General features: G+C 37.3%; 3 protein-coding genes across 11 annotated transcripts in view; 2 read left to right on the top strand and 1 right to left on the bottom strand.

Annotated features, from left to right (window-relative positions):
- Positions 1 to 11,608: 11,608 nt before the first annotated feature.
- SERPINA10 (serpin family A member 10) lies at positions 11,609 to 21,459 on the top strand. The gene is made up of 5 exons (XM_084520660.1): positions 11,609 to 11,719; positions 16,522 to 17,269; positions 18,570 to 18,843; positions 19,620 to 19,767; positions 21,241 to 21,459. Exons 2-5 carry the CDS (start codon positions 16,564 to 16,566, stop codon positions 21,430 to 21,432), a joined length of 1,320 nt encoding a protein of 439 aa, XP_084376786.1. The 5' UTR covers positions 11,609 to 11,719; positions 16,522 to 16,563; the 3' UTR covers positions 21,433 to 21,459.
- A 1,703-nt stretch (positions 21,460 to 23,162) lies between these two features.
- Positions 23,163 to 103,658, bottom strand: PPP4R4 (protein phosphatase 4 regulatory subunit 4). 5 transcript variants are annotated; one of them, XR_014693449.1, is made up of 27 exons: positions 103,384 to 103,657; positions 102,812 to 102,885; positions 79,423 to 79,525; positions 64,419 to 64,566; positions 63,076 to 63,149; positions 60,900 to 61,006; positions 57,747 to 57,854; positions 53,146 to 53,267; positions 50,414 to 50,536; positions 47,701 to 47,870; positions 46,651 to 46,770; positions 44,676 to 44,753; positions 43,187 to 43,273; positions 41,729 to 41,911; positions 38,993 to 39,098; positions 38,055 to 38,202; positions 35,698 to 35,842; positions 34,787 to 34,828; positions 34,621 to 34,695; positions 32,258 to 32,333; positions 31,766 to 31,846; positions 31,342 to 31,435; positions 30,855 to 30,925; positions 30,133 to 30,280; positions 29,982 to 30,016; positions 26,966 to 27,062; positions 23,163 to 25,098 (listed from the first exon to the last, which is right to left on the bottom strand). XR_014693449.1 is itself a non-coding variant. In XM_084520656.1 (26 exons), exons 1-25 carry the CDS (start codon positions 103,489 to 103,491, stop codon positions 30,010 to 30,012), a joined length of 2,598 nt encoding a protein of 865 aa, XP_084376782.1. In that variant the 5' UTR covers positions 103,492 to 103,657; the 3' UTR covers positions 23,163 to 25,098; positions 29,982 to 30,009. The 5 variants fall into 5 exon arrangements, 4 of the variants coding, with proteins under 4 accessions (XP_084376782.1, XP_084376785.1, XP_084376783.1 ...); XM_084520656.1 differs by lacking the exon at positions 26,966 to 27,062; XM_084520659.1 differs by lacking the exons at positions 26,966 to 27,062; positions 29,982 to 30,016 and having other exon boundaries at positions 103,384 to 103,653.
- Positions 103,659 to 113,505: 9,847 nt separating this feature from the next.
- DDX24 (DEAD-box helicase 24) overlaps positions 113,506 to 119,459 on the top strand; it is a 14,766-nt gene continuing 8,812 nt past the window's right edge. For 3 of the 5 annotated variants that reach the window (XM_084520111.1, XM_084520107.1, XM_084520109.1), the window contains exons 1-4: positions 113,506 to 113,615; positions 113,884 to 114,627; positions 117,493 to 117,870; positions 119,335 to 119,459. The exon at positions 119,335 to 119,459 is cut by the window's right edge and continues 29 nt beyond it. In XM_084520111.1, coding sequence (XP_084376237.1) covers positions 113,901 to 114,627; positions 117,493 to 117,870; positions 119,335 to 119,459 — 1,230 coding nt within the window. In that variant the 5' untranslated portion in view covers positions 113,506 to 113,615; positions 113,884 to 113,900. Of the gene's footprint in view, positions 113,649 to 113,883; positions 114,628 to 117,492; positions 117,871 to 119,334 lie in introns of all 5 variants that reach the window. The other 2 variants (XM_084520108.1, XM_084520110.1) reach the window with 1 other exon arrangement.

Genomic DNA, 119,459 nt, shown 5'->3' with positions numbered 1-119,459 from the left:
CCCGCATGGCAGCCAGGTGCCCCTCCACCTCCAAGGAACTCTACCCAGCCTGGCTTCCTGTCACAGCCCACGCCCTGTACCAGGCTTCAGGCCTCCCGTCCCTCACCCCACCTCCATGCAGCTGACCCTACGCAGCGCTTGCTGCCCAGCCTGCGGGGAGCAGCCCCTCTCTGCCACAGCTCCCTCCGGGCACAGGGGCACAGCGGCAGCCAGCAGGCAGTGAGCTGTGGCCCAGGGACCTTCTGGGTGACCACCCCAGAGCTAACGGGCTCCCCTCCACTCTTCTGAGGGGGTCAGAGGAAACCTGTCCCATCAACAGTGCTTCAAACTGCTTCTGTAGTCTGGAAACCGAGGGAGGCAGTGCAAAAGGCATCATTACAACTCCTCTTTCTTTGCCTCCTTATCTTATCTAATATACCACACTCAGTTACTCAGTCACTAGATATTTAGCAACTTGACCAAAAGCACTTTTTTTTTTTTTTTTTTTTTTCCCTGGGGTAGCCATAAGAAATAAGATTTCATCATTATTTATTCTGTTTTAACTTCACTAACTGAGGCAGTCAGGCAGTCAGCTACAAATTAGTGGAAGGCATCACCCTGTCTCTACTCACTGAAAAGGTATCTCACTGAGCAGATGAAACCACAGTGAAAAACTTCAGCAGATTGTTTTCTTCGTGGTTACATGAAAATAAGGGGGAAAAAAAATATCCACCTGCAAAAATGACAACAGCTACACAGAAGGAGCCATGGTCAAGCCTCTGTGTGCTTCTCCACATGCACCAAAGTCGCCTCTCTCAGAGGGCCCGGCCTCTAACCAGAACCAAAGTCAAAACCTGTAATCCATTTGACACACTGGGAATGACGGGCCTTGCTCAGGCACTGACAGCAGCCAGCATTTTTAGGGACAACCTCCTGTAGGCTGGGTGAGAGTGGCTATGCAAGTCATTACTTCCAGCAGATCAGCATGAGAAGCTAGTTGAGCTTGTGATTGCTCTTTAGGCAATTTGAAAATATGAATTAGAAGTAATTGTTTTACATTTTGATCCAATTCTATCCATTATTTCATATCCATGGGTTTGCTATGTTTTTTTTTTACACAGAGAAGCTATTTGCCTGCTAAATGATACAGCTGAGAGATAATCAGACTACCTGGTGTGTCGAAATAGCTGGCTTCAAAATGAGGGAGATAACTGTTTAAATAATGTAACATGTTTGGCCACAGATAAAAGCCTAGCATGACTTAATATTTGTGTAACATCCAAAACTTTAACAAAAGCTTTAGCAATATACATTAGAAGGATTTATTTTATGTATATTCTCCAGAAATATTCTGGACTCCCCATACAGGAAAAGACACACTTGCAGCATAGCTCAGCAGCAGAAATGAGCTCAGCCTGTTGCGCTGGACAGCAAGGGTGATAATGTCCCATGTAGCCCATGGGCATTTGTCAGGAAAACTTGGCCAACTCAAAAACCTTCCCAAGCAGCCAGATCATGCATGTGGTTTTCTTCATGAAGCAGACTTTCTCTATTCACAGAAGAAAAACTTTCTAACAATTCCAGATTTTAGTGAAACACAAAGGTTCAAGACACAAAGGGTATGTTTATACTGGCAGCAGCAGGAAAACAGCCTCCCTGGTTAGCAGGGGTGTGAGGAAGGGTGTGCTGGGTCTGCTTCTGCCCATGGCCACATGGGCCTGGTCACAACTGAGCCCACCTGGGTCAGGAAACCAGGGATATCCCTATGGTGAGGGCTGAGGATAGAAGGAGCCACAGGGTCAGGGCTCCCTGCTACCACTGCCAAGTGGGCTGCCAACTGTGATGCAAGAGCCCTGGTGTCCACTGGCCAGCAGCTCTGTCCTGCTGTGCTGCTGTCCACGCTATCCTTCCCTGGGTAGCTCAAACAATTTCCTCACAGGAGAAATGCCAACTTTCAAATGTCCAAAAATACGAAATTCAAAAATACATTTTTAGGCTGTGACAATGGGGTTCACCAAACCATTGCAGAATCAAAACAGGTACTTCAAGACAGACAGACCATTTTGTTTCATCTTAGCTGTTCTGCCTGTCATCTACGTATTATAACCAATGCAGGCTACATTTACCAACACAGGGCATGTCTCAGTCACTCTCTGGGAGGAGGTCAGTAGCAGCCCCCCTGCAGACAGGAAAGTGGCAGGGCAATGGTCATGCAGCAAGGTAGCACAAAATTTCTGTATTTTTTAGATTATTGGAAGATTGTGATGACAGCACTTTAGAAGAGGTTTCTGTTACCCAACCCAAATGCATCCTGATGAGTTCACAGAAAGAATGAAGGGTTTTAGCACTCTGCTCCCCCCCACCTACTCTCCCCAGTGCTGGCACAGGTTGGCATGCCACCCAGGCATGCTTTCTTCTCAGCTTCCTTCCTCAGCTCTGCTCTCAGGTGTCTGCAATTTCACATCTTTTCTGAGCAAGCCCTGGCTAAGGGACAAAGGGACACAATCCACATCTTGCTGGCTCTGCACCCATTGGCTTGCTATCCCTGCATTTAGTTTTGGTCAGTGTCATTGCATTTCTTTTCTACAGATGCATTCATGCACACATGTGCCCTCACACGCATGCGCATGCACACACATATTTGTTTCATATTTTGAGATACAAGTGTATTAAATGTTCTTCTAGAACTAAACCAAATAACTGTATAGAAGATTGTGGTTTAGACACTTGCAATGCACAGTGAAGATTATTCTATGAGAAAATGCTTTGCTAGGTTATATCTTTGTTTTCCAATCTCAGAGTAAATTTAAGATAACCGTGATGTTTGCTTTGCAACTATCATGCTGACTGCGTACTTCTCCCACCCCCGTGCCCTCTTGCTTTATTTTAAACTAGGAGATAAAACTCTGGGCAAAGACTCCATTACACAGCTTATTTTTCTTTTCAGCAGAACTGAAAAGGAGAAGAGGCATTTACATTTCATGAGTGCTTAGGACCAAATTTCCAGGCTGGCTTCAACTGTTATTGCAACCTCATCTATTTGAGCTTGTTTGCCTTCAGGCTTTCTGTACCGTGCTGCAGACTGGCCTCAACACCTGCATCTATCACATCCACTTGATTTAGATGTGCTACTTCCAACATAAGCTGCAGCATGTGTATAATTACTAAATTGGTCCTTGCCCGAGAAAGAACAGTTAAACCCATGGCCTGCCCAGGGAAGTAACACAGCTATGTCATTAGAAAACTGTTTCACAGGGAGACTGTTCACGCCACTTTGACAGTGCAGCATGAGCTGTACTGCTATCAGCACAGCTGTACTGCTATAAATGCTCCTACAGTGGGTCTGTCAGTGTCTCAGTTCTCAGAAAAAAAAGTCAAAACACTTCATACTGTGGCTGCTCTGCACGCCTATGGTAGGAGCTGCTCTGTAAGGCCGCTAAGTACAGGAGTCACGCAGACAAAGGGGCAATATATCTATGCCTGTGGTGCTAGCTAGCAGTGGAAGCTGTCAGTTTTGGATGGCTTCACATGTTGAAGTTTGGTCAAAAAGCCAGAAACAACTGCATTAATTTCTGCAAGATATTATCTTTGAAAATCAATTCACTTTCACATTACAACAGTAGATTAAGGTTCCGATATGAACTAAAGGATTAGTTTAAGGCAATACAGTTCCAGAATGGAAATTTTCTGTACAGAACCTTTTCCTCTGGTATAAAACAACCTTTTTCATATGTCACCTGACAAATTGTTTAAGCTCAACAAAAGTCACTTTTATGATAGAATGAAAGTCCACACAATGATTTAGAGTATTAACATTTTTCTATTATAGCTCTACTGCATTATCTCCTCATATACACAGCCTTATGTCAGCTAAATATTACTGATGCAGTAAAAAAACTTATCCACACTGAAAAGACTATTAATTTTCTCCTAATTATTATTGCGATGGTCCGTATCTTCTAGATTTTCTTTCTTCAGATTAAAAATATCAGTTCTCTGTTTTTTTATGTTCTCTTTAGTGCATCTGCTGTATTTGATAGCAGACTTACATCTTCTGTAGCTCATCATGTTGCACATTACCTGGGAAGAAAAATTTGATCTGGTACACAATAACAGGAGTCTGAGCATCTGAACACATTATCACATACAGTCCATACTACTCATATACAAGCCTAAGAGAGAGTGTATTGGAACATCTGGAGCATATTGGAACAAAGAACATTTGCCTGTACAGTCTAACCTGCACAGTACAGACAAGGTGGAGTATCACTGGGTCTGACCTGCCACAAATACCAAAGTAGGTCCAGTAACTACATTCTTGCTATAGAGAAGGACTGCAGTACGTCTTTGTGTCCAAGCTTAGATCCTCCAATGTGTATTATAAATATGATGCACCTAGGCTGTAGGTTAGGTATGGTCAAGCTGAAGATATAAGTTTGGGTGGAAAGTGTATGAACTATGATGCTCATTATACCAAAACCCGTTCTCAAGTTCTTTCTTCTCTTGATACGGAATCTTCAATTTCATGTTAATACCATGCTGGCATTCACAACAGCTTTTGTTTTCCTGTTGGTTGCAGAGAGTAAACTCTTGTTAAATATAGTCACCCAGTCAATAAAATATAGTCGAAATATCATACTTACCCTATGTTTATCTTCTAGCAAATAGAAATGTTGGCTGACAAGAAGTCTGACCACAAGACTGCATTTCTTTAGAAGGACAATGACTGGAACTTGAGGACACTACTGCTCACTGAAGAAGAATGGGTGGTGAATGGTAATTTAAACCTCCTGTCAATGCAAATGCTTCCATGTTCATTGCAATGCTAAAATGAAAAAATGAATACCCCCATCAGATGCAAATTATATGATGCAGATATCTCACATTCATTCTATAATCAGCTGCTGACCAAGGTTACTATCATTCAGCATGGAATAACTTCAGTGGGTTCCAAAAATTCTTTCATTATATAGGGAGCAAAGTAGGTACTTTCAATCAAAAATTACTAAGAAGGAATAATTTGAAGATGCTGGATGGGACCTTCTGGGAGGAAAGTAGGATGATTTATTCTGATCTGGCCACAGACCCAAGAAGTGTCTGAAGGCTATTCATGTACTGGAGACTCTACTCTCTTTAAAGGAATATATAACATAGAGTATTGCAGGCTTTTAAACTCTTCAGTTTGCACAAAACCTTGACTGTAGGAAACTGGGAATCTTTCCAAGAAAAGGCATATTGAGTAGAGTTGGATATTATTCTTATGGCTGCAGCACAGAATGGCAAGAGTAACCTATTCCTGACTCCACAGAGGCCCTGACGGTGAAGGCACTTTAAGCTGGCCTATGGTCCGTGTCCTCTGGTAACACGGCCTTCTACTCCAAGTGAATCAGCATTCAAAGACAGTGCACTGCCAAGCCAACAACATGGAGAAGTGCTATCACTAGCCAAGGAACAGCCTTCAGTGGCCAGGTTTTGAGCCAGGATGATTACTATTTTTTGAGCTCAGTTCAATGAATTCTCAGCTTCCAGCTACCTTGATTGTCTCCCTCTACTTCTCCCCTCCTTGGAGCTGTCCTTTCACCCTCTGGATGTAGATACATATTCAAGGAAAATAAAAAAATTAAAAAAAAAAAAAAGTATAACCTCAATCTCCATTTTAAACAAGAAAAAAATATTGAAATATCACTGAGTCACAGTTACAAAGCTGGGTGACACTTTAGCTAGAAAATGTCAGGAACTGGGAAGAGCAATGAAGTGCTGGAGCACTCTGAAGGAAGTCTCTCAAAAGAATATAAAATTTTCACCTGGATCCCATAAGAAGTGAAAGAGATTCAGACATTGACTCCATTTCCCAAATATTTTTTTCTAATATAAATGTTTTTCTCACTAGCAGTCTATGTGCATCCATAAAAAGTTCCATTTCAAAGATGAGTAAGGTTGCTAAGTGACATTAGCACTTAAATCAAGGAAATGAATAATTAACACCTCACATCTGGCACTGCCCACATATTAAATGCAATATTCTTATGAAGCATAAAGAAAATCATATTGCAGTCCCTACACAGCTCATAGACAAGGATTGTTGTCCATTTAACTGGTTCATTGTCTAAATACTTTTCCTTATGGGAAGAAAACAATGGACATATCAGTAATTTTTTTTTTCAACTGATGGAGGATTTTTATGTTTGTTTATCAAAAATTAACATTATATAAATGACTGAGTGATAGACACCAAGTGTACAACGTCTCTGTCCTTGCATTTGAAGGCTGGTCATTATAGATATGTCTTCTATGCAGCAGTGTGCAATTTTTCTTTTTAACTCAAACTCACAAGAGCTATGTTCTTGCCATATGACAACTTCATAAAGTATTTGAACAAAAAATGCTCACATATTCTTAAGCATTTGCTTATTTGCCCTGTCTTCTGTGCTTTATTTCTATCATTTCAGATAAACTCAGACACTGGTCCCAGGATCAGCAAACAGGAATGGAGAGGAGTGCATGGCTCCTGACCTGTTTCATGGGATGTCAGGTTTATTACAGTGCATAAGCTATTTAACTTTAAAGAAAGACACTAATTCCTGTATGAAAACTAACCCCTGCTTAAATATTTTGTAGAAGTACAGCCAGGCAGGTGCATACTTTTTCTAGGAAGAAAACATTTTTTATATACCCATCCTGTGCAGCCTACTTGAAGTTCACACTGAAGCCATGAGAACTAACACCAGACTCATAGCAGGTTATTGTATTTGATGTCCATGTTTAAAAGAAAAACAAACAAACAAACCAAACACAATGCACAGCTATTTGCCAGCTACTCTGGACACTGTGGCTAACACTAACTCTGCTTTTTTGGTACTTAGTAAACCTCAGCACATTTCACAAGAGCAAGGGAGCATCTTTTTGCTTGACTTTTACAGAGGCCAAAGGACAAAGATTTCTTCATTACACCAGGTAATTGCTTCAGGCCAGACAGTCAAAGAGTACAAGACACAGGAATTCAACTAGATTATTGCAGCAGTAAGGAGATGCATGCACAATGCATGTAAACATGGAATGTGGATAAACAATAGCAGGAAAATACATATTCCACGTTCAGAAGATCACAAGCAGTTGATGCAATATTTTCTGTGACTTTGAAAATGCAATAATGCCTTCCTTTTTCTTTCCCTAGACATACAAATCACTTATACCCTTTGTAATTCCTGACTTTAAAGTTGATTCTTTCAGGACTTTAAGATAGATATGCACTTGCATTTCACATCTACAGGAGAAGCTTTGGGATGACCTCCCAAGAGGACAGAAATACTTTCTAGGGATTTTTGTTTCAGTTTGCCTCTCCTGCCTGCTTAAGTCCTGCCTCATGATACAGACTTAGTAAGTCAGAGAAAAGGGCAGATGTCCCAGCACACAAAATTATCCTTCTTCCCATCGGAGAAATAAAGGTTCTGATGACACCTGCTGGCTCCACAGGGACTAGACAAACACCAACCACTCTGCTGTAGGTCTCAATTCTTATATATAAAGGCACATCTCAAATGTTTTATTCAGAATAAAAATGTTCCTTTGTTGTGAGTCAGAGAACCACAAGAAATAAAGCTGGGAGTGGTTTTAAAGGTAATTTACTGCATTCTCTGGGGCAAAGCAGGATTCAGGCTACTTCCATCACAGCTAGTGGTTGTTTTACCTGCTATTGAAAACTGATAGTATTTCTCTAGACACACCATTCCCTTACTTCACCATTTTCATATACATTATGAAAACTCCCACAGTAAGACATCCTACTAACAAGAAATTACATTTTTATTTCTGTGCTCAGGGACAATTAGACTACATTTGACTGTGAATTTGAAAACAGAATGGTGATGCTTTAGCTCTATATTATAAAATCCTGCAGTTTTACTGCTTTGTCCATTCAGTACTACTAAACATTGTAACACAGACAACCCACCCCATGTGTGATACAGGAATATGTGCCTCTCAGAGATGCTTTCACTGTCACTCCATATGAACAATTGCATGAGCCTAGTTCTCTATGGTCAGGCTTATAAGCAGATGAGGTATGGAGCCATCAGGGTGTTTACATCCAGCTGATTTCAATTATAATGCACACTCTGAGTGGGAGAAGCATCAGCCACCTTGATGAATCATCTAGTTGACAAACTGTGCTCAAGAGACTGTATAAAGAACTGTTTTATAACTGTTAGAGCATGTTAGTTTATGTGTAATGAGTAATCTCACTGTGACACTTCAGAATAAATAATAAAGATCCTTGAAAATCATCACTATGTCTCTCCTGCACTACTCTTGGTGCACTTGTATTTGTTTAGTTTAGGAAGAATGGAAGAGGTTAGATCACATTTAACTAATACCCAGTCCCAAATACTTGCCTAAATTAACAGTTTTTACCTTAATTCTTCTCATCAAACCCCAGCCTGTACAGAATTTCCGACTGATCACAACTAGCTCCATCAAGACACTCCGTGTCTACCCTTAAGAAACCAAATGGGTAACAACTAGCTGGAAATTTCACTGTGAAATGTATCTATCTGGTTACTAGCAGGAAACAACCTTGTTAAAAAAAGGCAAGAAACACAAGTCCAAAAATCTCTTACTGGGACCCTGGTAGTGATACACTTAATTAAACCACCAGCTTCCTCTCTGGAACCTGATCTCTCTATACTGTGATTATGCCCATCATATAGGCATGGGAGGCTTAGCTGTGGTCAGGTTACAGACCATTGCTGAAATGGGACATGGCATGTGAAACAGTGGCACTATTAAAGGAAACACGAATGCTGTACCAAGGAGCTTGTAATTGGAACCATAGTTAGCACAGGGAACATAAGCCCAAAGCAAAACAAATACTAAGATAACACTGATTGATAACTAAGATGACTGATTTCTCCACTGTGTCTGTGTCTCCTAAACCAGACTGAGAAAAGTAACATAATTTGGGGTCAAGGAAAAGCAGCTACTGAAGCAGAGGAGTTGCCAGCCCCTCAAGAATAACTGCAAAAGGATGAAATGGACTTGAAACAGTATTTGGAACAAGCAGGGGAGCTTGTTTGTGCCATATTTACCTGCAGGTAGCCAAGATCCGCAGGATATTTGACAAACAACTTGATTAGAACCTGGTCTACATATCACTGACAGGTTTGGCAGAGTTTTATATGCCTCCAAAAAAACTTGTCTATCAGAGGAGAGACAGTCTTCAGCTGCACTGATAACTTTGCAGTTACATATTGCCCATCCTCAGCACTGTGGCAATGCTGTGCTCAAAGTTCCTAGCAGAGATGCATCTGGGTGGCAACACATATATGCTGCTCTTGCTGGGTTTGGTCCCAGGGGTGTTTTTGCCATTAGCTGCAGAAAAGTGCAATTTTTCCGGTGTGACACACTGGCAATCCTCTTGCAGAAAATGACTCTTTAAGTACATATAGTTTGGGTACTACCCATATGCTGTGTGCTGGTTTACCGCTCAAAAAATTCTGCTGAATTCAAGGGGTGACTGACAATATAAATAGTATTTGGTGGGAGGAATGTGCTACTCCCAGTCATGTGTGGAGGATACTCTCAGCAAGGTGTTACCCAGCATGAAAACTACCAGGGGCTTCATGAGTAACTAGAGAGGAAGACAGCTCCCTCTGAGCTCTGTGCACAGTCAGTACATCTCATAATAGCCTAAATAATATTTATGTGTTTTGTGTTCCAGAAAATATTTAACTGAGAGATCTGAAGACTTTACGATCTCTTCAAACCCTTCTTTTCATCACCTTGTATACACAAGACTTCAGCTGTTGAATATCAGATATCACTAGTGCTATGTCTTAACTCAACCAAGGCTTCCAGTGGTGACTGCGCATGCCAGGGGCCTGGAGCAAAGACTAGGAAGAGGCTCTGTTTCTATCATCATTGCTAATAACAATGTTAATTTTGCTAAGTACAAAAGCTGGGTATTGCTTTGTACATATTAGGTTTTCCTTGTATTGTGTTATTGGGCCAAGACCACAGTACAACAGAACACACACAGATTCAGACCCACATTACAGAAATGCAGTTTTCTTCAACCATATCAGATGCAAATTTCCTCTTTGCAGTGAGAAGAAATTTGAATTTCAAGTCCAACTGAATTAACCAGAAATAAATATAGACCAGAAAGTAGAAAAAAATAAGTCCAACCATCAGAGAACTGAAGTTGCATTGTCACTGGGGCATTCACTGTGGACATTTTGGTGTTCCCTGTTCCCTGTCAAGGAACAAGCCATGTGATGTTAACTCTAGCCCAGTCTTACATTTGTGCATTCTTTAATAAAACACCTATACTTGGGGCTTATTAATAGAGAGGAAGGATATTTTAAAAAGCAATAATATTTTAGAAGAACTTAAACTAAGGAATAGTCTGGACACCTAGAGCCAGTGACCATTCATGGCTCTGTTGAACATATTAAGCACATAAAACCTGGAAGTGCCCCACAGCGGTGTATCCTTGCGAAGTGGACACAAAATGGTCACACCAGGGAGGGCTACATTCAGGTATTAAGCACTTCCTTGGTCAGTCTTGCACTTTGTACACGAATGCTGTTGTCACTTTTAGAGAAGTAATGCTTGTCAGCAACACACATCAGCCTTTTTGCATTGAGTCCTGGATGCCCAGCCCCTTTATGGGCTTTCCTCTGACTAAGCTCCCACTTAGACTGCAAATGGTCTTTTTTTTTTTTTTTTTTTTTTTTTTTTTCGGTTCAGTTGACAAATAGAGACCAGTTCTGTCATCTCCAGTTTTAAGGCCAATTTTTTTTCTTTAAAATCCAAACCAGAATGAAATGTTCTGTTTCATTTGGGAGTATTTTAAATGTAATTTAGGAGCATGAGGGGGAGAGAGGGAATTCCATGTTTACATTTTATTTGGAATTAAGCCAATGATCAAAATAGTGAAGAGTTTAGATCATACCCACACTACAGCAATTGCTGAGTAAACACTCTGTCTTAAAGTATGTGCCTTGCCAGACTTACAGTACTCAAGACCCAAGAACAACCTGTCAAATCTGTCCAAGCAAGATGAACTGAAAGTTCAAGCAGTTTACCCTTATAGCTCTGCACAACTTCTGCAGGAGTACCCGCTTCCCACATTCGGTCATTTTTAGGAGAAACACCACTTGGTGCCTATCAGTTGGTTAATTCTGGCATACTGCTACTTTACAGAATAGATGGTACGCTCTTGAAAAGGGAAATGAAAAGGCCCTGATTTCTCTGAAAGCAAAGGCCTCATTGCAGGGCTGGGGAGCTGGCAACACCCATACAAATGCTCTGCATCTGCTCCCTCCCTCCCATTTGTTTCCCCTGCCTCAGTGAATATTGGCCTATTCTTTTACAAAATGGCAACAGGATTGGATAGTGCTCCTGCCACTAACAAGCTTAGTAAAATAATTGTCATGGGCAATTGGATGTATGGGACCAAATCCTGTTGGGCTACTGAAGGGCTGGATGCAGAGAGTTTACAGTTCTCTTGTTTCTCATTAAATATATATAATGTATTTACTGGAATATAACCATCCCTCATTATGCCATTTATGGGAAACACAACACTCAGTGTTTATCAAGCAGTTAATCTATAACAGACAAAACCAGGTTATCACTCTTCAGAAGAGCAAATATTTGTTGAAAAACTTCTATATGGGACAGCCACCTTCATCTGTTTTTTAAACGTAGTTGATTAAGTAACAGAGGAGCTACCTAATAGGTAAGTCAGTCTTTATATGAAGCATTTGGATTGTAAAGAGGAGGATTAGTTTATTATGTATATTAATATTATTCATATATTATATTTGTCAGTTGTTCTCTAAGATGTGATGTTTTAAATGGTTGTGGATCTTAATCAATATTCTAAAATATTTGATTTTTCTCTTGCTATAATGCCTTCAGAAGAAAAATCCACTTGAACCAGAAACTTCTTTTATATTTGAGACTACTAGAAAACATATTTTCTTAAAATGGAAAAAAAAAAAAACAAAAAAAAAAAAAAAAAAAAACAAAAAAAAAAAAACTAACTTTTCTCTGTCACATATGTTTATTAAGGAACTACCTATTCTTTCTGTAAAGGTTCTCAAAATTAGTAATAAGCTTCACGCTAGAAGTAAAAAACTGCAAGCCTATAATGTGCAAAAATACCACTTTATTGTTGCCAGAAATATTTTTCCCCGTCCTAGAGGACATGATGTGTTTCTAACTGTTGTCAAAGGTGAATGACAAAGCTGATGTAATATGTGTTTTAAAGTGCTGCAATCTCAGTCTTTTAGTTACTGTTTAGTGAAATTGTGAGGTTCTTACTCCTGTGATGTTCGTAACACCTGAACCAGTAGCATTTGTGTACGCCTGAGGAAGCAGGACTCTTTTCTTGAGTGCTGAATTGGTCTGGGACACACCGGTAAACAAGGGCTTCTGAGTTTGCCTATTCCTTTCAATCTGAAATCTGTTTGTGCTAGGGCAGCAGAGCCACCTGGAAGGCAGCTCATGGCATTCCCCTTTCAGTCCTGGGGCGATTTGTTGGCCCTCCCAAGCCAAGCACCAACCAGCCTGTTCTGAATGAGACACAGCAGTGACACCTGTCAAGCACAGCACTGTTACACAGCAACAGTGTTGTCCCCAGAGAAGACGGAAAGAGATGGTTCTCTGCAACCTCTAGTGAGCTGTTAGGCTTGGTGCTCTTTTAGGGGAACTGCTGCTGTTGCAGAAAGCCCTTTCTCTGTGACAGGTTATCAGAAGTGATGCTTTCCAGTCCCTGTCTCTGTGCGAAGCCTGACCCTGCGGTGTCTAATTACCTCTATTTGAAGAAGGGATGATTCCTTGGGGAAAAACAGCCCCAAACATGATCAGATCCAGAAGAGGTCCTGCTCTGCTGGCAGTGCAGGCATAGCTCTGGGGCAGGAACATATCGTGTGCCTATCTTCTTTCCCACAGAAGGGGCTCACTTCATAAGGGGCAGACGTGCTTTGCAGTTGCTGTAAGATCTCAGATTTATTTATGGGCCATCAGGGAGAGCAAGTGTCCCAACCCCACAGAAGCAGCTGGTGCTCTACTTGGTAAGGCAGGAGTTGAATTCAAGGCAGTCCCTTCCCTACCGGGTGCCAGGAAGGGCTGCACATTATCTTAGCTGAGGGCCAGGACATAGAGCTGAGAGATGAGTTTTCATGTGAGATTTGGGGATTACATCAAATGCAGACTAAATGAGCGTGAAGATTTGCACTAGCTGCTTCTGCAGTCAGTAAAGGCAGTAGGAATCTCACTGTAGATAAAGCAAGAGTTAACAGGAAAGAAAAAGAAAGAAAAAAAATATTCACATATGCAGTAAGCTACATATTTTACTATGTTCCCTGGCTCTCATGCACTCGAGAGGAGGTACAACATTCAGGGATCTCACTGCCTCCCGATTAAGTCATTACAGCCCATCTGTGTTTCACCAAGTACAGAACGTGACCTATTATCTCAAAAGAAAATAGCACACCACCTGACTGCCAAAAGCACCCTGTGACTTGGCACCCAAATGTCTCAGTACTCACATCAACATACCTTTTCAAGACTAACTCCCACAGCCTGAATCAGGCAACTGTGAAATTCAGTTGAACTCTAAATAAATGGCAATCAAATAAAACCAGCTTTCCCATATGCCAAATCACAAATTGTACAATGACTGTAATTTGCTGTTATAGATCCTTAACTAAAAAGGAGTAGTTAATAGTTGCCATGTGTTTTCTAGATTGTTGAATCACTTACTACTTTAATGTCCGTACAATCCATCTTTTCATCTCTTTTATCTATTAACATGCCACTACAACACAAAAGGATTCTGTGCAGGCTTCATAGTGGTCTTGAACATCTTGTTTAATTTGCAATGGGAAAATGAAGCTCTGAAGATGTTAGCCATTCAACATTTTTCCATAAGGTGCAATTCAACACTGCTTTATGGGAGAAGAGTTTGTATATTGCTTTGATGGAAAGATGAATGATGAGCATATTTGCATTTTATGCTTGCAAATTGCATTTGCATGTGCCACTTTACACAAGCAATGTGTAAATGATGCTAAAGTTTGATGAAAAAGTTTGCCTTGAGTCTTTCTGGAAAATATGTCCAGTTCTCTCCAAACATATTGTTTGACAGATGAGAGACCCTGTATTAATTTTGCTCAGAAATCATAACTTGTGTAAAACACTTTATTTGTAATCACAGAGCAACTGTTTCATCTTCACGCTATTTGGCATTGAAACATTGTATTTTCAGACAAACCTACTCCAGGACAATGAAGTGTAAAAGTACAGGGAATCTTATGACAAGTGATCAGGAGTGATCTGAATGGACATCAGATCAACCTGTATCAGAAGAAAGAAAAGTGAAATGAAGTTATGAAGTGCAAGTATTCCTCATAATGACTGCATTTTCAGTCCTGAGCCTCATAATCTTTTCAGGGTTTGGTAAGTATAGGCAGTAACATGAAGTTTCATGTTGACTTACTAGAAGAAACTAGAAAAAAACTGCACAGCAGGCTGCCAACAGGAGTACATTAGCAGCTTCAGCACTTTGCTCTACATGCTACTAAGGATAGAACTACAACCTGTTCTCTTGCTGGCCCTCTTGATAGAGCCACATACCTGGATGTTATCACTAGGGACTCAAACACAGTAGCAGCAATGTTTCCTTGAGTGCTGCTCTGTATGTGGCATAGAAAATCTCATATGTCTTAACAATATTTATCTGGGCTTTCACAGAACTTTGACCTTCTTTCTGATGTTGCTTTTGGCAGTGGAGTGCTGATCAGGTTCACTGACAAAAATTTCCTATGCCTAAATCTTCCCTGTTTCTCCAGGGCCACATTAGTACTCTCCTTCACATTTACAGAAATACTTCACCTATTGATTGTACACTAAGCTCCAGATGCTTTAGGGATACTAAAAGTGAAATAGGTAAAAACTCTTTTATTCTTGTCATGAGAGGAGCTGAAGTCCAGCTCTCCAAAAAGAGTTGACCAGGCAAGAGGTATGATTGTATGATTACAGATACCATTAAAACCTGCAATGTCTCATTTTTTCAACATTTTATTTTTTTGAGCACAACCGTCTTTCCCAATAATAATATCCCCAAAATTATGTTTTTTTTTCTTGACTAAGAGCTGCTGTTGCCATCTTATCATTAAACTCTTTGTTTTCCTTCATGTATGTGAAAGATATCTCATCTTGACTAAGTGTCATTGCTGTCTAGTTCCCTGTTAAACCACAGCTACATATTTCGAGACTGTTTGTTTTTTAAACATGGTTAGATGAATGAAAGGGTAAAAGTCCCATAGACACAGATTTTTTCTTGTCTTGGACCAGTTTTGTGCAATCTGTATGTCAGTGGATTTAATCCTGATTTATTATGATGAGCTTGGCTTAATATCTTTTCTTTTAAGGAGAGACTGGTTCTGTCTGATTTTCACTTTCTCCTTAAGTAAATGTATCCTTCTTAAAATTTCTCTTGGGAAAACTAGGCATACATTACATGGTAAAACTCGTTTTTTTCAAGTTTGCAAAAGTAAATTGTACAGCAGAACTCCAGCATTCTCCGAGTCATTTCTGAAATATTTAGTAAGTATTTATATACTTAAATATTTTTCTGCTTGGCTCTTGGATTCCACCATTTATGGAACAAAACCTAGTGGCTGTAATTTGACTTTTGGGTCTAACATACAGGTATTTATTTGAGTGTCTGTTTTAAAAGGAATTTTTAATGGCATGTTCTCTAACTCCCCAAACCAGGTTGTTTTCTGTCATTTATCAAAACAGACAGTGTTTGTGCTTCTCTGATGCTTATTTTTTTCCTAAGTGTATCTTGTTGATACAACATGCCTCTGACGTAAAACAGGTAAGGTACCAAATATCAAGTGTCAACATCCCTACAGAGGGGATCATGACTGTCAGGCCACCACTGACGGATGGATCCCGTAAGAATGGCAACTGTGATTAAGCCCCATAACATGGAGACTGCAACCCACCTGCCAGTGCCCATGAACAGCAGGTGTCTCATCTCCTCAGCCGATCCCCATCCGGGATTAGTCTGTGTCAGAGCTGTCCAGAGAAAATATCACTTCTAACGTGTGCTGCCTAGAGAGCTTGTGCTTATGGTTGGCATCAGTTTCACATGAACAAAAGCTGCCACACTGTTCCAACAGGTTGATTTTTTCTCTTTGAGCTGGATGTCTCACTTGAAATCTGGGTTTGATTTTGTAAAGGAATTACGAAATTGCAAGGGAAAATCAGTGAAATATTTCTGAAATGAACTGTCAATAGCAGATCATAGCATTTCTTCTGGATTCTCTAACTAAATTTGGAAACTTCTCTCTTTCACTGATTGAAATTTGACTCTTCAGATAGGAACCAAGCCTTACATTTAGAGTGTATACACTGAAGATGCAGAAAGATCCTTGCTACATCCATGACTTTTCGTGTTGTGAATCAAATAACAAACCAAAAAGTCATTGTTTTGCTTTCTTTTTTTCCCTTTTTCTTTACTAGGAAAAATAAATAAATAAATAAAGCTCATTACTGGATGCCAACATGAAAATAGGAATTTATCTACTCCTTTTATGTGAAATATGTCTTGAAATCAGCAAGGCTGACATCAAACCTAAAACTCCAAAGAAGGAAAAAAAGCATAATTTCCTAGGAAGAAATAAAAATGACAATATTTCTGAAGAATGGCATCAGCATAAAAATTTCTCTAAACCTTTTGAAGAGCAAGATCTTGAAGAGTTCACTCTTTACAACTTCACTGAAAAGACAGCAAATTTTGGATTCAATCTCTACAGAAAAATTGCAATGACACATGACAACAATGTCATAATTTCTCCCCTTTCTGTATCAACTCTCATGGCTACATACATGCTGGCAGCCAAAGGGGAAACACACAGACAAATAGTAAAAGGTCTGAACCTTCACGCTTTGAAGGACAGAGATCGACATTATTTACCTTCTTTGTTCAAACAACTGAAAGATAACATCACAATGAATGAAGAGCTTCTCTTTGAGCAAGGTATTCTTTCCTTTATCCAAAAGGACTTCATAATCAGGGAGGATTTCCTCAATTTATCGAAGCAGTACTTTGATATGGAATTCCTGCATGTGGACTTTCAGAACAGCACACAGGCAAAATCTGTTATAAATCAAAATATTAACCAAAGGACCAAAGGAAAAATCCCAGAGATTTTTGAAGAGCTCGACCGCCATAATAAGCTGTTACTTGTGGACTACATTTTGTTTAAAGGTAACTATTGTTTTTATTTTACAAAATTGTTATTTATTAGAAGAAACAGGACTTTGACTTCATCTACATCAGGGGAAGGTTAAATGAATTTGCTTGTCCTGTTTTCTCTACATAGATTTACTATATTCTAATAGGCTTATTCAAAACAAAATTATTTTTCATGATAGGGAACCACATTTTTTAATTCTTTCTTCCATGCAACAAGGAGCCAAAGAGAACAAAAAGCCCTATTTCAATCTTTCTTTGAACAATCCCTGTTTGTGACTAAAGAAGCTTAGTTTTTCTTTCAGCTCTTGATATGAGAAAACCTTAATCATGATAGTTTTTTGAATACCTGATACTGGGTGTGAAATCATTGGCTGATTGTCTAAAGTACACAAAATCAAGACAATAAAACATGTTTTTCTATTTCATACAAGAACCTTTTCCCCTGAGAGGAAGCAAAGTGATAAGGCAAAGGGGAACCTGACAGTGACAGGGAGCACAGCCCACACTTCACTCTGACACAGCCATATAGAAGTTGGAGAAACCCGGTTAGGTAAAATCCAAGCTGAAGAGCTAGGATGGCAAAGGGGAAGAGGAGAATGCTCTGCAGAGACCCCATACTCACAGCCACTGCAGCCCAAGGCACTCAGCAGATGCCATCCACAGAAACTCCACTAAAATAAATGCACCCATGAGAACAAAGAAAATTATGCCACAGCCATACAGTCTCTCCACAGACTACGTTTATTCTTTTAGGTTTACAAAAATGCAGTTTGTCCAATACCAAGGTTACTTTCCCTTGCAGAAAACCAGAGAAAAGAGATAAATGGCTGTGGCTAAGATTGAAAGCAAGTGTAGAAATCAGAATCAATAGCCTAGGAGAGGTCACATTCCAGTGCACCTTACCAGACAACGCACTGCTGAATCCCCATCCAAGGAATTGTATAATTACTTTAAAGACAGGATGTTGAACAGCTGGTAGAAATTTTCAGAGAAGGTGGGATGTTAATAAAAGACAGATGCTCATATGGCATGCAATAAACAAAAGGGGTATCAGTTCTGAACTTGACTGACAACTAATACACCTTAGAAAAATATTTCCCTCTTTTCTCTGTGAATGAAGCAGTTTATTTTGTGCATTATTTCCTTCTCCTGCCGTAACAAACATTTAAAGCACATGCACTAAGTATACTGCAGTTGTCATCTACTTATCCCAGACACAACTGACATCCACTTCAACTAGCTACAAAAATGATTTCATATATATATGTATATATATAATACACATAACTATTTTGTTTCTTTCTTTCCTCAGGCAAGTGGCTCTATCCATTTAATTCCAAATTCACAGAAATGGAAACCTTCCACATAAACAAATACAGAAGTGTACAGGTACCCATGATGTTCAAGTCAGATAAAGTTAATTCAACCTTTGATGAGAATTTAAGATGCAATGTGTTAAAACTTCCCTACAAAGGCAAAGCCTACATGCTGGTTGTCATCCCAGAAAAGGAGGGAGATTACATTTCACTCGAAGACCATTTGACAACAGACCTTGTGGAATCCTGGCTTGCAAACATGAAGAGCAGGTACTGCTGTGACATCTCTTGGCCCTAATGTCTTTTATAGCAAAGCAACAAGGCAAAACAAAGTCGCTGGTCTTCCTGACCCCTCTAACATGCTGGTGTCACTGTATCTACTGAGTAGACACCCTTTAATAGCTTACCCACATCCCAGAGTGCAGTGGCATGTATGGGCAAGCAACATGAGAAAGCTTCTGTTCCAAGGTGATGAGTCTATGGCTCATCTTGGTTAGAGATGTCTCTCTCTGACGGCATAGTCAACCTGGTCTGCCCAAATTCCTCATTAGGACTTCTCTCTCTTTAAATTTAGCCGAATTTAATATATCCATATATTTGTGTTTATGAAATGTATGTATAAACATGTATATATATGAAATAAATATATATGTATAGTTAGGAAACCTTTCCTACCAGTGAAAATCCAGACTAATGGATACATTTGAATATGAAAATGTAAAAACAAATTATTCCTGTGAAACGTGATTCCTGGAGTCACAGTCACTTCCACTGGTCTGTAATTGAACATGTCGCCCTGGTAGCAGGTCTCTGGAAGTATTCATGGAAGTCTTTTATTCTGAGTAGGAAATTATTTCCAGGTTCTTTGGCATGCAACAAAGCAGATGATGTCCTGGCAGCCTAAATTCAAGCAGACCCTGTAGCCTTTGCCTCTTGTTTTACTGTCTGTGTGAATCTTAATTCCCAAGTAGTAAGCATTTCAGCATTCAAGTGACCTACCATATATCTCAAGTTTGCATTGATGTATTTATTTATTTATTTTAAAGGAAAATGGATATTTCATTTCCAAAGTTCAAACTAGAACAAAAATACAAAATGAAGAAATTGCTTTATGCTCTTGGAATTAAAAATATCTTTTCACGCACAGCAGATCTTAGTCATCTCACAGACCAAGAATATGTAACAGTTTCACAGGTAAGTCTTGTAAATTTATTTGCTAAGGGTCATACAGACTTCTAGGCACACTAGTAGGATAGGACCTCATCTGCCAAGTATATGGAAACTTCATGCCTTAAACAGCATGGATCTCACTGTGAGTCTGAGGTGTGTAGAAGTAAGGGGCAGTCAATTTTCACATGTGCTCAACACCTTCTTAAGTTTGCCCATCACGGGAGAAAAGCCCTGTCTCAGAAAGAATATAGCCTGGGAAGGGTGGGGATTACAATTAAAGAAAAATTGTAAACAAGAAAGACATTGTGAATTACAGTTAAATAGCAGAGCAAGGAAGGAAACCCAAAGAGGGAAACCCTCATACACAGTCCAGGGATAAGTATTCTTCTTAACAAGGACATCAAAACCTTCCCCCTCACTCCCCCCCCCATCCCCCCCCCCCCAAAAAAAAAAAAAAAAGTCTCAAAAAAGGTAACAAGAAGAAAGAGAAGTCAAAGCAATCCTGCCTTCACTTCTGCCCATTTTGGCAGGAAGGAAACAGAGTCTCACAATAAAGTATCATCACAACACAGCTGTATTCCAAACCACATGAAATAGACCACTGCAGATGCTGTAAAAAGGAGCATCCCATCCTTTTGTGGGATGTTTTTGGCCATCCTTTTGAGTTCTGATGGCCAACTTTATTACTTTAGGTTATTTAGCAGAGAGCTTGGCACTTGGGAAGTCTTTCAACTATCCTGACAGAAGTCATTCCTAGAACTAGGAGTCTGGGAGTTAGGAATGCACCAGCTGACCAGGCAGCTCAGCAATACAGACCCAAATGCAGAAGAAGTAATGCTGGAGGCTGAAAGAACAAAAAAGGAAAGAGAAACAGAGCCTGTCAGGCTGTGATTTCAGTAGGAAAGGAAGCCCCTCGACCTGTGAAGGACTGTAGCCCATTGCTGTCCATGTTTACCCTGTGCTACCAAATGTAAGAAATAGAAACATACAGGGAAAAAAATAAGACTGGTGCATTTACCTAAAAAATAAGACTGGTACATTTGCCTAAGTTCTCACAAAATCAACTGGGAATGACGGCCAGCCATTAAGTGTCTGTGACCAGTGAAATCACACCTCCCACTTATGAGAAAATGCCTCCTGTACAGTTTGGTGTCAAAGAGGAACACTGTACAAATGCACTGGTGGCTGCACGTCACCAGCTGCAGAAACAAAATCTCTAAGTGAGTCTGACACTCAGGAACATAGAAAAGCATAATGATACCTGAGCTAGCACATCTGCACCTTAGCTATTGTGGTCACGGTGGCTGTGCCAACTCCTCCACTTCTGCGGGAGACAACATATGGTCTACCAGTAACAGACAGTGCTAGATTGCACAGATCTACTCATTGCAGTCCTTAATATAGGCCTACTTCAACTGAATTTCTGCCATGTTGAATTTCATTCTTCTTGTTCACATAGATTTCTGTCACCAATTTTATCTCTACATTGCATTTCAGGTTGTCCAAAAGGCTGTAATTGAAGTGGATGAAAACGGAACTGAGGCCACGGCAGCTACAGGGTCAGAAATAATTGCGTTCTCAGCACCTCCTGTCATTAAAGTCGACCGACCATTTCTGTTCATGATTTTTGAAGAAACTTTTAAAACTTTACTTTTCATTGGTAGGGTGGTTGATCCAACAGAAATGTGAATAAAGGTAACAGTTTTTATTGTGGTATGTAAGAGGCTTTATTTTATATTTTCTTTAAACTATTAATGTACATTAGAATAAAAAGCACAGTTTGAAAACATGAAAGCCTGTTTTCTCTCTCCAGCCAGGAGTAGGTCATTGTAGCAATATTTCTTTAATGCCAGTGATGAGTTTACTTCAACAGGGCACAAAATGACAAAACTGATTTTATTGTAAAACCTACCATGCAAATTCAAAAAAAAAAAAAAATAATAATCACAGAACTGAACTTTCAAAATTCAACATTTTAGGGATAATTCTGAATGAAAACCAGAGATTCATACACCAGAGTACTCAGGAAGCTCACTCTCAGACACTGCAGCTTAATAGTCCTCAATGCTATTTTCTGTTGCAGAGAGACTTTAGAGCCTACTGACATCAGTGTTAACAGATTTCTGCCACTTACAATTACAGAAGCAGGATCAAACCCTAAAAGAGAATTTACACCCTCTGTCTAGAGATCTTTAGGTCTGTAGAAATTGTCTATCATCAAGTCTGCATCATCCAGGAGGGTGACCTCTTTTGAAGTGTTTATTCGGGGTACCAGATCACCTCATTTCCTCAGGGTACATGATGTGCCTGCTGCTAAAACCTTCTTTCTACTAAAGATAAAGTAATTCTGAAAAATAAATCAGATATTCTTACTGGGAAAATCTAAGTCTGTACTTGCTCATAACACCAAACTGTACCTCTCCTAAAAACATATTTTTTGTCTGTATTATCATCTAGGTTTCAGAGAGAATGAGGTCACAGGACTCTATGCCTATACTAAGACAGACTTCAGTAGGGTAAAAATACCTTCCCCAAATTGGAATAAATTTCACAGGGTTGATCCTAAAATGCAAAAGGTGTTTCCAAAATACTCCTGAAGACTATTTCAAAGACTATTTCCATTCAAATAGAGTAGTGATTCCAACAGAACATTAAAAGACAGAGTAGGAAGATCTTTATAACATTTAGAAAAATTTAATTAACACAGTCCATATATAGGTTTGAAACGATGCAAGAAGCTACTTCTCACTATATGTAACCAAAAGACCTAAGCATTCCTCTGTTTTCTTACATATTTCAGAAAACGTCTGCCCAAAAGGGGGCAGAAGAGTTTTCAGAATCATTTGGCAGAGAAACTTCAAAGGTATCTATTGGCCTCCAGATGTATCCACACGAGAAGTATTTTCACAGGACCCAGGGAAGGAATGAAAGATAAGACTTCAGGGTAAAGCTGGTAAACAGCTCTAAAAATAAAAACCTCAGTTACTATCAGTTGTCTATTTACAGAAACCCAGACACTGGTATAAGCCCCTTACAAAAGGAATTATCAGGCAGACTGGTACCTGACTAGACTTATAAAGTACATCTAACTTGACTTCACGTTGCAGCATGAATGCACCCAGAAAGAAGAGGAATCACTCCTTCCTGCCTCAGAATGATTAATAGGAGGGATGCTACTAGAGAGAACCACACAATTATCATTGTACAATTGACCTCCAGCTGTTGTTCTGAATTGCAGATTAAAAAAAAAAAAAAAAAAAAAAAACACCTGCAGAAGATTCAGAAGTATTGGTGCTGTCCAACCTGGGATGGAGGTCTGTAGTGCAAAGGACTGATTAAAGTATACACAAAACACCATGTGTATGTGCACCTGGTGTACAAGAAGATGTACAGACAAAAGATGTACAAGGATGTCTAAATATAGCACTTAAAGATTACATAGCAGGAATTTAATACATGGTAGGGTTATTGAGTGGAACACGTGTTACCAGCATTAAATAAATTAACCAGTTAAAAAGTGATGGACAAATGACAACCAAGAACAAACAAATGACAGACTGTATACAGAACACATTACATGCTTATAAAGGGGAGAAAGAGCTTGGGTTCAAGTTTCTGAACTTACTAGCTGTTGTACATCGTTCTAATAAAGGCATTTGAGGGTCAAATACAGTTATGAGTCCTGTTCTGCAGCTGGGCACTGCTGACTTGATTTGGTCCCTGGCAGAAGTCGGACCGAGAACAGATTGAGCAGTTTCTTCTGGCCCACGGCTGAGCAGCTGTACCTGGTATGTTGAGTCTGTTGTCCCTGGGGAAATGAGAGTGGAACAAAAGCCAAACCGGGAGGAGCCAGCATGGGAAGTCTGTATATCTGCATCAATACTGCATGTCAGAAATACCACAATACTAGAAGTAGCTTTTAAAGAAATCTGTGATTTACAAGCTCCTATACCACGCTGCAGAACAAACTGAAAACTTGGAAGTTTTCACAGAATCTAAACAATGTTTATGACTAGGGACAGAGCACCTAAATCCAGCAGCAGAGTAAGAAGCTTAAGTATTCAGACAGTGAAACACTGCTAAAGTCAAAGACACATTTTGTACTCCACACAAGACAGCATAAATCTAGCATTACTGTTATTTAAAATAAATACCTTCTGTAGGTAAATGCTTTTATTTAATTATAAAAGATGCCCTGAGAAAAAAATATTTATTTCAGGAACATGCATGTACAGCATTGTCCTAGGTTTTATTTTGAGTAAATTCATCATTCATATTTTTACATTATAAAAAGTAACCACACACGCATATGCAATCACAAATCAGATCGTCTTTATCATATACCAACAGATTTTAAAAAACAGTTATTTCTGCTATCAATATAGTTATGCTGCTTCCATTTTGAAATAGAGAAGCTGACAATAGCTTCATACATACAATCTCTCTCAAGTATTGGCATAAATAGAATTTTCTTTTAAAATAGAATTGCATGTTTTTTCCACAGACATATTTTGATAGAAACATTAGTATTAATACAAACAAATGCAGATGACATCACTGAAGCATGATTGCTTGCAATAAGAGCTAATTAAAAACTAGGTTCATCATTATAAATTATTCAAGTGAAAATACAATCTGAAATACTAAAAATTAAAACAAGTATTTATACAACAAAAATTATGAAATAAAACATTTTTTTTAGTATTATCTGGAGACATCTGCTTTTAGATTGCTTTGAAACTTACACAGGATTTTTATTAACTTTACTTAGTACTTGTAAAAACATTACCTCCAAATTCACGCACAATGCTACTGAAGTTTATGTTTTATCTATATAAAACTGATCAATGGTTCTGGATTTTGGTCTTAAATTTGAAAGTTTGAAAGTTCCTTAAAATGTGGGATTACTTTTTCATATTCATAACAATTACTTTTATTTCTTGAATAAAATATGGATGCTAAGAACTGCTAAAATTGTAAATAGGCCCAATTAAGTAATGGATATACGCATTCTAGATCCAAGAACTTGAACTACAAAGGCATAACTGAAGAAATCAAAATCCTCTCTTTAGCTGCAGCAGTTAAGAGCACATAGCTGAAGTTATATTTCATAACATTTCACTACAACATTAGAATTCTGCAACCATTACGTTACTTATTGGAACATATTTTACAACTTGGGATTTTATTTAAAAGATAAAAGATTTTAACAATGCAAGATACATTTTGTCACTCCAGGCATTATAGAGTCCCATCTGCTTCTCCAGATTTATCGCACAAGAATGTTGCTTCCAACAGTCTCCGGTTCTCTTCTTTTTCTGTCAGAAGATCTAAGGGTTTGATTTTCTGTTTTTTCTTCATGCAAAAGAAGAAACACATACAATATGTTGTTGCTATATTATTAAAGAACATAATAAACTGCTACTGTGTGCAACATTCTAAAATAACTGTTAGCTGCTGTGCTTCAAAAATTACTAGCTGCTCTACTGCACTCACTGAAAAATCCTACAGACACATTTTGAGGGCATTCTTCACAAGAAGTGACTATTTCCCCATTAATATTGCAACAGTAATGTAGAGATCTCTTTAAGTGAGATGGCTAAGATAGTACAAGCAGTCTACTCATGTCTATAAATGATGCAATGTTTCCAGCCTTACGCACGATAAAATCTGATGGAAATGGAGAAAGCAAAGAGAGAGAAGCTTAGAGATCTCTACAGTGTTATTTCTAGGACTTCTATTGACCATAATGTGGTTTGGACAATTTCTGCACTTTTCATAGCCTTAATTTTTTAATCTTTAAAAATACCAGTATTTAGCTTCACCAAGTTGCAGCTATGTCAACTAACAACTTTCTGTAACTGCCAGAAATCTTTGAAAGAACAGGACTTCACTTGCAGAAATCCATGGAAATAATAATTTGCATCAATATTTTATAATACAATTTACAAAGCAAGATATTGTTCTTCTTCACTCTTAAAAATTGCTGGTGGAACCTACCATGACAATACACCACCTTTAGGGTATCTATTAGCTTCATGGTACAGGTGGAATCCAAAATGCCTTCAAATGCCACTGGACCTCAGAACTTGTACCATCTTACATGGCAGGAGGAAAACATGATTATAAGCCTTAAGTAATCACCTCAATGTGTAGTATATCAGTAGCAGAACTATTTAATCTTGTGCTCAACCTCCTAAAGCAATTATATGACTGGATGAAAGACACTATCTCAATATACTTATGCATATAATTGTTACAACATATTACTATGGATATCTTATCCATATCTATGGATATCTATCCATATCTATGCCTCCTCTTCCTGGAGAAGAGGAGGCTCAGGGGCGACCTTATCGCTCTCTATGGGTACCTCAAGGGAGGCTGTAGCGAGGTGGGGGTTGGCCTGTTCTCCCACATGCCTGGTGACAGGACGAGGGGGAATGGGCTAAAGTTGAGCCAGGGGAGTTTTAGGTTAGATGTTAGGAAGAACTTCTTCACTGAAAGGGTTGTGAGGCACTGGAACAGGCTGCCCAGGGAAGTGGTGGAGTCACCATCCCTGGAAGTCTTCAAAAGACGTTTAGATGTAGAGCTTAGGGAAATGGTTTAGTGGGGACTGTTAGCGTTAGGTCAGAGGTTGGACTCGATGATCTTGAGGTCTCTTCCAACCTAGAAAATTCTGTGATTCTGTGATCTTAAAGGTCAGCTGTGGATATCTTACAAGATACTGATATCAACTTATCAATAACAAATTGATTTCAATGCATTAGTAAATCTACTCCCACCTTTTACAGAATGGAAAGCCTGTACTCCTCATTCTTGAAGTTAACTTACACTTTTTAAATCGAAAATTAAATAAACTCAAGCAAAAGAGCATTTCTTATCCCTAAATGAAAACATTTTCAAGAAAATAATAAATCTGTGCAGTATAATAATACAAGACTGGACTACTTTATGCAACTCAGTGTTTACAAATGGTGTAAATTTCTGCCCTAGGATGATTCAAGATCTAACTAGCATCACTTCAGCAGGAAGTCTGATCAGTACATTTGCTCTGCAAATTGACTTAAGTATGGTCTCCTGTGGGATGAAATACTCAACCAGTGTTCTTTGTGATTCTATCCTACTCCATAAGGTGCTCATCTCTTCTGTGGCTCCACCATTAACATATATGGGTACATCTTCAGCATAATTCTTGCATTTTCTATTGCCTGAGTATTACCTAAGGTTTGACAAATGACGCTAAATCCAGTGGTCATTTTCCAACTGTCTGCTTGTAAGCACTAGATCAGGCTTTACAGAGATTGTTTTTCCTGTATCTATATTATTTAAAAAAAAAAAAAAAAAAAGGAATATTTTAATCAGTGCAAACTTCTCTGAAGTGGAACAAACAAAATATTTGAGCTCGAGAATGGCAACACCTCAGTTCTGCATCAAAGTAACTTTGGATTTTAGAAAGTCCTAGAATAGCACAAATACATGAAATATATGGAAAAAGAAATTCTTCACCCCTAAAAATTGCAGAAGGACTCGTCAAAAGTGAACCTTTGCAGATATGCATTAGAGAAGTTTTATGGAAAAAAAAAATACATTTAGTCAATTAAGTAATATTATGTCCAAACATACATAACTTTTGAGTAAGAATCACTAATAATTATCTGTTGGTATTTAATTATTAAACAACACATTATTGCTCTAATCTTCCATTCTTTAAAGACCCGCATAATAATTTAGAGAAAGAAGCATATTAAAAATTACATTATACATTCAAAAGAGTGAATAAACCAAAAGGTAGTAAATCTGTGGTCAACAAGGTCATGAGGGAATGCATTTACCACCAACTGTTCCTGAATGATAGCTCTTACTCTCTCTTTGTAGGGCTGCTCCATTTTTTAATGAAAACAATTAAGTACTGGGCCAGTTTACAAAAGAGAAATTGAAGGTTCCAAACAATAAACATAATGCTAACTTGAGAGATGTGTTCTCCCATAAGAACACAAAATATTAAAACTCACATTCAGAGCCAAATGTAGGCTATCCAAAACCTACTCTTCTTTCTCCAAAAATCCTTTTCTTCCCCTAGTATATCCTCTTGACTTCTGACACTATGCAGTTTGGGGACTTTCTAAACCAGAGGAAGCATCCAGATCATTCTGTACAATCAGATACATACTTTCAAGTAGTTTGTTAAACTATTCATTTGGGTATGGCACACTGACACTTGAAGCTGGGTCTCCTAACTTCCGTTTTCCTGCCTGAAGTCAAAGGTATAGGCTGCTCTGTTGTGGGTCTTTTTCTGCCCCTTTGTGTTCAAACAAAATATATTAGTTTTATTTTAAGTTGCAAATAGCAAAAAACTTTGAAATTTGAAAATTTTTTATAAGGTGTGAAAAAATATCTAATTAATTTTAGTATCAAACTGTTTTGTGAATACTAATAAATTTTCAAAAATCTGTGCAAGATGAATGAGTAATTGGAATTTCTACAATGGCTGCTAAAAAGTCACAATGTGTGAACTATTATTCTAGTTTTAAAGAGAGGGAGCAAAGGTATACATTGATTAGTGTAAAAGAACACAAATTTTTGAAGACCTAATTTTTCTAAGTAGGTAGCACTGTATGTGATCTTATGTGCTCAAGGCATATGTCCCATTTAGTTACACAGATAGCTAGAAATGATTAGCTAATCTACTAATCTAACAGTTTAGTATGCAATCAGGCACTTTGAAATAATCGAGCGCTTAATGACTACCTATCAAAAGTAAGCACTGTGTGTAGTATTTAAAAGAATGCATTAGGCTCTGGCAAACACAGGAACAGAGTGCAATTTGACTTGGCATCTTAAAGTACTTCTGCTGTGAAAGCACTGACTCAACATATAGTGTCCACTTTCATTCAGTACTCACTGTCCAACTTTTTCTACAAAGAAAATGCAGCTTAAGAAACAATAGGTCACTACGCAAGTTTGATTTTGTTCCAGAATAAATTTATCTTGTACAAAGAAGGTGGTAAAATTCCAGTTGAGAAAGAGCAAGGGACTGTATCATAATGTAATGTATACAAGTAGATGAATGCAAGCTGTTCAGAGAACATTTCTGACATCTGTTAAACTTTTAAGTGATTTATTTTACAATTAAATAATTGTTTAAACTCATCCGTGAGTAAAGTGTGGAGGGAATGTCTTAATTTTTTTGAAGGAATCTGAAAATATTGAAGTGGAAAAATATGAGTTCGTACAGATGCTTATTTAAGTTACTAGAAAGAATGATATCATTATTGTTTCCTCTTTGTATCTGGCAAACTAGTGTCATGCCTCTCTTCTTCCTTATCTGGCCAAGCATACATATCTCAGCTCCATTATTTTTGTCCATCAAGTCATAGCCTCAGGTTCTGTACTCTCCTTGGTCTCTCCTACCTTTCAAATGCAAGTACCAGCCTGCATTTTCCCATCCTTTTCAACTAGTTTTAATTTCTCTTACATTCAAGTCTATTTTTCCCAAATAACCTCACTTTTGTGCTGTATCTGGCTCCTATGCTTTCTATCCTTTCTCCATCCTGCTTTGGCTCAGCAAGCAAATCTCTGATGGAAAACAAAGATCTGTTTGAGCACCTAAAATTACAGCTAGTCAAATGACAGTAATTCAGAACTATAAACTATTCTGTAAAAGGAATCTGCAGGGAATTAGCTACTAGAATCTATGGAGGTTTGACCAAATAAGTACACATCACAGAGATTTTCTAAGAAAATTGTTACAATTTTATCAAAGGACCAAAGAAATTCATCTTTCATTTTGTTACTTCAAAACGTTGAACAGTTCAGGCTGCCATTTACAGAAAAACAGCCTGAGGAAGACGCCTAGGATTGAGGCTTTTTTTTTTTTTTTTTTTTTTAATTAAAAAAATTAACATAAGGCAAAGAGGCAGCCTTAATAACAACTAGTATTATCAGTTCATCAAAATTCTATAAAAATCTTTGGATAGTAACACATAAACATATACAAACACATAAAAAGAAGGAAGAGGAAAAAATAAACACATACATTCTATTTCTCCAACTACAGGCAGCTAATCACAGTGACTATAATTATTATATATCAAATGCATTAACGTTCACTTTGTCCCATTCCACCCTCCCCGTATCACACCAGCTGAATACGAACATGTGCAAAGCAAACAATGAGAAAGACTAATTAAAAGGGAATGTACAGCAATCTTGAAAGCATTTGTAATTGCACATACCACATTTCTATCCTGCTGGTTTTGTATTTCAAAATCTGGTCAAAAAAAAAAAAAAGTATCATAAATATAGGTTTAATTTTCCAGGGCTCTTTTGTGTTCCCTTTGAAGATGTTACAAATAAACTTGGCCTAACCTCTTGTCAACCACTTACATGCTCATCTTTCGGGACTGACCCTCTTTATTTCCATTGTTCTTTTGGTCAGCTGAATTAAAGGAGTTGCGAGAAGTTGTAAGGGAGGAACTGGAAGGGAAGGTAGCATTCCCACTATTACCAGTGGAACGAGTCCGGAATGTATCATCTGGAATAAAAAGCTGTAGGTTAGACAAAGAATTTTGTCTGAAAAAAATACACAGAATGATCAGAATGAGACGTTTTTCTTACAGCAATAACAGGATATTTTCTATTTCAAAAGGTTAACTTTCTGTATGTGAATGGTTGCTAATTATCTAGTGTCTACTGGTAGTGAATGTAAAAAGACATGTTCCTCCTGAAAGCATTCTAAACTAATAATCCAAACTCTTCAACTGCAAATGGAGAGAGAAGCATTTCCAGACAGTGGTTTCTCTCACCCAGTTCAGCAGAACTTAAACACGATATGCCTTTGCTCACATAAGATGGAAATGCCAAATTCATGTTTATTTTTACTATTTTTAACTGTAACATTAAATGAACATGAAGAAAAATATAAATAAATAAAAATCAGAAAAATTGACTAACTAGACTAACACTTATTAAGTGCTCAAACATAATGGATATCTATTGTTTTAAGTTATTTGGGCAGACAGTATCTTTCAGCATGCCTGTTTGACAGGGCCCAGGAAGTCATCATCCTCACAAAACCAAATGTAAATATAAAGTAATAACCTACTTACCAGTAAAGGATAACATACAACTCTTCCCCATTCCTGATACTGAAGATGTATATCCTGTAGCAGAGCTTTTACTTAAACAAAACAAAACAAAATTGCTTATTATTCTTCTCAAATGCATAATTTTCCATCCTACTCTTTGATAATGTTTAAAGTAATTTCTGAGTTTATCTGAATAAATTAAATGAGAAAGATATGCTATTTTTTTTAAAGAATTTAGATAACGCAGTTCATATTGAAAAATAAATTTATATGTGATAAAAGATGGCATATATGAACTTAAAAGGAACTCTCAAGAATTTTTAGACCTCAGTATGCCTTAAAATGATATTTCTTCCCTCAGTTCAAAACTAAAAAACAACCTTACCCAAGTAAAAAGCTGAAAATTTAGGTCACAACTCAGTGAGCACATCCCCATTTCTATAGATTAACATGCCTATAATTTCATTACAGCTATCTATTAGGTAGCAATTAATATACAAAAAGATACTTAGGACACTTGTCTATGTTGCTGTATTTTGGATGTAGTGCTTGAGTACTGAAAGACTGACTTCGAACCAACTTGGATTTCTTGTCTTCTTTGCCTAAAATTACAAGTAGCAACAATTTTTAATATAGAAATCATGCATTTACTCAGTAATTAAGAACACCTTTTAATGTTATATTCTGTAAACCTATGGTAACTGAAAAACTGATATAAATACCTCAATAATTAATTGAAGTCGCCTATTATATACCAAAGAATAAAATAAAACCAAAAAGCATAGAAATTACACTGAGTTCTAGGAATGGATTATTTTCCTATTTACCTAAGTGAAACTCTGGCCCACAAAAACCAACAGCAGCTTTGCTGATTTTTAACCTGCTTATATGAAACCAAAGCATTCTAGAATAATTTTTTGGAGAATCTTCACCTGCTGATGTACCAGAAGAGCTCCCAGAAACAGAAAGAGTCATACTTTTTGCCAACACTGATGACGTTTTATTGTCTCTACCTAAAAAAAAAAAAAAAAAAAGCCTACTATAAATTACTTGTCTCTGTTTAATAGCTTTACCTAAAGAAAGAAAGCATAACATTACAAGTCCTGTGGCAATAATATCTAATCAGGTGCTACTAATACTTTGGAAATACCACAGGCAAGTTCTTATATTACATCCTAAAATGAAACATATTAAAGTCATGTATTTCATTAATAAAGGCAAAAGCCTTCCTTCTAATATCAAGTCAATTTTCCTAAGTATCTTTAGAAACATACAGAAAACAACAACAAAATAGTTTTATTGTCACTTTCTAAAGTTCTGGTATTAACTGTATAAGCAGTGTCTCCTTTCTGCTTCTTTCTCTCCTACCTATGTAAAAGTAAAAGTAATAAATGTACAAGCAATATGCACACAAATAAACTTACGCTTCTTTTCAAATATTTTATCATTAACATTTGTAGATCTTCCTTCACTTTGCTGCTTCTCTTTTTCAAGTTGTTCCTAAAAAATTAATAATTTCCTTAGATGTTACTCAGCTAAAAAAAACAGTAATAATAACAAAAAAAAATATTTTACAACTAGGCTGGACATTTACAAAAAAGGGCATGCTTCCAACTCACCAAAATAACAGTTAATTTCTACACTTTCCTACTATCACTGCAAAGGCTTTTTTTTCTCCCCCCTTTTTTTTAAAAAGGTACAAAGGATATAGAAATTGACTGTTTCCAATGGAAAACTGTGGTGCTACATACATGCTCTGATAATAGAACATACATGAAATAATAGATGTGGCTAAAGGACGCAAGGGTACAAGACTCTCTGCAACTGGGAACATTATGAATTCAAACATCAATGAAAATGTTTTTCTCTAACAGTAAGGTGTGTCACATATGCTTAAACTTTTAAAAGACCAAAAAATAACATCTAAAGGTGATAGCCTTTATGGAAAATAAAAGTATTACAGTTCTTCAATTTTGGGGATTTTGTTTTTTGCCTTTCTGTAATATTAGCTAGCCTTAGAATATCTTCTGAGAGCACATCCATAGACAGAAGAGTTAGCCAGATATATCAACAGTTTGAAGCCAACACTTGTCTCATGATTCTTGGTGAATAGGTATCACTCCATCTTCAAAAACCTATCTAATATATTAGTTTATTTTCTGTGCTATATTCATAATGAAAAGTGCTAAGTGAACCCAAATTATTCTACACTTTTCTTCCATTTCACTCAAATTACTACCCAAGTTAAAAAAAAAAAAAAAAAGAGGTAATTAATTCAGGTCAAGGTTTCTGGAATATAGTTTCTACTAAGTCATTTTCTAAAATTAAAGAATCTTTTTAATAAACTTATTAAATAATACTAAAAGATGTAACTGGGTCCAATAACTCCTCATCTATTCAGAACTGTGACGTGCCACAGTTTTCTGTGTACACCTCTGATTCTTCAAAAGTATGCCACTCAGTATATGCTCAAAAAGACCTCTGTGATACAGAAGGCATGTCCATATCCATGTCATAAAAATACAGGCACTCTTCTGATGTGCAGCTGTAGAAACATGGTAAAAATAAATCTTATGAAACACTACAACACAGGGCTCACTAAAGGCTACATTGCCATAGCCCCAAATGCTTTCACTATAAAAAACAGTAACTGTACCTACCTAAAACCTGCTAAAGCTAAGATCAAGTTTTGCACTAAGAACAAGTGTACGTAATGAATATGCATCCTGAGAACAAATGATTGAACCATGGGTGCAATATAATAGGAGGTGGCAGGATGTACATGAGACAGATATCATATAATTGAGAAAATTAACAGCCTAAGAGAAAGCCTGTAGTACCTATTGATATCAAAGTGGGCCACAAACACGAGCTCTGCAGAGGAATCAGGGGAAATTTTTGGACAGTCTTGAACCTGTACTGGTTCGCTACAGGGCAGTTCCATCACAAGAAGTCAGAGAAACTGTACTAACAATACCTGGCCTCTTCTAAAGCCTGTCAGCTTCCTAGCTTTGCACACACTGGTCTGCAGAGGAGGCAACAGAATGGAGGATTCCTACAATCCTTGAAAGTCATTTAACCAAGGTTCTGTGAAAATGTAGTAGGCTATGTGGTGAAGTGCCTGCTGCAGCTTTTGCTTACAGCCACGACGGACAGATCATAAATGTTTTTCTTAGTTGGAAAATCATTCTGCAGACTTCTTTTCCAAATCCTAGGTACCTTGTAGCTGATTTTGTTCCATATAACCTACACTAAGGCTCCCTCCTGCAAGGCTACAGATGTCAATGGCCTCTCTTGCTTTCTTTCCGTCTAACAGGAAAGCCTGTAACACAAACACACTGACTTTTCCTTCAGTGTCCTCAGCGCAAAAGAAGTTAGTTATAACATTAACTTCTTTGTTTGTGGAGGCTGTACGTGAATTCTGAGGTGTTTCATTCACCAGAAAAACTGCAAAGCTCCCTCAAAAAATTTCAAATGTATGCTTGGGACTTTAGAACTACAGAGGTGTTGTGTGTGCATATTTATTAAGCAATTCCAGTTTGCCTTTCTAATTGACACGATAACCTTTAGGTAGCAAAGAAAAGGAAGATCTTGTTATATTTTACATAGTTTATGCTATTTTAAAGGATTTAATCCTAGTGTAAAGGGTAAAATGAAATCATACACAGATTATAAACCTACCACGTTATTCTGTAATACTTCCCCTACCATAAAACTATTGTCTCAATCATATTTAGCTACAAACTATTAGAAATAAGAAAAGACAGGTTGTACTGATAAAATATACCATTTCCAAAAGGAGATGTTCTTGTCTCTCTTTTTCTTGGTCCAATAAATCATTTTCGTAAAATCTTTTCTGAAACTTCAAAATAAAATCAATAAAAATAAAAAATCACTACATGAAAATGGGAATTAGAAGTACTTGGTAAATATGAAAACTAGTAAGTACTTACAGCATCTAAAGAGATATCCATTCTGTCCAATTCTAACACTGTCTATAAAGAAAAATCAAAATATTATTTATCCTTACTCAACAGTAAGCCAAACTTTTAACTCAAAAACTGTGGAGATAAGAAAGCTTAAAATAGCAGTATTCAAAACTGAACATGCCTTTTCTCCTTAAACACATGAAGTCTATGCTTGTATTTTTGTGCTACAAATGCTTAAAGTCAAAAACTGTCATGAGAGTATTCTTAAAGCACTGCTAAGTCTCACAATGAAGGACTAATAGACCTAATATGCAACTCAAAATACACTTGAGGAGAGCTTAGAAGCATGATGTGCTGTAACATGGCCCTAGGAACCAAGAATGAAAAAATGAACAAGCCAGGGAACCCTAAGCAGGTGCTCATCCAATCCCTTCTGCAGACTGGCCCTGTAAGGTAGCCACCTCCTTCAGGTGGCTTCAATTCCCAGCTTCTTTGAGACTGAGCATGAACATGCCTCAAGAGATTAACCTTTTGTGAACATTCACATTCCAAAGGTATTGTAACATCTGAAACTACTGAAAAGGCTTTCTTTTTACATTGTCAAATAAATAAATTAGCCAGATACTTCTACCTCAAAGACTCAATCATTTTTACTAGGTTCACACTAGTGTTATCTGGAGACATATGCTATTTTCTCCACAAACAGACATTGAACCAAAGTTCTTTATCTAGAAAATAACTGCAATAAAAGTAACTGAGGAAAAAACGACTCTTAAATTTGATAGAATGAAATATATTACATCATCTCTTAATTATCCAGAATTACAAAATAGCTATAGGTCTTTAGCCTCCTATTCCTATATTAAGAGACTCAACAGAAAGCCTCACTTTGATCATCTTAATTTTTAATAACCCCAACAAGAAATACCACTCACTCTTTTCACAATAGTCAGGACATCTTTGTCTTTCTCTTGACACAAAAGTTTCCGTATACATAACTCCAACTGCTGAAGCAAATGTTTATCACTGGGAATCTTCAGAGTAGATTTAACTTTTGGCAACAAATAGCACAGCTTCATTCTGTCAAAAAAATAATAAGAATGATAATTCATCTTTTGATGCAGAATTTAATAAACATTATTGATTTTTGACTTGCATGCTGCTATTTGACTTAAAAAAAAATAAATTATTTGAAGATAAAGCATGAAATTAGTAAGTGTAATTATTCAGAAGTTATTTCAGCTTATGGGTTATCTCCAGCCATACTGTGACATTTTCAAAAAAATTCTCCAGAGATTGGGACCACAGACACATATTTGAAGCTCAAAAGATTTTATTTTTTTTTTAAACCTCAAAAGATAAGCAGATCTCTAGATTTTCAAAATGACCTACATGCCCAGCAGAAGCTGTGAGCTGATAAATTGATTGAGGATACAATTTTAAAGGCAGTAAATTAAGGGAGAAACATTATTCATAAAAAATATTCAAGAACATAAACTTCAAACTTAACAGCTATTCTGCTCTGACACGCCATGGACGAATTTTTATTTGTTACTACAGTGCCCTTGTGTAATTTAAGTTTGGCTACTTGCAAACTGAATGCCATAAAGCACTTAGATGAACTTAACTGTGTCTTTTCTGTACTAAGAACAGAAGCAATTATCGGCCTTAAACTCTGGATACGGCTTCTAAATTGGTTATATAAAAAACATATGCATTCCTTTTTCTAACTTTAAAATCAAAATACTCCACATATTAATTAAAAGTATTTAATACATTTAAGAAAAGAAAACTCTGCATTTGATCAGACTGTAACAACATAATAGTGAATAATTTTAATCTAAAATAGAATTTTTAATAAATGAAGAATATGGTGATATTCTCTGTTGTTCTCAGATTCCATTCGCTTGATCAGAGACAATCCTATGTCAGAAATTACAGCATTGTGATGAACAACATTCTGAAGATTTTTCTTACATGAATTTCTCTCATATTTTTATATGTTCAAAATATTTTAACCTTCCTATCTTCCTATTATAAAGAACTATATCACTCAGTAGAAAGCTGGAATTTCATCTCCCTAATTTTTTATTTTTTATTTTTTCCCTTTTTTGACATCAAGAGGTAAGATCTAGTTCTGACTTTTAAACTTCACAACAGACTGTGAGTTCCTTTTAAAAAAATGTTGGGGAACAGTCCAGCAAAGAATTATGCCAAAAACGTGTCAATTAAGGTTTCATTACATTTTAATAGTATATCAGTAGAGCTTTCAACTGAAATGTATTTAAAAAGCAATAAATCACATAAGATTATACACAAATGAAGGTGGGTTTTGTTGTTTTTTTTTTGTTTGTTTGTTTGTTTGTTTTTTTTTAGCATAATCACCTTAACACAAGAACATGAAACATGAATGTCAATCTACATGCACAAAATGACTTAGTTTTTAGGTTTGGGAACTTGCTGACCTAAGATGTAGTAGTTTAATACTAAACACAAGGTCTATTTAAACACTGCTTTACTTCACAATAAACTGTATTTAGTGAACTTTACTGAATAGATACATGTATGTGCAAATTATGCTTACATAAGCCTCTATGAAGCATTAGTATTAGATGCTTAGACATATTAAGGATGACAACATGATTTATACAAATCAGCAAACAAAGTTCAAAATCAAACAAAATACATGACAAAAACAAACAAACTACCAAAGTAACAACTTTCTTATTGGTAATCACTACTGAACTGCCTGGGCTGATCTGTTCAGGGAAGAAAATATAAAGTCTCTATTAAAATAAAGTAAAAAGTACTGTATGAAAACGAGTAACATACTAAATCCCCTATATTTTCTTTTCTTTTTCAATTAACTTTAACAATGAAGTAGAAAATTTACTCACAAGGAGAAACCTACACTAACTCCTAAACTTTGACCACTGAAAGAATTACTCTTGTTTAGCTTTACATATTATGTTGAAATTGATGGAGACTGCTAGGTTCAGCTTGTGTCCCTAGACCCATGAAACAGATTACTTTCTTCTCACCTACCAGTGTTTCACATTCTTTTTCACTCCCCATACCTGACACTTTTGATCAGTCCCCAAATACTCAGACTGACCTGCTTGTGTGTTTTTTTGACATTATGCCCATAAGTCCTCTACACCTTTAGAACTAGTCATGCTGAAGGCTTCTTATTCAAGCCCCATTATTTAAACAAGACATAAAAAATCATAACTGTATTTGTTAATATATTATTTTTTTCCCTGTACACTGCTACATACTCTTTGCACAGTACCTCACATTTGCCACTGGGTCATGTGTAAGTTCAAGCACAGGCAGAAAGAAGTATTTACAGAAGAATGACTTTGAAAAGAGTTCCATAATGAATTCACAAGTATCTAAAAAACGAAGTCTGTTCCAATAACTTTTTCCTTGGCCCAGTTCTGAAAAATAATAATCCACAAATATTAGCTGTAAAGTTTTCTTTGTCACCCTTTTAAAGTTTAACCTTTGACTCAAAGATGATAATCACGCTTGTCATAAAGGCACACCACTTCAACCTGAATTCTTCCCATCAGTGAAAGACTAACCCTCTGAAATCAGCGACCATTTCTGTCAGTGAGCACTTTTGTCAGATATCCAATCCATGCCTTTAATCGTTCAAAAAAAATGAAAAATATCAGGTGAACTTGTTACTGGATTGAACAAAGCCTGGCATGCCATTTAGATGATGTCAGAGGTGTATTAAAATTACAGTGTAAATATTAAATAATTTTGATGAGAACAATTCAACCTTCTAACTCATCTTTAGAACACACAACATAGGCCAGAACGTCAACTTACTCATGTGACTAGTTCATTCAAAAAATAATTTCTGAGATTTATCCAACATTTCTTATGTTGAAGCCTTCAGAGAATTATACTTCTGTAGAGGAACTCTGCTCTGTGTGTTGCAGCACCTACAACTAAATAATTTTGGATTCAAGAAGTAGGGTTGGAGGGGTCTTGGCATATCAATTTCCCACATTGCCTCTCCCCATTTCTTTTGCATAAACTTCAGAGATATTCCTATATATATATACAAAGTATGTTTTGACTGGTGATAATGTGAGCAACTGTCTAAGTATAATGCCACCAACGATGGAAATTGCACTGAATACATATATAACCATAAATAGATCTTCAGCCAATACTAACTCGCATCTTTAAGTAATCAAGGAAAAATTATCTTACGTTCAATCAGTTTCTGAATAACCTCATGCCTCTGTTCTTGTTTGCGATTATAACGTAAATAAACACAGAGAGTTCGAGCAGCTGCTTTTTGGACTGGCAGGACATTCTTGAAAGAAAGAAAAGAAATACTGTTAAACATACTTGAAGGAGTATATAACCAAAAATGTATAAAAATCAAGAAGTAGAATAAATAGCTGAAAGTTAGCCCAACTTTATACATTTTCATATAATAGCCCCATCCCTGTAAGTGTTCAAGGCCAGGCTGGATGGGGCTTTGAGCAAATTGATCTAGTGGGTAGTGCCTCTGCCTGTGGCAGGGGTGGTGGAACTACATGACCTTTAAGGTCCTTTCCAACCCAATTGGTTCTATGATTCTATGATCAATTAAGAATGTATATATCAGTCTTGCAGAATGAAAAAACGATATAGCTGTACACATTTTTACTTGGTAAATCAAACCTGAAGATGTACGATTAAAATTTTAGAATGTGTTGAAATTGCTTATGAATCCAAGCCAAAAAATAAAGTAGGCCAAATGCTCTGAAATATATTAAATGTTCTCCAACCCAATAATATCTGATGTTTATGAGGTTAAATTGAGGGATTTCCAAAATCTTGACTTTTCAAAGTCAATACGTCTTGTATTCAATACTTCCACATACTTCTTATCCTTTAATACCACATAATTTAGTGGAGGGCTGTTAGCGTTAGGTTGGAGGTTGGACTCGATGACCTTGAGGTCTCTTCCAACCTAGAAAATTCTGTGATTCTGTAATTAGCATTACTAAGGACTGGGCTCTTCTTTTCTCAAAGTGAAAAGTTATCAAACTTTTCTTTTCTTGCAATATAAGCCCATCATACTTCTTACAATTCAAGATTAACAGACATTCAAAGCCATTTCATGATTGTTCGGTTTAATTAGAAATATAGTGTTCCCCAGGGCTCAGTACTGGGCCCAGTTCTCTTCGATATTTTTATCAATTATCTGGACAAGGAGATCAAGTGTACCCTCAGTAAGTTCCCAGACAACACCAAGTTGAACAGCAGTGTTGATCTGCTCAAGGGTAGGAGGCTCTGCAGAGGGATCTGGATAGGGTGGACCGATGGTCTGAGACAGACTGTATGAGGTTCATCATGGCCAAGGGCTGGGTCCTGCACTTGGGGCACAACAAACCCATGCAATGCTACAGGCTGTGGAGAGTGGCTAGAAACATGGCGGAAAGGGACCTGGAGGTGTTGGTTGACAGCCAGCTGAAAATGAGCCAGGGTGTTCAGGTGGCCAAGAAGGCCAACAGCATCCTGCTTGTATCAGAAATATCATGGCCAGCAGGAGTAGGGAGGTGATCATCCCCCTGTACTCAGCTCTGGTGAGGCCGCACCTCGAGTACTGTGTTCAGTTTTGGGCCCCTGGCTATAAGAAGGACATTAAGGTGCTGGAGCATGTCCAAAGAAGGGCAACAAAGCAGGTGAAGGGTCTAGAGAACAAGTCTTATGAGGAGCAGCTGAGGGTGCTGGGGTTGTTTAACCTGGAGAAAAGATGGCTCAGGGGAGACCTTATCACACTCTACAACTAACTTAAAGGAGGAAATAGCAAGGTGGGGATTGGGCTCTTCTCCCAAGGACCAAGTGGTAAGACAAGAGGAAATGGCCTTAAATTGCACCAGAGGAGGTTAAGGTTAGAAATAAAGAAAAATTTATTCACTGAAGTGATTGTGAACTATTGGAACAGGCTGCTCAGGAAAGTAGTTGAACCACCATACCTGGAGGTCTTCAAAAGATGTGTAGATGTAAAGCTTAGTGACACAGCTTAGTAGTGGCCTTGGCAGTGCTAGGTTAGATGTTGGTCTAGAATGATCTGAGAGATCTTTTCCAGCCTAAATGATTCTATGATAGTCCTTTAATATTTTTATTAGTTTTTATAACCCAAACTTTTCTCAAGTTGAATAGATATATGGTTGGCATAACTGCTTCATTTTTAGGTGCAACTACTTGAAAAATACTTTTTTTGCCTAGAAATTTGGTCCTGAAATGTTTGAACATTTATATGTTTCCACCAAGCACAATTTATCATGTACCATTTTGTCTTAAATTCATTTCCCATAAAGCACTGTCTCCCTACATTGAGAAGAAAGACCGTAATTTATTATAGAAAATACCAGCCTACCAAGGAGAATGGAGGAAGAATGGGAATATTAGTCTACTCAAATACAGTTCTTGTGAAACCTGGCAACAGTCTATGATTTTCATGACAGAGTTGTCATGGAAAAATGTAGATTATTTGATGTCTATTTGCAATTTTAGTTATGTCTGTTATGCAAAATCAGACTGGTAGAGGTTATGCCAATGTAGAATATTAATCAAACACTTTTTGATTCAAATATGACAGGCAAAAACAAAGAGATAGCAGCTTTGTTTAATGATTTTAAGGTGTATCTCAGAGGAAAGTGTTTTGATTTACCTAGAAACAAACTGGTAACAAGCACAAAAAAAGGAAAGAATAGTTGAGGGAGTGGAATTTGATAATCTGTCAATACAAATTTTGCTCCTCAAACTGGGGGAAAAGAGTTCATGGAGCATTTTTTTTATAAAATAAAACACAGCCTGATATACTATATGCAGTGAGAAATACTATGTTAAGATAAATGTTTAAATAGTGCTACATATAGCAAATATCTAGTATTAATTGTTTTAAATACCGTAAACAAATGAAAAACAACAAGAAAGAGACGGGCTCACATTTGTCAAAATGATTGTCAACATTCTGTGAAGAAAACGGTAATAAATCTGATCACTCGATATGATATGAGGGAGACATGCATATTTTTGTAGTAACTTCTCATGAGTTCTCCACTTTAATGAAGTTGCAGCTCTCTGTTCTGCTGTTGTTAATGCAGGAATCAAGTCAGGAATAGAGAGTAACTAGAAATAAAAATATAAACATAATTTCATATTTTCTACCTGTATGACATGTTACTAGGCTTAAAAACAAAGCACAAAAAAATGTAAAGAGGAGATAGATTTTAAGCAGTCAATTAATTGTTCTAGGCAAACAGGATCAGCTATACTGTGACCATTGCCAGGAGGTGTTATTCTTTTTCTTAAAAAAATCTGATCACGATTACACTACCTCTCTTACACAGTAAATTCCATGGTTAACTACTCAGAAAGCTATTCCAGTAACTAACTAAATACACCTTCAGTTCCAATCCTGACAATGAAAAACAATTTACTGTTCTCTTTGTAATATCTTTTTACAGGTATGAAGACAATTATGACAGTCCACTTTGTCTTTTCTTCTTTAAACCAAATAAATCCCCTTTTCCTCCTAGACTCATAAACTTTGCAGCTACTTTTCTCAGCTTCCTACTTCATTTTGGAAGAAATTGTACATCTTATCTCAGTAGGAGGCAAGGACTTTATAGTAGGCAAGCTAAATTCACTTTTGCAATAAGCAAAGTGAAATACACTGCCACACTTGACATGGCACTTGTTACATGTTGTATGCATTTACAGTTATAAACATCTGATAAATTTTAAATAATAGTTTCAACTTTTGTCCATAAAGTAACAACAACAACAAAAAAATACATTCTCTATTCATTTAGCTCAAAACAGCATCTTGAAGCAGAAGATACCTTTTATGTTCCATTTTCAGGTGAGGAGTCACTGAATAAACCATCACCCAGAGCCACATAAAATTAAATTAAATAAGCAAAGTTGAGAAGTAAATTCAGATTTCCCAAGTCCTAATTCAATGCGCTTACATTAGGAAAGTGACTTCCTATTACCAGCAACCATGTCTGAAAACGGCAACTGTTGGCAGTTGCAACAGCAATATACCAAAAAAATTTGGTATTAACAATTACTCTTTCAGTGTGAAATTTTTAAAAAGCATTGTCAGTTTTGATTTGTCTTAATGACTGTTTCAAAATCTGATCTATTGCAGCAAATCTGTGGTTAATTAGATATAGACCACTGAAAAAAAAAATCATTTTTACAATAAGTTTAATCTTTAAAATCTTTTCTTACTTATTAAAGGTTAAAAATAAAAATAAGTAATGAAAAGCCAGAAGCTCTGTGTTTCTCCAGAGCAGAAGCTAATCATGAAAACATTATTACACAATTACTGAAATAACTTTGCTACCAGCTTCATTTAAATTTAGAAAGTAGATTGAAAAACATAGGATTACCCACCTTGCTTTCTGCTCCACTGTTTTCTCCTCCATTAGTTGTCATTAGTTCAAGGATTTCAGGAAGGTGACCTACTAGTGCATCTAACACCTATTTAAAGAAAGGTCGTATAAATGAGGTCTGTAAATTAACTCCAGTCAATTTCTGTCTCTCACCACTATATCCCTTCTATGTTACTGCTGCTCTGTCACACCAATGTAGAGAAAAAAAAAAGAGGTACAACTTATTTGTACTGATGAAGCCTGGTCTGAGATTTAAAACTGATGTTTTAATATAGTAATATAAGTATTATAGGATTCATTTTAGGAAAACAGAATTATAGCTTTGATTTACATCAATACCACAGTCAGTGCTTTCTAAAATGTTCACAGCATACAATATTTAAAAAGTAACATTCATTCTTAAGAATGATCTTCATTTCATAGACAGTTAAGTAACAGCCTAGACAAACATGAAGAAATGTATTTTGGATATTTTCCATCTGAATCTTAAAAGCAACTCTTCCTCATTTAACTGCCATTGATAATTTAGAACAGAATATTTATCCTTTATTAACAGAATAACCTTACATTCAAAGGTTGCTAGATTTGAAACTAGACTAGAAAATTATATCATTAAATATTATTTGGTACCAGTTCTGACTTTTATACCGGATATTTTTATTAGATAGATATAATTAGGATAATTTTTCAAAATTACCAGCTGCTTCTGAGTCTCAACCTTCAGTTATTCAACTTGAGAAATCTTTTAAAATTGGTCAGAATTTCACAAACTAAAAGTAGTTCTATGAACACTTTTAATTCCCTTGAAAATGCCTAACAAAGGATACCAAAAGAAGCACCTCAAAGCAAAATTATTTTTTCTATGTCATATCCAAGGATCCTATACAGAAAAAAATGGATCAAGTATTGGAATAATTGGTACAAGAGGAAACAGTGGTTTTGTCTCAAACAAAGACCTTTTTCAATCCAAAAGTTTTGCTACAGTATCTGTTATACATACCTACATGACTCGTGCTTTATACAGGTTGAAACTAAGGCACACTAAACTAAACCATCTCCAGAACACCCAGAAATTCTGTACTAGAGCTTGGACTAAAACTTTTCTACATATGTCGATCTTTGAACCACAGACAACTGCATCTCCTCTTCAGTGGGAGAGATGTAAATAAAAGAAAGCAAAAACCTGGAATGCTATCAACAAATATTTTAACACAGTACCAAAACCAAATATTTCCACAGAATTTGTAAGGTTATAAACAATAAAACAATCAATAAAATATTTAGAATGAATATTTTTTTTAAGTTACTGAATTCAGCATGGGTTAACTGAATTCAAGCACCTTCCTATTTTCCTCCTTTTTATTCACAGAAGGCTTGCATCTTTATGAAGTGTCTGTGAAACAGAAGTAAAAGCTACAGATTATTTCAAGCAGTTACTGTCTTATTGCAGAGTTATTAAACATTATAAAGTTCCAATAAAAGTATATTACCTCCAGTGACTCATCTTGTAATAGTGTAACCAGTTCTTTATGAATTGTATACACACCAGAATTTAAAAGCTTAGCAACCTCAAAAAAAAAAAAAGAAAAGAACAAACAAAAAACAGTGAGATAGCAAGATAAACCATACTTTAATTCCATGGCACTGCAGGAACTATGCTGCATGTGCTTACTTTTCAACAACCATGGGGGGATGCAAAACAATTTTTTAATATCAGCCTTCTAAAGTTACGTACTTTCCTGTTGATCACATTAAAAATATGCTTATATAAAGAATATGAAACAAGAAACATATATATTACCTAACCATGAAACATGCTTATAGAATAAACTCTATTTCACATTTTCCAAAAAAAATTAGGACTGCATTGCAAGGTTATAAAAAAAAAATAAATAATTCTGGAATATTCAAATATCAAACTTCGTGATCCATAAAAGTGTAAACAGTCAGCTACATAATTTACAAAAGATAAAATATAAAAATTGGCTTAGGCTGTTCTGCATTTCAAGGTTCCCCAGCGTAAGAAGTTTTCACTCCTTTATTATTTGTTTTGTTCTTCTAGTGATAAGTCACATATAAATTTCTAAAAAATACCAGAAGTCCATCTCCAAACTGTTAAAAAAGTCTTATAACAAATATGATAAAAATCTGAAGAATGACATTTTTGCCATACAGAATACTTAGACAATGATTTTTAATGGCTTTCGTTGTTTATATAAAGCACATAAAGATAAGAGCTTACTTCCAATCAAGATTAAGTTTTAAGGAAATGGTTACTGGAGGTTACTGAAATATATATACATATATCCAGCTACCAGTGAATGCCATAAAATACTTACATCTGCCTGTCATGTGGTTGCTTAGCTATGGTTTTAAAAATACATCAACCAGCACTAAATGTACATTCAGACTAAGGTATAACTTTACAGATTTTTCTTAATGAGTTAAAATACTTTACATATATGCAGACAGAACCTTGAAAGTGTTATATATCTGACATAAAACATGCAGAATGGTATGCTAACTTAATAATTTCAATAATTAACTGGATTATCACTCATTAAGGCAAGGCATCAACAGGCATGGAGAGGTGGAAATCAATCCATCTTCCTTAAGATGGTGGAAGTAAAGCCACCTTAGCTTCATAGAATCTATGATTCAATGATTCATTTATTTCCCTACTAGTGATTTAAATGCTTTCAGCAAGCTGCTTAGCTTATCATTTTTCCCAGCTACATAATGGCATAAAAGGCTAGTTTAAGGATTTAAATACAAAGACTCTATGTAAAGCACTATGAAAACCTTGAAGACTTCCAATATGGATTACTAAAATCAGGAGAGTGCACATTTGTTTCTCAAATTCACTCCATATAGCTAATAGTATTTATGCAGTTCAAGAATTTTTTGAACTTTTATGAAAATAATGTACTAGAACTTTTGTAAACCAAGTGGCATAATAAAAATACATTGGCTTTTATATCTGCATAAATTTCCAAGTAGTTTCATACGAAATTTGAGCATTCAAGCTAGTCTTGATATATGTAAATACTCTACACAGAATGGCAGCGTAGTAGCACAATGTACAGTTCTAAAGAAGTTTTACAGGACCAAAGTGGCAAGCTCCTTTCTCCTGCGCCTCTCACAATAGCATTCAAAACATTCAAATATTCCAATTACTGAAATTGCTTATGTTTGTGGTACTAGACCAGCTTTTTCCAGATTTTGATTCTTAAAAGCTCACCTCACAATAAACTACTGTAGTCTAATGTCACACAATTTAAATACACTAATATGTATACAGGCTATAATAATGTTTCATAAGGGACTGAACACCTTTGACAAATTAATTTTAACAAGTTTTTTCAAATCTTTTTCCTTTGGGTTGAACAGTCATAAATGTAATTTTAAAGAACAAAACATAAACAAAAACACATAAGTACTAACAAAGAAGCATTGTAGACTTACTTCATAGAAGCTTATGGCCATAGTATATCGGACAGGAACTTCAGGGTCATGACAAAGGCAGAAGAATATAGAATATAGTTCTAAATGAAAGTTCTTTGGATCCACAAAAACTATCATGGCCTATGGAAAAATAGTCTCTAATTAACAGTATTGCTAAAGAGCTACACTATCAGAGAAGAAAACAATGAATTACAACCAGCAAGACACTTGAAGATAATAGGTTGTGATTTTAAAGACAAAGCGTTGTATTTTTGATGGTTGTGTCAAAATACAGGCATCAGACAAGTTAAAGGCTTAAGGACTATGTGATTTGCAGATCTTTCAGATGCACTGGAGGCTTTTTTTTCTGAAGACAGAGATTAAAAACACGAGGTATACACCTCAGTTTTATATATCATGTTAATGTTTTGGTAATCTAGTGGAAACTGCAATTGGAGACCTCAGAACATTTTAACGAGCGAAAAAACAAGCATCTGAATTTCAACGTAATTGTGTGTGTACATACCTTTTTGCTCAAATAAACCAACAGATTTCTACCTACATACTTGGTGCTTGTCTATAAAAAGTAGAATAAAAATAAGTGTCTACCAGCTCTTGGTGTTATCTTATTTTCTTTATAAATGCAGAATGTCAAAATACAAAATGGATTTAGAAAATCATGAGTGGTAAATTTAAATACCTCTTACAAACTAGAAAATCCTTTTTGTATTCAGGCAGGAACATATCTAAAATATGAATCTAAACATTCAGACTTAATCTTCAAGTCGTTGCAATGTCATGACACACACAAAAAAACTAGCCTTGGATGGTTTGAAATTAGCTACTCTGCTTCACAGTTATCTTTTCAAAGCCTTTGTGCTAACGGTTTAGAGAACACTTACAGGAAGAATGAGACCAGCAATTTCTTGGAACTTGAATTTTCCAAGGGAGAGATGGAATCTAGCTAAAATGCATAACTGTTGGTAATAACTTCTCTATCCTTCTCATGGTTCTATACAGTGAACATTATACATTACACAACTCAGGTAACTTCAGATTAATGTTACTTACTGGAAAATTGTAAGCACAATTCTTCCTCACTGAAATATACTTCTTTTCCTGTTCCAGAGTTTGAAGTTGTAGTTGATTATCATTGTGTCCATTTTCCTGCTGCAAACCCAGTGTGGAAAGCTTCTTATAAAATTCCAAAAACCGTAAGTGCTGCTCAGGAGTAAAAATGCCTCAAAAATAAATAAATAATAAATAAATAAAAATAAAAGAAGCTTACTTTTCTCATTACAAATGCTATTAATAATGTCCCAAACTCATTTACAAATCTTTGAAATATGCCAAGATTTAACCTACCCTCCCCCCTTGAGCCTAGTGCAGAAAGAAAAATGACACCTAGCTACAACAGAGTGAATTTTCTGTTTATATAATTTTTGAAATAGGTTTTTAAGAGCAGGACTGTGTATTTATATTTTTGTTCCATTACTATTGGTTTAATTTTTATTAATTATTTAGATCTTTATGGAACTCAGTCACATGAACACTGCTTGCCTCCAGGAAGTAGAAAAATTGGGCCACCTTGCAACAGATAGTAGAGGTATAAGAACAAAATTAGAAAACATACAAGCTGGAATGCAACTAGCAAGATGACTTCAAAAATTAACAGGTCATTTCATAAGTATGCATTTGTAAGGGACTTATCAAGGAAGGGCTGAGTTTTCTAATCAAGGGAAACAGAAAAGCTATCAGTGATTGATACCAAGAGGTTGAAATGCTTAATGCTTATTTTCTTTTTCAAACTTCACTAGTATAATCAGGCTCAGTACAATTAATGACTGACAAAGGTGCCAGCTTCAAGTAGAGAAGAAAAAGGTCAGTGAATACTTAAGCCATGACAGACATTTTCAAAATGTGCAAGGTCAGATGTCCTTCAGTTCACTATGAAAGAATATTAGAATTACTAGCTGCTGAAATCTTACATAAGTGGCATCAGACTGGAAAAGGGCTGAAATGGTACCATCAGAGGGGGAAGAACAAGCCATATAATTATAGATCACTCAGATTAACTTTGCGTTTTTGAAAAATGACAAAAAAAATCACAAAATGTACTTGTAAACACTGAAAAGGAATCAAGAAAATGAGTAACAGCCAACAGGGCAAATGAAAGGTTATCAAACTGATTCCATTTCCATCTAATACTGGATAAGACCTTTGAATACAAAAAATACAGTAAAGGGCATGTGTGTTAACAGTTTAATAAGCAAGGGATCAGAAATAGAGATGAGAATTGATAAACTGGTTTCAAAGTGGTTTCAAAACTGCATGAAAAAGCAGTTAAAAGAAAGCTACCAAATAGTTCGCTCTCAAAACAGACAAATGTATGAAGAAAGGCCTATCCTTGTTCTGTTACTATTCAATATTTTCACTTTTTTGGATGTTGCATTACAGAATATGCTTATTAAATATTCTGACAACATCAACCTAGAAGGAAGACTGTTATTCCTTCAGAAGATAGTTTTAGAGTTTAAAATGATCTTCAGAAACTGGACATATCGTATTAAAATTTTAGGCTGTTATTCCATTAGTACATTGGTAAGGTATCACGCTTAGCCATATATGTCAAGAAAGAGAAAGAGTAACTAGATGATAGTTTTATAAAAAGAAAAAAAGAAAAAGAAAAAAAGAAAAAAGAAAAAACTAAATTTTGAGCTGCTTCTGTTCATAGGCTGCACTTGAAGAAATACTGTCTAACTATTGCAATCTGTTAAATTGAAAAAAAAAAAACAGGCTATTTTTCACAGTTAAAAATGTAAAAAGCAATTTAGATTGCAACGCATGAAATAGGCCTTCCACTTTGTTCTGCTTTACTAGGGTGTAACCTTCGAGAAAAATGGGAACCAGTCAGATGGCATTCAGAGGTGAAAGGAGATCAACAACTGAAGTCAGTCAACCTTAAGAAGACAGGGAAGACATGATAAAAACAGGATGGCCTCTTCTATCTCTTCATTTCTGTAAACACTTAGGCCCTGTGGAATAGCCCTTTCAAGTTATTTGCAGTGAAGCAACTGTCGCTTTGATAGTGTCTAGCCTGATCATAAAGGATGATTTTAAAGATCTGTAAGAAATATCAAAGGGCTTAAGAATCTAGGGGAAAATTCACTGTCATTTAAAACTGTGTTCTTCTCCTTCCCAGGTAAGCTCTGTTTAAAGAATCAAAGGTGGGCAGAATGATCAAAAAAAAGATCTGCTGAGCTCAAGTTCTAAGGTACAGAAAACAGGAATTATGGGTACAGATTTGGCCTCAGCTGCAGCTGGGAAATCCATACGGTATTAGATCTCCTTTCTCCCTTCAAGGTCCTTATGGGCTATGCAGAAAAAATATCAAGCACAAAAGTGAACGTACAAAGTTAGCATCATACTGTGCTGTCAAAGGTTTCTAGTTTCAAACATTCAGTCACCCAACTCAGATCTTTCAGAATATTCAACAAAGTATCAAAAAATAATAAAATAAAATAACAAAATCAGTCAAATCAATAAATAAAAGCCATTATGTTTCTACTTCTGTCCCTGTCTAAACATAAAAGAACAATAACAAAATGGACTCCTTAAGTGAAAATTCACAAACCCAATATTTATGCAATAGATGATTTCAGACTTTTACTGCCATATTATTTAATTTGATGTATTCAAATGTGGATATTTTCTAAGTGCTTCAAATTTTCCAACCTTCCCTTAATCTTAAAAAAGATTATTTTTAAAGAACATTAAATCGTACCATATAATCCATTGCACAGTTTCCCTAAATGGAAAGACAAAGAAACTAGGATAGATTCATCTGCTTTGAAGGACTTTTCACAGAATGATTTCACTAAGGGGAGCACAGTTTGACTCCTATCATCTGTAAAACAAAAGACATTTTTAAGGTTAGCCATTTGTTATCAAACATCTAAAATGACCACATAGAGTGGACTTCTAAAATAAGTTACGAAAAATGTAATTTTGCTTAGGAATCTTTTTGGCAGTCACTTACTGAGGCAGAAAATAGGAGATAAAAGAAAGTGATGAGTACTACCATAACACAAGTCCTGATTTTTAACACCTTACCTGTTTTCTGTCTGTCTTTGTGCATTTATAAGGAAAGGGCACTCACCACTAAAGGACGGGACAGAAAATAAATGCACAGCTACTAACTTCTTTGTTCACCAGGAATACAGGGAGATAAAGAATACACGGTATTCCAACAATAAAAATTCTTACAATAGTAGGAATACAGGGACATCTAGACCAAACATGACCATGACCATGATGGTAAAAAAGAAAAATCTGGATCTGTTGGAAGTTAATTTTTTCAACCTAGTGAGAAGAAGAGGTTGCAATTCTTTTGGTAAACAACAAATTCACAGAGAAACTAAATAATCAAGGGGAAAGAAAAAAATATGAAATAATTTAGAAAGTGAAGTAAAATCCAGCAAATAGTGGCAAGCACCCTGCTTCCCTATAAAATAAAGGAGGAAATGTTCAAAGAAGCCATTTTGACTACTTTTAAATAAAGCCATTGTATTTTAAAATATTCAGATTTTAAAGTGATGAGGATTTTTTTTTAATGGTAACTTAATTCCCAAATTCATCAAATTCATACGAATGAACAACATATTTAGGTTGACCTGAAAAAATATTTTTTTATTGTGGGAAAGAAACCCTAGGATATAATTTTGAGTCATCTACCTTCACAATGTTTGTTTTGTAGTTCAGCCATGAAACCAAAAATTACTCAAACCAAACTTCTACAAACACATTCCTTGCAAAACTGTTAATAATCCCTGATTGCCTTCTCTAAGTTTTTGGGGTTTTGATAATTCTTTTTGACAGCTAAAAGCAGTAGTTAAAAGCAATTGGGAAGGTGGGGGAAAAACAGGGAGGAACAAAGAGAAGCAGAAACTTGACAGCATCAGTGTAATGGCTCAAGAATTTGAAAATTAACCTACTACTGTACTTGCTAATATAAGCACTCATTGCTAAAAAGTTCATTGATTGTATTTTCCCTAAAACTATCTTATTTCTTTTTGTATGTCTCCATATGGCTTATACATAGTGATGTATTTCAGTAATTCATCACCAAGTTCCTGTAAAGTAAATATTTGCTCATCACTCACGTATCAGGAGGGAGTAGTATAGTCAGTAAGATGGGTGTGGGAGTGGGAAATGTGGTGCAAAATACAGAGTTGCTAATGAAGATAAACAACTGCAGAGGTTGGAAAAAGACCATATAAAGAGCAAAGTGGCAAGCTATGAGCAGCAATCAACAATCACTAACAGAGCTTATAATAGAAAACTTTTTACGTATACATTATTGGAAGGAACTTTAGTGTATTTCACTTCTTTGTACTGCCTCAGTTGTAAACAAACAGTGGAGAACACAACTGATACAGAGCCAAAGCTGCCTGCTATTGTCTACCTATATACCACTGAAAAATTTTCAGGAATGGTGATTGTAGGACTGGGCACTGCAGTTATCCAGAATGTTCCCATGCATGGGAGCAGTTCGAGTAGCTCTCCTTAAAGTTCGCTCCAATCACTATTGCACTGAACTTGTGCACCATGAATGTCAGCATCCCACTACCACTAAGCCAGTACCAGATTCAAGAGAGAATTTCTTCTTCCTCCCATGAAGACACAGACACTCACCCCTACACCTGGACTGACATGAAATATTCATGCTGTTTACAGGAAAGATATTACAGGAAAGTGTTTACAGGAAAGAGCACTGGGAAAATTACAAGCATTTACATTTTCCATTATAAATAAAATGGAAAGCTTTATATAATACACACACTTTCTCATTGTAAATAAGAAAACTTTCAGTGCCATATATGCACAAATTTATGATTAAAATAGCAATTGCTCATGCTTAGTACCTCTAAAACAGATCAGTTGTGCAAACTGCATTTTATGGGACATGACGAATTTTTTTTTTGTGTTCCAAAACTAATGTTTGTCATACAACACTCAATGTTGAAAATAGATTTGAAAATGTTGAAAACATTTGCTGATACACACACATAAATATCATGTCATTGCCCAGCCTGGTTTCTTCAGCTCAGAAGGCAGGCTTCAGTCTGCCTAGGACTACCTTTGATTAAGAGGCAAAAAAAAGTTAATGGCAAAAAAAAACCACAAGTATCTGCATATGTTTAACTAACATTTTGTATTACGCATATTAACAGTATTAAGTAAATACTAACAACCCAATATTCCTATCTTTCATAGAGTAATTTTACTCACACAATTTAGTTTCATTATACTAGATGCTTAGAATAAGAAAGTAACTTACTTTGTGGACAGCTGGTTTACCCTTCTTAAAATAAATGTATTCATAAAGCATTGCAGGACATGAAATACATACAGAACAAATGAGAAAACAAAAAATATTGCAGACAGAAGAAAAATTTAATTATATTTATAACCTGTATTAAGAACTGGGCTACCAAGCCTAAGTTAAGTCCTTACCTGCATCAAACATATCAAGCAGATTCACTATTGTCTCAAAAGCTGCAAGGCGTACACTGCTGCCCTCATCTCTTGCCAGCTCTACCAATTCAGGAAGCACTACAGTTTTGGTTAGTTCTGTCCTACAAATTGAGGCAAGCATTTAACAAGAAAACATAATGAAACAATGTTGCTATAGCAAAAAATAATTATTATTATTATTTCCTGAAATACCAATTTAGACATTGTTTGGGTGGCCAAGAAGGAAAAAATGTCTAAGTTGTAAGAAAATTAAAATTAAATAACAACATGCAATCAATCTCAGGACTTTATTCTTCATCAGCCATGGAAATAAACAAGCTTAAAACGTGAAACTTCATTTATATAAAAGCATTCAAATGAACTCAAAATAAATCAGACAAAATGCATTCTGAAAAAGCTCAAAGGAGTCCAGCTATTTCACTAAGCCACTAAGAAAACTCTTCTGATCAAATATTCAGAAAATACAAACTGCTCAATGCTATGGAAGAGTACATTCCAAAGCCAAAATGATTGAATATGGTTCATAGAAACCATAAAATATCTGGAGCTGGATTGATATATCTAGAAATACTATGTTTCAAAGACAAGCCTTCTTTACAAAGGGTAAGCAACTACTGCTCAGAGAACACACATCTTCCTGACTAGTCCAAACATGAGCTTTTAGGCTTGTTTTAAAGTAGTAATAAAATGGTTCTGCTTGCCTGTTTTTGCCTTGATAATGACTATCATTGTCTGTGTGTGTGATGGTCCTGACGACTTCAATCTTGACATTGGCAGCAAACTGCTATACTAGGGACTGAATTAGAAATCAGGGTTTCATCAGAGAGGTGACTAAGAAGGAGTGAAAGACTCTTGACACAGAATCATTTGCGCAGTAAGGTGACTGCAAAGTAAGATGAAAAAGAATTCATCTCCAGGAGCAAGAGCACAGCTTTTGTAGAAGCTACCAACCAGCACAACTTTCCAATGTCCCAATGAAAAGCTAATTCTTCATTGCTTGATTGACCCTGTCATGCTCTTTCTTTTTTTCTTCTGTTTAATAGAAGTGAAGATAAGAAGCTCACTTTGTTCTGCTCTCATGTACAAGCTCTTGGTCTGTCCATCAATTAGTGAAAGCTGTTGTAAGCACCAGATATCAAGAATGGGACCTCAGCAATTTATAAAAGCCAGGGATCTCACCCTCAATGTTTATACTGGGCAAAATATAAAGCTGCAGGGAAATGCTGGTAAAATTATACTACACAAGCATTAACTGAGATGACAAAATCAAAGCTACATTTGACGCTTCATGCAAACGTATACAAAGAATTCAAATTCTATCATTTCAATCACAGCTTTTAATACAAAGCCAATCACAACCTCTAGGACAACAGACTTTTACAGAACTACAAATGCTCCAAATTTCCTTCCTATTAGTCTAACCAAGACCAACTATCCCTTTTATAGGTCAATGTGAATACTAACACTTGCAAATTTTATAAATAACCATTATCAGTGATTTGTACCTTGGAAAGTATTATTGTTACTAGTAAATCAAACTGTAGCTTAAAAGTTTTCTTCCAAACAGATGATTAATTATTTATTTAATATTATGAGAAAATCACAATACCATTTAGTGATAACATCACTAAATAGTAACATCTTGGAACTGCTGTCACATTATGCTTTCATCATTTACGTGAAGATGTGCTTATTTCTGTTAATTTAATTATCTTTATTTTTCTACTACCTATTCATCCTCAACACAAAACACAGCAACCACTTACACATTGAAAATACCAACAGTTTCCCACTTCTATGGACTAAAGCATCTAAATCACTGGGGAGGGACCAGGCAGAAAACTCAGACAGAAAGTAGTGTGTATGGGTATGTAAATGCTAAAAACAGAAGCTGGGGAGAAAAGAATTAAAGGAAATGATACAAAATGGACCACTAATTGATAACTATGTATTTAGCTCTATTAAACTACCGTACTAATGCTGGGTAAATTGACTGTAATACTGCCATTTGACACTGAGTAATACCTACCTCATTTTTAGACTTCCATCTCCAAGGCATAATACATCCAATTTAGTTCATTTTAAAGACAGAAAGTCTTTCCTCATTCAATAGAATGAGGAAAATGTTATTTCCGTTCCAAAATGGTCATTTATTAGTATAAGTTAATGCCCCCTTGTTACACATGAAAATAATTGTATTGTTTCTGCTTTCATATCAAGTATACCTTGAAATTAAAAAGCATTTGGAGAGGGAGTACAGAAAACAACATAAATGCACACATTCAAGTGTATTTCAATACCTGCCTGTCCATATATACCTGTCTTATATGTGAAACAAAACTGTTGAAAGAATATTCACAGATTGACACAAGTGCTTCCTAAAAGCTGCTACATAAAACCACTTTCTTCTTCTCAATAGACTGAGTTACAGGGCAAGGAAATCTATGCAGCTGTACGTTTTTTCAAATATATAAAAGGTTTCCAGGTTTATACGAAAGCAATATTCTGTGACTATGTCCACATCCTAGATAATATTTATTTTACTCAGAATAACATATAGATTATTTTAAAAATATATATTGTACTGTATTGTGTAAATCATCTTCAAAGACAGATTCATACATGTATGATTGCTTCTCAGCTCTTGATTATAAAAGAGGTTAACTGAAAAGGTTAGAGAAATCTATGGAAATGCAGATTTTATCTCATATGAAAACAACAAAAAAAAAATCTCATAGTATTGAACAAAAACAAACGAGAAAAGAGGAATGAAGATGACTGAAAAAGACAAGAACATACGATGCAGAAAGAGACAGAAGAGAGAAGTAAAGGACTATATTCCAAGTGAAGACTGAAATCAGGAAGCAAAAATTAAAAAAAAAAAAAAAAAAAAAAAACTTTGCAGGCATGTTTTTGTGGCTTTCCATTTTGGTAGCACCTAAAGACTCCAAACTAACATGACAGGTTAGAACCACCCCTCCCTTTAAAGGAGTTTTTAAGTGGTCAATCTCTGAAGAAAAACAGAACCCTCTCTTTCACTCATCTTTAATCTCCCACTAGACAGAATTCAATTTTAAGATAATTAAAGATATGTGAGATACCTGAGAGCAATCATAATAAATACATTTTCAAATTATTCAGTCATTCAGTTTAGTAAAGTGTTTATTACTTTTTCAGTTTATAAATATCAACAAATACTATCTTTGTTTTCGGCAATCACAGGTTCTTTTAAATACAAAGCTGTTCAATACGAAAAATGTTAAAACGTTTTACCATGCTAAGCTCCTTTTTGTTATAAAAGAAAATAAATACAAAAACAAGTGAATACTTTACTTAGTTATGAATAACAATGAATAATATTATATTTTCAACATTATTCACATCCTTTGAATTTTCTACTGCAAGGACCTTGCAGTAGAGCCATCTAAAGCACAAATATAAAATTATTTTATATGCGATATGGGCAAGTTTATCTGGGAATGTAGAAATTACTGTTCAGTATGACATTACCAAAACAATGTGAAATTAAGCATGTTACAGCAATGCTTAGCTCTTGCTGTGAATATTATTTCCCCTCTATCTGAGCAGGTTAAAAAACAGCATGAACATGCATTTCTTCAGTATTCTCTGACTCACAGGTTAACAACATTGTTTACAGGAATTCCTGGGGCTTTTTGTTTGTTTTAAAAACTTGGCATCTAAATAACAACATAACTCTTCATTAAAAAAATATCTTCCACAGGCACAGGCACAACTTCCACAAACATCAGTACTAACAAACTGAAGTGCATTTTTACAGTATCTTTCAAATTATGTTTCAGCCTCATCCCTGAATCTGCTCATAAATTCACAATTTTAGAGGCCAGAGGGACTATTAAGATTTCATCTATCCACCTGGGTAACAGGGAATATCACTTGATTACTTCTTCAAGTCTGTAAGACAATGTACTGCTTTTTAAATTTTATTTATTTATTTATTTATTTTTATTTCCTGGCACAGGAACAGGTGGACAGAGCAAGAATTTTAAAATAGCTGTTCACTTAGGGACTACCCCTGGATTTGTGGTTAATATGTTCTGTGCTATGTTAAAATAAATCTTCATGAACTGTTTCTATTACTATATGTGCATTATGAAGGTCTTCAGACTTAGAGTTGACAATGAACTGAAATTTGCTTGCAAAACACACATTCTTTTGCGAAAAATGGCATAATAATAATAATTAGAAACAATACTTGCCATAATCCTCATATTTTTAAATATACCTAGTGTCATCGACATAAAATTGAAATGATCTCAGGAAGCTATTGATAAACTCATTATTTACCAAAAAAAAAATAAAATAAAATGTTTTTATGGTTCTGCAATTCTACTATCATAAAGAAGTAAAAATATGAAAATGGACAACAGCCAACTGTAATTTCTAAGAACTAACCTGCACACACCAAATTCATTATTAAACATGCAAAAATTAAGCTAGAAAACTTAAAAGGGTTAAAGAAAAAATCTCTTTTTAGGTTACCATTAAACAGTTCATAGGAAGATTTTGCATTTAAAAGCAGTTATGCAAATTATACTCACCCTATTCCTTGAGCTATATGCTCCAGCTGCCGACACATGCAAGTTCTTACTTCATACTCTACATCCTGGCACAGTGATTTTACCAATGGAAGAATCTCTCTTTTAACACTAAAAACATGAACATTTTTTATTAATATATAGAACAATAATATATAAAATCCACTTTATAGTGCTCAAATTATATCCCTATATGACTTGTAAGATTAATTTTTTTAACTAATTTATCAAACGTGGCAAATGATTTTTCTGAAAACTTGAAATTATAAACTATATGTTATTAAGAAATAGAAAAAGGGTTATTTATAGTCATTATTATTTCCTCATATTTCATCTATTATGTTTTTTAAACTAACAAAATAGCAGATAGGTTTAGAGATGCTGTCCTCATTTCATAACTATTTTCAGTACAAATTTTGAACAAACACTGTAAGAATACAATATAAATGGACGTGCAAATCCCAAATAATCTTGTCTTTACTTTGAAAACAGAAAAGATAGGAATCCTAATAAAAGCTGTTTGTTTTTTTTGAGTCAGAAATCATAATGGAATAAGACAGCTCTACTGATTCAGATGTGGATTAATCTTTTCCTGTGTATATCAAAGATGCTCCAAATCATCACTTGATTAATCTCCAAAACAGCACTTATACACTGCTGTAGGTCAGTCTTCTGACACCTTTTGAAACTTTGCCACAAAACTTAGTCAGCATTTTCCTGAAGATAAACCTAATTCTTACAGCTTGTGAAGATTTCATAAGACCTGAAGCCTGGTACATGTGCCAAGTACAATCTGAGCTCCCATGGTGAAAACCAGTGTCTTTTTTTTTTTTTTTTTCTCTCTCCATTTTCACATTACATAGTCCAAATTGCAGAACCTATTGAATATTTATCTAATTATGAACTGAAACTGTGATCCATATACTACCATAATCTCAGAAGCCATTAGGCTATTGTAGGATTATAAAATACATAGAAAAGTTAACTTTAAGCTTCACTACATCTAGGTGAAGGCAGTAATCTCTTCCATATCTTTCAGCCTTGAAGGTGAGATGAATGAATGATTTCAACTAATGTACTCTTTGGCCTTCTGTCAAGAGGTTAGAATACTGCTGTCTATATGTTACAGAATTCAACAGACCAAAAAACATCCACACATAGGAAAAAAAGGACAGTGGCTGAGGTAGTGACTAGTAATGCTGTGGGGTGAAGATTAGCCTGTGTATTTTTGCCATCTTGTGTATTTGTGTGGCATTTTATACAATGAGATATCACTCCTTATCAAGGCTTTAGGGCCTAGTGAAATAAAAACAATAGAATGGATTAGGAGAGACAGCACACTTGGCAGTCTCTAATACCTCTGCTTTGGTATGTATGCATAACCAAAGAGATATTTAAAAAGAATGTAGAACATGAATTTAAGATCAAAAGCTTCAGCACTGCAATGCCTTTAAGCAAGTAGATGCGAGTATTCACATTAAATCAATGGCAGATACAAAACAACTATTTTGAATTCTCTTTAAGTAAAAACACATACTACAACTTGGCAGATTTGGCCTTTGTGTTTCCCTTCATTGCGCAAGATGCTGTCATGAGTATTCATAAAGTGTCTCTATCCAAATCTTTACATTGTTTTAAAATTCAAAAGAAAGAATATGAGGACAGACAAGCAAATTTTTAAGTCAGTTTGCACAGCCTCCATTTATCACAGTGAAAATTAATTTACTTCTTATAGCAAAATTTTTCTAGAACTTGCAAAGATTATACATAGTCTTGGGAGCTTGGCACTTCAGATTCCTCTAAAGTAGGCAGTACTTTCAAAAAAAGACTCAATTTCAGCTAGCTGTTGGAACAGAGGGTAGACAAAGTAATGTTCTATTCCACAGTTGTGACTTCGTCCAAAATCTATAGCATAACCTGGAAGTCATGTGAAATATGAAAGAAAGGTTTTTAATTATAGTGTATATTTTATGAGGAAAACCAGTGCGATTCTGAAGAATAAAGTGAAGATATGTTTATATATTGCCTTCTCCTGAGGCCAAACATATGTCCTTAGCCAATACCAAAACCCGTCCTGTAAGAGGAATGATAGGGTGTCTTGTATCTTATTCGGCCTGTGACATTCTAAACCCGTGGATCAAGGTCTCTTTTCAGTTTTCTAAACTGTGCGCAGAGAACTCTAATACAGGATCAACATATCCAGAAAATTTTCAACCAGCTTCTTAACATGTAGCTTTTTCATGTCTGATATGTGTAATCAACATAGCAAATGAAAGTTCTAGATAGCTTCATTTTAGTTGCTTATAGTTCTTTTTTATTGAAGAAAAAATCATATTTTAAATAAATTTATTCCTAAACATCTTCTCATACAGTCCTGTTGTTCATGTTTTCCATTATCCTGAATTTTTGCATTTTGTGATAGATGAAAGTCACTATCAGACTGAACCTCCTGAGCTAGACATGGCTGCTGTGAATCTAGTAACCCTCGGTGGATTTCTTTCATAACAGGAAAAAAAAAAAAAAAAAAAAAAGAAAGAAAAAAAAAAAAAGCGTCCAATTGCCTGGACTGGTGAAAAGGTGTAACTATCATAAGACTGGAATGACTCCAAAGAATGCACTGTACCAACTGTTTGGGACAAATAAGGTATTCAGATTTACTTTTCCTGTTGTGAACCAGTCCAACCCCATCTAATAGCTGGATACTATCAAGGAACAACAATAGCTTCTAATGAATCTCCACATAGTTATATGTAGGGAAAAAAAAAATAAAATAAAAATTAGGAACAAGAGTTCTTAAGGGTTTGTCTTTACAACAAGAAAATCTAAGGTGATGTTGTGTTTTTTCTCTCTACGTTGCAGAGATATCCATTCCTAGAAAGAAAAACAATATGCAAGAATGATGTGAAAATGGCATCCATTTGAACCCGTGAAAGACCATACAATCTGAAGTTATAAATTGATGTACATCAGCAAGTGTGAATATGCTAGTTACACAGCGAACATCTTTTATTTTTACTTACTACCCTAATAAAGGGATCTATAAGAGGAAAGCATTTAATTTTTGTAATCAAGTCTACTTTTGTGCCAACTTTTGTCTCTGAAAAAAGAAATACTGATATAAACCATGGAAAGAAAATACATGGACAGTCTACTCACATATGAGCTTCAAATTTGTAAGCTAATTTTCCCATGATTTTACAACTAACTAAGCGGGACTGAAGTGATTGAGAAATCTGTGCCTTGGAAACAAGTGGATTCAGGATCTATATAAAGGAAAAGAGAAGAAATATCAGCAGTAAATAATGTATTCCCCTTCTTAAAAAAAAAAAAACAGGAAAACATAACACAAATGTCACCTATTCCGTACATGGAATTAAACAGTACTAAAAATAGTAATACATATGTACGTTAATAGTCTACTGGAAACCTGCATTTAATCTTCAGTGCTAATTATAGTGTATTAAATCAATATCTTGGCCCAAATAGCAGTTTGTGATTCACATCACAGCCAGTTTTACATCTGTCTACTTGTGTCTTTATTTTGAGACTAAGTTGTATATGAATATTTATAGCTATTAGCTGGTAATTTTGACAAAAGTTGTTAAATATGCTCTTGTAAAAAAAAAAATAAATAAATAAATAAAGAGAGAGAGAGAGAGAGAAGTTCTTTCTCGTGAGTTTTCCCAGGAAACACTATTTTTAATGTGAAGTTTTGAAGCAACAGTCCCTCTCATTTAAACATAATTTGGGGATCCGTAGGGAAAAAAAAAATCATTTCCATATAGATGCAGAAAAGCAGCATCTTAGCTGTGCTGTCATTTGTTGGATCACCTCTATGGTGCTAGAAACAGAGAAAGGCCTGCACAACTCCGCTTTTAGATACCCTATTTTTTGCCCAGAAATAATCAAAGAAATCCAGGTGCCAGACCAGGGAATACATTACAAAGAGGTTTCTCCTGAAGTCTGCTACAGTTCTTCACTCAGGAAGAACTTCACTTCTCTCTCAAAAAAGACTTTCCTGCCCTGTATATTATCCTAACAGTATTCTAAAAGCATTCCTCTCCTCTTACTAACCAAAATTTTGATGTGAGAGCATCTTTCCATTATAAGGACAAGTAGTTCACTTAGACTAGAATTAGTTCAACAAGTATACTTCATAAACATTTCATCAGTTATCTATAAAACTGTATATTATTTACTTGGTCTTTGACTATGACAGCAAACACACCACATCTAGTAACTTAATAACTGATCTAGACAGTCTCTCCCATGAAGTGGCCATTGCCAGAGAGAAGATACTGGGTTAGGCTGACCTGTAATCTGACCCAGCACACAATTCCTTACAACCTTGGAATCTAAGATTGTACTATGATTTTTACTTATTTACTAAAAAATAAAGTACTAGAGTATTTCTAGTTTTCTGACATAAAGATCCTTCAAGTAACATAAAAGGCTGGTTTCAGCTGGTTTCTGTACAGTTGCTGAATCAACACTCCTTTATCAACTGTGATCTTCTCAAAACATTTTTGTGGAAGCATATAAATGTGTTACTATGTTCTAGTGAAAGATCAGAGTAAACTGATTCTGCAGAACTACATTCTGTTTAAATGGCATCTGTAAAGTTACATTACATCTAGATTTTGGAGCTGACTGTAGTTTGTTTTCACCTTTTAGAAGTTTATTTTTTAAACAGTGCTGGATTTCAATTACCCACTGATTTTAATCGGTATTTTTAAACTACAGAAATGTTTATATATTTGCATCTCTATATTGGACACAAAAATATCACTGTCTCAAAGCTTTTAAGCTTAACAGTAAAATATGAATTCTCAAAATAAAACCAAACAAACTAGCTGACAAAAAGGGAGACATTATTTTCTAGTTCTTCGCTCTTCCTAAAGCTACATGGTAAAGAATTAAGTGCTTGCAGGGCATTAGGTTTTTGGTACATCAAAAACAACTGAAGCACACAATGAAACGCATCTCTAGCATTCATTCCTATTTAGCAGAAATACAGTATTTTTGTCCACTACAAAGAATGAGATACTATCCTGTAATCCAAAACAGGATATATGAAAACATGTTACTAAGACTACTAAGTGTAAGGGAAGTGTTAGAAAACATAGAGGATTCATTTGCTGAAGAATACTAAATCTTTCTACGGTGACCTTCCTGTCTTGCCTTAGCACATTCCCCTCTTACAGTATGCTCCATAAACACTACTGCTTTCACAGGCATAAAACTGCAACAAATCGTACTGATGTGAAATGAGCCTGGCAGGAAACGACAATCTTTTATTTGTTGCTATCATAAGTGGGGAGAATATTATTACCTCGTGTCTGATAGTCTCTTTGGGTAAAGCTTCTATTACAGCAAGAAGGGTTTCTAGCCATGCATTGCTGACACCTGTCAGAAAGAAATGGGTTATATGTTATGTTGCACATATAATGAGTATAACAAAACACCGGTCAGTTTTACAAAATTACTTCTCTCTTTTTCTATTCACCTCTTCAAGGAGATATATAATTAAAAGACATTAAATTAATATTCAAAACTTCAGACACTCATTAAAATGGGGCTGCATCAAAAAAAGTGTTACCAGCAGGCCAATGGAGGTGATTCTTCCCCCCTACTCTGCTCTCTTGAGATCCCACCTGGAGTACTGTTCTCAGCTCTGGGGTCCACAACATGGACCTGTTGGGGTGGGTCTTGAATAGGGCCATGAGGACAGTCAGAGAGCTGGAGCACCTCTCCTGTGAGGACAGGCTGAGGGAATTGGGGTTATTCAGCCTAGAGAACAGAAGGCTCCAGGAAGATCTTACCTTATCTAAAGGGGGCCTATAAGGAAGCTGAAGAGGGACTTTTTACAAAGGCATGCAGTGATAGGGTAAGCAGTAACGGTTTTAATCTGAAAGCAGGTAGATTTAGATAAGGTATTAAGAAGAAATTCTTCACTCAGAGGGTGATGAGGCACTGGCACAGATTGCCCAGAGAAGCTGAGGATTCCCCATTCCTGGAGGTGCTCAAGGCCAGGCTGGATGGGGCTTTGGGCAACCTGGTCTGGTGTGACGTGTCCCTGCCCACGGCAGAGGAGGGTGGAACTGAATGGTCTTTAAGGTCCCTTCCAACCAAAATAATTCTGATTCTGTGATTAAGAAACAGGATAGGTGAGAACCAAATTCTGTCCCCATTACTTTTGCCTTATTAATTCTTGTACAGGGAAATAATTACTCTGTTTAGAAAAGACAAATTTCTCATTTAGAAACATAACCTTTTCTTATCCCCACTGAAATTTTCTAGTGTTACAAGAGGCCTTTTTTTTTCTTTGTGTCCTAAAAATAGTGTCAAAGAAGTAAAGAAAAACAAACCATTAAAGAAGAAACAACGCTTCTCTCTCCATTTTCTTAGCCACTGAATTCTGATACTTTAACAGTAGCATGGACTCACTAAGAAGTTTTAGATTTAGTCTTTCAGAGTAAGTGCTTTTGATTGTTTCAATCAGTACGAAGAACTACTTTTAAATATCAGTATGTACACGGTCAGCATGCAAAAATCTTTTATTTCATACAAGTCTAGATATAAAGTCACTTACTGCTTTACACAGTACTGTACTGTCACTAAGGAAACAAAACATACAGAAATACTCAGTCATCAGCGTAGTTGTACAGCCCTGACCTGCATCTCTGTGTTCCAGGTTCTGGAGAATGATGTGTAGGAAGGAGTGGGAGTACGTATGAATGGACACCGACTCATCTTGCAGAACAGTCAAAAATGAAACAGCAGCTGTTAACTGCATTTCCACTCCTGCAACATGCAGCACCTCCTGTATAATCAGACATTATATCAAGTTAGAACATGAGGCAGAACTGTACTGAAAGAACATTCAAATTTTTACATTTAGTTTTAAGAATGAGCATGTAAGGACCTTGGTAAACTACAAAATTGGTTGTAAATTTATTTTCCCCTAACAGTAGTTAATAGTGGATATTCAGATCTCTGATACTATAAAATGTACTTTTAAAGAAAAATAAAGTTAACTATATTTTCTCTGACTTTCAATTTCATCAATGTATACGTGTGGATGCTTCTGCTTTACAAAATGAGATGCAGAAAACAGGCCAGATAACAATTGCACTTCTGCTTCTGTTTGTGCACATGAATTAAAAAATATATTTCATTCATTCACTGAGCAATACTAAAATAATGGAAGGTAATTCAAATTTACTTCCTTGCCAGCTCACATGAAGCACAAATGAAAATGTAAATATAGTGATTGTCTTAAAAACAGAGCAAGACGTACCATGGTATTCACTCAGGTAACTTGGCATTTACTAGCACTTGGCTTTAACATTTAAGAAATTAACTATTAGGTTGTCTTTAAAAGCATCACTTCAAAAAATAAACATACAGAATATGGAAATGAAATATTACTGAATTTCTGGAATGAAACAAAAAGCAACTGTAAATTTCAGATTTGTTCACATCCCAAAAAGCTTGCAGAATACAATCCAGGACATAGTGTTCATTTTAAGTATGTACACATCTATCAGCTGCATGAAAATTTCATTAGTTTACTTCTCTAAATGTATGATTCTACAAAAACATTACAATCATTTTACAAGTGATTCCAAACTCTGTATCGGCTTAAATGCCTGTATTTCCTACACATCATTCTATATATTTTGTTTCTGCTTTTTTTTAAATGTGCTTGAAATAAAGTGCTTTCTCAGATCACGTATTAAAAATCAACTATAAACTGATTCTTATGTAAAGAAAAATGCATGTAAACCAAATTAGAAAACATCTGTTATACACCTAAGCATTATATAGAATTATGCTGAGAATGTACAGTTTACAGAGAACACCTGAGAAATGATTTAGACTTCCCTTACTTCAGAGTAGAACGACAAAGTTTTCATTACAGAAATGCCAACCAGTTTGTGTATGCAAATGTGCAGCAAAGCCTAATTTTTCATTTATCTAATTTCAGATAAAATCATTATTTCTATCTCAATAACTTTTTTTTTTTATATATTTCTGAATATTTATAACAGCATTCCCACCACAAAAATGACAAAAAGAAACAGCATTGTGCACCTTACCAAAGTGAGATAAAATGTTTGTATTCAATTGCCATGGAAACCACTCTCTTGTTATCTCCACAGACTGCCTGTCCTTGCTCCTCTCCTGCTATTACTAAAGCCATAGCTAAGAATAAGACCACCTATGAATTTTGTAATAAAAAATGTGGCTGGGACCAGTGCATACTGTTCTGGGATTTTGGTTTACACTTGTGCAAAAACACCCCCAAAATAACCAAAAGAACTATCACTCACACTGTGGATGCTGAGACCTCACTATAGATCAATCAGACCGTAATGGAGCTGCACTCCAGTTACGGACATACTCACTTTGCATTCAATGCAAACAGGCTTACTTACTATCAAATCAAGTTTCCAAACGGTCTCCTCCACAGATTCGTACAATTCTTTGGATGCGTCTCCTCATAGACCTCAGAAGACATTAAATTGTAATTTTCTAGACTGCTTACATATCTGCCTGCATTGACGTTTGCACTCAGAACTATACAGATCCACCTACAAAGCTGTATGGGTCTCCCCTTCTTATTTCAGCCACACTGAACTCAAGCTGGATGAGTTAAATATACTTCATATAAATGTATTTCTTTAGAAAGTAGTGTATTTTTCCACACATGGAATCTCCAAAGCTTCCCACTCTGGAGAAAAAAAAAAAAAAAAAAAAAAAAAAAAAAAAGTTTTCCTGTCTTTCGTATTCAGACAAGCACATTTAAAGGAATTTAAGGGTACTAATGTATTCTTGAATTTTCCTGAAGTCTAGAAGTTAAATTCAGGCATCAAAACTTGGAAAATTTAGAAAGCATGACTTATTCCCTTAATCAGAAAACAGAAAATTAACTAGTTTAATGTGTTTTATGTCCTGCAGCAACAGAATGCTCCTGAAAGAAAGCTGTAAGTAGAAACATAGTCTGTCATTTTAGTAACCGTGGTGACATGACAGAAGTTTTCATTTAGGACTCAAAATACACATCAGAAAAGGAGAACTGAAGAAGATACAATGAGAATGGACCTTAAAATAGGTATAATAATAGGGTGAAAATCACTCCACGTCTTCCTAAACTACGAAATCAATGAGGAAAAAAGAAAAGCTTTCAAGGGGAGACTGATATATCAGGAAAATCAGTAACAGTGAAACGAGTCTGGAACTAATCACACAGCTTTGAATAAGGCTTGATTTATATACTTCAACAGGAGTAGCTACAGTTTTCTGCAGTTACAGAATGTGGAAAAATCAGATAAAAACCTAAAATCAGACAGACACCTAAAATCAGATAGACACTTGAAATCTCCCTCCACTGATTCTGGTGGCAGCAGCCATGGACAGAAAATGCTAAACCTGCATGCGACTTCCAAGATTCATTGCTAAACCAATGACTTTCAGGATACATGAGGAGGTGCATGTAGAAACCCAGAGTGGGGACTTCTATGCAAAAGAACCGATACAAGGATGCCACTTAATTTTAACCATATAATTTAAAAGATATTTCATAATCTCATTCCTTTTTTAGCATCTAAATGAGATATATTTGTTTTATTACCATAACCACAACACTGATACTCAATTTAATCATTAGATCTCCTATGTTTAATTCAGTGTTATTTTATTATTTTATTCTGCATATCTCATATTATCTTCTGCATATATATTCTTATTTCATTCTGCATATATCAGACCTAAAACAATTATGTCAAATATAGGAAGAGTCTTTGGTATCATTTTAATTGTTTTTTGAAGAAAGATAAGAAATTTGCATATATATGTTATTTTTTTATTTACAAAAGTAACCAGGTTAATAAATTTCCCACAAATGAAATTGAAATTTGTAATCCAGACAGCCAGAACATTTGTTGCATTTATTTCTGCCTGAATCTGTTTTATTCTCAGCTCTAATAAAAGCAGTATTTTTGCTTTTGTGTTTCTGCAAATACACTACAGAAGTATTGTTTTTCCTATCCAATTACATGGTGACAATACTTTTAGATAAACACGACCCTGAAACTACTTTATAACTCATTTTTCACATGCAAATTTGAACTTACAAATTATTTTTCCCAATCTACAGTTGTGAAACCAATTGCAGCAATTTAAGGCAACTTAGATCCTTGCAATGCCAGACTACATTTGCAGGACTGTAACTGCAGTTGAGTAGTTGGCTATGCCTTTGTAAACTATACAGTTTCCATTTAATGGTCAGGACAATTTCTCCAATAAAAACTAGGATAAGAGGAAAAAAAAAAAAAAAGTCAAGTGGCTAATGATGCCAAATACTATTTTCCAGTCAAAGACACTGAAGTACATGTTAAAAATACAGTAAACATGCGTACAACTGTTTTATTACCAATAATAAATATTAGATAACAAAACACCATTGAAGAATGGTGATACCACTGAAGAATAGTAAGAGTATATCCGCAGAAATAAATTTACCACATATATATATATAAAAGTTTTAATTTGTAAGGTTTAAAGCTAAAAGGTACACTTAGATTTAGACTGACTGTCTATAAACCAGAAGCCACTATATTTCACTCTTTCACCTCTGCCTTGAGTCCATTAACTTAAATGTCATTTAATTTATCATCTAGAAAGGCATTCAGTTTGGATTTAAAAGACACTGCAAGATGAAAAATCCACCACTTTTCTCAGTTAGTATGTTAAAGATTGATCATATTTATTATTAATAACGTCTGCTTCATTCTAATTTTTCTGTCCTCAGTTCCTAACTCTTATTTCTTCATATACTGTTTCCAGTTAAATGGCTTTTATTATTATGCAGGAAGATACTTTTACAAAGTAATTAAGTGCCTCCTGATCTGAATAAGCTAATCTCTAACTCCCAGTGTACTCCCAGATACTTTCCAGGCCCCAGGCCTCGATCATGCTAATGATCATCCTTTTAAATTTTTTCTCCATTCCTGTATAAAAAATAAGACTAGAACGAAAAGCTGTATTCCTATGTTAGACATTTTATTAAAGAGAGAGAGGCAAATTCTACCATTTCTCCAGTTATTTCCTGTTCATACATAATTATTTTGTTGCAGAATCAAAGCAGAATTTTCATTTACAACAGCTTATTTATTTCAATTATTAAATTATAACAAATATATTTTTTCCTTTATATTAATATATAAAAATATCAGAGTTTAGTAATACTTAAGAAACATAGCCTGAAAATGGCTTTGATGGAAACACATCAACACTGTAACACCTGACATACTAAGTTTAAAAAAAAAATCACCAGTTTCTTCTGTTTCTTGTTACTCCCTCATTTCAGAAGTATTCTGCTCTCAAAGTAGAAAGACCAGTGACAAAAATTGATTCGGTATTTTAAATAGAAAATTTTAAAAAAGATTTTCTTGAAGCCAGTAGGTTGGTTTAGGAAAGAATGCATTATGGTATGTCAGAATAACATGTAGTAGTAACTGCAGAAACTTGGTGTAAGTTAAAAGGCTTTCAATTACTTTGGAACTTCAAGTCACTCTTTTACTCAAATCATTATATATATAAATATTTTTTAAAATAGTGTCTATTGGCCTACATTTTATAGCACAGAACATGTCAACCAGAAGTACTCAATGTTTTTAAACTATCTGTCAGTTCTGAGGACAGCTACTTCTTGGCCATTTGCTGAATTTAAGTAATCACATCAAAGCTGGAACAGATCCTCTTAAGAATTAGAAGTCTCCTGGAGTTGGAGTCACAGAAGTCTCAGGAGATATTACAAAGTTGAAAGGTGATGTCTGATATTCACAGAATCACCTCCTACAACCTGCTGGTGATATCCTGCCGGTGATATCCTGCCTAATGCAGCCCAGTATATCATTAGCCTTTTTTTTGCAGCAGGGGGCACATTGCTGGCTCATGTTCAACATGGCGTCCACCTGGACCACCCGGTCCTTTTCTGCAAAGCAACTTTCCAGCAGGGTAGCCCCCAGTATATATTGGTGCACGGAATATTACTGAGTACATCTACAATGCAGAACCTAAGGCCCTCCTGCTGAAAAGTATGTGATAGGGCTTCCATTTAAGTATCCTACAGAAAAGTATTTGCTATATAATCATACTGAGGGCTACATACATATTTGTTCCTCACCTCTTATGCTATCAATTCATAAAAAATGAGCAAAATATAATTTATTACATTTAAACATTTTTACCAACATTGACCTATCTCCCCAGCACAAGCAGCCTCTCCTCTTTATTGATGACTTGGATGAGGGAATTGAGGGCTCCCTCAGTAAGTTTGCAGGTGACACCAAGCTGGGGGGAAGTGTTGATTTGCCGGAGGTTAGGAAGGCGCTGCAGAGGGATCTGGACAGGATGCATCAATGGGCAAAGGCCAATGGGACATGTTTCAACAGGTGACATCGGTGGTACATTGATGGTTGGACCAGATGATCTTGGAGGTCTTTTCCAACCTTAACAATTCTATGATTTTTTTCTATGATTTCTATTAGGAAACAGAGAATTCCACAGGCAATAAGAAATGCACCAAATTATTTTTCAGAGTATGATTTTATTATTATTATTATATTAATATAATAAGGTAGCTGGCTTAATAATAGTAATTATTTTTTAAAAGCTGAGATATAGATATCCACACAGCTTGTCAATAAAAGAAACAATTAATTTCTTCAAAATTTCAGCAAAGAAAACAATGAAATATAAATGAGAATTTCCTGGAACAAACAAATACCATTTTCACACGGGCCCACTTTGCAATTTATTAATCATCTCCTCAACAGACAGGAAACTAATGTAAGCATGTGACTCAGCCATGTCACCTTCGTTACTAATATAATTATATTCTTTCCTACATCTGGCAGTGAGAATCCGATACAGACACAGCAAGAAAACTCACAGCAGCTACTACAGAAGACTGTTTTTCTTCTTATCCCTAAAGTGCTTCAGAGAAAGAGGACAAGAACATAACTCAAGCTTTCAGTTCTACATATTGAAAATTGTCAGATTGATACTTGAATCAGTAACTAGCTAAACTCTTTCCATCTTTTTGAAGTGATCTAAATACTCTTCTCAGCCATTGGCTGTTTGCAACAAGAAAATTACATTCCTGTTGGCAAACTATAAAAAGGGGTATGAATTTTAAATTCATATGGGGAAAAACCCAAACTTCTACAAAGTGGCTAGTAAAATCATGACTGAATTGCATTACTGGAAATGTCAACAGCTTCTCTAAAAATGTACAAGGATGCTCAGTCTGTCCATAAAGATATGAAGGCAACTCAGAGCTTTAAAAATACAATTTCTGCAAGCAATCCTGTGATTTTCTACCTCCTTTACCATATAGAGCATATGTATTCACCTGAACAGCTACTAACAAACACAGTGATTTTTTAGCTGATAATTTGTGTAAATTAGAAAAAGACTCAAATCGAAGTGATCTGTTGCGTTAGACTAGGCCAGATTGTTCTAAATCAAAACACTGATTTAATCACATAAGAAATGTTAGTGGTATCAACAGAAGACTGACAATACCCTGATCAAATGAAAAAAAAAACTCAGCAATTTGTTGTTATAAAAATAAATTTTCAGATATTTTGATACCCAAAAATAATATATTTTCCACTTTGCTGATAGTCTTAAAATCACTGAAAATCAGGCATGCTAACATATTTGAAATCTTAATTCCTGCTGTAGCCTTACATACCTTCAGACTTATTAGGCTTTGCATTTGTGTCGTGGTTTAACCCGACCGGCAGCTAAACACCACGCAGCCGTTCGCTCACCCTCCCCCCTCCCTCTCTGGGACGGGGGAGAGAAATGGAAAGTGAAGCCCGTGAGTTGAGATAAAGACAGTTTAATAAGACAGGAAAAAAAAAATAACAAAATAATAATAACAATAATAATAATGATGATACAATGGTGATAATACGAAAGTAATAATAGTATGTACAAACAAGTGATGCACAATGCAATTGCTCACCACCCGCTGACCGATGCCCAGCCTAACCCTGAGCAGTCCGGCCCCCTCCCCCCGGCTAGCCACCCCTATATATTGTTTAGCATGACGTCAGATGGTATGGAATACCCCTTTGGCTAGTTTGGGTCACCTGTCCTGGGTCTGTCCCCTCCCAGCTCTTACTGCACCCCCCAGCCTGCCCGTTGGCAGGACAGAGCAAAGGCTGAGATGTCCTTGGCTTAGTATAAGCACTGCTCTGCAACAATTAAAGCATCGGGGTGTTATCAGCACTCTTCTCATTCTAAGCCAAAACACAGCATTCCACCAGCTACTAGGAAGAAAATTAATTCTGTGCTAACTGAAACCAGGACATCTATCCACCCCTTATTCCATACCATTTATGTCATGCTCAGGTTACACTCTTTTCCATACATTCTAATTAGTCACCTATAGTAATCATGGTAGTGATAACATACAGTATAATATACTATTTAACATGGTGCAATTCAGTTCATGGGCTATTCTCACCCAGTATTAAATCTCCTTGAGGTACACACCGGACCTCTCCGTTCTTTTGCATCACCCACCAAGTATATCCAGGTCCCTGAGCGAAAACAATTCCACGAATAGGTTTGCCTTTTCCTGAGGCAGGAGTAGCCCAGACTGTTTTACCCAGCATATTTTTTACATGCACTACAGGAACTTTATCCCCATCTACAGTACGTAACAGGTTTGATTGGGCAGGTCCAGCTCGGTTGGTAGATCCCCTAGTATTGACTAACCAGGTGGCCTTTGCCAAATGCGTATCCCAGTTTTTGAACGTCCCAGCGCCCATTGCTTTCAAGGTAGTCTTTAACAGGCCATTGTATCGTTCAACTTTCCCGGAGGCTGGTGCATGATAGGGGATGTGATACACCCATTCAATACCATGTTCTTTGGCCCAAGTGTCTATAAGGTTGTTTCGGAAGTGAGTCCCATTGTCTGATTCTATTCTTTCTGGGGTGCCATGTCGCCATAGGACTTGCTTTTCAAGGCCCAGGATGGTGTTCCGGGCGGTAGCATGAGGCACAGGATATGTTTCCAGCCATCCGGTGGTTGCTTCCACCATTGTAAGTACGTGGCGCTTGCCATTGCGAGTTTGAGGGAGTGTGATGTAATCAATCTGCCAGGCCTCTCCATATTTATATTTCAGCCATCGTCCTCCATACCAAAGAGGCTTTGACCGTTTGGCTTGCTTGATTGCAGCACATGTTTCACAGTCATGAATAACCTGTGCTATAGCGTCCATGGTCAAGTCCACCCCTCGATCACGAGCCCATCTGTATGTTGCATCTCTACCTTGATGGCCTGAGGTGTCATGGGCCCATCGGGCTATAAATAATTCACCTTTATGCTGCCAATCCAGGTCCACCTGAGCTACTTCAATCTTAGCAGCCTGATCCACCTGCTGGTTGTTTTGATGTTCTTCAGTAGCCCGATTCTTGGGCACATGAGCATCTACGTGGCGTACTTTCACAGCCAGGTTCTCTACCCGAGCAGCAATATCTTGCCACAATGCAGCAGCCCAGATAGGTTTGCCCCTACGCTGCCAGTTGTTTTGCTTCCATTGCTGTAACCATCCCCACAGGGCATTTGCTACCATCCATGAATCGGTGTAGAGATAGAGAACTGGCCATTTTTCTCGTTCAGCAATGTCTAAAGCCAGCTGAATGGCTTTCACTTCTGCAAACTGACTCGATTCACCTTCTCCCTCAGCAGCTTCTGCAACTCGTCGCGTAGGACTCCATACAGCAGCCTTCCATCTCCGATGCTTCCCCACAATACGACAGGACCCATCAGTGAACAGGGCATATTTCTTTTCATTCTCTGGCAACTGGTTGTACAGTGGGGCTTCTTCAGCACGACCCACCTCCTCCTCTGATGATATCCCAAAGTATTTGCCTTCTGGCCAGTCCATGATCACTTCCAATATTCCTGGGCGACTGGGGTTTCCTATTCGAGCCCGCTGAGTAATCAGTGCAACCCACTTGCTCCATGTAGCATCAGTTGCATGATGCGTAGAGGGGACCCTTCCCTTGAACATCCAGCCTAGTACCGGTAATCGGGGTGCTAGGAGGAGCTGCGCTTCAGTACCGACCACCTCCGAAGCAGATCGAACTCCTTCATATGCTGCCAATATCTCCTTTTCAGTTGGAGTATAGCGGGCCTCAGATCCTCTGTATCCCCGACTCCAAAACCCCAGAGGCCGACCTCGAGTTTCCCCAGGTTCTTTCTGCCAGAGGCTCCAGGTGGGGCCGTTCTCCCCGGCTGCAGTGTAGAGCACATTCTTTACATCTGGTCCTGTTCGAACTGGCCCAAGGGCTACTGCATGGACTATTTCCTGCTTGATTTGTTCAAAGGCTTGTCGTTGTTCAGGGCCCCATTCAAACTCATTCTTCTTACGAGTTACTTGGTAGAGTGGGTTTACAATCAGACTGTAATTTGGGATGTGCATTCTCCAAAACCCCACAACACCTAGGAAAGTCTGTGTTTCTTTTTTGTTAGTTGGTGGAGACATAGCTGTTATTTTGTTGATCACATCCATTGGGATTTGACGACGTCCATCTTGCCATTTTATTCCTAAAAACTGGATCTCCCGTGCAGGTCCTTTGACTTTATTTTGTTTTATGGCAAAACCGGCTTTCAGAAGGATTTGGACTATTTTCTTCCCTTTCTCGAAAACTTCCTCTGCTGTGTCACCCCACACAATAATGTCATCGATGTACTGCAGGTGTTCAGGAGCTTCCCCCTGCTCTAGTGCAGACTGGATCAGCCCATGGCAAATGGTAGGGCTGTGTTTCCACCCCTGGGGCAGCCTATTCCAAGTATATTGGACTCCCCTCCAAGTGAAGGCAAATTGTGGCCTGCACTCTGCTGCTAGAGGGATGGAGAAAAATGCATTAGCGATATCAATTGTGGCGTACCACTTGGCTGCCTTCGATTCAAGTTCATACTGAAGTTCCAGCATGTCCGGCACTGCAGCACTCAGTGGTGGCGTGACTTCGTTCAGGCCGCGATAGTCCACTGTTAGTCTCCACTCGCCATTAGACTTTCGCACTGGCCATATGGGACTATTGAAAGGTGAATGAGTCTTGCTGATCACTCCTTGGCTCTCCAATTGACGAATTAGCTTATGGATGGGAATCAGGGAGTCTCGGTTGGTGCGATATTGCCGCCGGTGCACAGTTGTGGTAGCAATTGGCACTTGCTGTTCTTCGACCCTCAGCAACCCCACAACAGAGGGGTCCTCTGAGAGACCAGGCAAGGTAGATAATTGTTTAATGCCCTCTGTCTCTAAGGCAGCAATACCAAAAGCCCACCGGAACCCTTTTGGGTCCTTGCAGTATCCTCTTCTAAGATAGTCTATGCCAAGGATACATGGAGCATCCGGACCAGTCACAATGCGGTGCTTTTCCCACTCATTCCCAGTCAGACTCACTTCAGCCTCCAATACAGTCAACTGCTGAGATCCCCCTGTCACTCCACAAATATAGATGGGCTCTGGTCCTTTATAGCTCGATGGCATTATAGTACATTGTGCACCGGTGTCTACTAAAGCCTTATACTTCTGTGCGCGTGATGTGCCAGGCCATCGAATCCACACAGTCCAATAAACTCGATTGTCCCTTTCCTCCCCCTGGCTGGAGGCAGGGCCCCCCTAATCCTGGTCAGAATCTTCCTCGTTTCTGTGTTTGAAGGACTGTCTGCTGGAAGTTGGAGCAGCAAACTTTTCGGAGAATCCCTTTTTCCTGATTGTTTTCTTTTGCAACTCACGTACCCGTGCCTCTAGGGTCGCGGTAGATTTTCCATCCCACTTTCTCATGTCCTCTCCATGGTCTCGTAAGTAAAACCACAGGGTGGCACGGGGTGAGTACCCACCATATCGTCTTCCTTGTGTGGGTGAACGCCTACCCCTGACAGCTGAGACACTGCTTTGTACAGGTGCGAAGGAGAATAATCTCTCTTCAAGTTGGTGAACCTTTTCAGAAAGTTTCTCCCAAGTGTTCTCCTTTGGTCGGTGGGCACTGGTTGGTTCAGGTGGGGAGGACAATAGATTCTCTTCAAGTTGGTGAACCTTTTCAGAAAGTTTCTCCACAGCTGAGACGCAGGCCTGTAAGGAAGAGGAGAGACTTTCTTCGTACTGCCGGAGTTGTTTAGCCGCTTCACCCACTGTGGGTTCCTCATCCTCTTTCCAGGCCATTATTGCCAATGAGCTGGCATATGATGATGGTGCACTCCGTACAAACTTCCGCCACATGGGTCGTGTACACTTGACTTCATCTGGATCTGTGGATGTTTGTTTGAGGTCTGGATCCTCATAAATCACTTCCCGTACGGCTAATTCCCTCAGGTACTGGATTCCCTTCTCCATAGTGGTCCACTTGCCTGGTAGACATAAAATATCTTCCTTGAAGGGATACCTTTCCCTCACAGCTGAGAGGAGACGCCTCCAGAGGCTGGTGGGTCGTGCTCCATCTGCAATTGCTTTGTCAATGCCGGCGTCTCGAGCAAGGGATCCCAGCCGCTTGGCTTCCCTGCCGTCTAATTCCACACAATTGGCTCCAGAGTCCCAGCACCGGAGCAGCCAGGTGACAAGCTGCTCACCTATACAGCGACCAAAATCTTTTCGTACATCTCGTAGCTCGCGCTCGTTTAGGCTTCGGGTAGTTACTGTTGCTCTTTCGGCATCCTCATCTTCCTCCTCCTGAATCCTTGACGGCCCAGCGTCGTCATCATCTTCGTCATCTCTATACTTAGTTTTGGCAGAAGCCTTACCTGGATTGGCAGAAGACTCTCTGCGTTCTAAACGACTTGAATTTCTATACCATATTTTCACCTTCTCTACAGGGGCAGCTTGCACTGCTACTGCTCGTTTCTCTGACTTTGTTACAGGGTCTGCCACAGGGGTTGGAATGCCCTCTGCAGGGTCAACTTGCACTGCTACAGCTCGTTTCTCTGACACGGCCACAGGAGCTGGAGCGGCTACAGGAGCTGGAGTTGGAGCTGGAGCAGTTGCAGGAGCTGGGACTGGAGCAGCAGTAGGAGCTGGAGCTGGAGCGGCTTCAGGAGCTGGAGCTGGAGCGGCTTCAGGAGCTGGGACTGGAGCAGTTGCAGGAACTGGGACTGGAGTAGCGGCCGGAGCTGGAACTGGAGCGACTGCAGGAACTGGGACTGGAGCAGCTGCAGGAGCTGGAGCTGGAGCAGCTTCAGGAGCTGGGACTGGAGCAGTTGCAGGAGCTGGGGCTGGAGCGGCTGCAGGAGCTGGGACTGGAGCGGCTGCAGGAGCTGGGACTGGAGCGGCTGCAGGAGCTGGGACTGGAGCGGCTGCAGGAGCTGGGACTGGAGCGGCTGCAGGAGCTGGGACTGGAGCGGCTGCAGAATCCACCGTAGGGGTCACAGTGGCCGTTGGATCTGTCACAGGGTTTGGAGTGGCCGCAGGGTCTGTCACTAAGTTGACAGCAGTATCAATGGCAGCTCGATAGGCATGAGCCAGGCCCCAGCACGTTACAATGATTTGTGTTACTTTGGAACTGCCAGAATCATTACACCTTTTTTTCAAGCATTCTGCCAGTTTTTGAGGATTTTGCCATTGTTCAGGGGTGAATTTCCAACACACTGGGGGTGCCAACTGCTCTAGATGCCTGCCCATATCCACCCATACTCCCTGCCACCCACAACTATACTGCCTCCGGGCAGATCTCCGGATGAGCTTCATAAGTAGTTGTTTAACTTTAAGCAGAATCTGAAGTGCATTCATGAGGCAGAACAACAAGACTATGGTATTCTGAGTATTCCAGAAATATTCAATATCTTGGAGAGCTATTGTGACAAGCTCAGGGGATAAGAGGGTGGTGAAGGAGGAAGGCAGAGTGACCCAGGAGGATACAGGGGTGGTGAAGGAGAAAGGGAGAGTAAGCAAGTAAGGAAAAATATCCTCCCCTTTCCCCTCCACAGATTGACTCTCTAATGGAGAAAAACAATAGGTATAATTGCTAATAGTTCCCAAGATGCTGTTTCCAAAGTACAGAGTCCACGATGTTACTGAGTATAAATACCAAGTTAGAGTCATGACCAGATATCTTATCGTCTCATAAGCCATTGCTATAACACTTAGTACCATAATGGTCTGAAACCAGGGCCCAGAGAGGAGAAACAACACTACAGAGAGCAAATACGGAAAATAATGTACTATAATACTCAATTTGGAAAACAGGCGCAGCAGAGTTGTGATTAAAGCAATCAGCATCATGACAAGTGACTATTAAGCAGGTCTAATCCTTACACCAATTTTAGTTTAACACACTCTGATCAGATCTGCCGTTATCTCAACCTTTCGGGCCCCACGTTGGGCGCCAAAAAGACTGTCGTGGTTTAACCCGACCGGCAGCTAAACACCACGCAGCCGTTCGCTCACCCTCCCCCCTCCCTCTCTGGGACGGGGGAGAGAAATGGAAAGTGAAGCCCGTGAGTTGAGATAAAGACAGTTTAATAAGACAGGAAAAAAAAATAACAAAATAATAATAACAATAATAATAATGATGATACAATGGTGATAATACGAAAGTAATAATAGTATGTACAAACAAGTGATGCACAATGCAATTGCTCACCACCCGCTGACCGATGCCCAGCCTAACCCCGAGCAGTCCGGCCCCCTCCCCCCGGCTAGCCACCCCTATATATTGTTTAGCATGACGTCAGATGGTATGGAATACCCCTTTGGCTAGTTTGGGTCACCTGTCCTGGGTCTGTCCCCTCCCAGCTCTTACTGCACCCCCCAGCCTGCCCGTTGGCAGGACAGAGCAAAGGCTGAGATGTCCTTGGCTTAGTATAAGCACTGCTCTGCAACAATTAAAGCATCGGGGTGTTATCAGCACTCTTCTCATTCTAAGCCAAAACACAGCATTCCACCAGCTACTAGGAAGAAAATTAATTCTGTGCTAACTGAAACCAGGACAATTTGACTTTATATACCTAAAAGGAATTAACATCTGTTTCGTCATGCAGTCTTATTTGGTTGAAGCTGCTCCTAAAACCACACCTTAAATTAACTTTGTAATTTCTTCTAGGCTACATCAACCCATGGGTCACACCTGGGGCCGAGTATAAATACAGAGATACTTTTGTTTCTTAAGATATCCTTTATCCAAATAAATACATGCATAAAAATATTGTTTTAACATTGCATGGATAGCATGTGTTTATCACAGCTAGAGGTGACTTACTAAAAATTTGGAGGGCAGTAAATGAATTTTAGGACAGCTAAAAGCAAAGTGTGTTTTCTGGATTGCATGAAAATCTTAAACGTTCGGATGGGAGGAGATTGAGAATGTCAAAATGAACCATTATGACTGGCTGGTCCTCAAAAGGAGTTCTCAAAAAGCTGTCAAAACATTGGTAACTCTTTAGAATACATAAACATTATTACTTCTGCTTTCTTTAACTGATGTAACACTTTTCAAAACTACATAAATTCAGTCAATTAATGTCAAAGATCTGCTTGACATACCTCTCCTAATGAGCAAGTCTGCAACAAAAATGTTTAATTTTTTTTACCCTTTTAAAGTACCTGGACTAGCAGAAAAAGATGCATTCAAACCTCACCACATACAAACTTACTCGTATTTTTGGTAAAACACGACGTAGTGTTTCTGCAGGATTCTGTCGCATCAGAACTGGAAGATTTGCCACCACACTTGTTCCTTGGATATCCTGGCCAGAACTTAAAAAAAAAATGCAAACAACATATTACTATCTAAGATGATTACAAGATCACAATTTTCATTTAAAAAAAATGAAAAAAAGCCCCTTGCTCACCCCACACAGGTTAGTAAGTCTAAAGAAGCATCACAACTTTTATATAATAAGCAGTAGAAAACAGTATTAAAAGCATATCAAACATAAAAAAGCTGTTATGTATCATTTCTAGTATGGAATGTTCTAAAATATATATAAAAAAAGTTCTATTTCAAACTGGATGATCAAAGCAGTGATTTTGTGCAATCTCTTCTATTATATAAATATAGGTGATAAAGCATAGGAAGAGAGTAGATGGAAGAAATAAATGAAAACTACTCAACATGTAACAGGAACCTATGATTTTTGCTTTTCTGAGGGAAAATAATCAGCTGTATGTCAAATGTGATTAAAGATGCATGCAAAAGCTTGATTAGTTTATAGATCCTTTGTTTTTCTTGTCCTGTGTCTCTTGGTAGTATCCTCTAATTGAAAGAGAAATAGAAAAGAGAAAAGAAAAAAGAGAAAGAAAAAGAGAGAGATGGATGGGTAGGTAACAATGAGGAAAAAGCATGAGATGAGAATAAAAACTATGCAAGTTGATACACTTCCAAAAAGAGAATCAGAAGAGAAAGGATCAAGTATTCCCAGGTGCCAAAATTAACACTAAAGCTAAATATCAAAACATTTTTTCCTGTTTAAATGCATAAAATCTGTTTTTCTAAACAAAATCAAATTTGTTCCAACAGCAAAGCTCTTTTTTAAATAAGTATGTCACACTCAACTGTACACACACAAGCATTTTAGTGTTCAATATAATCATACATACATTTTTAAAATGAAATTCATAGTAAAACTACATTTAAATACTTCCATATACCACACCCTATCCTGTGGTCTTTCCAAGTTGTCTTAGTGGAACATATAAGCTCAAGAGGGGAACAAGCACACAAATGGGTCACAAGAGAGTAGATTTACAGAACAACTTCCCAGTTTTGTCCTGCCACTGAAGTACATTAGGCAATTCATAGTTAAGATGCAAACCTTCGTGCAGCTAACAAAATCTTCGCACATTCCACTAATGCTCTAAATCATCCTCAACATTTATGTCTTTCAGAAGATCAGCTGAAATTATAGTTGTTTACAGGTACCGTCAAGCAGGCCAATTTAAATCTATTTTGTTAAATGCATGTAAATACACTTTTACAAACAAGAATATATTTGTATAATAAGCAAGAAGCTTTGGTTAAAATCAATACAGACTAGAATATCCTAACATTAATATTTTCACGTCCTACTAGATTTTTTTCTTTGCATTCTATAATTTTCTAATGAAAGTATTTAACATCAACATTAACTTAATTGTGTTTAGATTAAGAAAGAGCATTCTTCACTGTCCTTGCAAAGACAGTTTCCTGTCTAAGACTAGGAGCATGTTTTGGAAGATTAAGTACAGGCTGGAAGGCAGGAATTCCAGAACTCAAATCCTCATTTGGTCTGTGTAAGGTGGAAAGTCACACACACAACAGTTCAGTTTTGTGCTAGGTGTCCATTCTGCAGATGGGTGTTAATTACTGAACTCACCCCCTGCAAACAATCACACTGTGTAAGGTTCTTAACCTGTGAAAACCTCTGCCCCAACAAAAACCTCCTCTTCCATAAAGTGTAAACCTGGCTATTGCCTTTATGTCTCATTTTTTGTACAGAGTAACTTGAAAGCATGTGTCTAAAACATACGTGATGGAATTAAACTAACTTTATATTGTGCATGTCTACCTCTGCGATGATTTCCCTTAAAAAATAATGAAGAGAAATAAGAATGAATAAGGAGCAATTTATTTCAGCCTAAATAAATGGTCCATGCCCCTGGTCTACCTGTTTTCTTCTACCACCTATAAGCGCAGACACAAACACTAGCTCTCCTGTGTGCATCTGCATGGTGAGAAAATGATCCTGCACACACAAACCCATTACAAACCTTAGTCCTAGAGGTATTCATGTTTGTGCTGAGCTTCACCATTGTTAGAGGTCCCATTGATTTTTCACACAGTAATATATAGCACCTTCAGAGATCTTTGCCTCACTATAGCAGCTAACAAACATGATGCTATAGCAGCTAATTGATTGATCATCCCCACTGCTCTGAGCTCAAAAGTAACCAAGAAGTGTCTCTCACGAACTCAGTCATGGCAATTACTGTGTTGTAAAAGGGAGCTACATGCCAGGAATCCCAGGAATCAGTATTCTTGTCTTTTATTTTTGGACCATACAAATATTAAATATTACAAAGATAAAAACCCAAATGGAAGAGTTATCATGAATTCTAATATGAGTAACAAGTGAGCAGGAAGCTGTGACCACAGCACTAAGGTTATCAGACGTGCTGTAACCAGGGTTGCAATATTCTGACCTTCTAGCAGAATCTGGGAGTCATTCAAGAGTAGGCTCTCCACATTTATTGTATCTGTATTCTTGTAATAAAAAGCAAGCAAAAATTGCAGCTGGAGAGAGAGGTCAACACAGATGAAAAATTGACTATGTATGTTACTGCACAAAGCTGAGAACTATGTTTGTATCAGCAGAAGCATAAAAATATTCTTTTCCAATAAATATGTCTATTTCAGATTTTCATAAATTACTTCTCTTTGTCAGAGACAACGTGATCTGAAGAAAGGTTAATAGAGTCAGGGTCAGGAGATCCTGAGTTCCAGTTCTGTCCGTACCACTGATTTTCCATGTGGTTTTAATACCAGATCATTTAATTGAAGAATCTCGACTTTAGTTTCTCTTCCCTCGTTTTCCATTTTCTTCACAGCAGTAGCTGTGAAAGCAGTAACAATGTTAATTTAAAATATATTTTTTTACAACTCAGTGTCATGCAAAGTTTCTCACTCTTCTGAACTTTCAGAAAATTATACTACAATACTTAAAAGGTAGAGTGAAATTCACCATACCAGAACACGATAACAAAAATATTAATAAACAAAGTTCAGCAACCTGAAAACAAAACAAACTTCAGATACATAATTTCAAGCTCAAGGAAAGACTTCACAACGTATAAACAATTAACGTTTCCTACATTTTTGAATAGGAGGTTATCTTTTTCTCCCGCTATCTACCTTGCTTTTGCAATAAAGAATGTGACTATTATGATAATGCATTTTTTTTCCTAATATTTACTTTTTATTTAATACAGTGAATATTCTAACTGAAAAAAAAAAAGATTATCAGCGTTTCTGTTTTTTAATGCTCTGTTCAGACTACCACTGATATAAGCTGATGTGGTTTTCTTGAGAAGTAGAAGGAGTCAATTTAATGGCTGGTTACCACACACACCACTACATATTTTTAAATGTTGTCTGTAAACACAAAACTGTTGACAAGTTTTGACAGGGCAAAGCTACACCAAAGCCATTTTTAACACCATTCAAAAACAGTGATAATGGGTAAAAGTACAGATTTTTAGACTGATTTTAATATTAGGATGCCTGCAATCTTATTTGGAAAACATGTACGAGTTCTCTCCATAAAACCATGTCTCCCTGTAACATCTAAACTCAGTGAAAGAGCAGCATTGTGCCAGCCACTGAAAATGGATTTAACTTAGTTAATAACTGATCTATTTACAGCTTGCATTATTTTTACATTATTCAAAGCCATTTTATTATCTAATTTAATGCAATGAATATTAAAGCTTTTCATGCTTATGGCAAATTTCTGAGTATTACATACTAATTCCAACAAAACTTTAAAGCAGAATTGGGAAATCTACAGCCCCCAAAGTGGAAAATGGTCCCAGGGTAGATGAGGTCCACAACACCTTCTTACAATACAGCTTGCAATCTCTGCAAGGAAAAGATGTATACCTTTGTGTCATCCAGTAATAATAATGCAAAAGGTCAAAGTAACTTGGAGAAGTTATGATGTTTTATTTTGAATAATTTATTCACTGTGTATCAAGGTGAAAGAAATCCTAACCACTAAAAAAAGAAAAATGCAACCAAGTTCACCCAACAGAAATGTATAGAAAAGGGCAGTGTTCCCCTTTAAAGCCGAAATGCTTAGTATCTGGATTGCTGCCAATTAAGAATGTGAAGCAGGAGGCATTTCAACACCTACACAGCCTGTAATTTTCCAACTGCAGATTTTTCTTCTATTTCCACCAAAGAGGCTGCACCATAGATTCCCTTTCCTTTTAAATATTAAAGCCCTCAGGATTAAAGCAAATTATTGCTAAACACTCAGATTAAGACGTTTTTGTGCTAGTAAATCCATGAAAATAAATACTAAATAGTTATTCTCTTCAGTCACAGTATGCTTAATGCTCTGAAGGTGCTATTCCTTTATTAACAGTGCTAAGTATAGAACTCCAACAGAGACCTATACTTAGATGCAATTTAGCTCCATCTCTTTTGTGCAAGCAACATCCATACATATAATTTAAAGATAAAACTTCAGGACTCATCTTCTGAGTTCATCCTAGATGAGATCCCAGTGATTTTATGATGCTGGGAATCCTCAACCCAGGAGGAAAAAAGCTCTGCCACCCAAATGCTTTTGTCCTAATTCTCACCATCTCTGCAACGCCAGCTGCTCGCTGCAAGCTGCCGGTACCAGAGCTCCTCTAACCATGAGGTTCGTTACAGACATGATACTTCTCAAGAGTAAAGGCAGCACTAGGCCTCATCCTCCAGCTCCTGTGATCACTTTTGCTTGTCTTTTTCTACCCTCATAAGACATGAGACTGCCTTGATATTGGAGCAAATCTTCCTACAGATCTATTTACCAGCATATGAAGGAAAAAAAAAAAAAAGGTGACTGGGAGTAGTCAGCATGGATTTGTGATGGGGAAATGAAGCCTGACCAGCCTGGAAGCCTTCTAAAATGAGATGACTGACCTGGATGCTATCTTATTTTAGCAAAGCTTTTGAAACCAGATCCCATAATCAGTTCACAGATAAAACGATGGAAGTACAAGTGAAATAAATGGAAAGTGATGCGGACTGAAAACTGCATGAATTATCAAGTGTAAATGGTTGTGCTCAGTGGCATGGCAGCCAGCTGGAAGCCAGCCACTGGTGGGTTACCTCAGGGGTCCACACCAAGGCCAAAACCATTCAACATCTTCCATAATGACCTGGATGATGCAACTGTGTGCACTCTCAGGCAATATGTATATGACACAAAACCAGTAGCGGGTGGCACACCAGATGGCTGTGCTACTTCAACGTGCTGCAGAAATGGACCAACAGGATCTTACAAAGTTCTGCAACGGGAAATGCAAGTCCTGCAGCTATGTGGGATAACCCCATGCACCAGTACAGGCTGGGGTCCATCGGCTGGAACATAGCTTGAGACTCACATGTCCTCTTCCGACAATGGATGATGAGTTGACCAGGAGCCAGCAATACACATTTGTGGCAAAGCAAGCCAACAGCAACCTGGGCTGCATTAGGAAGAGCATCGCCATCAAGTCAAGGGAAGTGCTAATTCCTCTCTTTTCAAAAGAAACTCATAGACAGACTGGAGCTAGTACAGTGAAGGCCCCATAAAATGATTAAGAGATTACAGCATCTAATATCTGAGAAACTTAGCAGGGATTTTTAATCTCCAGTTGAGAAAGCTTTGGGTCTTATTTAACATTTATACATGTCTGAAGTGAGGGAGTAAAGGAGATGGAAGTAGGTTCTTCTCAGTGGGGCCCAGTGATGGAATAAGAGGCGATGGGCACAAACTGAAATATAGGACATTACACTTAAGCCTTAAAAAATATATAAATTAAAAATCAGAGCGCTCAAACATTCGAACAGGGTGCCAGAACATACAGTGGAATCACTATTCTTAGATACGCTCAAAATCCCAAGTACACAACAAAGCAGTAAATATATTGTTCTAATTGACCCAGCTTTGAGCAGGGAGGTGTACTAGATGATCTCCACAGGTCCCTTCCAACCACATCGGTAGGGCCTGTGATTCTATGATTATATTCAGGACAGGTGTTTCCAAATTTACAAACTCTTAGGCAAGCTCAGGGTAGACGATTACATTTCTTATATTTCAAATAAGTATTTACAATAAAGGCTTAAAAGGTACAATTTGCGTTTAATTTTAAAAAAACATTCTGCAAAATAATAGAAAAAATAAAGGTCTGTAGGTACTCAATTAGGAACGTTTGTATCTTGAAAGAAAATGAAAGAGTACAGCTTCTTCTACAGCATGAACAAAGATTAGCCACTGAATGTTCCCCAGAGGAATGTTACCACAAAGGAGTTTCAAAAAGAGAAGATAGATGTAAATCTTTCGTTTTTTCTTCTTTGTTGGCTCTAGCCTGCAAAACACAATGACACGAGCAGAACGCAGCACTGCAGGGAAGACTGAGGTACAATATTAGTTTACCCACGCTCAAAGTAAAGCACTGTCTTTATGAACTGACTTCTGTGTAGTGCTGTAGCTAACTGTATCATTCAACAAAAATGATTTGCTAAATAGTCATCATTGAATCAACTACCGAAGTCTGTATTTTGCATAATTTACTTTTACAAACCTAGAAGTTCTGATGCATGGGATTGAAGTGCTAACCCATCACCCCACAAGTGATATTATTTTCATTTCAAGATTCCTAAATGTTTTGTGTGCCTGCATTTGTTGAAAATAAAAAAGTTTGCCAACTTCAATGAGTGAGGCATTAGCATAACATGAGAACAATCTTCAAAATTTTATTCTTAGTTTTCACAAAACGTATATACTTTGGTGGACCGTGAAAGTACAAATCTAGCACCTTAATTCACCTGCAGACTTCAGCTACCTAGAAATTTCAGTTTTTCTTAGATTTGATATGGATCACTTCTACAAAATTTCTACTTACAGGATCTAGCCCATTTCAGAGTTATTCAATATCACTTCTTCTTCCACAATTTCTTTTATCCTGCTGAATATAATGGTTACCAAGGCACTCTAGATATCCAGATAAATATTCATCAGTAACATAAAGGTGCCTGGACCATGAGATATACTTAGAGAATCTTCCCTACTTGTATTGTGAAGATTTTTATACAGCAGTCTTTCCTATGCAGAAGGGGAGAGACAGACTTAACTAAGTCCTTAATTAAGGACTACTCTTGCTAACTAAAAACTAATGCTTCTACAAGTTTTTTATTTTAAAATTTTGTCTTTGATTGTTAAGTTTCAGGGGTTTAGAAAGTAGAAAAGTGTCCTGAAATCAAAAATATTAAAAAAATATTTTATTTCAAGAAGAATGCTCATATACTCTGGTATTTTGTGTAATCCTTTCTTAACACTGGTGTAAAACATACGTGAAATGCAGTAATTTTCTTTTAAATTCATGTTATCTACACTCACATTTCAAGCATACCTCTGTAAGCATAAATTATGAGTGCCTAAACATCTATTTGACATATATTGTGTTAAGCATATAATAAACAGACCCAGTTCCACAGAAGGATCTGTCATTTTATTAAAATAACTTTCTTTCAGAGCTATGGTTGAATAAAGATTTAGAAGCACAAGTTGTAGAAATATTAACAGTTTTGAACTTACATATATATATATATATATATATATATATATATAAAAATTGCAAAGGAGATTTTATAGACAACATAAGTGCTGCAAAATTGTTTGTACATTATCCTCTACCATGCTGCAAGTGACAAATAAGAGTATCCAGAATCAAAATAAAAGCACTTATCACTCAAAACTATAAAGATATTTGGGATACCTTTTTTAAAGACAGTTATCAGATTTATCAAATTGCTTACATTTCTGACACAATACAGGTTTAAGAATAGACGCTTCCTTTTCAAAAAAAACCCTCATGTAAGAAAAGAAAAGCATTGCTCATTCCTACATACTTAATTCCAAATCTATGTATCATATTAACAATTTTATATGTTTATTATGTATCTTATGTATTATAATACAATACTGAGGCTCCTAAGCCACATGTTGCACTTTTTTCTCTCTCAGAACAACTTTTCAGGGTCACAGTTAGCTGGGTACAGCACGTAACAACCTCAAAACTAATTTAAGTTGTCCTAAAAGCCAATGGCCTTTTTCTGTGTGTAATTATACCTGGTAACATTTGTGTACCCCATCCTTCAATATACATGAAATTTAGGCTACTATGTAATATTCTAGAGTAGGGATATAAACCAGGCTGTAACTAAGCCCAAGGCTGAACTGACCAAAGTAGCACCGAGCAGCTTTTCCCATCAACTGTCCTGTCCCATTACCAGCCTTGCCAGGTCAAACAGAAAAAAGCTTGCATTTTCAGGCTTCTATAACTTCGCTGAAAACAAGATTAATCCAAAAATGTAGCACCTGATTAATACTCATTTTAAATGAATTCGGAAGTCCTGATAATATCGCAGTATGACCATCTCCTTATAGCTGGTATTCTTAAGAGTTTTCTATTAAAAATCACATTTTTCAAAACCACTTTTTCATTATCTTCTACTTCAGAACTATGTACCCTTGGTCATTTTAAAGCATATCTGAATCTGATCTTCATACATCACCTGAACATACACCACTACATATGAAACTTCTCGAGCAATTAAAATAAGAACAGAAATCCCCTATTTAGCTCCACAGTACTTTTGTATTCATACAAACCCTGTTTACCAGAATCAGTTTAGTCAGCTGAAGTTTGTTTGCTGAATAATTGTCATAGAAATAAAGGATTTATAATTCATACAGTCTTTTCTCTTCCTAAGCCAATAAAAATGTACTATAATGTTACAACAACTTCACTCTTCCTAATATTACCAGCTTTTAGTAATCAGTGTCTAAATTCACAGTGAGGATACATTAAGCTTTTCTGCTTTGAACTTTAAGAAAAGTTTCAGGAATATAAGCAGTACCTCAAAAGAACATGTTTTCTGTACCAAATATTAGCCTATTATCAATATTACTATCTCCTAAAAGGTGATTTCCTCCTCCTTAGGTGACTCGTAACACATATTGCATTGCGTATGGTCTCTGGGTAGAACATCCACCTTGGTGGTTTTTATTTTGAGTCTAAATTTGAAAAATAAAACCAGCCTCTTCACTCCAAGATCAAGATAATGCAATCTGCAGTCCCTGGATGATGTAATAAAAATGAGCTAGTAGTTGATACTATTCTTCCCTCTGCCCAGTCCTCATCCACTGACTCATAATTTACAATTTCCACTTTCAGCAAGAATTGCCATTCCACACTACGTACTATATGATATATGGACTCCCCTGAAAAAGTGCAAGGTCTGTAATCCTTCTGCACAGGAAGTGAGGGGAAAAAATTACACATGGTAACCAAAGTATTTTACCCTTCTAAAGGTAAATTATTTCTGCTGACCTAAATTTATCTTATAGTCTAATTTAGGCACGGGATGTCTTTTCATTCTCCAACCTTATTTGTTGTATCACTATTTCATCCACAGAGACAGCTGTTTGTGGTATGAAAGGGACAAACACCTCAAATGACCCAGCAAGTACTAAAGTCTACATAGTCTTCAGCTTATGAATCATTTACTTGAGGGCCATTATACACAACAGTCCCAAAAGCTTTATTACTTATCTGTGTGTCTGTTTATCATGCATACTCATCCTTGCTGAGCATAACATATTCCATCTTTTATCACTTCTACATTGTTTTTTTCATAGCATCCCTAATCTAACACTTGTGGAAGCTGATGAGGATCTTGTCATAAATATTTAAATATAAAGATACTCTTCTAGATCAAGAACATTTCAACCTCTCCTTTAGAAAATGGACTTGCAGTTCTAAAAAAGAGTTCTCTATTTTTTCAAGATATACTGATTGATCTAACAGAAGATATCACTCCCTTTCACCTTATCCCTTGCAATGAGTCTCTCCAAACATTTATTTAAAAACTAATTGTGCTATACTAATTTCATCAGCAAACCATTATGCAGGTATACCATTATGCTCATCGCAGGTTAGAAAAGCAAATGTTACTGGTCTGTTTGTCTATATCTGCATTGCTTCATTAAAAAAGCTTTTTATGTAAAAGAGATTGTTTTAAGGTAAAAACAATGGTAACTCTGAGAAGGTGGTTGGGCGCTGGAACAGGTTCCTAAAGGCAGTGGTCATGGCACTGAGCCTGCCGGAGTTCAAGAAGCATTTGGACGACGCTCTCAGACATAAGGTTGGATTTTCAGGGTGGTCCTGTGTGGAGCCAGAAGCTGGACTCAATGATCTTTGTGTGTCTTTTCCAACTCTGGATATTCCATGGAAAAAGCCTAAAATAACCATGATGTTCTAAGGCTTAAATACAAGTACAAATTTTGAGCCAACTTACAAAAAAAATTTCAAACTTTTTAAAATAGGTTCATAAGATCCAGAATAACAAACTAAGCTGCTACAGCAATCATTGTCACTTAGACAAATTGTACATAAAGCACACTTATTACTGACTGACTTGACTGTCCATTTCCAAAATGACACAGAAGAATGAACCAAAAGGAAATAGAAAAGAGACCAATAGAGACATTTTAAGAAATGCTGAGTACAGGAAAAGTCAATGAATGAATGAAAAGCAACAAATAAAAACAAAAAAAAAGGGTACAGACAGACTGACCCCAAGGGTTTGAAGCTATTACTCATAGATTTTCACGTATATGCAAGAGAAATATATCTACATGTCTATCTGTACAACATACAGAGATACTGTAGGTAGATATAATAATATAAACTGAACTCTTGTTTCAATTTGAAAAATATGGAAGAAAAATTCTGAGCACTGAAAAATGCATCTGAAAACTTAGAAACTCTTTCAAAACTTTATCTACAGAAGTAGTTCTTTTTCTTCCCAAACAAAGAAATCTGAGTGTGTGTGGTGGTCAGACCCAGTACAGTGTGAACTCAGAACGACATCAAACCAATAACACTAATTTTTTATTAAATTATTGCTGTCATACTCAAAGGACCTGGAGACTCAAAAAAAAAAAAAAAATTAGAAAACAAACACAAACCCATGAACTCTCATATAAGGTACCTTTTGGACAGCTTGGAATTGGTAAGCCCTGCTTGTTCTACCTCTGTTCATTATTCAGATGTTTTCAAAAAGTAATGGACACCTACATCAGGCTGAAACAGTTACATGCATCAGCAGTACAAAGTCATAAGAGTCATACAGCTTCCCGTAGTGTTGCTCTCTCAACCATCAGAAATTGACACAGATCAAAGGCAGCTTTCTGAGAGAAACATGCAAATAACTAAAAATTACTTCAATTTCAAGCTGTTGCTGATTCACATCCAGTCAAACCAAAAAAGTGCTTTACTTGATTCATGTTCACTTTGGAAAGCAGGGTGAAAATCATCTTCTTAATTAAAACGAAGAGTCAGAGTCACGTCCCTCAGAAATATACAAGATTTCTTCCATTAACAGCATACAGTTTGGACCGGACAGATAATCAAACCAGATAACACAGTGAGCAGAACGAGCAAATTGAAGCGATGACAAGTCTGGCAGATATCCACCTCTCTGGCAAAATAATTTCAAACAGTAAATAAAAATACATATTATATATACAGATAATTCATCTGTATTTACATTCCCATTAAGAGCAAAACATGAGAATCCTCCTGCCTACCCAACTAGGTTTAGGTAATTATAACCCCAGGCCTGTCTTAATAATGTTCCCTACCTCCAAAATCACTACAATGATCTTAAACAGCCTCTTGTTAGACTATTTTTTCCCCTCACATATTCATATTTTAAATTATTTCTAATGGTACAATTATCCCAAAAAGAGTTTGACATTCTGCAATGGAAAGAATAAATAAAGCATTTTCCAGTAATTCCACCCACATTTACTAAAATTAGTACAGAATCATCTCTGGAAGAAAAGAATCTCTCTTTCTTTTGAATGCATCTCAAATACACTCAGCTGCATAGCTCCTTCACAGGGTATCAGTTTTAACCACCAGAATACTTGGATTGTCTGTTTACTATGTTAGTATCAATACCCCTTGATGGAAATAAAAGTAACATGGAAAAAGAAAAGTTACAGGAAAAGGCAACCACTGATACAACATTGCTTTTTTTCCCCTGTTCAATATGTTCTTGTTTCCCTTTTGTTTGTTTGTTTGGTTGGTTGGTTTGGTTTTTAGCAGAAACATAACAATATTGACAGATCACTCAAAGGTGTAGGTCAGTAGACCCTTAGTCCAAACTCATTGTGGGGTGTTAAAGCCATGCATTATTCTTCCATGAATAATACTTTGATTAGGTATCTGATATGGTCTACTTGCAGATGGCTATCTGCAGGTGGAATTTAACTTAAAAAACTGCACACAGGGCTTAGAATTTCAATGTCATTTCAGTGTGTTCAAAACTCGAAACCCCTGTATGACAGGACCCATGCGCTCTTTATTGGTGTCACTAAGGCCATCTCAACTGGTATTCTGTATGTAGTCTCCTGGAAACAATGAGTTTAAGGCAAGCCTTCAATCATAGGGATGATGGCAAAGAAAAGGAAAAATAAGATGTACGCACTTGCAAGGGAAGTAATAATGAGGAGGGGTAATAATCAGTTTTCTGCATGTTGGACTCAAAAAGTGGGAGCAACAGAACATAAAAATACTTAGTATTTGTGTCCTTCATTAAAAGGCATCCTTATTTAATCAGAAAATAAGATGAAGTACTACGTAAGTAAGTACTTAAAGTCTTCAGAATTAGCAATAAATAAGATTCACAGATTTTGATATCAATTTTATTGATCTAAGTACTCTTTAACATTGCTTTAAAATAGGCGGGACAGTTCAAGTGATCAAAGTGAAAGCAGATTTGTCTACTCTTAATAGCTGATTTTTCCATACCAGTATGCATCTAATCATTTATAACAAACTCATGGTGCAAATATTTTATTTGCACATAATATAACAGGCATGCAAGGTTCAGAATATAGAAGCAACACTTAAAATGCACCTGCAGTTGGTCTTCCATGGTGACTAAAAGTAAGACGAAATAGACATACTCTTGGGTTAAACCCTGTACTAAAGAAGTAGGTTAATTTGTAGTCATCGCTTTCTTTTCCACTGATTTAGTGTTTTGCAATTTTAAAAGGCAAGAGTAGAAATAAATCTTGACCTGAAGAATGTATTCTACGTGTCTTGCTCCCAAAATGGCAGAAAAATAGGTACTCTAATCTTGAGCTTTTAAATGAAATTACTTAAGGGAGATTAACTGTTTGTAACAGAAGCATTTTGGTGCAAACAGCAATGAGGCAATGACTCATGTTTTGCTATTTAATATGGACATAAATCCTCCTCCTCAGAAAGCTCTGTTACAATTTCAGCAGTGAAAATGGCATCTTTTCTGTTTCTCCCTTCAAAGCCAGCATTTTTATCTTCAGACCTGCACAATAATGTAAGTAATATTACCATGTAAACATGCATATTAAAGCAGAAGCCTTCAAATTTCTCTTCTACATATGCTTATTCTGTCAGAGACAATACAATCAATTCATATTCACAGGGAAAACATGGTTAGCATTTTTAAAGTATGTATTTACGGTCCCTTGACTAGCTTAATTTAAAAACACTAAACTATTAAGGATGTCAATGTCTTAAATTTGACTAGTTTCATCCCCGTTTGACATTCAAGGAAACTGAGCCATAGACATTACCAAGCAATTCCAGAAGAAGAGCGCATATTGCCTGAGAAAGTCACGCTACACGCTGGTCAGCTGCACTTTTCATTCAGTACAAGCACAGCGTAGACCCCATTGTGCAGACCTAACCTCGCAAGCAGAACATAATGGTATTGCTGAGCACAACAACACTCCTACTGTGCAGCTCTGCTTATATGAGTTGAGTTATCACAGTGCTTCAACCCAGCTGGAATCCAACTTCCTGCTCTTCTCCAACTGGTAAAGAGAATCGAGTTGGAGCTACACAGGCAACTTTGAAGAGCTGCTTTCAAATGAGCGTAAACTGCTCCAGTGTCTGTTTCCTCCACTGTTCACCACCAACAATGTCTGGGGGTGCTGGCAGGGTGGAGCAGGTATTGATGGTAGAAGATAATTGACACCTGCCAAAATTAACTCACTGTTTTTACTTAAAAAATGTAGACTCAATACTTTTTTATTTGGGATATAATTTATGAATCTGTACATAAAACTATTGTCCTGAGAAAAATACTCCAAGAATTTCTGCTCATACCCTTCCCGTGCCCCTGGACCGCCACAGAAAACCCTGTGGCAACTTTCCCAATTTAATTCAAAGTTAGAGCGCATTGATGTTTAAGAAATAAAAACAAATTACATCATTCTGATGTAAAACCCACTGAAAACCAAACAGCACTACGTATTATGTTTGAAATTAAGTGGAAGATTTAACCTTAAAAATCTACAGAAAATTGCTGTAGGTAAAATTGTATTGATCCACTTGCAAAGCCAGAAGAATTCTCTTAAACTAGACAATTACTGGAAAATGGATGAGGACAAGAAGGATGGATAAATTACTTTCCTCCACATTAGCAAGAATGTAAGATTATACTCTTTGAGGCTGCAGTCTTTCTTCATTACACTCTATTTTGACTCATTGATGCTGGGCACCTTTATTTATATAAACTTACAAAAGCATGTCTAGAATTGCTACAGATACTTTTCTAGCTACTCTAAGTAAACAGAGTCAACAACAGCAATACCCCTGGTTACTGCCCTCACCTTGGATTCATACACACTTAGAATGATGTAAATGCATTCATATCAGTTAATTTATCCCTGCTGCCATACAGCCTCAATCCAAATTTGTTCTGCTATAGTAAACTTAAGAACAGTGGAAGAACAGTAAAGCAGACATTACAGAGATACACGGGGACTGAAATCACTCTGCAGCATGTTTCTCTACGCAAAGGGTGTGTGATTTTGAAATTATACAGTGACTAAGAAATATGCTCTCTCCATAGAATGTGTTAGGAAAGTGGTAGGTATCTAAAAATCCATTAGTACATACGGGGTAGATGGGCAAGATATTTTCAACAGTAGTTAACAAGTTCAAGAAAGCACAGCAATTGCACTCAGCCCTGCTGTGAATTGACACGGCTGACAAGGAGTGACTCAGCTAATCTGCACATTAGAGTAGTACACATTTGCAGAACCCACAGCCATGCGACAGCGTGGAATAAAGAAACCTGCTCCCAAAACATCTGCTATCAAGATACAGGCGATTATATCCAGAGCCTGATGCCTGTATTCCTCAACATTAACCCTTCCTAGGGCAATGCTTCACAAAAAGAAACAAGCAGAAACATTGAGTTCAACACAAAAGAAACTAAAAGTATAGAATTTAAATTAAAAAAAAAAAACCTGCATCATCAACAGTCCATTAAGATAATAATGTGAATATGAAATATCTGGTACCTTTCCCTGCTTGTATAAAAGTCTCAGCCAGGGGCAATAAGGCTTGCCTCAGACAGATGTATCTAAGAGATCTATGAGAAGTTTCCAAGTCTTTTGTCTTTTTTCTCATTCTGGTTTATTATGACTCATAAAGCAGAAAGCCATTTTTCTTCCATAGACAGTGGTGTTCATCTGATAGCTATAGGGAGTTCGCATTCAGTGGGAAAGACTTTTCAAGAAGTGCCTCCATGAGACCAGCAAGGTTATTCATGGAAAGAGTAGCAACATCAAGAACTGCAGGGACTGTGATATCCATGTAAAATTAGTTTTAACAGATTGAGGCACAGGATTTAGGGAACTCTTATATCACAGACAGCAGAAGCTAATGTTATTGTTCAAACCGGTCAGACCTGTGCACAGACTGATCTAGGACAATAATTATACAGGGGAAGGGAAATTGAAGCCTAAGGATGCCAATGCTGTTAATTCTCAAATCATATCACCGCCATGTTCAAATGAAAAGATTCTTGCTACTTCTGAACCACTAGCCTATCTTTAAAAAGCTTTCCCTGAGGCTAAAACTCTGTCTTTGTCTAGAGATACCACTTACAGCATCAGTTTTCCAACCCAGAGCTATTCAGTTTCAGAATCTGAAGCTACTTTCTTTTTACGGCATATAATCCTATAATTGTGTATAATTCAAACAGTTGGTTCTTCAGCCATAATATGTTGTTTTTTTCAGACTTTGCCATTAGAAATCCTCACTGTAGAAATTGCTTCCATTTTCCTTTTCAGTTCATCTTCAAGACCTAAAGAGAACTTTTCTCATACAAAAAGCTGCCTCGGGAAGATTAAACAAGATGTCCCTTCCCAAAGCACTAGACCTTCTAAGTCAACAAAGGAGGTGAGAACTCTTTGAATTTCTTCATCTCAAGAACCATCTACATTCCCATCATGCTTACCTGCTGTAGAAGTCTCTGCTTAAGTGATGAATTCTGGTTTCTCTTGTGTAACACAAAGCTTCAGACTGAAGTTTGACAGGCAGTATAACCTTACCACCGTGTTGGCATTGAGACCACCAGCTGGTGGAACAAAGGCAAAAACATTGCTAAAGTTACCCTAAAATTAGCTAAATAAAACTGTTCTACAAGTATACCCCAGACAACAAGGATTAATTTTAAGTCTTTACAGAACGATTTCTTGTCACATTGCAAATTATTCCTGTCATAGCACATCAACTCAGGCATACACAGACCCAAGCTTGCAGTCCTAGTTCCTGAAGTCCTTAAATTATAATCTGATTTTCACCTCAGTAAAACAACCTTACCTTTACAAAGAGTGAAAATGTGAACCAAGACATAATGGAGTGTTACCTGCCTTAGTTTGTGGAAAATAGAGTATGTCAAAGAGCTCTGAATGCAAAAATATGTGAAGTTGTGTATCAGCACTGAGAATCACTATTCAGAAGAGTCTTAAAGTACTCACACAAATGACAAGCGTTTGTCAAATCCCTGTCACTAACAGTGTATGCTACTATCCTGACTCTCTCGTAACTCAAGCATCTACTACAGGTTTTGGGGGAAGAGTAGCTGGACTACTATTCTCTGCTGCTTCTACCTGTCAGCAGAAACTGAATTTGAGTCAGAGTAGAGGGCCATGAAACCATCACATCATGATGTGTGAAGGGCTCCCAATGCCTAGAGTTAAGTAGACCTCAAGACAATAGAAGAAGCCACTGGCATACTGCAGTCACTATATTAAGGGGCACCGTCTTGTGACAGCGTTCTCAAGCTTACCATAAATGACCTAATCTTTCAGGGCTCTATACTTCGTGTATTCCAGCACTGTATTTTACCATCTCTTGCAGTTTCCATTGGATGCACCTTCAGTTCCTGAAAAACTAACACAATGCTATCATCTGGTGCCAAATCAGGCAATGGATACAAAAATAAATTAGTAATATTGAGCAACCATGAGGATAAAAGCTCCTTACAAGTACACAATGTTGTTATGAACAGTTGGAGCTTTCTAAGGAAGGTGATACAAAGGAGAATTATTGTGCTTGCACATTAATTATGTGCCATCTCAAAATGAGCTGTGCAGCTGTTAAGAAGTTATTTATTAAGTGACAGTGTTCATCTAAACAAAAGGAAAACAAACTCAGTATCCTGCTGGGCAGTATGCTAACCCTGTTGTATGGGATTTATCATGTAGAAACAACAAAAATTGTAAATACTTGGCTGGATATTCCTATGTAGATCTTTTCTAGGAGAGCATGACAAGGTTCTCTGAAGTCAATAGAACAGGTTTTACATATTAGAAAAACAACACACAGTTCTTTCAACTGTTTATACTATGAAAAGGGGCAACCACACAGCTACCCAGTTTCTCATTATTATCTCACACCTGAAGATGATCTGAAACAGACTTAATTAACACCTCCAAAGGAGAGTTCATCAATGCAATAAGGAAGAGCTACCACTGCCCTGACACATCACAGCTCTCATGCAGACTTCCAGAAGTCCATTTAATGTCAAAGGGCTCATTAAATACACTATAGCTGATACCTTACACTCTCCAACCATTTCAATTGGTACTTAAAGACTCTGAGTGTAGATTCAAGATTAGTGTCACCTGATCTAAATCTGTTCTACTATTGAGGGGAGAACAGTCTACCAGGTTTGACCCCCTCTCCACTCAAGCTCCCACTTAAAATAGCATGAGCAGTCATGCAGTTGCTCATTTTATTGGAAGTGAGTATCTGAGAAGTGTTAAAATTACCATCAGTTCCCTAATTGAACTGAGACTGCATGGCTGCAGTTGCAAGAGAGCTGGCAAACAAAAAGCATCACAAACATGCTTTTTTTGCATCACAAACACAAGGAGAAGAAAGAAGAACCACTCCTCCTGATATGGCAAGAGCTTCATCCAGCTTAACTTCACCATGAAACTATATCATGAAACTTTACCTTCATTAATACCATAAACCAACCAAATCTACTGCTAAGTCTCAAAGACATTTCATCTGCTGTAGAGCCTTACTCCCATTCTGCTCCCCACTTCTCTTGTGTCTTTTTTTCTGGTGCACAAAGTACTGGATGACTGAAGTGATCTGTTTTAAAGCTAACCATTACTTTCACGGTTTGGCTCAGGTAAATTCCCTAATGTGCTTGTGAGGGAGAACAAGGGCTAGAACAGGGAAACAATTGGCAATAACATCTTCCTGCATTGACTGCAGCCTGAAAGACGCAAGAAAAATGAAACATTTTTCTCTTTTGTTTGTTTTTGTTTGATCGTTTTTGGGGTTTCTCTGAACACATTACTAACCTATACTTTGTACATTTCCAGCTGCTTCCTTAGCTGTAGTTTCAAATCAGCAAGTGTGATCAACAGAAGTATTTGCACAAATCTAAATTTTAATAAAAGCATGTGACTTAACATTGTTTCAGAAGAATACATCTACACTTTTCACTTAAAGGAAGCAAAAATATCTACTGCATATACATGAATTTATTTGCATAACAGAGTCAAGGTCATGCAATTAATTTATCCATCCAACTAAGTGAATCGAGAGTGAAACTTCTATATAATATAAATTGTAATTAAAAACAAGACATTATTACCCTGGAAATAATTCAATAAAGACTGAAGAATACAGTTTGCAGGTATAGTTGGAAGAATTATTTTCCAACACGCTTAAGATGACAGTTGGATCCTTCAGTACACTATCTAGGCAACAGGACCATAAATTCTGAAGCTGTATAATCTGTTATATTAAACAATGCTCACTTTTGAAAATCAACTACTAGAGTTATATTTAAAGGGAAGCTTTAACTGAATTCAAAAGCCGAGTTGCTTACCCCTACAGAGAAAATAAAACTTCAGAAACTAATACCATGAAGACTACAAACTAAAGGAAAAAAATAATTAAAAAAAAGTCTCTAAATTAGTAGCTAGTTGTTTTGATGCTCACAGTTAACAACATATAAGATGTAAAGAGACTTTTAGAATTTAAGAATACTCTAGCTAACCAAAGATGGCCACAATAAAGTACAACTTTTTCTTTTTTTTTTTTTTTTTAATAGAAAAGCAGTAGGTTTATAAGCATTGAATTCTTTCCAATCTAGATAAAGTATCTATTCTATTGTCAAAAACTGTGTTAAAGGTTTTGGAGGGGGACTGTGTTGTTTTCTGAACTGGGAGATAGATTTACTCCAAAACCAAAGTACAGTATGTTCCCAAAAGGGTGAATAATTCAGTCTTCCACCTTGATAACTCATTATTACCCTGTTATTTTGAGTGTGACAGAAATGTCAAGGCCTGTAAGCTTTAACACTAAGCAGGCACAAATAAACAAAAAGTAGCTGAATACAAAATAATACAATACACACAACAATGCAAAACCCCCTAGGGAAAGCTATCAGAAAAGCCTTCAGAAAACAAACCACTATACAGTGTGCATGCTAGTAAATATCCCTGAATCCAAACTAAATTCACATCAGACAAACAATACATACTTATCTATTGGCTTTATGCCATAAAAGGGTAAGTTACAGTAAGACAACTGAGAGTAAGTGCTGACACTAAACATCAGCAAGCATGGAAACTACAGGCAAAGGTTCACAGCATGAATAAAAATTGATGTCCCTGAGCTGCTTATTGTCACTCTCCTGGCACAGGTCACGATGCCCCAAAGAGTCAGCGCAATGCACAGCATTCAGTTGCTTCAGTGCAAAGTCTAGCAGCTTGTCTTGATCTGCTGATGTTTTTCTATGATAAGCCAGCAGTCTTGACGCTGACATGGATGAGATAAACATGGCTGTTCTACTCTCTTGGCTCTTCTGTAGGGACAGCAATGTTGAAAACACATTCAGAATACAACTCTGGTGTAACCCAGAAGAACATCAAGCATTCAGGCTAAAGCTCTAAAACCTAGTTCCTTGGCATTTAGATGCCTCTCCCTCTATAGGCACTCAAATCCATTTGATTTCAATGGTAAGTTCATAGACATCTGACAGCCTGGTCTAAAGTTCCTCAACCAGAATTCAGGTTAATTGAGATTACAACAAGTGACATTCTTATTACGTTAGAACTTGATCAGTCTCACTGCAGAATGTTACCTAATTAAAATTGAGTACTCTGAGTAACAACAGTCTGAAGCTGCAGTTCACCCATGCTTAGGTCACACTGAAGTGACTCCAGCCACCAAGAGAGCTACTGAACCCGTTCCTTTGGCTTGCACAACTGTTTCTGTTGCTACACGGTAAGCCCAACCAAGGAGCAATCCATAGTACCACTGTCAAATGAGAAGTAACAGAAGAGACAAAAAGAACAAACTGATGAAACTGATATGAGAGCTGTGAAACGAGCACCTCCTCACATACACAGTAGAGCAAGAATCAGTCAAAAAAACACAAACACACATTATTCAGGTACTAAAAACCTCAGAGAGTAAAAGGCTGTGCTGTTCTCTCCAACTCAGATGTCAACATATTTATTTTCAGACTACCATTGTAAGGTTTCAGAAGCAGATATCTAATGGGGGGTGGGGATGGGGATTCTACTAAACGTAAAACAGCTCTGCAGACAAGCAGCCCAGAGCATCCAAGTTCCAGGGTGGGAAGGAAAAGTTGGGAGGGGGTTTTGGAGGGAAAAGAGGCTAGCAAATGAACAGAAAGTGGCTGTTTTGTTGTTGTTGCTGTTTTGTTTTGGTTTTTGTTTTCCTGTTTAGAATGAGAGCCATTACAACATGAATACTCTTTTTGGACTTCCACAGGAATTAATTACTAAGCATTAGCTTTGCTGTATCATACAAAGGCTTCACTCTATTATTCAGCTCCACTGTGCTGTACAAGAAACACTGCTTTAAAGGTATCCCCCTCAGTAAATTAAACATCCCCAACTCGCAGATTAGAGTTATATAAATAAGTGACAACATAAATACGAATGTGCCACAACATTAAATATTTCAGTGCTACTTGTAGATAAAGAAGGTAACAGATTTACTTTCTATTATTGCTCTTGCAGGGTATTTTTGTTTGTTTGTTTTGGGGTTTTGTTAAGTATATGGATTTGGCATCATCCTCTCCAAATGGAGCACAACACATAAATCATTAACAATTCATTTCAATCTCACTAAAGGAAGTTTTCCAGGGGGATTTTCAGAAATGGCAGCGGCTTTATGGATAACATCAAGGAGAGTCCCACATAAGGGACAACCTGAACGAAAGCAAATAATGCATCTGTGTGATAAAATGAGGCATGAAAAGACCAGACTGACATTGCTGTCAAACAGGAACAGGCAAAGATATTGTATTATAATAGATGAAAAAAATACCAGACAAGCCAAAAATATATACCTTTGTGCATTACATAAAGGATACTACTTGTGTTACACGCAGCTTTTCAACTCTGATTATGCCCTACTTGATGCAGGAAAGGCAATATAAAGCAAAAAGCTTCCACTGGATTAGTGTATTAACATACCTGGACAATCACAGCAAGCGATTGCCTTACAAAAAGCTTACCAAGCAGAGATGAAGCTACCTTTCAGGAATAAAAGACTATGCAAAGGCAAAAATGAAAACTTCAGCACAAGGAAATTAATATTATGTTTCCAGAAGAGCTGTTCAAGTAGAGAGAAAGCAGATGAAGATGTCAAGAGAAGTTCAAGGCCAGGTTGAAAAGCAATTAGTAAGATGAAAGACGTGGAGTAGAACCTTTTACCCTTTAACAAGGCAATGATCCAGTAATGACATATTGCTAGAAACATGATCTTTAATTGAGAAAAGAGCAGAAAGAACAAAGAAATTTGCTGCCATGGGGCTAGGGGGAAGTCAACCATGCTGCCTGCTGTGAAGTAAAAAATGAAATTGATGTGCATCTTTCCAACGATATGCACCATATGCAAACTGTTTCTTTTGAATTTCCCTAGAGTCAACAGACTACTCTGATTACAGGTACTACTTGCAAAAGTTTTTAAATCCAGTATTTAATAAGGTTTGGCATTATATATATATATATATATATATATTTTTTTTTTTTTTCTACAGTAGTATTAGTGGACAAAAAAATGCTTAACTAAAAATAATTGCACAGACCCCAAGAAGGGAAAATTAAGGCACTGGGAATACATACTCCAAACACTGAGGACAGTAATAGACTAGAAGAGCACTTAAAATAGCAAAATAAGCAAACTGTGAGGAATCTGCAGCTGTTTCTCCAATTACTAGGTATTGTTTAAAAATGAATATGCAAATCAAAATCCTTCAGAATACTTGTACTCTCAAAGATGATTTACACAATAGTTGAAAGAGATCTGTATTTTAACTATCAATGTTTAAGTTATTCCAGTAACTGCAGATAAATATTTTAAAGAACAAGGAGGAAAAACGAAAAACCAGAATGCAGGAAAGCATTAATATAGTACCTTCAACAGTATTTCCTAAAGACAACTTGAGAGATCAGTTTTGTATTCGCCTCAGAAAGCCCAGGTTTATAAAGTATGCTCAAATAGCTCTGCTACCAGTGTGTGGTAACTGCTCATGCCTTAGAGCAGATACGAAGGCATCGAACGATTGGCATTATTGATGTTAACACTCAGGGTATCTTGCAAAATCAGCTGCAGGGGAAAAGAAGATGAAGTACTACTCTGTTGGTGAGGGCCATATTAGAAACTCAGAAACGTTGGTACATCTACACAGGCAGCCTATTTATGCAACGTAAAAGAAAAAAATACAGTACCTATTTTTATCTTGTTTATACATTCAACGTAGAAGAAAGTAAAAACTACTACTGCAAGACAGAAAATAAAAGGAGCAAAGAGTAAATACACTAAAAAAAAACAAAACTATACATCATCATGAAGGTCAGTAATGTTTGACAGCAACATTTTATTAAATACCTGAGTAGGTAAACAGCCCTTTCAATATCATTGAGTTCTTCATCAACTGTCAGTCTTTCTATTTCTTCTGGCGTCTGTCAAGCGTGAAACAGAGATTATAAGTTTACAATGCCTTACTATTTCCTCATTTTAATCTCCTTAAAGCAACCCCTTCCTCCCCACATCCAGGGGCAGCTCCAAGAGTAATTTAAATTTAATCCTTGAAATCTCCAGCTTCAAATTGAGTCAAATAAATGGTTCCCCGGGAAAAGCTGGGAGGTAATGAAAGTACAGCTCCATGCCAGGCACTACCGCAATTAATCACTGAAAGGGAAGTATAAACAAGTCGCATGTAAATTAATATCAAGACTTAAGTTAGTCTATTTTTTTTTTCCCCAGAATAAGACTGTTAAGCTGCAAACACTAAGTCCCTGCTGCATGGGATTCGAGGCTGTTTATTCCAGGAGGAAGGCAAGCAGGCTTTAACACCGGGTGCCGTGCAAGCAGCCCGCCCGGTCGGGCAGCCGGGCACAAGCCCAAGCAGAGGCGATTTCACGCGGCTCGTAAAGCACCGTTCCCCTCGGCGCGGATACCTTCAGACTCCTGCGGACCGGCCTCTCTATAATAGTTAGCTCCTGCAGGTCTTCTATGTATCCAAAGAGATTGCCCTGGCTAAAATCCATCCTGGCGAAGAAGACCATCGGGTGCACGCACCGCCGAGAGCCTCCGGCGAGGCGCCGCTCCCCCGGCGGCTGGCGGAGGAAGGGCCGGCACCGCGCAACGCCCCCGAGGAGCGGCCGCGCCGCGCCCGCCGCCGCCGCCGCCCGCCCGGAGCCCGGCCTCAGCGCGCACACTGCGGCAGCGCCCGGTGCCCCGCCGGGCCCGGCCCCCGACGGGAAACTTTCCCCGGCCGGGCCGGCAGCGGGCCGGGACAGCCCCCCCGAGCCGGTCGCCGGGGCAACGCGGCGCTACAGCGGCCTCCGCGGGGCAAAACTGCAGCGTCTGAACGCGAGGAGGGGGCGTAGCGCGATGGCAGCCCCGGCCCCCTCAGCGCTCAGACACCGGGGGCTTGTTCCCGTCCCCGTCCCCCGTCCCCTCCCCGGGGGTCCCCGCCGCCAGCGCGGCCTCCCCCGTCAAGGCTGCGGGCCGGGAGCCCCCCCTCACACCGCCCGCCCCCGGCCAGGTGTGCTCGGCCGTGCCTCGCCTCCGAAGTGCTTGGAAGGAGAATGATACGGGAGAAAGCTGCAAAAATTCTGCATGTAATGTGAAATGCCCAAAGCGGATTCCTCCCCCAGTGAATGCTTTCAAATTAATTTCATTTAAAGGAGGAAGATGAAAAGAAACCTTTGACATACTTATCAGGGAACTGTGAACCTGCAACAAAGACATCATTTCCACTCTTCATAACTTCTTATTCCTCATTTTTTGCTGTCCTTTTCCTCAGCCCTGCTACAGGAGCACTCCCTGAGGCATGCAGTTATGCCTTGGGAGCCATAGGACTTAGCCTGCCTCAAAAAGGTGCATTGGGGGTATAAGGGAGAGTGTTTCACAATAAAGGTATGCCACTTTCACCCCTGAAGGATGAACAAATAAACATGGAAACGCTACCTTTCTGAAGAATTTAATATAACAGCGTGTTTGGGGTGGGCTAGTGAAGCGGAACGCATGCAGGGTGAGAATCAACAAACACAACCACACCTGGCGTTCACCTAGCCAGGGAGTTCTCTGGGCTTTGAGACACTGGCCTTTGCAATTACTGCAATGGAAACAACCAAACAACCACATTCATAACAAACAAACAACTGTGAATACTTTACAAGAGCTTGTCTGAGGACTTTGCAATATTTCACTGCTGCTTTGAAAAGCACCCATGACCCAGCAAGTTTTGTTGGTAAAGATAATTCCAGAAATTGTAAGGATTATACAATATTATGTAGCCCATTGCCAAGAAGTTGATTGACTTTTCTGATTGGTATCTCAGCTTTTATTTAGGAAAATAAATAAATAAATAAATAAATAAAAATAAAAGGTGCGTTATTTTTCTCTCTATTGGATAGGCCAAGACCTGTGCTCAGTTAAGCCACTAAACCAGCAAAGAATTAAAGCATCTCCATTATTTCAAACATACATCAAAATTGCCAAGAGAAAAATCTGAACCAAAGTACATACAAAAATTAAATAATTAATTGTTATGTAACTGAAAACTGAAACAGTCAGTGTTTTCAAGACATTCTGATGAGCCAATGTGTACAACCAGGAACACTATTTTGAAAACCTTTTTTGCATAATCCTTTTAAGTAGAAAAAGTTACCAGACTGGAAATTGATTAGCTACCAATGTCCTCTCAAAGTCATTAACTAACTAGGCAGAAATTAAATAAATAAATAAATAAATAAGTAAAAAATCAAGCTTAATAAAATGTTCTCAAATTCAGAGTCCTGATACCCAAGACATCCAATGGTAAAGTATTAGGAAATCATCTTCAAATCCCAACCTTAGTCAGAAAAATCCTTTCACAAGTTTGTTCACAGCGAGTTTGTGATTATTTCACCTTGCAAATAGTTCTCATGAATCTTAAAGGTCTTCCAAGAGCAAAGACTTTTCTTTCATGTTCCTCAAATTAGGAGCTCATTGCAGTTTTCAAGTCAGGTATTTCAAAAGTCAGCTTTAAAGACTGAGGCATGTTGAGTTTAGCCTTATGATTAGGATGTTTTTTCATATTTATATTATATATTTTTTGTAAGCCACAAAAGAACAGGCTTTTTTATAATGATGCAAACAAGCCCCTTAATGTCTTTAAAAAGCTGTGCTTATAACTCAGTCCAGGCAACGTTACACAGGCATAACTCCTGTCAATTTTAAAATCAATAGATACGTGAAATATGTTTATATTAGATATGTTTGTAACATCCTGTAAATGTGAAAATCAGAATAAAGATGAGACTTCTGTTAATTAAATACCAGACCAGAATGAACATCAAAGAAGGAATTAACTTGCCACTATTCAATATACTTATCTCTTTTTGACCCACAAATTTTTTTAGATAGGGAAAAAAAAAAAAAAAAAAAAAAAAAAAAAAAGCTTGCATATTTTGTTCCAAAAGTACATATATATGTTAATCTCCCCAGTAGTAAAGCTGCGGGCATATTCTTCCCAAATGGTCTTTCATTCTCATCTGTGATGAAAGTCACGCATGATTTCACTTCCACTGCTGCTGCTGCTTTCAGCTCCTCCCTTTTCCACTGCTCTCTCCTCGCAAATAAAGCTTTACTTCCAGCTTCATTCTCAACCTTGTCAGAGCTATTGTAATAGTATGAAGTGCTATTTCACACTGCTTTTGTGAAATCCAGAGTGAATTGGGACCTCCATTTTAACAGAGGAGCTGTGTAAGCCTGTAAAGTCAAAACAGGGTTGATTTTAAATAATCCTTCATTGACGGAAAAAATTGCAGAGCACCTGGGACAATAGCATGCATACCTAACTGAAAGAAGAGAAATGGTGTTATTTATGTGTTCTACTGCAATAAACTGTACGTGCAATAAAGATTCTGACTAAAACCAAAGGCAAGATAGTGGGAAGGATATGGCTATTCCTCCAGTACACTGGCTGAATCCACAGACTCTTGGGTGTATGGATTTACTGTGTTTCATACATGCGCAGTTCTCCTTTGCTACCCAGCAGCTGGGTGTCTACATTCTGGAAATTGCTTTGAAAAAGTTGCAATTCTTTACCTGTCACATGTTCCCAAAGAATTAACCTGTAAGCAAATTATTCCCAAAAGTTGAAAATTCAGGAAGTCTCAACATGCATTGCAATGCCCATGTCAGCTGAAATTTGAAAGAACTGCTTGGAGGATGTAGAAGGACATGCCAAGAAATGCTTTCAGACAAAGTGTATGTACTCCCCATTAAAAGGCTAGAATTTCCTATGCAAGGGCCAAACCAATAAGAGGAAAAAAAAATAAAAAATAAAAAATCAGTAGAATATATTTAGATTATTTTTAAAAGAAGAAAAAAAAAAAAGGACAAAGCACTTTTTTAAGCACTCCCCTTCCCCCCTCCCCCCCCCCCCCCCTTTTTTTTTGGCTTTTCTTTAACATATTTTTAATTTAGACTTCTTTTTAGCTGAATATTTCCTTTCAAAATGAAGAGTTTCCTTAAAGGTCAAAATTAATTTAAATGTTTCATTCTGTCATTCCCCCTTTTTCCTGTTAATTTAATATTAAAAGTAATAATAAATGCCCTTTCATACAGTACACTATGTAAATTATGCACTGCATAATCACAGTTCTGTTCAGGACTCAACCCCTAAACTGAGTGTGCAGAAATTTGATTCAATCTGTTCACCACCACCGAGAGACAGCCAGTGCTGTATCAACTGTTGCCAACATGTCCAAATGAGCAACTTCTGATGGGAATGGTTTTATTATTTCATTTTATTTCATTTTATTTTATTTTATTTTATTTTATTTTATTTTATTTTATTTTATTTTATTTTATTTTATTTTATTTTATTTTATTTTATTTTATTATTTCTGCAGTTCAACAAACCATTAAAAATGCAGCTTTAATGTTCCACCTAGTGCCTTAGGCTTGCAAAATAAAATTTCTTATTCCATTCTTATTCTACGAAAAAATGTGTCCGTGAACAGCTAGTCTTCAGAAAACCTTCATGTCAAGGCAAACCTGTAAGAACATTCCTCTAAAAGAACCACGCACAAAAATCCATGTCTACTTCAGAACAATACTTGGAACGTAGCATACACAAACCTCAGCAGGAAAAAAATATTATTTAGCATATTTTCTAGTTTGTTGCTAAGAAACTGTTGCTTCATTTTCTTATTGCCATTTGCAGTAAAATTCTGATTGTTCATTTGCCACTTTGGTCAACTCTTTGTAACAGCTATATAATTAAAAAGGAAAACACTGGAAAGTACTCATTGTGCTGTCATCATCTGTATACTGGTCCCCATATTCTCTCCTATAATTTAGTGCCCTCCAATAATATATATAAAAAAAAAATAATAAAATAATAATAATAAATATGTATTTGTAAGATTATAAGCTGCATTCTTCATATCTTTACGTAAGAACTACCAATGCCCTACAGTGTCAAATCTGCTATCCACTCTCCAAAAGTAGTTAAATGCTCTTGCATGAAGACAGAGTATGAACAGAAAAAATACATTTATGTATGTCCTCATTCCAGATATTTGTAGGATTTCTAACCAAATAGTAGTATCTAATAGCATATTACTTGATGAATTTTAAATGAATTATTTTCTATTTTAAAAAGAACGCTTTGTTTTTTTCTTTTTTCCCCCAGGTTTACTATTTTTAGAATATCTACATAAAGCAGAATTTACTTACATTTTAAAAATAGGAACATTAATGGTAAAAATCTCAATAATGTTGGTTGGATATTAGAAAAAATTTCTGCACTGAGAGAGTTGTGAGGCATTGGAACAGGCTGCCAAGGGAAGTGGTTGAGTCACCATCCCTGGAGGTATTTAAAAGATGTGTAGATAAGGTGCTTGGGGACAGGGTTTAGTGGTAGACTTGGCAGTGCTAGGTTAATGGTTGGACTTGATGATCTCAGAGGTCTTTTCCAACCTAAAGGATTCTATGATTCTATGATTTCATTAAGGAGTTCTATACAATATGGTATCAGTTTTCTCAACCCTTTACAATGAGCAGGGACCTGAAAACATCTCTGGAACTAGTAACATGGATTAAATGATACTGGGAGCAGTAGAGGGACTGGAGCTCAGCCCAGCCCAGAGACTCCTCTGCAGGCAGTAAGGATGCCCGTGCCCCAGCTCGGGAGGTTAAGTGAATTTGTGTGTGTGGACATGGTGAGAGAGCCTCAGAGCCAGACTGGCACCATTAAATTCCTAACACAGAGCTAGCCAGTGAGTCCAGTTCCTTGCTATGACAACCATGAACACGATCTGTCATAAACATGTCAAACTTTATATTAAAACTAACAACTTTTTGTCTTTGAGTAATCTTTACTCTCTGGTTGCCATAGAAACTTCAGATTTCCTACCTAAAATTACTGTTGGCCAGTTTACTGGGTTTCTTCTTGTGCCAGTGTTGTCCTGTACTTTAAATCATTCTTCCTTTCCTGTTATTTAAAGGCTGTAGTCATGTCTATTCTAATCCTGGGTTAAAACAAGCTAAGGTGAGCATTTAGTCTTCACTCCTAAAACAGGCTCTCCATTCGCCTCATCACCCTTACTGTCCTCTCTGCATCTGCTGCAGTTTGACTTCACTTCTCTTGAATAAATGTGACCAGAATGACAAATGGTATTGCAGAGAGGAATTTCAGGGAAGTAATTCCTTCCATGAAGAACTCTGTACAGGAATTAGCTTACCAAATATACCACATTGGCAGCTCACAGCTATCTTGTGATCAATTAATGCATGAGGTCATTCTTGTCCACAGTCTTCTAAAACTCATTAACTCCTATCTTAAAGTCTGAATTCTTAGTATTAGCCTTAGCTGAATGGTGCTGCACTTCGTGGGAGTAAATCCATCCCATTATTCTGGTCCTTAAAGTCCTTTCAATCTCACTGGTATCATAATTACACTCTGTATTAATAACTTTGTGTCATCAGCAAATTTAGTATTGTATCACAGTTATTAATGAAATATGATTAGTCCTTAAGAAACTCCTTGAGTAAACTCCCTGTACCCGATACGTTAATTTATCAATATACACACCAATGTGCTCCTGCAAATAAAAGAAGCGTTTCCCATCCCTCTTTAGCCAACTCATTTAATCTCAAAATTCTCATCTATTCCTCGTTATTAACCATTTCTCATATAGCGAACATTTTGATGGTGTCCAGATGGATTAGATGAACTGTATATTTCTGTCCATAAAACCATTTCTTTTCTCCCTTCTACCCTTCCTCCCCCCCAAAAAATAAATAAAAATAGAAGAGGTCAAGTAAAATAGCCTGATTTCCCATCTGCTCTTGACTAACCAATACGGGATTTTGTTTTATTCCCTGCTACCTTCATGACTTTCTTTATTATTCTTTCATTTAAAATACATTCTGAAGTATCTATTGCATCTGACTATACTTGTAACTATTGCAAACATTTCCCATGTCTTAAATGAAGGCCTCTCTGCTATTCTTCAGTAATGCAGAAAAATCTTCACCTTGATATATCTGTACTTGAAAAAGTCTTTGTTATTGTACCTACTGTTAAATGTGCCAGTACTCTTAAAACTCATGCCTGGAGATTATCTTGCTCTCTGGTTTTTATAAGTGCATTAGCTGAAGAAGAAGCACTGTCTTTGACAAAGCATCCTATATAGCAGAAACGCTTCACACATATTAGTAAGCGAATCAGCTGGTAAGTTAAAAGAAAGAGCAAAGAGAGAGGAAAGGAAAGGAAAGGAAAGGAAAGGAAAGGAAAGGAAAGGAAAGGAAAGGAAAGGAAAGGAAAGGAAAGGAAAGGAAAGGAAAGGAAAGGAAAGGAAAGGAAAGGAAAGGAAAGGAAAGGAAAGGAAAGGAAAGGAAAGGAAAGGAAAGGAAAGGAAAGGAAAGGAAAGGAAAGGAAAGGAAAGGAAAGGAAAGGAAAGGAAAGGAGAAAAAAAAAAAAAAGCAGTGCAGTCAAGGCAGTATATCTTTTCAAATGAAGTTTAACAACAGTGGGGAGACAGGAAAAATGTTGCAGAATACTGTAGAAGACAGAAAGAAGAAACCATCCTAGAATTCTCTCCCAGTTAACAGTCCATCTCTCAGATTATTATTTCTATGATGCTATGTCTTAATGGATCTTGTCAGTCCTAGAATGATATTGAAGAACTAAATATGGGAACAAAGGCCTTGAGCCCAAGAGAACCAAGAGTTTACTTCCCACCTCAGGGACAGGGCAACAGCCTAATCTGAAATTCCATAACAGAAAGACAGAAGACCAAATTCTACAGCCTGCAAAGCACAAGAGGTTTCAAGTACCCCAGTGGCCAGTGGCCACATACTCTTCATGTGCAAAATGTGCCTTAAGGTCAGTACCAATATAAATCATTACATGGTGACATTCCTTTATTAGCAGAAGTGGCTATTAAGATCAGTAGTTAGGCAGATACTGATGTTCCCGCAAGAGAAAGGAAAAATCAAGAAATACATGTAAACCAAAGCATTACAGATGTGATTACTAAATGAAAACCTGCATCAGTCTTTCACATGAAGATTCAGCAGTTCCTGGCACTGAATGTAGTTACCGTATCACTTATCCCAGAATTAAAGGTTAAAAAGATCTCTGGCTTGACCTACTCTAGGAGAAGTCTTCTGTACTTTATAAAACATCAACATATTAATGCACAGAACATGTAATGTCTAACATATAATACCACATAGTAGGGCTTAATCCATGATCTCAGGGCTACTGGTCTACAAGTTTACAGTTGGGATGGATAGAAGGATCAGTTGTTAAATAAAGGTTTGTAATAAAGACATCAATATTCTCAATTTCTCTTGCACGCTCAGACATATTGGCCTAAATCATTTTGGATATTATTGATAAAATAATAAAATATGTATGTAACGACATGAGTTATACAAACATACAGCTGGTATGGTTTGCAACTATTAGTAATACACATTATTATCTTCAATTCGAAATATCCACAATAACTGTTGATCTAAAGAAGTTGTAGGAGGAAAAGCAGACCTTGAGAAGCTTTGTTTGCCATTGGCCTTTTAACCAATAGCTCACTTTGGACTGTCAGTAATGGAATTGTATTCACCAACTGTTTAACATCTGTCTTTCTGGTAAGACACACACATGCACTTCTTGTAGATAAAGGCTTCTTGCAAAACAGCAAAGCTGTGTCACTTTGAGGTAACAAAGACTCAGGAAGATTAATGTTACTTGAAAACTAAGCAAATGTTTAGTTCCTTTGGTTATGCCTTTTCAAAGCAACTCAGAATATCAATGCCTTACAGAAGTTGATGCCATGGTAGTAAGAGTTGACACCTCTTCTGCAGACTGTTCTGAACTTCCATGCTCATTACAAACTGTCATATGCCTTCTTTCAAATTAAGATTTAGGGACTGTAATTCTGTCTCTTTGTCTACAAATAGTACATAGAAATACTGATTAAGAAGTCAGCTGCATCCACAAATGGATTTTTGAGGAATAACCAGAATACTCCTATCCTCTGTAAAAATATCCCCATAATTACATTAAAAAGCATAATTCAGCATAGTTTTGCAAGTCATTATCCTGTTAAAACTTTCTTTCAGGACAGATCTACAAACTCTGGAACTATTTAAGGACAACATATCGGTAAGAACTCTACTGTCCACATTTTTTACTCTTTATTCAGAAGCCCACCACATCTAAATTTGAGAGTAACTTTTGCTTCTGAGAATTTTCTTTTGCTAATATTCAGTAAAATAAAAAGAGATAACGTGGAAAAAATCTAAACTAGTGAATTTTTCAGTGTTAAATTTGATTCTACACAACCTGGATGGAAAAATACTTTTCATGAAGAAATGCATTAAGACTGCTGAAACCCCCGTTAAACTTAGGTGGGAAGATCCAGTCACAGCTTCTACAGCTTGCTAGCTCTAGCAGTCATCAGTATCTCCAGTTCAGCACTACAGAAATAAGGTTCACAGGTTAAACTCTATCAAATTCTGCTCCCTGAACTCACTTCAGGACTCTCATTGGTTTCAACTCATTTCTTACAGAATATGAGGACAGAGCAGCAAAATTCATATGCTCTTTAGCATTGCTTATGAGTATGTGAATTGGAAATAGTTCCTCATATTATGCATTGGCAGAGGCGTTAACAATGGTTACTTGGATCTGAAACTGTCCTGGAAAACATTTAATGTGCTTATTTCTTTCCTTGGCCTTAACACATTAGGGGGAAAAAAGAAAAACACTTCCACTTTCCCATCTTGTCACACAACCAGGAAGCACCTGCAGATACCACAGAGAAGAAATAATTGTAATTGCTGCTGTAATTGCACTGTAATCCACCGCCCTAGTCTTGCCTACGTTGAAATCTCCCATTTTTCTCTCTTCCCCATGTCTCACAGCAAAGAAGCCGCTCAGAGCATCTGCCAATCTTTCAGCAGAAATAAAAATCTTCCATTATCATAGTCTGTAATTTGTGACGTCCTCTTCCTACACCAAGCTGAAGCCGCAAGGAGCACTGGATGACAGAGGAGGGAAGAATCACGCCGTGACCCCAGCAGTGTGCTTGCCTTGAGAGCTGTTTGCAGCTTTCCTCCCAGCCACGTTACTTCACCCACATTCTGAACAGGGAATAATAAAGAACGCAGTAACACACAACCGAGTATGAGTAACGAGGCTTTTATTGAAAGACCAACGCTGATGACATTCAACCTTAGGTGCTAATTTCAGAGTTGAAATTTAAGAGGCCCTTAGTGCATTATTTCTTGAACGAGCCGCATTAGGCACATCATGATGCAGAAATAATCCACGGAGGTGATGACTGTGTTTTGAAGGAAACCTTTCAGTGGCAGGAAGGTAAACACATTTTCCTCTCTCTCTGTCAGAGCTCCACCAGTGCGTCTCACCAAGCAGAAGTTAATCAAACAGCAGCACAGCCCCTAACGCGCCGGGGGGAGACGAACGCAGCCCCTGACAGAAACACGGCGGGGCCGCCCCCGCCTCTACCCAGCCCCGGTCGCCCCAGCGACGGCTCCTGCCCCGCGGCGCGCATGCGCACGCCGCCCCCCTTCGGCAGGGCGCAGCGGGCGCCGTGCAGTGACGTCACTGGGTAATGGCGGCGCCCGCGGGGAGAGCACGCGGCGGGTACCGGCAGTGACGGTAACGGTTCTAACGGCTGTAACGGCTCTGACGGTAACGGCGGCCGGGACGGGCCTGGGGGCGCCCGTCGTGCGCAGGGCCCAGGCCCTGAGGGAGCGCCCGGCCCCGCGGCGGGGCCGCGTCTGTCCCGTGTGCCTGCTGCTGGGACGGTTCCCTAAAACTAGAAGAATTATGCCTCGCATTCCCCCCCATTTTTTTAAATATTGTCAATGTAATCTTAATTCTTCTGATCTGACGCCTTAATTATTATTTTTTTTTCTCTTCTCAGTTTCTTTTTAGGTAAAAATGAAGGCCAAAAAAGGAAGGAGATTTACATCTTCCGTTAAACTGAAAAGAAAGGGTATTGCAGTGACAGGGAAATGGAAAACGGTGGAAATCGACCCCAATCTCTTTGCTGATGAACAGTTTCGAGATATAGTATGCCTGGAGGAACTTACGGAGTATAAGCTGGTAAATTCTAACAAAGTGGGACAAGTAAGTGGGCAGAAGAGAAAGGTTAAGAGTCTTTCAAACGGGAGCGAGGAGGAGGAAGAACCTGTCGTCCCTCCCAAAAAGAAAAAGAAAGGCAAAGATTTGAAAACCAAAACAGATACAAGTGATGATACTAATGCAACAGAAGTTGATGTGCCAGTTGATGAAGAGACGAGATGCGAAGAAATAATCGAAGGCACAAATTGTGAGGACAGTGGGCATACAGCTGGGAGCACTTCGAGCACAAAAAGTGCTGTGAAGAAAAAGAAAAAGAAGGTAGATAAAAATAAGACCTCTCAAGATCAGGAAGCTCTTCCATCAGTAACCACTTCTAAAAAACTCAAAAACTGGTCAACAGAAGTTTTATCTGCCTCAACTGATCACAAAGCTGATGTGTCCGCATGGAAAGACCTGTTTGTACCTAAACCAGTATTGAAGGCCTTGAGTTACCTGGGGTTTAGTGCTCCAACGCCTATTCAAGCACTAGCCTTGCCTTCTGCAATCCGGGATAACATGGATGTGCTTGGTGCTGCAGAAACGGGTATGAGTCCATTAAACTGGTAGTACGTGCAGTGAGTTTTCCATCTCCATTTTCAAATGCTACTTATTGTTAAGATTTTTATATGTAGGTTAAGGGTATGAGGATCCTGCGTATACAGTATATTAGTAATGGTTCGTGGTAAAGATGGAATATTTTGTGTTTGTCAGTTACTAAATTTTAATGCTCTACAAGGTAGAATGTGCGTAACTTTTAAGTCTCAGTGAGGTTTTATCTTTTGACTGAATTGTCTTTCTCTGGTCCTCCTCGAATTTTCTTATTTTAAGAGCTGCGAAGTGATGCATTACAAACAGCGGAATTAAGGAAAGAAACAGGGTCATAGTCCAACAGCATACTTTTTCTGGACGTCCCTGTCAAGGCAAGAGAGCCAGCCTTCTTTGGATCTGGTTTGGTACTGGCTTGGAGAAGCAAGTAAGAAAGACCAGGTGCAGAGCATTAATCACAGTGGGTATGGTCCAGTGTATCAGAGCATTATTATAGCAACACAGGCCCAGACAGTGCCCTTAATGTGGACTCAGGCTGTAAATTGTTAGTAGCTGCAGCCATTCTCAGTGCTTGTGCTCAGAGTATTACATAGTACTGCTGAAGTTAATGGAACAGTCTCTTGTCCAGGTTGTGACCAGCTCATGCCTTTTATCTTTGAGCATTGCTAGCCTTAGTGAAATCTGTTACAGCTTCTGTTTTACCTAAACAATATTATGAAGTCTCTGAACGTTACTTTCCCTCTAACTTTTTTGCTGATAACACCTTTGAAGTTTTGTCTTCTCTGACACTACAACATGTTTTTCCCATAAAAGATAAAAATAGGAAGCACAATTGCAAGCTGTGTGGCTTAAAGGATTCTTTTGCTCTCTTCTCATCTGTTCCAGTTGCCTTATCTCACTACTTGCCTTGTAAAGCCATTTACTGCTCTTGAGCATGAAGGTATAGTAACTAATTTAATAAGTTATGCAGTCATTTGCATTTTTAGTTTAATTAGAAGCCAGGCTGGTGTTATTAGGCTTTAATAAGATTAGATTAAGCCCCTCAGGGAGTGTTTTTGAAAATGGAACTGAAAAATTAAATGCTGTATTTGTGCTGCAGAAAGGTGCCATTTTGGCAGTGCTGGAAAACAAATCTCTCCCTAGCTGCGGAATGGAAAGCACAGTTAGTAACAGGTTGTGCTCTTGCTGTCTTAATTTTGCATAACCCTGAGCTAATAGGACTGTTTTGCTCATTTATTTTGCTCTTTTATGAGAGAATGCCTGGTTCCCTCTAGAGAGCCCAATGGGTCTCAGTGTTCCTGCAGAAGCTTAAGAGGAGATGTGAGCAATTGTCTGTTAAGAAAGTGCTGCAGGTGGGAGAATCTAAAACTCTCCCATTCTGTTTTCCACATCATGCATCTTCCCTCAGCGTTGGGCCTGAGGGAGGGCACTGGCAAATGAAAGAACTATTCTTCACCTTTCATTAGCACCGTAGGAGAGGATAGCAAGATTCTGATATGGTGGGGATCAGACACAGGAAATTTCAAGTCTTTTTTGCAGTGAAGCTAACTAGTTCTGTTCGTTACAATTTAATCATGGTGAAGAACTAGTGAGGTTTTGAGCTAAGAAAACTGCAAAAATTTTACGATGTAAAATTATTGAAGAGAGCATGCATTAGCTTGAGCTGTAGGATCTGGGGACTGAGATGCACTGTTCTAGTGTTGCAGGTGAGGCTATCGTATGTGATCTGTGCCTTGTGAAGATAACGTGGACTGTGAGGTGATTATTCAATATTTGAATGAATGTGGTATCTGTAGATTAGTTCTGAGTATTACTGCCATAATCTGGCTGGGTGCAGTGCTGACATTTGCACCAGACAGACTGCGTTGTATATTATTCAAGATCAGCATCATGTCAGGCTAATGGTACTAATACTAAGACTCTCCTCCAAGTAGACAAAATACTGTACTGCTGACTTTGGCAAACCACCGTGGGCTTGTAATACAGACAAATACCGCTCAAGGAATAGAGATGAGATTTCCAGAGGACTGCTTCCCAGCAGTGGCCTGCTGCAGGAGTAGTGTAATAGTGTATGGTGCTCTGCGTGCTTTTTTATGACTAATGAACTGATGTTTATGAGAACCTTAGCTGAGGTTGCTGTGCTATCAGGATTCTCCTAACATCTCTATTAGTGGCAGATAATTCAGAAGGGAGTATGTGTCAGGGATGTGACTCACAGTTTGGTGCAATGAACCCCAGAAATTATAGCTAGGGGAGCACTTCTTTTTCTTTGACAACCCCTTCTCTGTTGAATGCCTTACCTCTTTAAATCAGATGTATGTGTTTTGACTATAAAAATCTGAGCTTGTGATGGATCAGGAAATTAGAGGCTGGAGTATGTCAAAATACAGTTTTTCAGAAAGTGGTAAACACTACTACGAATTAAAGATGGAAGTGAATCCTTCGAGTACTTTCCAGTTTGTCCTTGGCCTCATTTGTTATTCCTTTATTTGCAGAACATTGATCAGAACTGTCAATTAGGGCATGGTATTCTCCTTACGGGCATACAGTTCTTTAAAAAGATCTTGGCTGCAACTGCAGCTTTTTAAAACTACTTTCAGAACAAATGAATCTGTCTGACCTGCTAGAAAAAAAATACTTATTCCCCAGGAAATATGTTATTGGTGACCTCAAGAAGATGTATGAAGGGAACAGGAGAAGAGATGCTATTGTTACAAGTTTCTGGTCTTCTAAAGATCAAGAGTTTGTGTGGGTTACAACTGTGTTTTAAGAACAGTGTGTGATTGGCTGTTGCTTTTCTCATCTTTTCAAATAACCTTCGTGTCTTGTCAGTCTGTATTAACGCTGTTTGTTTGTTTCTTAGGAAGTGGCAAAACGCTTGCATTTGCAATTCCTATGATTCACTCTGTGCTGGAATGGCAAAAATCAAACAGCTCAATGAGCAGAAATGACGGCGTTTCTAAAGAATCCCATCAGCATCATGATGAAACAAGATGGGAAAATGAGGATGAAGCAGAAAAACTAACCCATCAGCAGGTTGAAGATAGCGGAGATGAAGATGATGCATCATTTGCAACAGGCTGTGTGAAGGTGCTAGAAAATGATGAATTTGATTCTAGTGATAAGGGGCATGCTGTTGGTCTTCATAAAAAGAGACCTCTTTTAGGACTGGTCCTTACTCCCACAAGAGAATTAGCTGTGCAAGTAAAACACCACATCGATGCAGTCACAAAGTTTACAGGTATGTAGACCACAAGGGCTGTGTCCACTGGGTTTGGGGCTTGGCACAGGTGTTGAGCCAGAATGTGTGCCACAGTTTTTCGCAACATAAAATTGGGTGGCTTTTGGAGGGTTAGGGCTCACAGTCAGTAATATTTGGGAAATGCAACAAGATTGTTCAAAAAGATGCACATGGAAGTAAACAATGTGGGATACTTTGCTTTAAAATGTTTATTTGTACAAATAGCTATTGACCTGGGCTTTGGAAGCACAGAATCAATACTAGATACAAAGCCACAGTTTATATATAAGTATATATATTAAAAAAATAAAAATAAAATTTAAGGGTAGAAGGCTTTGCTACATTGTCTGACTTACCTGCAACAGCAGTCAAACACAGCATATTACTGGGTAGTATATTGATGAAAGGAATTTCATCTTGCTCCTTTCTCATCCAAACAGAGGTCAGCACATCTGTTAAGGGAATGAGTGAGGATGTGAAACTACTAAAGATGGGGAGAATAGAGAAGTAACTCCCCTCTTCTCAAACAGCAGCAGTTGTTTATTTACAACATCAACCGTAGGATATGGATTGCAGTGAACTGCTTAAGAGCATCTTCCTTTGGTGTCTACGTATCCTGCTGTGCTCATCAGTCTACAGCTGATTACAACACTAATTTTAACTCCTAGCCTAAAATAATCAATTTATGTCAGTACAGTCCTGACGGGATTGGTGCAATTTGTATATACAAATCTGCTGCCCAAGTGATGTGCAGTTGCTGTAGCAGGAGAGAAAATTTTGATGTGAGCTAGCTTTGTCTTAACATAAAGCTGTGCACAGTACTTGCACAGTAGCATTGAGTTCCTCATTTGTGTTGGTGTATCATCTGAAGAAGTAGGATGAAGTAAGCTATGTGTGGGGCCTGTGCTTCCCGAGCCAAATTTCTAGTACTTGAGCAAATTGCTTAAAACTGGCTTAGGGTTTCTGCACCACTCTGCAGTCCAGAGAACCATTAGGCAGTAACATCCTTGTTAAAAATGTTCCATAGCAAATGGGTAAGACAGGCCTTTCTTATTCTTAGAGGGACCTGCTGGTTATTCCTAACAGGAACTTGCTTGCTCGTACGGATATAATTGACAAAACAGGAGTTTCTGCAGTACAGGTAAAACAAAAAGCTAATGGCTGTGGAGGACCTACATGATTATTGCTGCTTTTGGAAGACAGGTGCACTAAAAGAAAGGCTATTATATGCACTAGGAGAAGGACTACTTTATTTTTAACATCTTCCTTTAACACGAATTTCTCTGCAAAGTTGACAGCATTGCCTTAATGTTGACAGTGCTGTATAGAAGCCCACAAATGTCCTGGCTGAGAGGCTTGATGCTAGTTGTGGTATAGACTTTTTTTTAACTCACTTCTCTGAGTGGATGTATATAAAGATATTCACTGATAAATTCAACAAAGGCTATAATTTATATCTTCTAGGCATTAAGACTGCAATTCTAGTTGGAGGCATGGCCGCACAGAAGCAAGAACGTGTACTGAATCGAAAGCCAGAAATTGTAATTGCAACCCCAGGCCGTCTGTGGGAACTAGTGAAAGCAAAACAC

The sequence above is a fragment of the Aythya ferina genome, assembly GCF_964211825.1.
Source record: "Aythya ferina genome assembly, chromosome: 5".
NCBI classification, from domain to species: Eukaryota; Metazoa; Chordata; class Aves; order Anseriformes; family Anatidae; genus Aythya; species Aythya ferina.
Note: the sequence above shows the minus strand (reverse complement) of the source record. Positions and strands in the feature narration are given on the sequence as shown.

What these genes read in the sequence shown, in the direction of transcription:
- SERPINA10 (XM_084520660.1), top strand. Translation starts at nt 16,564, where the DNA reads ATGAAAATAGGAATTTATCTACTCCTTTTATGTGAAATATGTCTTGAA. An exon ending in GGACTACATTTTGTTTAAAG is followed by an intron (nt 17,270 to 18,569) that starts GTAACTATTGTT and finishes TTCTTTCCTCAG; the next exon opens with GCAAGTGGCTCTATCCATTT. An exon ending in CTTGCAAACATGAAGAGCAG is followed by an intron (nt 18,844 to 19,619) that starts GTACTGCTGTGA and finishes TTTATTTTAAAG; the next exon opens with GAAAATGGATATTTCATTTC.
- PPP4R4 (XM_084520659.1), bottom strand. Translation starts at nt 103,491, where the DNA reads ATGGTCTTCTTCGCCAGGATGGATTTTAGCCAGGGCAATCTCTTTGGA. An exon ending in GTGTTTTACCAAAAATACGA is followed by an intron (nt 64,567 to 79,422) that starts GTAAGTTTGTAT and finishes CTGATTATACAG; the next exon opens with GAGGTGCTGCATGTTGCAGG. An exon ending in AACATAGACAAGTGTCCTAA is followed by an intron (nt 30,926 to 31,341) that starts GTATCTTTTTGT and finishes GTTTTGTTTAAG; the next exon opens with TAAAAGCTCTGCTACAGGAT.